General features: G+C 58.0%; 9 protein-coding genes across 23 annotated transcripts; 2 read left to right on the top strand and 7 right to left on the bottom strand.

Moving 5' to 3' along the window:
* Positions 1-7,986: 7,986 nt before the first annotated feature.
* Positions 7,987-22,684, bottom strand: GIMAP8 (GTPase, IMAP family member 8). Its single transcript, XM_090286922.1, is given in 6 exon segments — positions 7,987-8,801; positions 9,563-10,223; positions 10,919-11,026; positions 15,800-16,408; positions 16,410-16,713; positions 22,592-22,684. Coding segments are annotated over 6 exon segments (2,397 nt in total). The 5' UTR covers positions 22,651-22,684; the 3' UTR covers positions 7,987-8,145.
* Positions 22,685-33,494: 10,810 nt separating this feature from the next.
* Positions 33,495-37,078, bottom strand: LOC150002340 (uncharacterized). 4 transcript variants are annotated; one of them, XM_090287666.1, is made up of 2 exons: positions 36,875-37,078; positions 33,495-34,617 (listed from the first exon to the last, which is right to left on the bottom strand). In XM_090287666.1, exon 2 carries the CDS (start codon positions 34,587-34,589, stop codon positions 33,978-33,980), a length of 612 nt encoding a protein of 203 aa, XP_090143792.1. In that variant the 5' UTR covers positions 34,590-34,617; positions 36,875-37,078; the 3' UTR covers positions 33,495-33,977. The 4 variants fall into 4 exon arrangements, with proteins under 4 accessions (XP_090143792.1, XP_090143794.1, XP_090143793.1 ...); XM_090287668.1 differs by lacking the exon at positions 36,875-37,078 and adding an exon at positions 36,486-36,868; XM_090287667.1 differs by lacking the exon at positions 36,875-37,078 and adding an exon at positions 36,261-36,363.
* A 7,333-nt stretch (positions 37,079-44,411) lies between these two features.
* ZNF775 (zinc finger protein 775) lies at positions 44,412-57,803 on the bottom strand. Its single transcript, XM_090287663.1, has 3 exons — positions 57,711-57,803; positions 49,354-49,423; positions 44,412-46,131 (listed from the first exon to the last, which is right to left on the bottom strand). Exons 2-3 carry the CDS (start codon positions 49,400-49,402, stop codon positions 44,543-44,545), a joined length of 1,638 nt encoding a protein of 545 aa, XP_090143789.1. The 5' UTR covers positions 49,403-49,423; positions 57,711-57,803; the 3' UTR covers positions 44,412-44,542.
* A 5,853-nt stretch (positions 57,804-63,656) lies between these two features.
* REPIN1 (replication initiator 1) lies at positions 63,657-70,875 on the bottom strand. 5 transcript variants are annotated; one of them, XM_090287650.1, is made up of 3 exons: positions 70,232-70,875; positions 67,687-67,884; positions 63,657-66,419 (listed from the first exon to the last, which is right to left on the bottom strand). In XM_090287650.1, the coding sequence occupies exons 2-3, from the start codon at positions 67,841-67,843 to the stop codon at positions 64,702-64,704; spliced, it is 1,875 nt and encodes a 624-aa protein (XP_090143776.1). In that variant the 5' UTR covers positions 67,844-67,884; positions 70,232-70,875; the 3' UTR covers positions 63,657-64,701. The 5 variants fall into 5 exon arrangements, with proteins under 5 accessions (XP_090143776.1, XP_090143777.1, XP_090143778.1 ...); XM_090287651.1 differs by lacking the exon at positions 70,232-70,875 and adding an exon at positions 68,558-69,403; XM_090287652.1 differs by lacking the exon at positions 67,687-67,884.
* Positions 70,876-76,885: 6,010 nt separating this feature from the next.
* On the top strand, positions 76,886-79,661 carry RARRES2 (retinoic acid receptor responder 2). Its single transcript, XM_090287669.1, has 5 exons — positions 76,886-76,977; positions 77,747-77,941; positions 78,185-78,289; positions 79,134-79,229; positions 79,513-79,661. Exons 2-5 carry the CDS (start codon positions 77,768-77,770, stop codon positions 79,618-79,620), a joined length of 483 nt encoding a protein of 160 aa, XP_090143795.1. The 5' UTR covers positions 76,886-76,977; positions 77,747-77,767; the 3' UTR covers positions 79,621-79,661.
* Positions 79,662-80,147: 486 nt separating this feature from the next.
* On the bottom strand, positions 80,148-81,807 carry LRRC61 (leucine rich repeat containing 61). The gene has a single exon (XM_090287664.1). It carries the CDS (start codon positions 81,510-81,512, stop codon positions 80,733-80,735), a length of 780 nt encoding a protein of 259 aa, XP_090143790.1. The 5' UTR covers positions 81,513-81,807; the 3' UTR covers positions 80,148-80,732.
* Positions 81,808-93,137: 11,330 nt separating this feature from the next.
* On the bottom strand, positions 93,138-97,814 carry ATP6V0E2 (ATPase H+ transporting V0 subunit e2). Its single transcript, XM_090287670.1, has 4 exons — positions 97,647-97,814; positions 96,356-96,403; positions 94,078-94,191; positions 93,138-93,722 (listed from the first exon to the last, which is right to left on the bottom strand). The coding sequence occupies exons 1-3, from the start codon at positions 97,748-97,750 to the stop codon at positions 94,098-94,100; spliced, it is 246 nt and encodes an 81-aa protein (XP_090143796.1). The 5' UTR covers positions 97,751-97,814; the 3' UTR covers positions 93,138-93,722; positions 94,078-94,097.
* Positions 97,815-109,515: 11,701 nt separating this feature from the next.
* On the bottom strand, positions 109,516-113,259 carry LOC150002334 (SCO-spondin-like). Its single transcript, XM_090286921.1, is given in 9 exon segments — positions 109,516-109,622; positions 109,625-109,646; positions 110,653-110,732; positions 110,822-111,005; positions 111,452-111,546; positions 111,624-111,848; positions 112,093-112,272; positions 112,384-112,445; positions 113,255-113,259. Coding segments are annotated over 9 exon segments (960 nt in total).
* A 2,695-nt stretch (positions 113,260-115,954) lies between these two features.
* ZNF467 (zinc finger protein 467) lies at positions 115,955-123,922 on the top strand. 8 transcript variants are annotated; one of them, XM_090287662.1, is made up of 5 exons: positions 115,955-116,188; positions 118,089-118,163; positions 118,619-118,735; positions 119,519-119,632; positions 122,072-123,922. In XM_090287662.1, exons 2-5 carry the CDS (start codon positions 118,130-118,132, stop codon positions 123,568-123,570), a joined length of 1,764 nt encoding a protein of 587 aa, XP_090143788.1. In that variant the 5' UTR covers positions 115,955-116,188; positions 118,089-118,129; the 3' UTR covers positions 123,571-123,922. The 8 variants fall into 8 exon arrangements, with proteins under 8 accessions (XP_090143788.1, XP_090143784.1, XP_090143785.1 ...); XM_090287658.1 differs by having other exon boundaries at positions 116,128-116,188; positions 119,504-119,632; XM_090287659.1 differs by lacking the exon at positions 115,955-116,188 and adding an exon at positions 116,196-116,275.
* Positions 123,923-125,666: the final 1,744 nt, after the last annotated feature.

The following is a 125,666-nucleotide window of genomic DNA, read 5'->3' as shown; positions in this document are numbered from 1 at the left end:
GGACCCGGCGACCGGTGAGGGCGCTGTGTCTGGGAAGCACTTCATCTGCCCTTCCATTCCAAATGATAGCTTTGCTGGGTAGAGTAATCCTGGTTGCAGGTTGCCTTTCATCACATTGAATGCTGCTTGCCAGTACCTTCCTGCCTGCAAAGTGTCCTATGAGAAATCAGCTGATAGTCCTATTGGCACCCCCCTGTAGGCAACTCTCCACCTCTCTCTTGCTGCCCCCAGGACTTTCTCTTTATCTTTCACCTTTGGCATCTCAGTCATGATGGGTCCTGCTGTGGTCCCCTCTGGGTCCAGCTCGCCTGGGACCCTCCATGCTTCCTGGACCTGTATGCCCATCTCCTTCGTAAAATTTGGGAAGTTTTCCTCATTTTTTTCAATTCTTGCTTCCTAATTCTGCACTGGTTGACTGTTTTTTTCTTCTTTATGTTCCAAATCATTGATTTGAACCCCGGTTTCCTTCCCTTCACCATTGGTTTTGTGTGGATTTTCCTTCGTTTCACTTAGCATAGCCTTCACTTCTTCCCTTATGTGTTTGCCGTACTCAAGCATATCTGTCAAGCCTGTGAGCATCTTTATCACCAGTGTTTTGAATTCTCTGTCTGAGAGGTTGCCTTACTCATAGTGGCTTAGTTCTCCCACTGGAACCTTGATCCATTTGCCCTTTTGGGCCATACCTCTCTGTCTCCTCATTCTGACATGCTCCTGTATGTGTTTGCCTCTATGTCTTAGGTAGAGCTGTGGCACCTGTTACGTTGTAAGGGGCAGACCTTAGGTAATTGTCAGTATGGGGTGACCTGTTTCGCTAGGTTGTGGCGCTGTATGTGGGGGAGGTTTCTGAGAGGGAACAATGCCGCCTGCTCAGCACTCGCCCCTGTTCCAGGCACCTCTCCCACTTCTGTATGGGCCTGGTGCCCCTCTAGCTGCTGCCCTGGCCATTGTTCCCAGAGTGGGTGGGTCTGCGGACATTCTAGGACTATGGGGGCCCTTTAAACAAGTGAACTCTGCCTGGCTGCTGTGTGGATTGAGCGTCGGCCTGCTAGCCAAGTGTCGCTGGTTCGATTCTCAGTCAGGGCACATTACTAGGTTGCACGTCAGGTTCCCAGTTGGAGGCGCGAGTGAGAGGCCACCACACAGTAATGTTTCCCTCCCTCTCTTTCTCCTTTCCCCTCTCTCTAAAAATAAAATAAACAAGCAGACTCTGCTGAGAGACCGGCAGTTTCTTCCTCCACCCCAACCCCCACTGGTCTGCACAGTCAGAAGCAATGAGGCTTAATTTTCTCCAGTGCTGGGACCGTGAGCTGTGGTTCAGGAGCTGGGAACGCTTCCCAGGTGTTCCTCCTGATTTTAAAACATGTGACTACACTTTCTGCCGACCTGTTGCTGCTGCTGCTGCTGCCATCACCACACTGCATCCTCTCCGCCCCAGCTCCGCCCCTCCTACCTGTCTGGGTGAGTATTTCTTCTTTATATCTTTGTTTGCTGGACTTCCATGCAGTTCGATTTTCTGGAACTTCTAGTTGACTCCGAAAGCCCGACAGGCAGCGTCTGCCCTGTTTTTCTAAACTAGTACAATATTTATGCACAGTTACGCGCACTCAGCATCTTCTTTCCTTGTTTAGTCTTAGAAACTTGACTGGCGATGCCGCCCATTACGAGAGTCAGCGCACCAACTTCCTTCCTCGTTTTGGTCCCTCTCTTCTCTTTGCTCTGCCCTTTTCTTTTTCCCTCTAAATTTTAGGTGCTCTTATTTGTGTATTTGAGATCCTGTCCGTGAAAATGACCCCTTTTAAAAGACTGTCCAGCTTTGGTGAAGAAAACGAAAACAACTTAATCCCCCTCCTCCCTACTTTACGTTGAAAGGTAGGAAAAGCCCATTTAAGAAACATTTAAAAACTTCCCACATATTCGGAATCCTGAATGAATTAGAGACGAACATCAAGTGCGGACCAAAGCATGTTCGGGGTGCTCCATCAGGTTTAAGGAAAGATACACTCGTACTTAGTTCTAGGACCCAATTTGTTTCCTTTCACTATTTAAAAGACTCAATTAAATATCTTCTAGCTGCAGGGGGGAAAAAAAGCTGTTTCTTTTTAAATTTTCTCACCTGCTCTTTCTAGCTGCTTCCTGGCTGCCGCTGCTACCTCAGTGGTTCGTGTGCCTTCCGTTCCTCTTGTAGGTTCTTGACTTTTTTTCCTCTACCTCAGTCTCAGGAGGTTGGCCAAGAAAAGGTGTTTTGTGGTTTGTAGCTTATGGCCTGGCGCTCCCTTTGTTTTTCGGGGGGCTGGGTTTGAGATGGGCTTACAGTTTCGCCCTGTGGTTCTGTAGTGGGGGCGGCAGCTTTGCGGCTTGAGGTCAGCGACTTGCTTGTTGCTCCGAGCTGGAGTTCCAAAGGTCATTGCAGTGTGGGCTCCTCGCTGGGCCCTGCACTCAAGCTGCTTGATAAGTGACCAAGGTCATTGGAAATACTGCGTCGGAAAGTTTCTGCAGGAAAACGCCAGCCCGGTGCAGACCCTGAGCTTGTGATGAGCCTGTAGCGTGGCAGCTCGTGCAGCTGATGCGTTGAGCTCCTTCCTCATCTGGGAACCAAGCAAAGTCAGTACAGTCAATTTCACCTGCTGCCATGGAACTATGTTAGTGTTCTTCACACTCCACACCTCCCTTTGTCTCAAATTTAGGATCACATAGCAAGTAGCAACAAGCAAATTGTTGCCTTGACAAAGAGTTGGGCTACCAGGCCAAACTCATCATCAACTGGGTCATTTTGGGTAATTGCCTTCTAGCATTTCCCTCCTTTGTTGCAAGTAGAAGGTTGTTTGTTATTCACAGCAGGAGACTATTGTTTTGTTGACACCTGTCCTAGCTGGTATGAACTCACCAGTACCTCTTAGATACTATATCTCTGAATGTCTCTTGGCCTTAGACATTTTTGTGGCTAAAGTTTCACGATGTCTGAACTCAGGGGGTTCACTGCTTGGGGTGTTCTCTTCAAGGACAAGACATGGTTGTCATGAGGTTGTTTTACTTACTTGTACCAAGTAAAGGAGATGGGGGATTCACATCCAAAGCTCTGTCTCCCCACAGGGAGGCTCGGCCTTCACTTATATACTATTTCGTCAGTTATACATTGGTTTCTTCTTTGCAGTTGGCTATACTTGTGGGGTTGGGTTGGGTTCCTGTCAAGGCCGTCCTGCTGACAGCTGCACCTGCAAAATACTGTGCTACTGTTTACCATTTAGAAGAAAGCACTTAGCTCTGGCTGGGTAGCTCAGTTGGTTAGAGCATTGTCCTGATACACCAAGGTTGTGAGTTCGATCCCTGGTCAGGACACATACAAGGATTAACCAATGAATATATAAATAAGTGAAACAACAAATCACTCTCCAAAAATCAATAATAACAAAAAAAAAACAAAAAACCCTCCAATATATTGAGTAAGAGCCTCCCAGACCATGAGACCCTGGTCCTATCTGGCTATGATGTCCACCACAGGAAGGTACGATTTACTCCAATAAAAGGCAGCACGCCCTATTTAAATCCACTTAACTGTGGCATATGATGCTTTGAAGGTGCTGTTGAGTTGAGTTGGCTGATATTTGTTGAGATCAGGGGAGATCAGCCTGTAGTTTCCTCTTCTTGCAGCACCCTTACCTGGTTTTGATAGCAGGGTTAGTCAGGCCTCACAAAATGAGTTCGGAAGTGTTCCTTACTAATTATTCTTCACGCGTTTGGTAGAACTCACTTGTGAGACCACGGGGTGTGGGTTTGGCTTGGCTGGGAGAGTTCTGATTTCTGTTCCAATCTCCTCCTTCATTATCGGTCGGTTCAGACTTTTTGTTTCTTTATGATTCAGTCTTGGTAGGTTTTCTGTTTCTAAGAATTTTATCCATTTCTTTTCATTTATCCTTTCATTGGCCCATGACTGTTCATGGTAATTTCCTATGATCTTGTGTGTTTTTGTGATATCCATTGTAATGTCTCCTCTTTCATTTATGATTTTATTTATTTGAGTCTTTTCTCTTTTTTACAAAAATCAGTTGAGCTAAAGTTTTGTACCTTTTGTTTATCTTTTCAAACAAAGAGCTCTTCCTTTGTCCATCTTTCCTATTGTTTTGCTCTCTGTCTCCTTCATCTGCTAACTTTGGGCTTAGTTTTTTTTTCCTTCTGGTTCCTTGATGTAAAGTTAAGTTGTTCTTTGAGATCTTTCTTCTTTCTTAGTGTGGGCCTTTATTGTCATAACCTTCCCTCTTAGAACTGCCTCTGCTGCATTCCATATGTAGTTGTATGTTGCGTTACCATTTTTGTTTCAAACTTTAAAAAACTTTCCCTTTGACTTCTTCCTTGGCCCGTTGGTTGTTCAGGACTGTGTTGTTTAATTTCCATGTTTTTGTTTTCAGTTTTCCTCCTGTTAGTGACTTAATTTCATGCTATTGTGATCAGAAAAGGAACTTGGTGTTTTTCCAATGTTCTTAAATTTGCTAAGAGTTGTTTTCTATTCATACCGTTTCCTGACACTGAACAACAGGCTGCTCAGGGCTGACCGCAAAGATGGTCAGGTGAGCAGGAAATAAAAACGGGGACCACGGCACCTCTGTACAGGACCAGGCCAATGAGAGTGAGTAGGTGCGTACACGGAAAAGATTCTTTTTATCACTTAGAAATTTCTGCAAAGGTAACTGACTCTTGAAAGCAAAATAAAAACAACATGTGGTTGAGTTCATATCTTATATCAGTGTAAAATGTAGGAGAACAATAATGCATAGATTGGGAGGGAGGACAGAACGGTGGAATGTCGTACAGCCGCTGCAGCGTTCGTGCTGTGATATAATATTCACTGAAGGTAGAATAGAAGTTAAAGGTGCATATTGTCCATCGTGGAGCAACCGATTAGAAAATAAAATGAGGTACAGGCAATAAAGCAATAGTTGAAGTAAAATGAAATTTTAAAATTCACCTTTGTCAGAAACAAAGAGAGCCCAAGGCCCTGGAACCATGGTGAGTGGCCCAAGGAGGAGGCTGTGGCCAGCATTGCAGGGACCTGAGCGGCGAGGTGGCCAGTGTTCTGGGAGGCTGACTCCCAGCACAGCCTGGGAGCTGCCTGCCCCTGACCAGGACGCTGCTCTCTGAATTTCGAATTTTCACAAAGAGGCTAAATTACCCCAGGGGTAACTGATGATGCCCCCGGGGTTAGCTTGCGGACACTGGTGGGCAGGGCAGGCCAGGGGTGAGCAGAGACTGAAGCTGGCCCTGCTGGAGCAGGGACACCTGTCCTCTCAGTGGAAAAGGAATTAGAGAGTGTTGGAACCAGGGGACATTATCACCTCTCCTCCTCAATGGGGAGACTCGCTTCCGCGATGGGTAGAAAGAAAGGGAGACTGTCCCTTTACGCTTCCTTTTCCATCCCCCGGTGGCAGTGTTGTGAGTGTCTTCCAGGCCCAGAAAAAGTCCCTTTTCAGACTTAGAACTTGACCTTGGAGGACGATCAACAGGCCTTTGTGCAGGTTCTGAGGACCGTGCAGGGGGTCACGGCACTGCTGACCGGGCAGTGAAGGAGCTGTCCCTGCTGTCTTTTCATTACTGAGCTCTTGCTAGATGCCACCGTGGCCCGAGGACACGTTCCACATCATTTCAGTCCTTTTAAATTTGGTGAGATTTGTGTTAAGACCCCCGCAAAGGCCCATCTTAGCATAGGTTGCATGTGAGCCTGAAAAAATGTGTCTTCTGTAAATTTCAACTTCTACAAACATCAGTTAGCCCCACTGACTGAGGGTGTTAGGGAATTCTTCCAGACCCTGGCTCATTTTCTACGTGGCCATTCTGTCGGTTGTTTGGGTGGTGGTGGAGGGTGGGATGAAGTCTCTGACCATGACTGTGGATTTGTCTAATTCTTCTTTCAACTGTCAGTTTCTGCTCACATATTTTGCTTCTCTGCCGTTTGAGGAAATATTCAGGATCACGTTGCCTTCCTGATGGAGGGACCTCTTTATTGTTCTACCATGTTCCTTTCTGTACCTGGTAATGTTCTGTTCTGAAGTCTAATTTATTTGCTATCAATATAGCCATTCCTTCTTCGTTTTGTGTGATTAATATCTGTACCATTTACCTTTCCCTCCCTGTGATGTTCAGCCTCTTTCTGCCATAAAATTTGAAAGGGCTTTTCTCTAAGCAGCATATGGTGGGTTAGGTCATGTGTGTTAATCTGCTCTGCCAATCTCTGTCTGTCCATTGGTGTGCAGACAGCGAACACACTCTTCCCTAACGTGTCCTGGATTGCAGCCTTAGGTGGGGTCTGCTGCCTGGGACCCCCGGGGGCTCCTTTCTGCAATTGCTGTCCCCTGGGGACTCTGTGGGCTCCGTTCCTCCCTGATCAAAGAGCAAGGATCAAATGCTTCATTGCTCACACTGGACACGTAGCTATTCTTCCTTTCCCATTTATTTTTACCACCGACCATCTCCTATCTCAGCAAAGTGACAAAGGTAGAGTTTTCCTGTTCATTCCCTGCAAAAGGATATGGAAAAGTGGACAAGACCAAAATCAAGAGAGCCTATCAGTGCCCCCGCTGGGATCTGCGCCCAACCCTGGGAGCAGAATGGCCTTGGCGGCAGAGGAAACGCCCAGTCTCAGCCTTGGCATTGGCATTCCCATTCGCGTTCACAGTGGCTCCCAGGCAGGGCTTGGGGGCCTCTCGCTCCACTACGTGCTCAGCTGTGGCAGCTTAGTTCCCCCAGTGACCTCTCCAGGGATCTGCGGGCATCCGCGACCTGGGACTCTCTGTCTGTGAAGGCACCGGGCAGAGGATAATATAGGGACCCAGCAGGATTGGAGGTGAGCTTGAGTTTGTGTGTGAGCGGGGAGACTCCAAGGACAAAGTGTGGGTGCAGAGATGGGCCTGGCTAACCTGGTTCATTTTACCTGGACCAGGAGCTGACTTTCCCCTTTTCCAGGCACCCTCCCTTTTTCTGGTCACTTCACCCACTTCCTGTATGTGACTGGCGCCCCTCCCGCTGTGGCCCTGGGAGTGGTTCCCAGAGTGGGTGGGTCTGTGGATGTTCTAGGAGGGGGCGCCTCTAAAAGGACTCCCCTGAGAGATGGGCAGTTTCTTCCACCACCCCAACCCTCACTGGTTTTCACAGCCAGAAGCTACGAGGCTTTATTTTCCTGGCACTGAAACCCTGGGCTGCAGGGCTCTGGTCTGGGGCTGGGATCGCCCCCCAGGTGTCTCTCCTGGCTTTTATCTGCCACACATGAATGTGGGACAGTTGGATCCTCTGGCCACCACACCGCATCCTCTCCACCCCAGCTCCACCCCTCCTACCCATCTGCGTGAATATTTCTTCTTTAAATTCTTGGTTGTCAGACTTCCATACAGTTTTTTTTAAGTATATTTTATTGATTATATTGTTAGAATAGTTCCAATTTTTTCCCCTTTGCTCCCCTCTGCCCAGCACCCCCCTTCCCCAACAATCCTCCCCCAACTCCATGCCCATGGGTTGTACATACAAGCTCTCCTGCCTCACCCTTTCATATATTCTTCTTCTTTTTTTAAAAAATAATTAATTATTTTAACAATAAGAAATAACAATCTCTTTCTCTCAGACTTAAGATGCTTTATAATCTTATAAATGACAATGGGCGAAGGTCTCGAGCTCCTCTAGCTGCTTCAAGCTGGGCATGGTTGTCGTCCTACCTACCCTTGGGTCCAGAAAACCCTAATAAGAGTGGGGGTGTGGAGGGGAGGGTGGCCTTCCCACATGGGGAAGGATCGTGCAGACTCTAGGTCAGCTGACTGTCCCCAGACAACGGCGTGCTTGGTTTAACAGGCTGGCATCCTTGGTGTATTCTGGAGGCAACAGATTTGGCAACAGGGTTAAAAGGCATCATTCAATCCATAACCACTAGATGACAAAAGGCAGGTATTAATTTTTCAATGCCCCACATTAGGAAAAGAAGGGCTTCTTTGGGGGAAGGTGTGCCAGGTACATCTCACCTGTCCAAAGCCCTTTTGCCCATTATACTTAGTTTGGGCTGAGGGAAATATTTTGGTTTCCCCCCTCTCAGACCTCTGGGCCCTTTCTGTCCAAGCCTTTAGGATAGAAAAGAGAAACAAACAAAAAAAAAAAACCTGATTTTTGAATACTTTACAAATGGAAAGGAGTTTTTAACTGCCAGCCCTTTTTAATTTTTTTTGGCTGATGTTCTCCCCACACAGAAACCTCTGTGCCCTTTTTACAGTTCTGTACCAGCTCATTGACCATTGTCAAAAGGCCTGTTACCTGGTCTTCCCTGGCCTGGCCGATTTCTTTGTTATTAAAAGCACAAACTGGCCGCTTCCCCCCCAACTTCTTAATTATCCCCTTAAGAACCCCGTTATCTGTGTTAGCGCAGTACTCGTTAATGTCCCCGCCCTTCAGGTCTTCCTTCCTGGTGAAAAGCACAATCGTGCGTTTCCCGACATCCTTGCTGAAGATGGCCTCCAGGATCTTCATCTCCCGCTCGTCCTCGTGAATGACCCGTCCCAGCTGGAGCACCAGGACCAGAACCGTGTTCTCTTCATGCCTGGACACGTAGTTGCGGACCCTTTCCTGCTGGGCTCGATCACGGCCCAGGAGGCAGAGCGCAGGCGTGTCCACCACCACGATGTCCTGCCCGGACACCGTCCCACCGCCTCGCTGGCACATCTGGGTGACCTGCTGGGCTTGGAGCTGAGAGCGGAATTCGGGCCTCCCGAGGATGGTGTTCCCAGTGGCACTCTTCCCAGTCCCGGTCCTCCCCACGAGGACAATGGTCAGAGCCCCTGTCAGAGGAAAGCAGGAGAGAGCCGTGACCAGGGATTCATCTGGGTAGGCCTTTCAAAGCCATGCCACACACGGCCACTGAGGACGCACGGGGGCATCGGGGCTGCCCTCCCACTTGATAGTTCCAGCCCCCAGCGTGGGCATGGCTTCTCCCAGGCACACGGTGAACTCCGGAGCAGGACCTGGGCCGCACGCAGGCCCTGCCCAGTGCTCACCCCCTGACGTGCTCCTGCTCCTGTCTCTCCCTTTGCTCATTCCCTGGTACCTCCTCTGACTCCCTGGCACCCTGCGAGGGCTTCGTTAGTCTTCACCTACTCACGTGGGTCCCGTCTGCTCACGTCATCTCTGTCATCTGTTCCTGCTGTCACTATGTGTCCCCACTGCCGACTGATGCTAATGGAGCAAACGCTCCAGGATGTATTTGAAAACTTATTCTTTAGCATCACTTTTCGTGGAAAAGTGACAAAGGCGTACCATCTGCAGATGACCGGGTGGAGCACGCTAAAGCCATTTCTCCTCACAACCACATTCCACAGAATCACGCCTTTCACCGGCATCGAAAGGCACCTCCTGGTTCTAATAACGAGCACCCCTAGCACCGCCCTGTGTGGCGTGAAATGATGGAGAATAACTTTCGCTGCAGGTGGAATTACAGGAGTGATACAATGCGTGTCACTTGTGGTTTCCTTATGCCTTTGCCTGTAGAGCCCACGTCTACTCTTTGAAAGGACGTAGAGAATGTGCCCTGGACGTGGCTTACCTTCCCTGAGGAAGTTGCAAGTCTGGCCTCTGTTCTGCTGCACCGTGCTCACAAGTGTCTGCAGGAGCTCGGCCACCTGGGGTCGCTCCTCTTCTTCCGTTGCTCTGTAGTTGAAGATGCTGCGTCGGTTCTCACATTTCCTGATGAGCGTGCAGAGGGCTGCATTTCTGCCTAAAGCCTCGTCAACTGCCTGAGCTCCTAAATCTTCTTTCCTGTTGAGGAGAATGACCATGTACTTAGTGACTTCGTCTCGAAAACTATTTTGGATGCTGTCCAGCATATTTTCATAATTCTCAGTGAAGGACCCCAGTGAGGTCACCAGCAGGAAGGCGTGGGGGCCCTCGGGGGTGTGTTTCTGAAGGCGTGATTTCCAGTCCTTTAAAGATGCTAAGTCTGGACCATTGATGATCAAAATTTTCCTCTCTCCCCAGGTTCTGCTCGCCGGCTGAAACTCCGTGGTGACTGAGCAGTCGCTGAACTTGGTCTCAAAGACCCGCTTCCCCAGAAGGCTGTTTCCAGCCGCACTTTTCCCAACACCACGCTTCCCCACCAGCAGGACCTTTAGTTCCGATGCCCCAGGGTTTGGCTCAAACACTGCGGCCAGCGGCGACAGCTCCCCTGGGCCTGTGGGAGGGAAAGACAGATTCTGAGTCTCCTCTTGCTGTTGGACACAGAGATGGGGACAGGTTTGATGGTTTCCCTCCCTTGTCAGTTTTTATAGAGAGCGGCATCAGCGCTCCGACCCAGCACAACTCTAGTCCCGGTCAGAAGCTACCCATCAGAGTGAAAGCCACGGAAGGGGCCGTGAACAAACTCGGGGCTATGTTGAGGGCTTGAGATGGCCCGGAACATGAAAATGTGACACCTGGCCTCCACAGGTCTCGGTCCTTAGTGTTCCTCTCATTTCACAACCAAAGGTAAGTACTGGGACAGAAAGCCACGGGCTAAAGCAGGACCTGAGAGAAGCTGAGTTTAAAATGGCCCTGAGTGGTAGATTCATGAAATAGAACTCAACTCAGCAATTAAAAAAAAAGTGACCTACGGTTCTGCAACACGGCTGGATGTCCAAAACACGCCAAATGAACGAAGCCAGACACAAAACCACATGCTATCTGAGTACATTATAGGAAGTTCAAGAACAGACAAGACTGTCCGCTGATGAAATGTCCCACATCTCTATTGGGGTGGTGGTTGCAGACGGGTAGATGTGTAAAGAGGCACTGAGTCGTGTACTTAAGATCTGTGCATTTTACTCTATATAAATTGAGGTAAAACACCTGCGCCCCAAAACTGTCTCTCCACACGTGCCCTGTCCCCACCACTTCTCCCGTGACCCAAGGTCAACCCCAGACCTACGTGCTGAGCAAATGGCAGCGCCGGCAACTCCAGGGACAGCCATTCCAGGGCCTGCGTCACCCAGGGCACCATCCACGGGGACTGGTACTCCACGTCCACACAGCAAGTCTGGGAGGGGCGATGACCGTGGCATTTAGAGAAAGCAGCTGAAATGTTACGTTGCCTTCAGAAAGTTACTACGTCCCCTCAAATCACCTCTCACAGGCACACATCCTATAAAATGCCCTTTCCATACCTCATTCTGAGATGCCCCTTGGGGCCCTGTGACATGCTATTTCCTCACCGCCACGGCCAATAAGCCTGATCTTGTCGAGTAACAGGTCGGTCCTTGGGGGTCTTGGCTGAAGGGGATTAACAGAATTTTTAAAATCCCTACGGTGGCCTGATTTTACATATTTGTGGCTAAGTTTATGCATCTTAAAAATGAGAATAATGAGAATCACACGTTCTTTAGAAGGTTGGTATGAGGCTTGAATGATTAATATACATTACATATACTTTCCCAGCACATAATGTCAACTGCAATTATTAGCACTATTAAAAATTTAATTGTCATTACTATTTTATGGAATTCCTTGAGGGCAGAGAACTCATCTATCGTATTCAGTGCTGAGTACTCAGTTCTTGCCCAGAGCTAGCCCAGAAATAATCAGGAAGTCCATCAGTAAACGGACAGGTGAACTCCTTGTATAGCTCATGCTAAAGACCAAGCCGCATCCGCTACACAGAACGAGGCAGACCTGGACGTACTGGCGTGTACAGAGGGAAGGGTGCATCATTTGTGGCAGTCGGGACACGGGTACCGAGCTCCACCACCAGACTCTGTAGGTTAGTGCCATCCGTGAGGGAGTGATCTCTGCTTCTTTTCCAAGTAGGAGTCAAAAACTGGGTGAGGCTGGATGCAGGGCCGGGAAGGAGCGGCTAAGTCAGCATGGGAGGCAAGCCCAGCTTTGTAACATTTCAGAGAACGTCAGCGACGCCCGCAGAGGGTCCAGGACCTTTGCTGGTGCCACGCCTGCTCAAACAAGTTCCCTGGGAGGCAGGGTGCAGGCAGCCACCTGAGCTGGATCTCCAGGGTGCACTTCCGCTCTGACTTCTCCAGATACTTTGTCCACTTCACTTTGGTGCACAACGCATTAAAAAAAAATGCAGATAGGAGCTTAACATTTTTTTAAGGATCATCTTACCGTGTGGACTGTCCCACTTCTGCGGTGTACCCTCTTCCACGCAGTCCTAGAAAATAAAGGGAGGAAGTGACGTACGCAGGTCTAAAATCGCATCTTTTCCCTAAGTAAAGAAATGGAGACACAATATATAATTCAGAGTCATTTGATGATTAGGATGTGGTCGAATCAAGGCCAGGGTCATGGCCTTTGCTGGCTGTTGCAGACTTGACCCCAATGACAGTCAGTCTTGAGACCCAACTGCTGCTTCAACAGGTCTCCTGGGCCTGAGCTGGGCCCTGCTGTCACTTAGAATGGCCCCGCACATGCCACCTGCAAGGCGCGGTTTATTCCTGAAGCTCTAGCGTCACTTCTGCACAGGTCCTAAGAGCAACTCCTTCCAGAGTCCTCTGGAGGTTCCGCTGTTCCTGTGAGATTCCGGGCCCACAGAAGGAACACTAGCCCAGCGCTGAGCCCCGGAGAGACGAGGGGAAGCGTGGAGGTGGGGATGCAGGCCTCCCACCCCGTCACTCTAGTGTCCCCTTTCCTCACTGGCACCCCCCGTGCAGAGATGAAGCTTCTTCTAACATGAATCCAGTAAAAGCTGGAACTTTCCCCACCCAGGTGGACAAATGGAGATGGCGACAGAGGATGGAGAGCCACATACCCGCTGTCCCCCTCACCGGCCTGGTGAAGCCTTCTACTCACTCCGGAAATTTAAATTGCCTTGGGATCACAAACGAAGGTGGAAACAGTGATATGTAATCTTGATGAACGTGCTATTCTTAGAAGCCCCCTCTACTTTATTTTAGCCTGGTCTTGGCTAAGTCTGCATGGCAGCCAAGGAATGCTCCCGTCTGCTGTCTCACCTGCGCCCCCCGCCCCAACCATGGACACCGTCTGCCCTCTCTCTTCCTGGGGGCTCTCATGCTGCTCTGTTTACCAGGCTTTTTACCCCTCACACAGCCCAGCTCACATTCTTTCACGTTGTTGAAAATCCAAAGGATCGTTGCCATGAAAATGTGTAACATTTAATCATTTTTCCATCTGCAATCCCCCAGCAAAGCAAGTCGCTAATTCACCTCTCCTTCTGTTTCTCTGGGTTTATACAAACACATACAAGCATATGGGAACACCTAGCGAGACTCGTGGGCCTTTCTGTCTGCGGTCAGCTACCAACATATCTGCACACCCACACACGTAGACGCAATTTATTCCACGTGCAACCGTTTAAATTAATGCAACATTCCTTTCCTGACAGACCTGCAGGTTATTTTTGGTTTGGCTATTTCAAAATATGCAGATAAACACCCTTGTCCAGATACCTGTGTATATACTAATATTTATTACGCCTGTGTGTTAGAATCCTAAAAGTGAGGATCTTGCTTCGTCTCTGGATTGTTAAAGTCCCAAAGTCTCCATAATTTATGTGGACCTCATACACTTCTATAAGAACAATCATAGAAATAGCGGCTAATAATTACTGAACATTTGCCCAGTTCCCTGTATGTACAGAGAACTTTGTAAGCATTTCACTTCATCTGCACAACAGGCCGTGAGAGACATACTATTATCGTCACTTTACAGAAGATGAAACTCAGATACTGCGGTCGGCAAAACAGATCTGAGTTCCGTCCTCATGGAGTCGGCAGGGAGGCAACCATCGTAGATACTGGGTCGGCCAAAGCGTCCTTTTGGTTTAATCTGTAAGAGGGCTCTAGCAGCACTCCGTTGTCCTTAACTTCATTCAGAACAATTTTGTTAGACTGTTTTGTGACAGCTGTCATATCAGCGTGCATTTTTTAAAGAACTTATCAAAATTGGTGAATTTTTGTGCCGCCATCTTAATATTGAAGATGGGAGAAAATACACAGCCTTTTTGGCATATTATGCTTTATTATTTCAAGAAAGGTAAAAATGCAACTGAAATGCAAAAAAAGATTTCTGCCGTGTATAGAGAAGGTGCTGTGACTGATAAAATGTGTCAAAGTGGTTTCGTGCTGGAGATTTCTCACTGGATGATGCTCCACGGTCAGGTAGACCAGTTAAAGTGGGTAGCAATCAAATCAAGACATTAACTGAGAGTAATCAACCTTATACCATGTGGGAGATGGCCAACATACTAAAAATATCCAAATCAATAAAGCTATTGGTGAAAATGAAAAATGTGTCTTTTATTTTACAGAAAAAGACTGAATGGATTTTTTTGGCCAACCCAACAGACACGTAGGCATCACCGGATATGAGGGTGACCGCGTGAGGAAGGCCAACGGGAGGAGGGGCTGTGGGAGCTCGTTCCAGGGGACAACCTGGGAGGACTCCCTGAGAAGGTGGGTGTAAGCTGCGGCCGACAGATCAATAAAAGCAGACCTGGCACGAGGTGAGACGGGAGAGGGGACGTGACAGGACAGAGAACACCATCAGTTTGAGGCTCTGGAACGGACGTGAGTATAACTCAAGGACCCAAGGGGAGGCTGGTGAGACCGGCACCTAGAGAGCAAGGTGGAGGGTGAGGAACCAGGTCAGGTCATGGATTCTGAACTTGACCTGAAGATCAGCAGGAAGCCACTGAAGCATTTTAAAAAAAGGGAGCAATGTCCAGGTTACGTCGTATAAACTCATTCCGTGCCCCTTCCCCTCTCCGCTGACATCTCTGTCCAGGCGGGAGGGAGGGAGGGAAGGCAGAGGAAGAGCGCCCAGACATAGAGCTAAGACAGCAAGTGGCTTCAGACTCTCGAGCTTCAGGGTGTTTATCTGCAGAACATCTGTGCATAGAGCGCTGTGAAGACTAAGCCAGTTCGTGTATGGGCCAGAAATTTAGTGGGTGCTCAGTGAGTACTGACTTCCCCCTCATGGCCATCCAGTGTGGGCTTAAGACCCACCAGGTCTAAGAGGGTCCTCTCTGCCCCAAACCGGCCAGTGCTAAATGTTTGCTTGCCTTGCGTTCTCCGGGACTTGTATTTACAGAATTCTCCATACCAGTGCCCACTTCTTTATACTGAACCAATAATCGCTCTTTTCTTATGCATACGTCACTCCAGTCATTAGTTATGAATACATTTTCCATTCAAATTTTGAAATTGCATAAAATATCCCTCTGGCTGTGGTGTGTGAAATGGATGGGGGTGTAAAAATGAATGAGGGGGAGTCGTTAGGAGACTATTTGTAAACTAGTACAGGCAAGAGACAGAGGCTGGCTGGGCCCAGACGGAGGCCGTGCAGGTGGAGCAAAGCAGGTGGGTCCCAGGTGCCTGACCACACAGACAGCAGGTGGCAGCTGAGGCAGCACAGCTGGCTTCGGGGTCTGGGCTTGAAGAGCCTGGTGGGCAGCACAACCATGTACCGAGTTGAGAGGAAAACAAATGTCTCACAGATTCAAGAGGGAGAACTGGAAGTCCGGACATGTTAAATCTGAGGTCCTTTCAGAGAGTCGGGTGGAGATGTCAAGTAGAATTGGATCAAGGAGTCAGAACTCGGGGGAGAGACCTGGACTAGAGCTCCTCATGTGGGAACCGTTAGCAATCGCTGGTGCTTAAAGCTGCACAACGTAGCCTCGCCTGAGGGAGACGGCAGAGAGCTGAGGACAGGCTAGAACCAAACTGTGTAGATGTCAACTTTTAGAGCTCATTACAGGGGATCTCAACTACCTCCAGAGTGGCCAGAGAGCAGGGGGGTGGAGATTACAGTCTCTTTGAAGCCAAGGGGATCTAGTGAGTCATTTGCATCCCGAAGTGTGAGGAGTAAAGTCAGACAAGGACTTCACCGTATCCATTACTTTACCAATAATTAACTGTCCGAAGGATACTATTCCAAGGGACCTGCTGTCTGGTGCCTCATCTTTCCCGATGATGGACAAATCGCCCCTTAAACAAACCCTATGAAACTTTTCACTTGTCTGGGCCCGTCTCCTTCCCCTCACTCTAATGACACAGAGACCCTCGGAGGCCTTCATGGGAAATCTCACCTGGAATCCGCTACCTGCGGTTCTGCCGTTCACACGGTAGGGTCCTCCATTCTCGTCCACCAAACTCTCGATCATGCAGAGGAGCTCCCCCACCTGGCCGGCCTGCTCCGTCTCCCCGGCCTTGTTGTTGAAAGCGCAGAATTGCATTCCATTGGTCTTCGCCAACTCTCTGATCACACTGTCCTGGAGGAGGTAATCCTGTAAGGAATCATCGTCCCCTAATTCGTCCTTCCGAGTGAAGAGGATAATGGTGTGCCTCCAGGCTTCCTCGCCAAACACCTTCTTGATGCCCTCGATGGTCTCTCTGTCTGCCGCCTTACAGTGGCCGATGGGGACCACCAGAAGCAGGCCATAGAGGCTGGGGGGCGCAGAGCTCCAAGCAGTGTTTAATGTTGGGTCGCTTGTCTTCAGCACAAGCCATTGAGGAGAAAAGGTCAGGGGTGTCGATGACCACCACCTCCTTGCCCATCACGGTCCCCCTCTCTCTCTGGCACCTTTTAGTCACCATCTGCTCACTGAATGAGGACCTGAACACGCGTTTCCCCAGAATCGTGTTTCCTGTGGCACTTTTCCCCGCGCCACGCTTCCCTAGGAGGAGAAGCCGCAGTTCCCCGGGGCGGCAGCTCTGCTCGGGGGTGCCCTTCAGACACAGGCTCCCGCCGCACCTGCTGGGACAGAGAACAGCCCGTCACGGCTCAACTGACAAGCAGAGTGGACAGAGGAGCAGCAAGAAAGGGAGTTCTCTCTCTCTCCCTCTCTCTCTTTAATCCTCACCCGAGGACATTTTTTCATTGTTTTTTAGGAAAGAGAGGAAGGGGCGGGAGAGAGACAGAGACAGAGAAGGAGAGAAAAACATCGACTGGTTGCTTCTCGTAGTCTCCCCAACCGGGGATCAAACCCACGACCTTATGGTGTACGAGAGGATGCTCCAACCAACACTCCAACCAACTGAGCCATAGGCCAGGGCAAAAGAGAGTCTCTCTCTTGTTGTTTAATCCTCACGCGAGGACACTGTTTTTTTTTTTTTTTTTTTCATTGCTTTTTTGTTGTTTTAGAGAGAGAGAAAGGGAGAGGCAGAAACATCAACAAGAGGGAAACCTTGACTGGTTGCGTCCCATAAGCGCCCTGACCAGGGACTGAAGCCACAACCCAGGCCTGTGCCCTGACCTGGAATCAAACTCACAACCTTTCCGTTACAGGACGCCCCTCCAACTGCATGAGCCACGCCAGCCAGGGCAAGTGCATTCTCTTTTTGACTCAAGTTCTTCTCCCGAGGACTTAGACCCCGAAGTCCTAGACCCAGATGAGCCTGGAACAAGAAACTGTGTTTGCCAGAATTGTGCTCATTTGCAAAAGAAACCCACAGTGACAAAATGTCACTGTGGATTTGCTAAACCGACAACCCCTTTCTCCACACACCTTACCCTCACGTACATGCTGGGGGAAATCCAGACCCTCTCTCTGACAGAATAATGCCCCCCTCCAGGTGTGTCCACATATGAACCCCAGAATCTGGGACCATATTAGTTTAAGCAGTAAAGGGGACTGTGCCAATGTGCTTGGGCTCTTCAGGTGGACAGAGAACCTTGGGTCACCCGGTGGGCCCAGTGGAAGCACATTGGAAGAGGTCCTTACAAGGGGGAGGCGGGAAGTGGGGAAGAGAAAAGGAGGTGTGAGAGCGGGGCGATGAGGGGCCCTAGGGGGAGAGAGTTGGGAACGCTGCCCTGCGGGCTTTGAGGACGGAGGCAGATTTTCCGAGCTGGAAGAGGCGAGAACACGGACCCTCCCACAGAGCCCCCAGAAGGACCACAGTCCTGCTCCACACCTTGGTTTTAGGAGTTCCGACCCCCGGAACTATAAAATAATACGTTTGGGGGGGCGGTTAGTGACTGAGTTGTAGCGATGTGTTACCACAGCAACAGGAAACTGATACGCTCTCCCAGCTGACCTTCCAAATAGGGGTGTCCATGTGACCCAGATGTGGCTGGTGACAGTCGGGGGATCATTTGCGTAGGCCTTCCGAAAGGCTATCGTGTTCTTGCTGACAGGGGCAGACTTCAGGGGAGACCTCCTGTTGTCACCCCTCCCCCCCTCTTCTTTTTGCCTGGAATTTAAACGTGACGTCTGGAATTGCGGCTGCCGTCACGGGGCAGTGAGGTAACAAGTAAGAAAACAAAAAGTCAGGGTGCACCCTTCCAGCCAAAGGAGGGCAGAAGAGAACGATAAAAGGGCTCCTGATGACATCACTGAGCTGCCGGACCCTCGACCTGCCTCTTCGTTAAATAAACCCTTACTCTTCTTACAACTTAAGCTGCTGGGACTTCCAGTGCGACTCACAGATTAGCAGTATTGCCAACAGCCGGGTTCCTACGAGAACGGCAGGATCTCAGGCCCCTCCCCAGACCTGCTGAGTCAGACTCTGTAATTTAACAGCTTCCAGGTGCTTCCCATGACACACAAATTTGAGAAGTGCCTTTAGTTAAAAATCAACATTCCTAATTAAGTCAGAATCTACTAGGATTCAAGGGTCCCAGCACCGTTCTGCTGAAGAGTCCCTCCGTCAGAGACCAAGAACCCATACGGCCCTGAGTCTGTCCCCAGCTTCTCTGCGTGTCTGTTCCTGAACCATGATGTTTTCATGACTAAAACCGAGACAACGTAACCAGTATAACTTTAAAGGAGGTCTTAGTGGCCTGATCGAGCAGGGCCCGACACCTTGTGATTGTCCAAAATTGTCTCACTATTCTTGGCTTTTTAATCTTCCAGGGGGCTTTTAAAACCAGTTGTCTTTTTCTTTAGGAAATCCTGTTGAAATTCCGAATGCCGTTGATTGAATTTGTACTTAGTCTGAGAAGAACTGACATCTCCGTACTATTGTTATTCTCTTTTTCTCCTTGTTGATCCGTTTTAAAGATGTCCTAATCTCAGCTATCATTTCCTCTTGGCCCGTAAATTAAGAGAAGCAATTATTAAATTTAAAAATGTATTGGGGGACTGGCTACCTTTTTATTTATTTCTAATGTCATTGTGCTGTGGTCAGAGGACGTCTGTATGAAATATGTACTTGTCATTGGTTGAGATTTACTTCTTGGCTCAATAAAATGTTTGTAAATGTTTCACATGGGCTTGAAAAGAACGCAGAGCTGGTAACTGTGGGTGCTTTTCCCAGTCGGGGACCCCAACCTCATGTCTGCCGCCTTGGCTCCAGATCTCAGAATGCAGCCTGCCTTTCCCCGCACCCACCCCCTGCCCGCCTGGAAGGTTCCTTCCCACTCTTCACCACGCCACTTAAAAGTCACCTCCACGCCACGCTTTCCCTGATTTTTCCAGATTGAATTGATCGTCAGCTCTTTCCTGGACTTCAGTCTCCCTGCTTCCAACCTTCTCTCAGAGTCTAAAAATTAGCGTGTTCCTAATTAAGTCACATAAGAGACGGAAGATACTACTCACCAGTCCAGCGTCCGCAAGGGCGGCCCACCCCGTCAAGCAATAGGCAAAGGCTCTCTGGTGGTCCAAGACCCCACCCAACCAGGCCTTGGATGTCCCCCTGCCCTCACCCCGCACCCCTCCCCACCTCACCTAGTCACACCAGCCGCCCTGCGGGGCCCCAAACATGCAACCCTGGGGCTCTGTGCTGCTTGCTCACCTGGGCCAGAACATTCTTCCCCGGGCCTCGCAGAAGGCGGGTTCTCTTGCGATAGGCCTCTACCGGATCTTCCCTGTGGCGGGGGAGGCCTTTTCTCCCCCTGCATGTAAGAGCACCCTGACGCCCAGCACCCATAGGCGCTCCCCAAGCCCAGCGCCGGCGGCTACCACCCTTCACACTGGGCGATTACTTCCTTCTCAGTTCCTTTTCTGTCTCCCCCCTGCTGCAGGGTATGTTCCAGGAAGGTGGAGGCTTGTCCTGTTTTGTCGGCGGGTATCCACAGCATAAAGAAGGCATTCATTCAACAAGTGCCTGCTTATGGCTGAGGACATGGTTTGGGGCTTGAGGAACAAAGAAATGCAGCTGAAGAAAGTGAGGAAGAGGGAAGCCCTTCTTTGCATTTCTTGATCATTCATACCTCTTAGGAACAGTGTCTCATAAAGTGTATGGTTGTCTAACCACTATGCTGCCCACCTGAAACTGATAGAAAAATAACATTGCATGGAAACTGTCATGGAAGAAAAGGGCTGTTATATCAAGAAAGACTAAAAAAATAGTCTAAACTGGGAAAAGGAGGGCAAATTCCCAGGTGGAGTCTTTTTGTTTAGTAAGGGCAAACATAAAATGTACGCATTTGTTATTATTGCTGCCAATGCTTCTGTCCAGCAGAGGAGGGACACTTCCAAGAGGAACCCTCGTCATTGTCAGACAGCCTGAGTGCCCCGTAACCTTTCATCCCTCCTAGATTTTAAGATACACTCCTGGGGATGTGACAGCTTCATGGCCCCCAACCAGAAGACACCAAAATACGGGCAGTGGCCTGCGGAAGGGAGAAACGTCACCGAAACAAAGGAGTCAGACAAGGCTGGGAAGCCGGGTGTCGCCCTCCGTCCAGAGGCCCCGCCACGAAGGACACGCACGAGGCAGAAATAAGGAGCCGCTCGCTGGGGCCACGGACTCTTCTCTGAATTGTTTTGTTCTTTTTAACCCTCACCCGAGGATATGTTTTTTATTATTAATGATTTTAGAGAGAGAGGAAGGGAGAGAGAAACATTGATCAGCTTGCCCTGTGCATGTGCCCTGACCGGCATCAAACCCACAGCCTAGACACGTGCCCTGACCGGGGACTGCACCCACAGCCTTTTGGTCACGGGATGATGCTCCAACCAACTGGCCCCCCAGGCCAGGGCCTGGGCTCTTCCTTAGAACCTCCTGGGCCCCCCTTACGTGACTCAAGAGGCACCGCCCGCCTCAGCCGGAAAATCCCACCGCAGGCAGAACCGTGACTCCAGAGGAAGCAGCCTCCCTCGCAGCCCAAGTCCGGGCACGGCTGGGACTCTTCTCAGACCGTCCTCTTGCCCTGACACACGGCTACGCAGGGACATCCGGCCCCCGACTCCCTAACCGCCTTCGTTTTCGCCCCAACACTGTTCCCACCTGCTCTCACTTGCTGTCTGCTTTTTTAATGTTCCCTCTGCTGCCCTCGGGATGAAGCTCTGGGAGAGCAGAGCCCACGCCTGTCTCGCTCTGTGGCCCTGGGCCCTGACTCGGCGCCTGTCACATAATCAGCGCGGGGCACACGTTGGTTCGCAGTTGTGTGGGTGGAAAATGACACACAGGTAATCATGATACGAGAATAAACTGTTTCATGCACCCATGACTGTCAGCCTACTCTTGCCCGCCCTGTCTGCGCTCCGTAAGGGGCGTTCAAGGAGGGACGCTGAAAGCGGCCAGAGGGGGGGAAGAGGGAGAGTTTTTACAAGAGCAGAGGGAGAGCGCAGCCCCTTTGAACAATAAAGGAGAAGTGACTTTGGGCTGTGTCCCAAGCTAGGGAAGTGGTATTGCTTCTGCACATTAATTTTTAGCAGAGACTTCCAGCAGGTCTGGAGAAGAAAGGAATAGTCTTTCCCCGGTAAGCTGCATTGTCTGGCATGGTCCCCATGACAGTGTGACCCCGTGACGTCTGCCCAACGCCTTCCCACCGAGGATGCCGTGTGAAGTCAAGGTTGACTCTCCCTCCCCTCCCCCCTCCGCCTCTCATCCTTCTCCCCGTACATACGACTGCCCAACCTATACCATTCCCTCCCGAGCATATAGAAAGTCCTTTTAACGACAAAAAGGAAACCAAAACTCCGTCCTTGCTCCCTGGCTCTGTTACCAATCCACGGTCCCTCCGATCATCCCAGCAGAGCAACAGAGAGAGAGAGAGAGAGAGAGAAAAAAGCAAGTTTCCCTTCACAGCTCTCCTCGGACTCTATGAACAGCCTCCACCTGCGCAGTGGGCAGCCCACGCCTCCCCGCTTGCAGGGCGGCAGGGATTCCTCCCGCCTCGGGCAGTTCACACGCGTGGAAAAGGCGGTCAGAGGAGCTTCCGGAGCCCGGCCCGGGGAGGACTCGGTCCGGCCTCGGGAAGAAGTGGAAGCGTTCACAGGCGAGCGCCCAGGCAGCTCAGAGGTAGGTAAGCTCAGAAATATTATTTCTGGCAAACCTGGGCCACCTTCAGGGTTCAGAGGTCGAATCTGAGTGTGCAAAGGTTCAGGAATATTCAAAAACTGAATGTGGGAAATCAAGGTCCAAACTGTCACCTTCGCGGGGGGTGGGGGGGGCAGGCATGGGGCAGGGGTGTACGGGCGCCTCCTGGTGCCACAGCCCCAGAGTCGGGGGATTCCTCAGGAGTGGACCCCGCTCGCTTCCTCGTTCCTCCCCCTCCCACCAGGCCTTCCTCCCAGTCTTGGGGGGAGCCTTCCCCCCCAGACTTGCCCCCTCCCAGGAAGGTGGGAGCCTCTGTGGGGCTGGGCACAGCAGAGCTGAATGAGGAGGAACCGTATGGGACGTCCTGAGACCACGCTGCTGTCCCCAGTCTGGGTCGCAGGGGCAGGCGCATATGTGCGCCCACGTACCTTGGTCCTGTCCCCTGGTCTGTCACGGTCTCAGGACCTCCCCGCTGGGCCTGCTCCATCCTCGCCGGTGGAAGCAGCTCACCGATCCTCTCCGGGGAGCGAACGGAACCCTAAGGAGGGTGGTGGGCGGGGCCGCGGGGCGGGCCGCGGGGCGGGGCCGGCTCGGCGGGGTCCTGCCGACCAACGGCGTTTGGGGGGGGGAAGGGGCTCCTCGGCACGGGTTTCCCCGCCCCCGGAGGCAGCTGCGGACACGGGGGAAGCTCGGAATTAGCACCGGGTCAGATGACCACCAGGAATCGAACCCGCAGCCTTTCGGTCACGGGACGGCACTCCAACCACCTGGGCCACCCCAGCCAGGGCTCTCACTCCTGAAATAAAATGCGAAGCTCTGAGGAGCACTCTGGATAAAACGAAAGCTTCCAAGAGCTCCTCCTGCTTTAGCAAGTTCACTGTTTTACTGAATGGGCTTCCCACACGTCAGCTTTGGGGGAGCCGATGATCCCCCAGAAGGCGGCCTCTGGTTCCGGCTGGGCGCTGAGCTGGGGAAGGACGGGGGCCTCCTGCCCCCTGGTGGCTTCGTGGCTAATGACAAGGGCAGGGGCCGCGCGCTCACTCGCAGGTGAAGCCCCTGGCCTCCCACCCCACCCCACCCCAGACTCTGGGGCAGCGGGGGCGGGGCGGGGCGGGGCTTCCAGCCCTGGAATCGAATGAGCCGAGAAGACGCAAGTTCTGCCAGCAGCGCGGAGGCTGCCGAGCCCGGCGGGGTTTTGACTCAGGGGCGCAGCGATTCACAAGACAAATCGGGTGCTTGGTCCGATGATGAGAAAGGAGATGAACCCGGCGGGGCTGAAACAGCGCGGCGCGAGGTCCCGATGTGCCCGGGGGCCCTGGGGGCACAGAGGAAGCGCTGCAAGCCCCACCAGACGGAGCGACAACTGAGTGGAGAGAGAAAAACAAATCCATACACCGCGGGCGACTGTGGCAGGGCCCCTCGTGCAGGGGAGGAGAAGGAGGAAGACGCCCTCGGCGGAGCTGCGCCCGCGGGAGGCCTGGGAGGGCGCACAGAAGTTCCTCTGCGCGGGACCGGGAGGAGAACCAAGGGGGAACGCAGGTGCCGCAGCATCGGGGTGCTGAGAGCAGCTGGCCCTATCTGGGGGGCGGGGGGCGGGGACGGAGTCGCGCTGGAGGTAGGAGGACCAGGTACGGGCTACTGCGAAGCCCAAGCTAGACACACAGACGTCAACTAATATAGCAACAGTGAGCGCGGATGGTGGGAAAGAAACTGACTTATGATATATTTAGGGGGTGGAAACAATAATTTTTTAAAGACAGATTCAGGGCTGCTATGACAATGGTTCAAACTGCCATGTTGGGGGGCGTGCTAGTCACAGCTAGACGTTGTCACTTCAGGAAAACAGTGTTATTACGTGTTTTACTTCAAAGTCAGGGAATGTGTTGACCACAGTTTGGGCAGGTGGCAGGAAAGTGTCCTGTAACGAAACGTGTCTATTTGGTCAATTTTCTGGTGAAATTAAATGTCTTGTTCAAACAGAGTCTTTGTTTGTTACAATAATTATTATTAAGAGATGAAATGCTTCTTTTCAAACTTTTGCTCTGGCTGGGTAGCTCAGTTGGTTAGAGCGTCATCCCCATATGCCAAGGTTGCAGGTTCAATCCCCGGTCAGGGCACATACAAGACTCAACCACTGAATGCACCAGGACTATCGATGATATTCCACTTAAAACAAGTACAGACCATAAAGAACCCTGCTGTATGTTAGAGTCTCCAAACAGACCGTGTACAAAAAACAGCAAACAGAACAATGCATTGTGTAGATGTGTAGAAACAGTTCACCAAGATTCATGGAACACCTATCCCCAGTGGGACCAAAGAAATACACTTTTTGTCCTTTCCCCCATGGCGGATAAAGAGAATTCAGAGAAAAAAACCTAGGTTGTGAGTTCAATCCCCAGTCTGGGCCTCTACAGGAGGCAACCAATAGATGCTTCTCTCTTGTATCGATGCTTCTCTCTCTCCCTCTTACTTTAAAAGCAATGAAATTATGTCCACAGATGAAGATTTTAAAAAGCATCCAAGAACGGTAAGACAATAGGAAGCACCAGACCAAAGCAAGAGCATGTCACCATCTTGGACAATGAGAACCTTTGCTTTGTAGCCTCCTTGAGAGAGAGAAATGGAAACTAAGGTCCAGTGGGAAGTGTCAGAGTAAAGGGGCCCTCTCAGCTCCTCCTACTTCCCAGCCCCTCCCCCTTCTCAGCCATGACCTCTTGGACCAAAGGAAATGGCTCAAAACCAAAACTTCAAATCAGCCTCAAACACATGGGGATGTTACATACAACATAGAAAATACAGTCAATAATATTGCAATGACTTTGTATGGTGTCAGGTGGGAACTAGACCTGCAGGGGTGGGGGAGTGAAATCACTTTGTCAGTCTAACCAGTATGCTGTACACCTGAAACTAATATAATATTGTATGTCAATAGTCATTGAACTTTTTAAGACTTTTAAAATAAAAATTAGTAAAGCTTATATTCTTTGACCCACACATTGTGAGAAACGCTCACAATAAAACACCGGGACACAGGACTTCAGCAGCGAAGCGAGGCGTTTATTCACGAGTCTGCAGAGTCGGGCGCACAGCCAGCCAGTGGCATGCATGCCAAAGCAGCAAAAACCAATTGGTTTCATCCCTAATGCCAAGTAGTCCCTCCCCATTTCTTCATTAACTGAATACGTACTCCAGAGTTCAATCTAGCGCTATTGTCTAGGGGTAATAGGTAATAGATGTGGGGTAATAGGTAACAGTTGTGGGGTAATTAATAGGTACCAGGTCTGTCTCCAGCTCCCTTTGTTTTGCTGTTGACTCAGAGACAGACCCCTGATTCATGATCCAATTACAGAGTTGGTCTTAGCTGTTCATCTTTTCCTGCTGGTTTGAGAGTCACCAGCTTCCTTGGTCCTTACAACATTACACTTCAATTCATCTTTTTTTTTTAATACTTTATTTTTAGAGAGAAGGGAAGGGAGGGAGAAAGAAAGGGAGAGAAACATCAATGTATGGTTTTCTCTTGTATGCCCCCAATTGAGGACCTGGCCCACAACCCAGGCCTGTGCTCTAACTGGGAATTGAACCAGCGACCCTTTGGTTCGCAGGCCAGTGCACAATCCATCGAGCAACACCAGCCAGTGCTCAGTTCATCTTTAAAAATAATAATAATAAAGAAACTCTGCTTCATAAATGCATAAGTAAATCAGCCTCAAACCTCTCCCGTACCCTCACTAACATTTCGCTCTTTTCAGAGTAGCACAAAGGGAACGTCCCAAAGGCCAGAAGAATCAGGTACAAAGAGACCATAACTTGTTATCACGGGAATTTTCTAACACGTGACAAGGGTTGAAGGACGAGCATATAGTGGCCATGGGCTGTCCACGCGTGGTCAGTGCGGCTCCATCTGGCATCAGCCTCTGAGTCCAGCCCTGCAGGCCATTTCCAAGCTAATCCTGGCTAGCACTTCATTCAGTATGCATCTCTGAGAACGTACAGATTCTTTCATGAACTAGAAGTAGGAAAAACATAATTCTGTATTATCAAATATCCTTAAGGGCTCCCGTTTCCCCACAGCATCTACAGTTTGAAGACTTACTCACAGGTGGCGGGGGTGGGTTTCCCGCTCTGGCTCCACGCCTCCCCGCTCGCCCTGCAGGCGGCTCAGCCAGCATCCCGGGATTTCATTCCCTTGTAGAATGTTTCAGGCTTTTACGAGCAAGCATGTATTGCTGGCTTTGGGGCTAATTCTCTTTGTAAAGTTACTCTGTGTTTCCCTTTATTTCCTTTTGAAACCAAGAAGAAGAAGAAAAAGTCTGATTTCTTTGCCTCTGATTTTCTCTTCTCTCCTGTAATTGCCACCAACCTCCATTCCGTCTCTAAGGGGACAATTTACTTGTACAAGTCTGCTTCTTTGACTCACTTCCATAGAGCACTCCGAAAAGTCTCCTGGTCCTATTTATTCATTTAACAAATATTTACTGACAATTTTCAAGGTCCTTGACTGGTACATTGTCCCTTAAAGGTGACAGGCAGGCCTTAGGGCTCCGGAGGAACAGCCCTAGTAGCGAATTCACTCAACATCAGTTCCCCAAGTGTGCGCTAGGGGGCGCCACTCTCCCGTTGGCGTTTGTTACCAAAAGTAATATTGCAGCCTCTTCCGGTTCTTCTTTTTAATTGAATAAATTTGACATATAGCATTGCATAAATTTAAGATGTACAAATGTTACTTTGGTACATTTAATTTTTTAACGATTTTATTTATTGATTTTTTTTAGAGAGAGAAAGTGGGGAAGAGACACACACACACACATTGATTTGTTGTTCCACGTATTCATGCATTCGTTGGTTGATTCTTTATGTGTCCTGACCAGAGATCAAACTTGCAACCTTGGTGTATGGGGCCGATGCTCTGATCATCTGAGCCACCCAGCCAGGGCTGATACCTTTATATATTGTAATACGATTGCCAGAGCAGGTGGCGAGGAAGCCAAGGGCAGCGTCAGAAAGAAGAGCGGGCAGTAGGCATGAGGCAGCAGCGTGCTGAGCAGACAGACAGGAGGCGGGGAAAACCACGGGTCTTGCTTCCCAGCTGGGAACACGCTGCTCCTTACGCCCAAATAAAGACAGAGCCCTCCCAGTCCCCATTGCTCTGTACAGCCCATTCCCCCCCAGTGATTTCTGGGAGTGCGGGTGTGCCGTGGAGGCTGCCTGTCCCCTCTCCCCTCAGACAGCGCCCCTCAGGCCCCAACGTGTGCCATCATGCCACCTGACTCCGGAGTCCCTCTTGCCCCACAGGGGGACACAGTTCCCACTGCTCCTATAAGCAGGCCCTCTGGAACCCTCATGCTTTAAGCCCAGCCTCGGGGACACTGCCTGTCCCCTGGCAGGCTGTCATGTGCCACGGGAAAGAGAGCTCAGCCCCTCCCCGAGGGGAGAATTTCTGGTCCTTCCCGCATCTCGGGCCTAATATCATCAGCCCTTTAAAAATGACTGTTGTTAAGCACAACAGCTAATGTGCTAATCTGAAGCATCTGCCTTTGAAATGCCTCCCAAGTCCGAGGCTACTGGGAGAATGATAAGAATATTGGCGGGCATTTGTTTCACGTGAGTTTAACAGAAAGGACGCGATGACCTTCCAGCAACAAGGAAGGTTGGCTGCAAGGTGACTTGCTGTCTCTGCGGCTGGAAACTGCAGTTCTCTAGCCTCAAGGAGAAAGATCCAGCTCCAGTTCCCAGTGCACCTGCTGCAGAGCAGGGACTGTCACAGCTGGCGGAAGGAGCAAGGCTGGTCACAGGATGGGTGTGGGAGCAGAGGAGGGGGGTACCACTCGGGGGGTCCAGCGGCACACAGGGCTGACTGACATCTCGCGAGGCCTTGGGCACAGCGCATCCCCAGCCTACACGGTCACTGCCCATCATCCCCCAAAAGACAGCCCACATTAGCAGTCAGGTCTGCAGACGATCAGACCTGAAAGGAACCTCAGACAGCAGCCCGTCTACGCCACTCACTTGATGACAGGAGAAACAGGGTTCAAAATGGTGAGGACCTTGGCCCAACCCACACAGTCAGACTACACTGCCACCTTTGACCCCCGAACTAGATCCCGTGGCTTGTCTCCAGGTGACAGGGGCCTTAGAGACGATGGTGAGGGGCTGCTGCACGGCCCCCCCTTCTCCAGCCTGGCCTCTCCCAGAGCAGACAGCCACCTCCACCTGTTAGTCCACCTACCTGAAGGCCTTCGGGTAGCCAGCACCACACAGAACCGCCACAAAGAAGATTCCAGGCATGATCTCTTGTATGTGCCAGATGCTCTGAGCGTGTAGTCCTCAGAGATACCGCCCAGGGCTGGGGGGCCCTAGAAGCAGAACCTGAGACGAGGATTCTGTTCAAAGGGACCGAGAATGTCGGGAGGTGCTCTCCGCAGAAGGGGCGCAGTCATCGGATCCCTGGGGAACTCTGAGCTGCCCGCTGTGTGGGGTGGGGCGGGCTGGGGCAGCCCCTCAGGCTAGGCGGCTGAGAACCAGCTTAGAAGGGACACCAGCAGCCCCCACAGCAGACCCCCTCTCACATGGCACCATTACGATGAGGAATGAACACGATGCTTCGTGGGGGGTCAACGGAGCGTGGAGAGGGAATTGAGGGTGAGCTGCCTGCATTTCCACCCAGGACGGGCCCTTTTCTGGGCCTTTCTCTCCTGTACCGTGTTCAGTAGTGAGAGTAAATCCCGTAAGGCCAGGCTGACGTGCGCTCCGGTCCCCAGAGCGGGTGGGTGACCATGGCTGGGATCCTGGGCCCGGGTGGAGGCAGCGTCATGTCCCTGCACCCACCCACCCTCCAAGCCCACCACGTTCGTCCTCCTCCCTTTCGGCAGCACCTGCCCCCACCGACTGCCTGAGGCTCTTGTTAAAACGCAGCTGCTGCTGTGGAGTCTGTCGCGGGGCTGCGCTGCACATTAATACCAGGTTCCCACGTGACACAGCATTGCTGGTCAGTGGCAGGGGTGCTGGTCCCCCGCCCAGAATCCACACGCCTCTTCCGGCCTCTGCGTGGCCCCTGGTGAACTGTCCCTCCCCCACTCTGGACCCACGGACTCCGGGGGCAGCTGGCCCCTCTGCGGCTGCATGGGCCCAGGCGAGGCCATTCACAGCGCTGCAGCCCCCTGGCCTGGCGCAGCCGCTGGTCTGGTCACGGGCACCAACCGGTTCAGACTGTTAGAGGAGGAACTGAACCCGGGGCAGGGGGCGGGGGGGTGTGCAGGGGGCAGCCAATGTAAGGAAGAGCTGAGACGAAGAAGGGCTGGGTCCCGGGTGTCGCCACCAAGTCACCGCGCTCCCCAGAGGCATGAGCCGTCCCCCCCACCTTCCTGGCGGGCCAGTTTGAGTTGAACCAGAGTCCTGCCTGGTTCGCCCCCAACACCACCAGGTCTCAGAGGCCCTGTCCTGAGGTGCTGCCTCTTGGGACCCTCCTTGGCTGACAGAGACAATGACTGCAGTCCCCACAGCTGGGTCAAAGAGCAGGGTGCAAGAGGAGGGTTCTGGAGTGAGCCTCCGCCGTGATCAGGCCCAGCCCCTCACCATAACAGGAGGTAAGTCATCGCCCAGGCCTGACCGCTGTCCTGCACTCTCTGCTGCAGAAGCTTCCTGGGCGGGGAAGTGAGCGGTCAGCTCGGGCTGGAGGATGCAGGTGACAGAAACCGCTGCCTCTGGACAGTGCTTTGCAGTCCACCCAGTTCCTGCACACGTGTGACACTCACACACACACCCTCCCATGAGGTGGAGGGGCAGGACTTATTCTGTGTCACAGGTGAGAAGTTTAAAGTCAGAAGAGCTATGGGGCTGACCAGGAGCTCTGGTGGCGGAGACAGGCTTATGACGTGACCCCCCTCACAGACCCCCTCTCAGGTGCCCATGGGAAGCACTTGAAGGAACTCAGCAGGTCTGGCCTCACTGTGGGCTGAGCAGGCAGTTGGGGCTACTTCCAGGGGCTCCTGCGTGTTACCCAGCTCCAGTCATTATGGGGGGGGGGGTGCTAAGTTAATTCATTGCTGTCCCTTTTGAGCAGTGATTCCCACAGCCTTTCAACAGGAGGCTCCCCTGACTCTGTCGGAGGTAGCTGGAGGCCACCACCCAGCTCCCAGCTGGGCCCCAAATGACCAATCTTCACACCAGCTGATGTCAACAGAACATTTATTCCACTCGGTCATCCGCGCTGGGTGTCAGTGGCCTACGGAAATGTCCGGCCTGGATGACCATTGAGGCACAGTCTTGCGCAGAGCCTTGGGGGGAGGGGGTCCCTCCTGTCCCACTGCCCCAGGTATGGATGGGACCTGAGGCCTCCTATGGCCATTATTACCTCAGGGCCAGGAAGCCCACAGCCCAGTGAGAGGTCCCCACTAGGAACTTGCAAGCCCCCTCCCCTTTCGCACCTCCCATTGCTGGGACCCCTCTGCCGGTCAGCGAGCACGTGCTGAGTACTGAGCCCAGCCCTGGGCTAGGCCCTGTTGGGCTTCAGGAAGAAGAGACACATCCCTTGCCCTCAGGAAGCTCACAGTGTTGCTGGAGATTTACGACACACTCACACACACGCATGCACACATATGCACACACAGGAAGCTGCACACCATCCCCGAGGGGAGCTGGTAGGTTAACACACTGTTCGGGGGGCAGGGAGTGCAGGTTGGGCGGTCAGGGGAGCCAGGCGGGTGAGAAGAGGGCTTGACAGGGCCAAGGGCAGGAGCGGCATGTTTCAGAGGAGTTTCGAGGAAGCCAGAGGCAGGAAGGGGGGTGCACAGTTGGGGGAGGGGCGGGGTGAACAAGCTGACGATCGGCAGGGGTGAGGCTGTGAGGTTCCCTCCACACTGGCCAAGAACCGGAGTGAGTGGGAGCTCCAGGAGCCAGGGGTGCCTGCTCTCTCTCTGACCCCACCCCCGGAGCGGGTTTTAACCCCGGGACAAGGCACATGGGCAGATGGGCCTCCTGGCAACCCTGGGCAAACCCAGCCCAGCCCTGGGGCCCCCCCACCTAGACCCAGTGCCTACGTGACCCCCACAACTCAGCCCTGGGCTTGGATATTAATTCCGTGACTAAAGGCCTCTCCACCCACCCCACGGGTTTTCCTAAAGGTAACCAGCTTCGTGAAGCCTGGTGTTCGTCAAAAACCCACCCGGCCCTGGTGGGCCATGCCCTTCCTGACGGGCAGTTCACTCTAGGGAGGCCCGTAAGCGAGCTCCGGGCCGACTGCTCAGGCACGAAGTCTGGGGAGTCTGTCTGGAAGAAGACAGTGACTTTAACAGGGTCCCCTCCTCGGAGTTCTTTATTCCTGAACAAGGGCAGGAGGACCATTAGGGAGGGAGGGATGCCACTGTATGATGGACCCCTGGGCCGGGCAAGGACAGGGTGGTAGGTTGGGTCCTGGGGCTGAGGTGCCAACCTGGAGTTCAAGAGCTCCTGGTGCTCCTGGTACATTCTTGCATCTGCATGAGTACCAGTGTCTTCCTGGGGAGCAGGTGCAAGACGTTTGTCAGCTTCTCAAAGGGCTTCCTGCCCCCAGGTGCGGGAAGAACTTTGCCGAAAGGCAAGCGAAGCCTGCACGTGTGGTCCACACCACGAAGGCTGTCCCTCCAGAGCCAGGGCTGCCGCCAACGTGCTGTGTTTCCATAGGCTAGTCTCTTCCCCTCTCTGGAGGGCAGGCGGGGGTGGAGAAGCCAGCTCTCCACACAGGCATGGTCCCTGCTGCTACACGAGAGTGGAGGTCCATGGTCAGGTGGCCAGGCAACCAGGACAAGTTCTTCCCCAGAAGTGACTCCCAGCAGCTTCAGGGAGTCTTCTCACCAGAGGACAGAACTGCTTCCAATGCTGGGCTCCACCAGTTCCCCTACTGTCACAGCAGGGCAGCTCCCGAGGTAGGTCTTCTTAGGGCACATGTCCTCGTAGCTGGGGGCAGGCCCCCAGGGTTCCCATTCCGAGTCTCTGTGCCCAGATGTGCCTCACACACTGCCCAGAGGTCCTGCCCACACTGCAGCTGTTTGCAGAGACAGAGACCAGGGTCAGGTCTGGGGCCATGACACAGCCATGCCCAGCCACCCCTCTGGGGCTAGGAGTGGGCACCTGCCCACAGACTCCAGGATTCCTAATCCATTTACAGGTGAGATGACTTGGCTTCAGGACATTTTGGTGACGGGCCCCAGATGGCCCAGTTCCTGAAGTCATCTCTCAATCTCCGCCACTAAGTAGTAGGCCACATTGCCATAGCCACCTAGGGGCGGCAGGCAGAGGGACAACGGATCCCAGAGGAGCCACAGAGCGGTAAGAAGGGCAGCAGGCAGGGCCGGGTCTCCAGCACCGAGCACAGCCCTGGGCCTGGAGCCTGGGCTCTGTAAGGGGGGGTCCTCTCCAAGCCCCGGTGTCCCTCCTCCCCAGCCACCACTGTGGGGCCTCGTCCCTGTCGGGCACCCACACCACTAGTGACGCCCCTGCCCAGCCACCCCCCTCTCCACAGTCCCGGCCACATTCCCGCATCCTTGCAGCTCTATTCCCTACCAGTGAGAGCCTCTCTAAGGGCGGTGAGGCAGAGACAAAGGGTCTTGTGGTCCAGAACCCCAAACAGGGCCCAGGCTTGCACTCCTGTCTCACTAAAATCTAAGGGACGGGGCCCAGCCTGGATGAGCCTCAGTTTCCTCATCTGCCAAATGGCTGGGGAAGCCCGCGCCTCAAGAGGCCCCGGCAAGCCCTGGCGGTGCCTTTCTCTCTGTACACAATTGCTCAGGCCCCCTAGCTGAGGGCCCCAGCTTCTCTGGCTCAGATGCGCCCGAGATCCTCGCGGCTCCTTCTTGTCCCACTTGGATCTGGCCTCGCAGGGCCTCCAGTTCTTGAACTGCACGTCGGGGTCACTGTGCCCCTTTTAGCGTCTCCTGTCTCCGGCACAGAGTGCTCTGTAGGGCGGTGTGAGCCTCCACGCTCAGGCCCCACCCGCAGTCCTCCTCCAACCCTGCTCTCCCTGGGGCCCCTCTATTCATCCCCAGCACCTAGGCCAAACCAACAAATGGCCTTGGGGGACACCGGCCACTGTCCCTCACCCCTGCCCCAGCACTTTATAGTCTGCCCCCTGTGACAGTCCTCTTCACCTGTGGGAGCACCAGCTGTGGCATCTCGGGGGACAGGGACTCCCGAGAACCCAGCCCAGCCCAGCACAGTGCCTGGCACTTAGGGATGTTCTGGACCAGCGGCAGCACCCTCTCCTAACCGGTAGAGTGGCAATCGCCACCCTCACACTACCCCTCATTTTCAGCCCCAACTTACAGATGAGCAAACGGAGACATGACGTGAAACTTCTCACAGACACCAGGTAACAAGCGCCGGAGCTGGGAGACCAGGGCCCGGGGGCTGCGGAGAGTGGCCCTCTGCATGTCGCTTCCCACTCCCGACTCTAGGAATGAAGATATAGCAAGAAGTTGGTCACAGACACCTATGACCGACCAGGATGCCCCTCCACCCCCACCTGTCTTCACCTGACATCACCTGCTCCCCTCCCCGCAAGCCTGAGAGCGGCTTTGACCCTTGTGTCTCACCTGCTCCTTCTAGGCCTGGCCATCCTGAGGAGGAAACCCACCGCAGGGGCCCAGCGCAGCCCTGTGCAGCCAGCCCAAGGGTCCCGGGGGAGGAGCAAAAGAAGGCCACAGGGCAGGGCGGCAGCCCACTCCTCCAAGACCCCCAGCCAGCCGTCCCCATCTCCCGGGATCCCAGCCCAGCGCCACCTCCAGGGCTCACGGATGCAGCTGGGGAGCGGGAAAGAGCCGGCTGCGGGCCAGGCGCGCATCAGAGCACGCGGCCTAAATGGGCCGCCGGGCCCTCGGGCCCGTGGCCGTGGCTGCGCTGGTGGGTCTTGAGCGAGCCCTCGCGCGCGAAGCTCTTGCCGCAGCGGGCGCAGAAGTAGGGCCGCCGCTCCCCGAAGACGCCAGGGCGGCGCGGGTGCGGGGCGGGCATGCGCGCGTGGGTGCGCTGGTGGTTGAGCAGGAAGCGCGGCTCGCGGAAGCAGCGGCCACACTGCGCGCACTGGTGCGGCTTCTCGCCGCTGTGGATGCGCTGGTGCGTGAGCAGATTCTGCTTGAGGCTGAAGCAGCGCCCGCACTCGGGGCAGGGGAAGGGCCGCTCGCCCGTGTGGGTGCGCTGATGCACCTCGAGGTTGTGCTTCACACTGAAGGCCTTGCCGCACTCGGGGCACACGAAGGCGGCCGCGCGGCCCGCCCCGGCGTGCGCCTTCTGGTGCCGCACCAGGCTGGGCTGCTGCGAGAAGGTCTGGCCACACAGCGGACAGCGATGGGGCTGCTCCTCCGCGGGGTGGTGGATGACCAGGCCTCGCTCGTCCCCCAGACCTTCTTCCCCGTCCCCTGTAGGGGACCCGCCCCCGGAGGACGCCAGCTCGGTCATGGGCGCTCCCAGCTGCAGTCACCAGCCCCTGGGGAGGCAGAAGCAAAGAGAGGAGTCAGGGGGTAACCTGCGGCCCGGCCAGCCTCAGCCTCAGGACGGACACCCCTGTGTCCTCGCACAACTTCCGGCATCCGCCTCTTTACAGGCTTGTTCAAGCCAGCATTTCTCTGCTGGGCGCCCTTCTTTCTCCTCTACCCCTTCATCACATTCTGCCCTGCTTTCAAATCTTCCTGGAGTGCCACCTCCTCCTGGAAGCCTTCCATGACCCCATGTGGCCCAATCCTGTGACCCTCATTCATCACACTGCATCTGTGTCAGTCAGTCACACCACCTTGTCTTCTCGCCTGTGAGCACCTTAAGGACGGAGCTGCCTCGGTCTTTTATTCCCCAGCACCAAGCACTGTGCCGGGGTACAAGCCACTGAACAACTGCTGATGGGTAATATTTAGGAGCTCCTCGTATTGCAAGTTACCCTGCACCTGGCCTTGTCTCATCTCGGCAACCTGGTGCTCAAGGAGGGAGCAGAGAGGTGCATCCCCACTCTGGAGGGGATGGTTTAAAGATATTTTTGGAAAGCTCAAAAGGAGAAGCAAAACAAAGACCCTTCAACTTGAAAGCAGCTCCAGTTAAACACTAAAGGCAGCAGCTCTTTGCTTAGCAAAATGAGGCATGCCTGTAAGAGCTCTGTTTGCCAGCCACTGAACCAGAGTGTGAGCTCCCGGGGGCTCCTGGCTTCCTTCCTCCGGTGTCCCCACAGCAGAGCCTGGCGCAGGCTGAGCAGCACTCCGTGCGCAACAAGCACCCCAAGTTCAGCTCCAGCCGTTCAGGCTGGTTCCCTGGAGGATTCTCTTCCCCAGGGCACTGTGTTCCTCCTTCCGCCGTCTCCCATTGCCCTCACAACAGCCCAGCAAGCGGCAGGGCTCACTGAACCCCAACTTACAGACAGGGACGCCGAGGCTCGGGGAGGGCCACTTACTGGCCCAAGGTGAGGCAGGCGGAGGCCCTCATTGCTTGGCTCACAGTTGAAAGCTCTTCTCAATGTGCTCGCTAGCTAGCTGCTCACCAGCTCAACTCCCCTCAAAGTAGACCACAAGACCCCCAGCGTCACCCCAGCCGCTGCAGAGCCGTCCCTCCGCGAGAGACCACTGCTTCTACAGGGCACTGTCTGCTTCCAAAAACCCTTGAGCTCGGGTTCCTGCCAAGCACCGAGGCGTGCTCCGCAGCGGCTGAGCGGGCCCCTCCCCTGCCTCCCCACCCCCCCCAGGGAAGCTCGCAGGCCCTTCCCCCGGACCTCCGTGCAGGCCGTGTCCACACTTCCGGATCGCGCTGCTTTCTGCAAGCCTCAGTCGGTCTGCAGAGCGCGGCCTCAGAGATTCCCCCTCTGTCTCCCCCTACCCTCAGGCCAGGGCGGAACACACTCACCCTGGAGAGGGGCACAAGTACTACTTGTAATAGACACCCCCACCCCACGCCGTGTTACCCCAGGCAGCTGCGCTGATATTTGCAGACAGATCATCACAGTCCCCTTGGCCAACCTCAGCCTGGCCTTGTCACTGGGAAGCCTCCCCACTCTCCGCACTCAGACCCCTAATCAAGACCCCGCCCACGGAGAGGGTCCAAGGCCTGGTCCCCTCCCCTCCCCCAAGTTTCTCCATCCCCTCCCACACTCACAGCCCGGGCTGTGCCATGTTCCTCCGGTCTCCAGCAGTGACTCTTTCCTCTAGAGTCTGCGCGGCCCAACGCAAATACGGTAGCCCGCCCGCAGCAACTCCCGCGCCCCTTCTCCCGCGCCCCCAGAAAGAGGGCCAGCCTCCCACACCGCTGTGCTTAGCAAATACCTGCGTTAATCAGAAGAGCTGACCCCACCCACCCGGCCCCACTTTCCCCACGCACAACCTTGCCAACTCCCGGGGCTGGAGTGACCCTGGAGAAATATGGTAAACTCTGCGTCGCAACCCCACCCTCTGAAAACACGTAGGCCTCCCACCCTGCGGCCGCAACCCATCTCACCCCGCTGCAAGCCCCGGCTCCCTTAGGGAAAGAATGCCACGCACCCCGACACCACGCACCCCCCACTCCCTCAGCGCTCCCGGGGGAATCACGCAACCCTGGAAAAATACGTAAATAAGTCGCAGCGCTCCCCACTCCCGGAAAGGGCCTGCGCAGCTCCCAACAAATACGGTAGCGCGCCCGCAGTGACCCGCCCCCAAGGGTCCGGCTGTGGCCTAGATAAATACGGTAATCTCCCGCAGCAGCGGCCCCAGCCCCGCCGGCCCGGGACTCACATGGCGCCGCCTCCCCAGCCTTCTTCTCCGTGGCGCCGCGGTCGCCCGAGTCGCTGCAGCCGCACAGCAGCCCCGTGAGGCTGGGAGGTCTAACTCGCCAACAACCCGCTGGCAGAAAAAGGAGGGCTCCGAGCCTTGCGCCCGCCGCGCAGGCGAGGGAACCAGGTCGGGGCTGGTTCCGGGAGCATCACCCCAAGTTCCCCGACCCCCCTGCCCCAGCCATCCCCATTGCAGGGTTCCTGAGGCCCCGATTCAGCAGTTAGCGCCTCATCCTGAGGCGGGGCTCCCCTAGGTGGGCCCACAAACTGCCCCAGCGCCTGGGAAACAGGGTCGGGCGCTGGAGGTACAAAGCCTTCCCTTGCAGGAGACTGAAGAGGGTGAAGGCAGCTTTTGGGGTGAGGGGGTGTAGGAAATAAGGACCTAGTGATTCCCGAACCAGTAGAAAGTCATTAGTAACAAAAGGCAAATGTAATTAAAGTCTTAAGGGCAAATGTAATTAGAGGATCTCTGAGAAGGGAGTTGACAGCATTAGCATATTCACAAATCACAATGGGGCATTTAGATGAACGTGTTAGATCGTAACTCTGGAGAAAGCAGTCATGGAGAAACGGGAAGGAGGAGAGGGGAGGGGGAGCTGATGCTCTCACTTTAGGGCGAGGAAGCTAGTCAATTTCACTTTACCCTGGCAATTTCAGGATGAGGAAGCTAATCACTTTAGGGTAGCAATTTCAGGGTGGGGAAGCTAATCACTTTAGGGTAGCAATTTTAGGGTGGGGAAGCTAATCACTTTAGGGTAGCAATTTCAGGGTGGGGAAGCTAAGACTCTAAAACCAGCCATCTTTGTCTAGTTGCTGCGCACATTCTCCTGGCTGTGAGGGTGCGCCCAGCTCTGCAGACTCGTGAATAAAGGCCTCGCTTTACTGCTCACGTCCTGTGTCCCGGTTTTTATTGTGAGCGTTTCTCACAGGGGGGATTGGGATGGGGGGTCCTGGGTGGGAGGGGCAACCGACAGCTTTGCTGAAGCCAACCCTCCTGTATGCCAGGTTATGCCACTAGGATGACTGGGGGGATAAGAAGAAATTAGGCCCCTACTGTCCTCTCCTCCCCAGAAGCGAACCCAAAGATAGGTCATAAAAGGCCGGGTATACCGCCCCGGGAAGCAGCTGGTGTGGACAGGGCTGGGCTGAATTCGTTTCCAATTGTCATTTCGTGATAACACGCCTCACCTGCACATTCCTTGTTTTTACAAAGCTCTTACCCATGTTATCCCCCGGGAGCCTTCAAACAACCACGGGCCTTCTAGGTCATACAGGTGTTATTTTTCCCATCTTATAGATGGGGAAAGAAAATCAAATTGAAGCACAGAGTGGCTTCCCTGCAGCTGAGACCCACAGCCCTGAGTGGCAGAGCCCCGCTGGGAAGTCAGCCCACCACCCAGCAAACTCCCCAACCACACTGGTACCTAGACTCCCAAACAGAAACCTGGTGTGATGACTGCGCTCAGAAGTAATAGTCTCGTCCAGGGTGAGAAAATGCCTCAGAGTCTGCATGTTGCGTAAAGAATCTGAGCCCAGACGGGAAAGTGACTTTTTAAAGCTGGACATGGACTAGCCTTTTGCGTCGTGGCCCTTCTGCGGCTGCCAGGTCCGGGAGCAGTTGGGATTCCGGAGGGCCCAGGCAGTTGGGATTCCGCAGGGCAGGGCTCCCAACAGCAGGCCGGGATGTGGCTGTCCAGGTGACACTCCCAGCCTCACGAGGTTCCCCACCCCCCACCCCCCACTGCCCAGTGCCTCTGAGAGACGGGGAACTAAAGGATTCCAGGGGGGGTGTACCCAGCAGTAAAACCACTCCCTCCTCCCAACCCCAGACCAGGAGGTCAGCATTCCCAGCTTGCTCCATAGACCATCTCTCCCAGAAGGTCCACGCAGGTCACGCTCAGCCTCTCGAGGACTGGGACTCCTGTCCATGCTGCTCCAGAGGCACCTCACAGAGGCATGGGGACTTCATGAGTTAGACCTCCCAAGGAGACGGCTATTTCAAATAGAGGCAACAGAGAGGGAATTCTGGGACCCCACAAAATGAATCCAGCAAGAGAGATGGCACCCAGGGCCAAGGGTCAAGTTTCCATGGCATTGACAACAGGATCCCTAACCACTGGTGACAGCCCACAGCCACCCTCTGCCCGGGTGCTGGAGCTCTGCTCATGGGACAGTCACACCTCCCAGCTCCAGGTCCCGTTGGAAAAGTTGTCACCTACCAGAATGGCCAGCTGTCAACTCTCCTGCGGGCTAAGTGGGGACACTTGCAAAATCAATAATGCGCCTATATTTTTAGCAGCATTTTCTAGGTGAACTGTGCCTAAATAGAAAGGAAAGGAACGCAGCGGGAGAGGGTGAGGCAGGCTGACAAGACCACCTGAAACTCATCCTGTCTCCACGGGGAAGCCGAGGGCCAGGGCTGCGGGAGGCCTCACTTCTCTGCTCTGCCGGGCCTGGTCTCCACTTTGAGTCTGTGGTTCATACACATACCCCCCGCCCCCATTCTCACATGTGCTGGTGGCTGCACACAATCGAATGGCAACGTGGGAACACTGCAAACACAGCCATGCTTCCTCCTACAGGGAGGACCAGTGCCGGTGTGGCGATGCCAACCGCTCTGCAAGGCTGGTGGGCCGGCTGGACTGCAGTCCCTAACAAAGGCCTGGGCTGCTCACCACCACAGCGTCCCAGAGAACAGATGGCCCGTGGCCCCTCTGTGGGTAGAGGGGCCCTGCATTGTATCCCCCCACCACCACCCCTGGGGCACACCAGGCGGACAACCATCACCCCGTGTGCTCCCCCGGACAGCTCCAGACCACTGCTCCCGCAGATCCCAGCCTGGCCATCGTCCGCCTGCACCCCAGGGCTTCGCGCAGCTGGGCAACCACGTCCCGAGACCAGCCCCTCCCACCTCCCCAGTTTGGATGTGATCACTAGCATCCAGCTCCGGAGCACACGGTGCTGACTTCAGATTGGGATTCAGCACACCTTTGTGTTCCCCCCAGGCTGTGAGCTTCAGAGGGCTGTTTTCAGCGTCTCTGGGTCCCAGGTGTTCAGCATACCGTGTCTGCTGCATGAACGCGTGCACGTCTGCAGGCGACACCTGAGAGCCGAGGCGGCCAGCCAGGGCGCTGATGCAATGGAAGCAGTGAGGAGCAGCAGGCGGGGCTAACCCCAGTCACAGCTTTGGGCTGGGAAGCCTGCACAGACCCGGCGGCCCATGCGGGGCCCTGGGTGTGACGTCGCATCTGCTCCGAAGTTCTCTTTCCTCTAAACTAAAACCCAAGACGTGACCTGACATCAATTCAGCCAAGCCCTTCAACTTGCAGCGGCCTCCTTACCCCTGGGGATGTTTCATCCCTTACGGGGACCGAGCTCTGTTTGGGGAAGCCCTTTCCTTCCCTTTCCACGGTACAACTTCCACGTCTGCGAAGGCTGTGCTGGTAGCAACGCTGACAACAATGCCACCACCATAATGACAACAGCGACCACTTACTGAGTGCCGCTGTGTGCGGGCCCCATACCGCGTGCTTTCAGTGGGTCTCTTGCCTGGTCCTCACAGCTTAAATCGCAAAGCCAGAATTCAGCCCCAGAGCCACCTGACCCCATCCGCTGTTCCCCATGACAAAAGCAAGCCGTCTCTAGGTTTGGGTGAGGGAAGGGGGAGGGGCAGGAAGAGACCACATTCCTACTACTTCCCAGGAGGAGCATGATTCCTAGGGCTATCCGGTCCCATAGTCACCGGTGGCTATTTGAATTTAAATTAATTAAAGTCAAATAAAATTTAAAATTCAGTTCCTCAGCCTCACTAGCCACATTTAAAAATCTTTTAAAATTGATTTTAGAGAGGAAGGGAGGTGAGCTGTTCCACTTATTTATTCATTGGTTGATTCTTGTAGGTGCCCTGACTGCAGATCTGAAGGCTATGGTGCTGGGTGGCAAACAGAGAACATTTTCATCATCACAGAAAGTTCTGCTGGCCCAGCTGGTCTAGCACCAGCCCCTCCAGGTCTGAGTGACCTGGGAGACACCTTTGTCTCTTACCCCAGGGCACAAGCTAGGAACACCACTCAGTTCCCTTCTTCTGCACCGGCATGGGTTAGAGCAGTGACATGTGAGGACATACCATTTTCCGCACCAATACTACTCATGACAAAAGGTCAAGGATATTTCTTTACCAAACCCAACCACTTAAAGAAGTCCCAGCAGCATCCCTCGCTCACAGCAGGCACTCACGGCCAAATCTCTACCGGTCCCAGGTCCCACCTCGCAGGGTTCAGTGGGGCGGCTGGGCAGGTCTGCCTCCACCTCTCTCTCCCTGGGGCACCTCCCTGGGGCTGGGCTGTGGGGAAACGATCCCTCCCGAGGAGGCTGACCACCTTGCTGCTGACTTGAAGTTCACAGTGCTTGCCAGAGCACAGCCATTTCCTGAGAGCCAAAATCATCTGTTTAGCTCCCAGCCTGCTCCTAACGGGGGAACACAAGGATGATGCCAGTGTTCCCGGCGGCCCCAGGCCCCCAGCCCCACCATGCTCACATGGCCCGCTGGAAGCATGGCCATGGGTCCGCACCGCAGACCTGCACTTCTCTGGCCAGGGACAGGACATCGGTCCTTTAAGATTTTGATTCATTTACTCCTGGTGGCTTTCCCTTCCCCTCAGCCACCCTTTAATCACAGCATGCTCCTGAGCACTTTGAGTCATAAACCACCAGGATAGGTCTGAACGCCTTGTCTTGGATTTTGCAGTGTGCCTCTTCCTAAATATCCTCTGAACTAATTGTATTATTTCAAAATGAAAGGCCACGGCCATTGAAGTTGCAACGCCAGGGCTCCCTTGGAGAAGCCTGTGTTGGCGACAGTGGAAGACGCTGCGGATGACAGGAGGCCTGGGACCCGCCGTCCATTTGCAACACGGCCTGGTGAGCCGGTGCCACCGTCCCCATCCCCCTTCCTGTGTCACTGCCCACCTAGGTCACTGACATGCGGAGAGGCTAAATGCGATGAACAAGAAATCCTAAGAGAGCCAGGGTGGGACAGCTTGTCCAAGAGCTGACTGTATAGATTGTCCCACAGTGTGTGTGTATTAAAGCGATTTTCTGTGGAGGCCCACAGCCCCCTCAAGGGCAGGCTGTGATTGCTGTTGACTGAGTGGCATGCCCCCCCCAAATCCATATTTTGAAGCCCTGCCCCAATGAGATGGCATTTGGTGCCAGGGCCTTTCGGACGCAGTTAGGTGTGGATGAGGTCCTGAGTGTGGGGTGCTCCTGGTGAGATTAGTGTCTATAAGCGGAGAGACAAGAGCAATGCCTTGCACTCTCCCCCACACTCCACCACCGTGTAGGGACACAGAGCAAAGGCGGTCATCTGCGAGGCAGGAAGCAAGCCCTCACCAGGTATCAGATCTGCCAGCACCTTGACCTGGGACTTCCCAGCCTGCAGACTGTGCTGTTGAAGCTCCCAGTGGTACTGTTATGGCAGACAACCAGTACTTGTCACAGCATCCCTGCAGTCTCACACAGTGCCAGTCACACACCAGGCTCAGCTAGTGGTTCAAGGTTCTGCCACCCTCTGACCTGGTCAAGGGGCACACACCTCAGTAATTCTTCGCTGATGGACTTGGCCATGTCCTCACTGTGACCCAAAGCACCATCTGTGAGAGGAGCCATCACCTGGGGTCAGGGAAGAGGCATTCTCATGACTTCGCTCGGAGGGGAAAAGCCGCCATTAGGCCTCATTAGACCCAAGTTCTACCAGCACTGCTGGCTGATTTGCTCACTGAGCACAGGCCCCTTGAGGAAGATATAACACAAGCCATGGCACAGAAACCCCTCTGCCTGTCTCTGCAGGATCTGCCTGCCCAGCCCCTCAGGGACCTGATTCCACAGACTCGTGTTTCTGCAGGTCTGTCCTGGCAGACTGCAGCTCTCTAACACAGGCATGGTACTCCGGGATGCCTTCCTGGAGGTGGCTTGCTCAATTTAACAAAGCAGCAGCAAATGACTCTTGAGCCTTCCCCATGGTTAAAGCAGGTTTTGATGAGATCTAGGCCCTCGGCCTCTGAGCAGGACGGGCCGGGGACAGGGCTGGCAGGCGTGACAGGAAGAGAGGGGAACATCTGGGGCTGGTGAGGGTCAGAGAGAGGGCCCAGGAAAACCCTTGTGATTTAGTTCTCGGCTGGTCCTGAGAGCTGAACTCCCCAAAGGGCACACCTCATCCAGTTTAAGATTTCACACAACATGGTTTGTGATCAAAGACCTGGACCACAAGTCAGAGCCCTGGCTGAACACTCACCATCACCAGCACCGTGTTACCCAGGGAAACTGAATCATCGCCTCCACAGGTCTTTCTGTGTTGCTACAACAATCAGAGCTCCTGCCAGATGGAAGGGATTAAACAAAACCTGGAAAGAGGTATGCAGCAGCTCCTGGAGGTATATCTCTGAGTTCAGAGACCCCCTGTCTTGAAGCCCAAGAGGCCAGCAGACACGGTTCATCCTCCTACCGAATCAGATAGGTTTCCCCTTTTTACTCCCACCTATCCAATCCTGGCACCCCAACTCCTACCCCTTTCTATAATTCCCACCGTCCGAGGGGAAGACACAGTCCAAGGCTCCAGTGGGACTGGAGCGTGGCTTCTTTGGTCTGCACCAGGGCTCCTGCCGGCCCTGCTCTGGAAAAGCATGAGGAGTGATAGGTGGAGAGGGGGGTGTGGGAAGAGAGCAATCGTGCGGGAACAGGGCAAGAGAACCGGGCGTGGGGAGTTGCCGAGCTCCTGGCCAAAGCTGCCTGTCCTGGTCCTGGTCCTGGACAAATGGACCCCTCAGAGCACACGCGGACCCGGAGTTCAGGAAGAGAAGCTTCAAAAAAGACAGTGAGACCCCATGAGACCGTCCATCCTTCATTGTTCCCTTCTACAACACTGCCCCAGATGCCGGCCAGATGCTGGGCGGGCCCCAGGCCCTCGGAGCCGCAGCAGCAGACCTGGCTTCTACCCGCTGCAGGCCCCGACCCGCAACCGAGACCCACCCTGTGCTCCAGGACACACACACACCACCCCCAGTCCGAGGTCAGGCTGGCCTAGCAGCACCCTGCGCAGTCGGGTACTGGAGACGTACAGCCATTGAGCACTGGGCCCTGCCCTTGGCTCCGAGAACACGCTTGTCCCTGTCTAGCCACAACTTCTAGCTTCAACCCTTGGTATCACTGAGTCTGTGGAGATCCTAGCACTGGGACAGCCCTGGCCATCCCCAAGTGCAGCCTGAGCGTGTGACAGGCTGGTGCTAGAGCTGACCTGTCCAGACCTGGGCCACTTCACACCAGGGCGCCTCTCCCAGAGCCCCCAACCAGCGCCTGGGGGCTGGGGCCCCACCTAGGAAGTGTACAGCTGGTCGCCAACCCATCAGGGGCGCATCCAGCTCCTGGGTGAGGAATGTCTGATCTCGCCACCTCCCTCGGTCTACGGGGACCTCTTGTAGTCCCCCTTAGGGATGCTTCTGGAATTCTGTTCTCAGGCCTTCAGAGCCTTTTAATAGGTTCTTACTCCCTGAGGTTCTAAAAGCCACCATTCTGGCCATTCCCCCAAGGCACCCCTGCAAACATCCCCCCACAGGTCCCCTTGGGTCCAGGTGCACTAGAGCTCCTCGTCCTTGACGCCGGGGGTCCGCCGGTGCACGCTCTGGTGCTTGAGCAGGTGCTGCTTCTGGCTGAAGCCGCGGCCGCAGGCGGCGCACTGGAAGGGCCGCTCGCCCGTGTGGTTGCGCCGGTGCCGCGTCAGGTTGGGCTTCTGACTGAAGCGGCGGCCGCACTCGGGGCACGGGTAGGGCCGCTCGCCCGTGTGGATGCGCCGATGGATGGTGAGCGCCGACCACCACGAGAAGCTCTTGCCGCACTCGTTGCAGATGAAGGGGCGCTGCTCCCCGGACCCCGCTAGGCCAGCGCGCGCGCCGCCCAACCGCACGTCCCCAGGTCCCCGGGCCGCTGCGGGGCTGCGTGATGGCGTCGACCGAGCCGGGAGGCCCTGGGCCTGCGGCTCGGCACCCAGCACGGCGGACCCCGGGCGCAGCAGCTGGGCAGTGGCGGCGCCGGCGTGCGCGCGCTGGTGGGCCCGCAGCGCAGCGCGGCTGGGGCAGCTCTGGCCGCAGCTGGGGCAGCGCGCCGCCTGGGCGCCCGGCAGGTGCGTGCGCTGGTGCTTGAGCAGGTGCTGCTTCTGGCGGAAGCTGCGGCCGCAGTGCGGGCACGGGTGCGGCCGCTCGCCCGTGTGGTTGCGAAGGTGCCGCGTCAGGTTGGGCTTCTGGCTGAAGCGGCGGCCGCACTCGGGGCATGGGTAGGGCCGCTCGCCCGTGTGGATGCGCCGGTGGATGTTCAGCGACGACCACCACGTGAAGCTCTTGCCGCACTCGCTGCAGATGAACTGGCGCTGCTCTCCGGGGCTGGCGGCGGCGGCAGCGACGTCGGTCTGGGTCCCGGCTTGGCGCCACCAGCCCTGGCAGAGCCCCAGCCATGCCCACTCCGGGCGCCCCCGCGGGGACCCCGGGCGCAGGCGACAACTCCTGCGGGCCGCGGCGTCGCGGAGCAGCTGGGAAAGCCTGGCGCGGGCGCCCTGGCGGTCGCGGGCGTGCGCGCGCTGGTGGATGCGGAGGCCCACCTGGTGGCGGAAGCAGCGCTCGCACTCCGGGCACGTGTAGGTGGTGGGCCGAGAGTGCGTCTTCTGGTGCTTGAGCAGGTGCTGCTTCTGGCTGAAGCGCCTAGCGCACTCGGGGCAGCAGAAGGGCCGCTCGCCCAGGTGCTGCTGCTGGTGGCGCGCCAGGTTGGGCTTCTGGCTGAAGCCCTTGCCGCACTTCCCGCACAGGTACGGCTTCTCCCCGGTGTGGGTGCGCTGGTGGATCTTCAGGGACGACCACCAGCTGAACCCCTTGCCGCAGTCCAGACACACGAAGTGAGCCTCGCCGGCATTAAAAGCAGGGCTCCGGAGGCCAGGGGCAGCCCCTGGAACCCGGCCTGTCAGCCCCGCGTCCTGCTCCGTGGGAGGGGTCCATCTGGTACCTCCTGTGTCCTCCTGCCCCCCGAAGGCACGGGGCTTCCCCATGGTCTGGCATGGCGGGAGGCCCAGGGACTGCTGGAAAATGTTCTCCTTATCCTTCTTGGAGAGCGCGGCGGGCGGCGCCGGGGTCTGCAGCAGCCACTCTGGCTTCTCCTGTTTGACCTTCACCACCAGCCCGTCTGTTGCCAGAGAAAAGGAGAGGACGGTAGAGTCAGCCACTGCTCAGAGCGGAGCGGGGAGAGGCTTGCCGGAAGGGCAGGCACAGCAGAAAATAAGACGGGAGAAGAACACAAAAGAGACTGGGAAGGGGAGAAGAGGAAGTGGGAAGGAAGGCAGGCGGGACCACAGGGCAGGGGCAAGCTGGGGTTCAGAGGGGAGCAAAGGGGAAGCGCAGGAAAGGGAAGCTAAGTAAAGCTGCTGCCGGGGACACACCTGCTGCCCCCGCAGCCCCTGCCCTTCTATATGGAGGCCCAGGGAGGTCTTTCTACCCTCTGGGAGGGGGGGCACATTCAAATGCCTTCTTTTTCTGAGGATGCAGGCGCTGGGAGCCTGCTAAGCGAGTCTGTGCTCAGCCCCTCGGTGACTGGGTGGCCGAGGCCATGTCACAGCTGACCCTCTCCAGGGCGGCAGCCACGGTGTGTGAGTACCCAGAACAGGTGTCGCCTCGTCCCTGTACTAAACCCAGTCCCCTCTACTCCCCAGCGTCCTGCACACGGGGCTGCTCAGGTTTCCAGGGGCGCTCTGTCCCCTGGCTCATGGACATCAGCCTGACAGGAAAGGTCTGCTACAGACACTCAATACAGACTGTGTGGCTTCCTGTGTGTCAAGTTCAACAGCAGGAAGAAGTCACTGATGAGTTAGACGCCAGCACCATGATATCCCCTTCTAGAGGGCACTGTGACTGGAAAGGGGCGGGAAGGGACTTCTGGGGTTTTGGCCACGGTCTCTCTCTTAATCTGGGTGCCGGTGGCATGGCCATGTTCACTTCAGAAGCAGTTACAGAGCCCGAGACCTGTGCTCTTTTCTGCATGTTACATTTCAATAAAAAGTTTACATTCGATAAAAAGTAGGTAAAACGAAACAGTTGTGAGCAAAGAACAGAGAGAAGCTCTAAACAAGTTTAATATTAAAAAAAGAAGAAAGTAAACCCAAAGGACGTAGGAGAAAGGAATAAAGAAAATAGCAGAGATTAGAGGATAAAGGGAACATACAGATATAAAAAGGACTCTGAAAACCCTAAAACAGACAGCTCTGGCTGGTGTGGCTCAGCGGATTGAGCACCGGCCTGCAAACCCAAATGTAGCCAGTTCGATTCCCAGTCAGGGCACAGGCCTGGGTTATGGGCCAGGTCCCAGGCTGGGGGCACGCAAGAGGCAACTGACAAATTTCCTTTCCCTCTCTTTCTCCCTCTAAAACACACACACACACACACACACACACACACACACACACACACGAAAGGAGGCCCATGATGCCTGTGGAAGGAGCCCTGAAACAAAGGCCTACTTCCATCATCATAAAAAGTATCAGTTTAAAATCATTCTAAATGGTTCAGATAAAACAACAACAAAGTCTTAAGTAGGGGAGCTACTGCTTAATGGGTAGAGTTTCTAGAATGATGAAAAAAGTTCTGGAAATAGATAGTGGTGATAATTTGATGATTGTACAACAATGTGAATGAACTTAATGCCACTTAATTGTACATTTAAAAATGGTTACAATGGTCAATTTCATGTCATGTCTATTTCACCACAATTTTTCTAAAAACAAACAAAATTAACAAAAAGGGAAAAGATGCTTAGAAGAGATAAGCTCTCAATTATCTCAAAAGTTCGGCCATCTGCCCTGGCTGGAGTGGCTCAGTGGATTAAGTGCCGGCCTGTGAACCAGAAGGCCACAGGTTCGATTCCCAGTCAGGGCACATGCCTGGGTTGCGGGCCAGGTTCCCCAGTTGGGGGTGTGCGAGAGGCAACCAATCAATTTATCTCTCGCACATTCATTTTTCTCTCCCTCTCTTCCCCTCTCTTTAAAAAGTAAATAAATAAAATCTTTTAAAAAAAACAAACTTCGGCATCTAGAAAGAGTCATACCCTAAGCCCGGCCAGCGGGCAGCAGGAGCCTTGGAGGACCCAGAGCTGGCAAAGAGCCGTGGCTGCAGCCCCAGGGTTCCCCCAACCCCTAGGGGCCTCCAGGGTCTAGGCTGGTTCCACTCTTCCCTAAGACCACAGGGCGACACGGAAGTCACTGTAGAGGGGAGAGGGGTCCTGGCAGCCTCCATCTATCATGTAGGAACTAGAATTCCACTCACGTTCACCTGGGACAAAAGGTTCTTCTGCTACAATGTTTGGAACCGTCTGTCCTAGGTTTTACTGTAATTGTGGTAATGCCGGCATCTCTGTGCGTGTGTGTGTGTGTGTGTGTGTGTGTGTCTCTCAGACATGCGCAGTGCTCTCAGCAGTCACAGTGACAGCCTGCGGGGGGCAGGGGACAGGCAGGCTGGGAAGTCCTGTGTCTCTGCATCAGGACCCGCCCCTTGAGCTGGCTGCTTCGTTTCCTAGTCACCCTGTTGCCTCATTGTTGTCCCTGTTTTAGGTCCACTGCTGTGATTATCACGGGAGGGTAGGGGCTGCGGGGTCAACGGGGCAACAACTCCCCTGGAAGAGAGGGGGCAGAAAGGGTCCCAGTAAAGCCGCCGTGCCAAGCGCCGAGAGGCAGGGATCCCAAGGAAGCGCCCAGCGCCCTCGCCGAGCCCAGGGCCACCCTGCAGCTGGCTGCCAAGTGCCAGGGCGGCCGCACCCGCCCGGCGGTGCCAGAGCCGCTCTCAGACACCAGGGGCTGCTCTGCCTCAGCGCAGTGACTGTGCGGGACCTTCCCCCTCGCAGCAGCGCCCGCCTGGGAGGCACCAAAACTGACAGCTGTGTTTCCTCCCAAAGGGCTCCAGCAGATCCCGATACTGACCCTGAGCTTAGGGACCCCCGCACCCATGGCTTGTTCTAGCCCCTCGTCCTACCCAGAGTGCTGGTTCAATGTTTGATTGGCATGATCGCCATGAACACCCTGTTCTAGAACTTGGCCAAACACCTCGCTCTCCCCCTCGGTGGGGGGGGGGGGGGGGGGGTGGCGGGGTGTGGTGGTGTGTGTGTGTGTGCGTGCGCGTGCGCATGTGTGTGCATGTGAACATGTCCATGTCCCTTTGCCTGGCTGGTTATGGGCTGCCCTCTGTCATTTTCTTAGCTCCCAGAGCCAGTCTTAGTTGCATTCTTTGACATGACCTCCAGTGGCCTGCAATCCAGCACTCTCTAAGCTACGGTGAAGGCAGTGACACGCTCCGCTTCGGAGGGGCACGGCGGCCAGGCCCGGGAAGCGGCGGCGGCGGCCTGCCCCTTTCCGCCTTCTCTTACCTGTGCTGGCGCCAGCCAGGCCGCTGTCCATCCGGAGGCCCCGCGGCATCAGCCCGGCGCCCGACTCTGTCTGCGGGTGAGACGGGACAAGGATGAAAGGCGTCCCAGCCCCCGCGTCCCCTCACAGAATGCACTGCTCCTTTGTCAAGAGCTGTCATACACATGACCTCAGCTGAAATGTGCAGTTTTAAAATTGCACACATACCTGCTAGGCAGGTACAACAGGAATAATTCCCATTTTATGACGAGGAACCTGGGGTCAGAGAGGGCCACTGGCGTCCCCCATGTCAAGCAGGTGGCTGGATGGTGAGGTGGGGCCAGACCCCAGGCCTCCTGGCTCCCAGGGCACAGCCCGGGCCCAGGCCCCCAGCGTCCGCAGGCCGGGTGTGAAGGACGCTGCACAGGAGAAACTCCAACAAGACAGTGGCCTGAGGGGTCCTGCGGACACCCCGGAACGCAGAACTGTGCCCGCAGAGCCACGGCCCCTCCTTTATGTCCCCATCTATGTCCAGCCACAAACCCTCCCAGGGACCTCTCCACACAAGTCCAGCGGGGCCACTAGGCCACCCCACGGTGGGTCACCTGGGTTTTAACGCTCAAGTAGCTGGGACATTTCATGATGGGCTCACGTCCTGCTCGGAATGGGATCAGGGACAGCCCGTGCAGTTCAGAGCCTTGGGCTTTGCACTGGCTGCCCCTCTGCTGGGTGTCTGTCCCAGGTCTCTACGTGGCCCCCCTCACCTCTTTTGGTGGCCTTCCCTGGCTACTCTGGGTACAGTCGCAACCCGGACTCCACCTCACTTTCCTCCGTGACATTTGGCCACCTGATGTGGTGTTAGCTGGTCTGCCTACTCGCGCCTCCCGGAGGACGGGCACTTTCTGTATCCACTGCAGAAGGCCCAGGGCCTGGGCAGGCCCCGCACAGAGAACCCCAACACGCACGGGCCACCGCTGATGCGCCCACAGAGGACTGCAGGCAGCCTGGGCCTCGTTTTCCCCGCGCCGGTGCCCTGGCCGGCCCCTGCAGAGGACGGGGCTCTCGCTTCACACGCCCGGACCCCCTCAGCCCCACACTCCCGAGTCCCCACGAGGGCCTGGGGCTCTCAGCTCAGCTCTAGTAGCTGCTACCGTGGGGCCTTCCCTCCAGGGCACCTCAGCCCAGCCCCCCTCACGAGAAACCTTGTCTTGCTCCCTACCTGGGGCCCTCGAGTCCCCATACTCAGGGTCTTCCCTCCCCTCTCCCAGGTGCCCCTTCCCAGGCTCAGAGTCCGGACCCCGCCAAGAGAGGTGAAAGGGAGCGGGGAGATGAGGATAAACATGAACCTAAAATCTAGGAAAATATTTTTCCCTAGTTCAGGAAAAGACCTCTCCTCTTTGTTTTAGAGCATTTTCTTTAGGGAACTCCTCTCTGTGTCCCTTTGAGATGTATGTGAATCTGTCTCTCTTAAGGGCCTGGGAGCCACCTCTTTGAATGTAAATGTCAAGGGAGATAGGGCCCTGCCTCCCGGTGCCCCTGGGAGGGTGGAGCCTCACCTGGGTGGACACCTGGCTCCCAGCTGCAGGGCTACCTCCTGCCATAAAGATACGGGAGGAGTGTTCTTCCTCTGGGGACAGGCAGTTAGCAAACACAGGTGGTTACCACCCCCATCGCCAGGCGAGTTTAGGACAAACTCCGTGTGACACACGGTCAGGTCCTCCGGCCTGAGGACTGGTGACAGTTCGTCTCGAGCGCACGTGTGTAACGGCTGCACCTGCTGGGCTCTGGGACAGGTGGGCTTTCTCGCTGTCTTTGCAGCCTGCCCACCGTGTGCACCTCTCTGGGGTGATGCTTGTTCTCCTTCCCGCCTGCCTTTGTGGGGAGCTTTCCCGGGTTGGCGGGAGATTCCGTTGTTTAATTCTGTTTCCCCAGCAGGGTCTGCTCTGCACTCTTGCTGTGATTTACAGACACCAAAACGTGCCTGGGGTGCAGAGAAAGGGGAGCCCAAGGAGAGGGGAGGCAAGGCCAGCGCGGGGGCCCCCGACGGCTGTGTGCACCACGCCCCGCGGAAGCCGCTCATCCATGTCCTCCTGAAGAGGCTCAGGGGATGGCGAGTAGGGAGGCCACCTACGCAGAAAACCCAGACAGGGGGCAGAGCCGCCATTCCGGGTGAGGAGGGAGGGTGGCGCTTGGCCTTCCCCACAAGACCCCAACACAGCAGGAGAGGCCCCTTGGCCTAATCAAACCCGTCCTCCTTGACCCAGTCTGTCTTCCAAAAGGTGATCAGGGCCTACAGGTCGTCCTGGGTGGCAGAAAGGTTTCAATTCGCAGTGAGCAATTCGCAGCGAATTACCAGGGCAGCCCCTCCTGCACCCCTGCATCACAGCTGGGCTCACAAGGGCTCGTGGGCTAAGGCAGAAGTGCACACAGAAGGAAGGGGACCCTCGTGGGCCCCAGGGGCAGACCGGAGAGGCCCAGGGACCCACCAGCAGGCTGCCTAGCTCCACGCCCCAGCCAGGAAGCAGGCCGCTGGGGCCGGCCCGCCACCCCACCCGTGCCCAGACTGAGCCTCTGAGGGCCGCCCAGCCCTGACTGCGCTCACCGATGACCTCCCCCTGCCCACCCAGCAAGCCCTGTGCAGAGGGGGTCTCAGGACAGCCCTGGCCACCGCCCCGCCCAGCCCCTGGCTCCGGGCCCACCCTCCCCATGTGGGGTCAGGGTGCACTGGGATGAGAGCCCCTCAATCGGAAGGCCCCCGCTGGGGCAGCTGTCATGACAACTGCCAGGCCGCACAAAGCAGGGATTGTGGCCCGCGGCAGGTGGGGAGGTCTGGGGCGGGGGAAGGAACAAAGGAGCTTTGGTCTGGACAGAAACTTGGGGGCGGGAGGGGGCGGGCAGCAGCTGGGCTGAGGAGAGAGGCCACAGTCAAGGGCATGTCCAGGTCTCCCCACATCCCCAAGCTCAGGCCCTGGAATGTCCCCACCAGCCAAGCACATCTCTTTCCCCAGACTCGGGCACCAGATGGGGAAGAAGTGCATGGCACCTCGTGCGTCCTTTGTCACCAGTGCAGCAGGGACTGGCCACATGCCCTCCACCCGGGGCTGAGGCTTTGCAGGGTGGCATCTCCCTGAACCCAGCCAAAGGGCCAGTTCAGCCATGAGACCCCCACAGGCACTCACTGTCCATCACTGCTCACTTACACCAACAACATCGCCCCCACAGGAAACCGGGGGCCAGGGACGAGCAGGGGACAGTCTTCCCCAGGTACCCCACCCTATCAGGCTGACATCCCTCTGCCCCGCGGTCCACCGCCTGTCGGGGCGGCCAGGCTTCCACCTTTCCCTCACCCACATCTCTCCCACCTGGCCCTCGGTGCCTCACCCACCCACCAGCGCCAGCCCTCCGCCCTGTGCTCTCGTCCGGCTGGCCCGCCCTCGGCCTTGTCTGCTCAGTGGCTCTGGCTTCTCTGCCAGCAGGCCCCGCTTCTCCCCTCTTTGCCCTGATCCACCAGGTGAGCTCACAGGTCAGCCCCCCAGGGTGCGGGTCCAGACCTGGCCCACACCTGCAAGGGCGACCTGAGGGGGTGTCTCAGATGCTCCCTGGGTGTGGGGGGTCTGCTCTCCTACTGAGGAGCGTGGGGCTCCCTGGTCACCTTGATGTTGATCTGCCCAGACTCCAACAGGACAAGAAGCCATCAGTGCGGAGCACCGGCTGTGTGCCAAGCACTCAGCAAGCATCGCCCGCCTCCCCTCACAACCGCGCTGTTTGCTCAAGGTCACCCAGCTAGTGCGCGCTGGGGCCAGGGCCAAAGGGGGCTCCTGGACCCTCATTTTCGGGAGTTTGGTTTCTACACCCACATGTGGTTATCTGAATTGATACGAGTTAAATTAGAATTTCAGACTCTTCGATCACACTGGTCCCACATTTCAGGTGCTCAACAGCCACATGTGGCCAAAGCTACGAGTCCACGTTCACGAGTTCCATTGGGCAGCCGTGCACCAGACCGTGAGCCCCACCAAGGCAGGGCCTTGCCCTGCTGTGTCTCTGATCTGCAGGAAGAACTCAGTTTACACTGGGTGCCTGAATGAAACACACGGAGAACTGAAGAGGGGGTTCCCCTGGCCCCAGGGCTTCATCGCTCACAACACCTAGCCCAGGAGGAGTCGATGGTGGTCTCTACCCGGGAAACGGACTCCAGCCCGTCTCAGTGGGCGCTGCGTTTAAAACAGACCACCTCAGGCATCCGAGGAGAAACGCCACGGAGGCTAAATCACACACCCGCACCCAGACAATCCCACCTAACAGCTAATGCAGCGAAGTCAACACATGTCCAAGACGCACAAACACAGACACCCGCACGACATGCCTCCAGTGTGTACACGCAGTCCGAGGAAGTGAGAAATTTAACGCCCCCTGACCCACCTACACACCCGCAGACAGTGTGCCCGTGCGCACCAGGGCACTGAGGGAAACAAACGCAGATCTGCGCTGACCAAGCACAGGCACCCGGCCTTGACCGTCCTCAGGGAGGCGGGAGGTGGGAATGGAAGCCAAGGGCCCACATGAGCCAGGCCGCTGCCAGCAGAGGTCACAGGTAGAATGACAGGGACAGTCACCTGCTGGCTTACCTGTGCTGGGGCCAGAGGCATGAGGCTAGTGAGGCTGCAGCTGCCTGGGTGGAGGCTGGAGGGACAGGAAGTCCTAGAAAGGGCCTTAGGCTCTGGCCAGCAAGCCCAGCGCAGCAGGAGACCCTCCCTAGGCCAGGCCCGCAGGGGTTCAGCCCCAGAGGCCGCGCCAGGCCCTTCCCCACTCCCTGTGAACCTGAGCCCCCAGGGCTGGGTCCTCAGCCCAGTCACCCCTTGAAGGCCAGAGCTGAAGTGCCAGCCCACCTGTCCTAGGCAAGTCACTCCACGTCTAGGCCCAGGTTCCAGATGGTGAAGGTGACCGAAATACCTGCTCCGCAGGTTGGTCATGGGAGTCAGGAGGGGAGTCTGCAAACACTATACTTTCTGAACCCTGTAAACGGGCTGTGCCTTTCCTCTCCCATTACAGTGGCCTGAGAACAAGCGCACCCACATTTTCTAAGTTGTCTCCAAACGCTCCCAGGGCCAGCTCACTCCCGAAACCATAAGTCTTCAGGCTGCATCAGGATCTTCAGAGGCCCCGGTACCCACAGAGTAACCCCAGACTCTGCCACCAAGGGGAGCTGGCCTCGCGGGAGGACGAGGGCGTGGATGCAGCTTTTACTGTCAGCAGAGCTGCGATGCCGTGTACTTGACAGAGCTGCTCATTACCCCCAGCCCTGGGCCGGCTGGGTGGGGAGGAGGGACTCCTCTGCGCCCAGTGGGGGTGCCTCACCGAGTGGGGCTGAAGGGGCTGTGGCAAGGAAAGCAAGGCTGGGGGGCCTGAGTGCCAGGCACAGCGGCTGGCCTAGAAGCCTCAGAAGCTTCTGCTGGCCCAGCTCAACGGTGCAGCTCAGGGGAGTCCCAGTGGCCTCACACCTGACTTTGTCGGGAGGGGACCAGTGTAGCCTAGTCTCCCGGGCCCGTTCTGCGGCCCTCAGGCCCTCCCCCAAGGCCAGTTCTACAAAGGCCGGCATGAGGCGTGTCCCCTGGGGTTTGCTCGGGCTGGCCTCCGGACAGCCGGCTCCCTCTCCAGGCACCAGTCTTCTGCCCCTGGACCTGCCAGACCTCACACCTTCCTGCCATCCAGTTTATGACCAAGGAGGACATGCAAATCGACTGCCAAGTGGCTTTAAAATGTTCCAGGAAGCGCAGGGCACCTGCTGCCCGGGCCATGCCCAGGGACAGAGGAGTACGCCCGGCGGTCCTGCCAGGCCGGGGGAGCGTCACCCCCACCACCTAGAGGCCGGCCTCCGTCCCACGCCCAGCATGCAGCCACCGCTCCCACAGGGCCCCCCGCCTAGTCTTCCCTCTGCTCCCCAAGGCCGCCTCCCTCCTCCCCACCGTCCTCGACTCCCGGAAAGGGCCCAGGACCGGGTGGGGGCGCCGAGCGCTTGGGATGGGGTTTGCTGCTGGTGAGGCCCGTGACCCAGGGCGTTTCCCCGGCAAAGGCAAATAATGCCTGTTCCCGTGCGGAGAATCCTCACAGCAAACGGGAGGACAGTTGGAAAAGACTGAAAAATGTTCGCAAGGTCCGAGGTGATTCCTTTCAGGTCACTATTTGCGGCCGCGTCCTCTCCACACCCCCACCTTGAAAGAAGTGTGCCACAGGGACCCCTCAGTAGGAAGGCCCAGCGCAGCCACCTCGGTTTGCATCTACCAGCCCTCCCTGGGAACCAGGCCCATGGACAGATGGGTCATCATGCCTGACCCCCTCCTACTGGTCCCTGATCTGACTGCAGGCCCAGCCCTGCGGCACCTCCTTCCAGGACTTCTGCCTCCACCTGCGTCACGTGCAAACCTTTGCTGGGACTGTCCCGTCCCCACCTCCCCGCCCCCGCCTGCCCCACACCCACGGCATCCCCATCCCTCTTTGTTCTGCCACCTCCCTTTAGGGGAGAAAGCAGCACCCACATTCCTGCACCCCAAGTCCAGGACTCCAGAGCCTGCCACAGCCTGGGACCCCCACTACCTGATCCAAAGGCCACTGCTCACAACACTGACCTGGTGTCACATTTTTATCTACAAATACTTTTCTAGTCTTTGCTGCATCCAAAGGAGCTTGGGAAAAGTAGGAAGTGTTTCCCCCTTGTCAGATGAGGAAAGTGGGGCCCAGAAGGGACATTCTCTGCCTCAGAGAGAGTCAGACGTCAGGTCCCCTTCTGCACACCCTGACCACGCTCTTCTTCCCTGCGGGCCCCTCGGCCCCGGGAAACCTTGGATTCCTCGGCTTCCGCCTCCCCGGGGCAGGAGCCTGGGCCAGCGCACCTCCACGTGCTCTGCACTTAGCCCCGGACCTCCCTTGCGTCCCCACAGGTGACAAAGGGTCTTCCCCAGTCCTTCCGCCGTCCCTACCACAGAGGGCAAACCCCCAGCCCTCTCGCTGCCCCGGCCCCAGCTCAGGCCCCGCCGCTTCTCTCCTGGACACTCCGTCCCTTTCGTGGCTGATCTTGCCCTCCCACCCATCCACCGACCAGACCTCAAAGCGGTTTTCCCAAAATTACACCTTGGACCTGCTTCCGCTTTTTGCTGAGAATACTTCGGGGGGTCCTCAACGCTTTCAGGTTCGGCTAAAACTTTCTTCTCAAGACCATTTAAAACCTGGCCTCTGCTCACCGCTCCTCGCGGCACCCCGATCTGCACCCCCACGCCGTCCCACTCTGCGGCCCCCTGCGCAGCCACGCCGCGGCCCGCCGGTGACCGGCTCTGGAATCCTCTTGCCCAGGCAGCGCTCTGGATGGGCCAGGCTCAGGCAGGGGCCCTTCTCTGGTCGACCTGGGCACCGTCCCCGTGGTAGAGCAATATCGTGTCCGTCTCCACAGAGACTGTCCACACCTGAACACGGGGCGTGCTCCTGTCTCCCCAACGCCCAGCACGAGGCTCCGCACGCCGCAAACCACTGATGGGAGCGTTAATAAAGGAACACTTAAACAGAAGCGAGTGAAGCCTTCCACAGGTGACAGAACCACGGAACCTGAAGGAGCTGGAAGGAGGCTAAGCCCCGCTCACCTCTTCATTTACAGACGAACGCAGGGTCCCCCAAAGAACAGCCTGGAGGCCCCGCACCCCCAGCCTCTGGGACTCGGGCCACACCCCGCCTGCGCTCTGGCTGACCAGGAGCTAAGTCCAGGCTCCATCCCGCCCGAAGGGCTGCAGGAGGCATCACCTCCGCGTCCCCCACCCGCCTTCACAGGGGAAGAGACCCCAGCCCCCCCCCCCCCTCGCCGACTGCGACCTCGGCTCCTGGGCCCATTTTCCTGGAGTGAGGCTTCAGGGGACCCCGACACACACTCTCCCAGTTTCCGCGGCGCGTCCCGCGCATTGTTCTCACCCCAGCCCTCAGCCCCGCTCATTTAGTGACTTAAGAGGCGCCCGCGGGTCACTCTGCTGCGAGCCTGGGACTCCTGCCCTCCCGAGGCTCGGCCTGTCGCGGAGGCTGTCACAGCGGCCGAACATCGGGACCGTCCCCTGCTCTCCTCTGGTTCCTCCCTCTCACCGGCCGCTCCTGCTCTGTGCCCCGGCCTGTGGGCCCTCCCCCGCAGGACCCGGGCCGCCCCCACCCGCGGTGCCGGGGAGGGGAAAGTTCGGGGCGGGACGCAGCGGCCTCAGGGGACCCAGGGGCGGCCCCCAGCCCGGGGCTGGGTGGAGGCAGCGCGGGAAGAGCGAGCCGGCCCCACAGCGTGGCCCGTCCCTCCGCACGCCCCTCCCCGCCCGGATTCAGGGGGCCTCGGAGGGACAGGACGGGAATAAATAAATACCTTTGACTTCGAGGCTAAGGTTAACGGGAACTGCCACCCGGGGCGACTTGGGCACTGGGCTCCCGGGCCCCAACCAGACCCGGGACGGGCGGGGCGGGCTTGCGCTGCTGATTGGTTGGAGGGCCGGGGCAGTCCCGCCGCCTGACTGGCTGCGCCGCTCAGATGACCAGCTCAGCCCTATCGGAGACGCCGGTGGGACGGCCCCTTTGTTCTCCGGAGCCAATAGCCGGGGTAGGCGGGCTAACCTCGCCTCCCGTGTGGCCTCGCGAGACCCAGCGCGCAGTGAACGCGCTGGCCGCTGGGCGCCTGACCCGGGTCTTGAGCTTCCAGGTTAGGAGTGGCGAGGGCGAGCCTCGGCTGTGACCCGTGGCCCGACGGGCACCCGCTCCGTGCCTCCGCCAGGCTCTGCCGCCCGCCCAGTGCGTCCCACGCTTGCGACACGCCCGCGCCCCTCCCGGTGCCAGGGTCCGGGGGAAGAAGCAGGGACCGCGCGCCGACGCTCTCTCGAGCGTGCACGCGATGCGATGGTGGGATCAGCACGGGGGCACACCGGGTCTGGGGCTGAGACGTGCGTGTCTTGTGCGACAGGAGAGAAATCGCCCTCCGCGCGCGACAGGTGACCCAGGGGTGGCTGTGAGTTTCAGACATCGTTCACCCCAGCCCGCGCCTTCTCGTGGGGGAACAGCTAACTGGAGGGTTCGGTCCTCAGCCGAGTGTCCCTGCTGGGTCAGAGGCAGGGGCCGGGTGGTCAGGGAGGAGGGCCTTCTCTTCCAAGAAAACTTCCGCAAGAATTTCCCCTTCTGAAGGACGCCGATGGGAGGAAAGTGCTCCTTGGTGTCAGTGCAATTCCTGACGCGGCCGCCGCCGAGGGAGCCCTCGCTACTCCGCTCCCGCTGGCAGGATGCTCTCCGCGGCCGCTTAGACACCGCCTTGGCGACGGGCGGTTGGTACCGACTGAGGCCGAGCTCTCGGAGAGACTTCCTGCAAACCTTGCTGTTCAGCCGGAACCCTGTTCTACTCAATGTCAGCGGCTGCGTGGGAAGCGACGGGCCCAGCTGCTGTTTAGCCTCCTCACGCAACAGAAACTGGAGACCAAGGTTGCAGCAACCTGACCACACGCTTTGTGTGCACGTTTTACGAGAGATCCTTGCTGTCTCGGGACTTCACTTGTAGGGGCATCAACTGTTCTCCGTAAGAAGTTGCAGTCATCCAGGGCCTCGCTGCCTGAGGCCTGCAGAAACGTGTCAGTATTTGCTGCTAGCATTGAGTAATTGCTTTTTTTGAGACTTCTCTTTTTCAGGGCTTCCGGCACCTGCAGCCTGACATCTCGCGGCAGTTATACTTCAATTCAGCACAGCCCCAGTTCCCGGAGCTGTTAGCAGCCCACAGATGTATAACCTGATTGCAGTAGACCCTGCTTCCTGCTCCCCCGCCTGAAATTCTGCTATATAAACTTGCCCTAAGCTCCATTCGGGGTCGCTGCCATTTTAGAGACATAGCCTCAGAAAAGAGTCACCACCACAACAACCTCCTCTACCTTCAGACCCAGAAGATCATCTCCAGCCTCCCCCTTATGTCGGGGCACGTCAAGAGAGTCATCCTCCACCCCCCGAGGGGGGCCTAGACAGCACCAGTGACCTACTTGGGGACCCTAGTCCCCTTGTCTCCTGCCTCTTCTCCCGGCAGCTGCCTCCCCCATCCGCCAGTGAGGTCCAGGCAGCTGTCCCGGTCCCTCCCTTGAGAGAGGCGGTGGGTCCCGGCCCCAGCCATCAAAGTGTTCTCGTCTATGTTCCCTTCTGGACTAGAGACCTGTATAACTGGCGGGCTCTCAGTCCCCCATTCTCAGAACAGCCCTTACAGGCTTTTTTGAGTCCATTTGCCAGTCCCATCAACCGACATGGGAAGACTGTCAGCAACTCCTCATGACCCTGTTCTCTGTTGAAGAAAGAGAACTCATCCTTAAGGCAGCCAGGGAGGATGTTAGGGCCCAGGCTGTAGGAACGGAGCAAGAGAAGGAAGCAGCAGTTCAGGAAGCTCTGCCAGACCTGCCCCCTGACTGGGATCCCAACAGCCCGGCTGGGATGGAAGCCCTCTGAGCCCATCATCAGGCTCTCCTGCAGGGCATGATCAAGGCTACCAAAAAGCCTACAAACTTAAGTAAGGTCTCAGAGATCATCCAAGGCCTCACGGAAAGCCCCATGGCATTCCTTAAGCGCCTCCGAGAGGCTTATCGGATATACACACCCTTCGATCCTGAGGCCCCAGAGAATGCTCGCACCATCATCGTAATGTTCGTCTCTCAGGCCACCGCTGACATTCAAAAGAAGTTGCAGAAGCTGGAGGGATTTGCTGGCATGAACATGAGCCAGCTCCTTGAAGTGGCAACAAAGGTATATCTCAACCAAGACGAACTGACAAGAAGAAGGAAATTGAAAAGGCAAAGAGACAGGCTCGGGCACTTGCTGCCGCTGTCCGAGAAATCTCGGATTCACAGCTCTCAGATACCCATAAGGAAAACAAAGGCAAGGAAAAGGGAAACATGAAAAGTTTGGCTTCTGATCAGTGTGCCTACTGCAAGAAAAAGGGACATTGGAAAAATGAGTGTCCAAAGCGAAAGAAGTCCTCCCTGAAGGTCATGGCCACAGCAGAGGTAAACTCAAACTGAGGCAGCTGGGGCTCCCTCACTCTGCCCATGGTCACTCTAAATGTTGGGGGCCATCCTATGACTTTCTTAGTTAATAAGGGGGTGAAAGTTTCAGTGGTCACCTCTCCAGTCTGGCAAACGCACCAGGATTCAGGGGGCCACCAGGAGCATGGCTGAGTACTTACTGTGCCTCTCACAAGGTGCAGTTAAGAGAGGCCACCACCACACACCTGTTCCTGCTCGTCCCTGAATGCTCCTTCCCTTTGCTCGGATGGGACCTCCTCCGGAAGCTCAGAGCTCATATCTCCTTCTTTCCAGAAGGTGCTGAATTACAGGTACACCCTCAAATGGTTTTAGCAGCCACTCAGCAGGTCCTAAACCAGAGCCAGCCCGAAATTGCCGCAGACTGCTGGTTTTGTTCCCGGGCAAGGCCTCCCTTCTGCACTGCTGTTGGTGTGAAACTCAGCCTGACCGGCACCAACCGATGCGAAAGAACTGACACCACTCCTCTTGTCCTAATAGAGGAAGTTCTTGGAAACGGGACTTGTATCAACACCCCAAGTACCCACACCTCAGGAACTTCCCAGGTTGTCCTCGCTGCATCCGTCTGTGCCCAAACCATCCAGTACTCAGGCAGCTACCTCCCGGCCCCAAGTGGTTCCAGGTTCATTTGCCCTACTGGCATCACATCATGTCATGACCCTGCACCCGCTCCCCTGCCTGAAATTCTGCTATATAAACCCTGCCCTAAGCCCCATTCGGGGTTGGTGCCATTTTAGAGACATAGTCTCGGCCCAGCCGCCAGCAATAAACCTTTTGCTTTCCCTATCCATCGTCTCCGAGGGGTTTATTCTCGCTGAAACTGCCATAACAGACTTACTCATCTCTAAGAGTTGCATACACACCTTCCTGGATTTCTGCGGGACCCTCATTGGGTCTCTCACCTGTAGAAGCGTTTGTGAAGGCACCCGACGCAGAAGCCAGGCCTCACTAAGCTGCCACACATGCCTTATTTTCTGGAGCACCCAGCAGAGTCTTGTGGATTTGTGTTCTGGTCCCAATTCTGCCACTGGCATCAAGTGGGAAAGCCACTGACACTCTCTGGGCCTGTTTCGTCCTCTACAGGGTGAAAGGCTTCCTCCAGATTGACATTTCATGACCAAGGTTATCTCAAGGGTAGAAAGAATGAAGCACAGCTGAGATCCTATTTCCATAAAGTAAAAAGAGGGGAGGCTGTGTATGCATATCTGCGAGTGCACAGAAGAAATTTCTGTAAGGACCCCACCCTCCAATTCCCTACATGGAGTAAAGAGAAGCATAGGAAGGGTGGAGGGGGGAAAATGAAGGACTTCAATATTAAAATATACATCTAAGCCCTGACCAGTATGGCTCAGTTGGGCATCATTCCCCAAGGTGACGGGTCACTGGTTGGGGCACATGACTGGGTGTGGGTTCGGTCCCCAGCTGGGGAGTGTATGAGAGGCAACCAATCAATGTTTCTCACATCAATGGTTCTCTCCCTCTTCTTCTCCCTCCCTTCCCCTCTCTCTAAAAACAAACAGACAAAAATCTTATGTATATCTGCTTTTTTTTCCCTCACCCAAGGATTTTTTTTTTAATTGATTTTCTGAGAGAGAGGAAGTGAAAGAGAGAGAAATATCAATAAGAGAGAAACATTGATCAGTTGCCTCCCGCACACACTCCACTTGGGAATCAAACCCATAACTTAGCTTCGTGCCCTGACCAGAAATAGAACCTGCAACCCTTTGATGTACAGGACGACACCTGGCCGGGGAAGCCTGCACTGTTTAATTTTGACAAGATAATCTAATACTTCTGTAATTGTAGAAGAAGAAAGAAAACCAAACCCAGGGCTCTTCAGAACAGCTCCTATCAGCCAGGCGCTGACCCATCTAACCCAGGCAGTTCCCCTTCGAGACCGCTGGGAGCATGTGCCTGCTGAGCAAGGGCTCGGGACCTACTAGGCCCCCTGCAGGACTTTGGGACCACGAGCAATTCTGCTCTTCCGTGGCTTTCTCTGACCCTTGGCCCAGTCCTCACCGTCTCTACCCACAAGCAGTGGGCAGTGTAGCAGCCGAGGACACTCCACACACCAGGCATTTCCTTTAAAGGTGGTTTTTTCAAAAACTCAGGGCCCCTGGTTAGATCCCTCTCCCTCATCCTTTTCTCCACACCCCTCCCCCAGTAGCACCCCTAGCTGCCTGGGGACCTATCTCTTGCTCTCTGACCATCAACCCAACATCTGCCTACTTTCCTGACTCCCCCTCCCCCATACTTCCCTTGACGCCCTGGCTCCCTTAGACATCTTTTAAGTGACGCCTCCAAGCCCTGAAAGCTAAGTTGCCATCAACCACACAGGCTCTTAAATGGCCCACAGCCCCAGAAGCCAACATGAGCCTTTGAAGCTACCTGCTTCCTTCCTACACACTTGGGGCCCCGTGCACCCCGATCCCGTCTCTCCCTATTCATTATTAGTGTATACATACGTGTCTGCCCCAGACTTAGGCCTCCTACGGGCAGAGACGGGCTTATCTTTGTCATCCCCCCGTTTCCGTTCTGTCCCAGCACCAGGCAGCCGGCTGGCATTGAATACTTATCTTCACCCAAGGCAGCAGGGCACTCCACGGCGGTGGTCAGAAGCACAGGCCCCAGGAGTCAGACAGACCTCTGCCCATGACCAGATCCATGACCTTGAGCAAAGGCGTTCCTCTGTAACAGAAGAGTACCTACCACACAAGGATTATGTAAGATCATTGAGGAAAAGTTCTTTGCAAAGTGTCGCTCACATAAAAAATTTGTGACTGTTATTATTGTGCCCCAGACTATGCCAGGTGTCGGTGACCTATTCAGAAATTATTCACACAGGCAGGAAAAGTCTATTGATACCTGTCAAAAACAGGCACTCCTACTGTATGAAACAGCAGTGCCAGGAAGCGTCCGCAGGGAGAGACGTGGGGAGCTGTAGCAGACCAGCCAGGCAGGCACTGCCAGACAAGATCAGATCAGAACTTTTCCCCCTGATAACCGGCACCCAGCAAGTCTGACGTGACCACACAGAAGACTGAACCCCTAGAGAACGGGCCCCACTTGTAGGCTGTGCCTGTCCTTCCTTAGGGAAGAACTGGCAGCAGGGACAGAAGGGCTCAAGGTGGGGCAGATGGCCTGTGACCAAGTCCCCCCGCCCCAGCCTGCACAGCACCCCGTCCCCTGGAGCAGAGCATGCTTCTCCCCCCTCCAACAGCACAGCTCCCTGGGAGAAAGGAACGCATCTCAGTCACCAGTGCTAAAACCAAGTCTTTATTCTCTAATTTGAAAAGGAGGGTAAGTGTTGGTTCTGTTTAGTTCCAGTAAACAGAACGAGGCCCAACAGCTAGAAATTTTAGGAAAACAGATTTCATTCATTATAAGGAAGAACTTCTAACAATTAGAATTGTCCTACAATAGAACCGGGGCCTCAGGAAGTGGGGACTCCCTGTCACCTAAGTGTTCAGGCAGAGGCTGGGCATCCAGACACTAGAAATGTTGAAAAGGAAACTCACCCCTATCTCCCCGTCAGCCGACCCTCCAGTATTCAGTGAGTGGGGCAGTCCCTTCCACCACGTGGGGTTCTGGGAGGAGTGAAGAAGGGCTGGGATGTTCAGACAAAAGCCTAGACAGGGCTGCTGGCAGCCAGGCGACACTCTAAGCACAGGGAGGGGGGTGGATAAAGCAAGTCTGACAGGTGGGGAAACCCCACCCCCACCCCGGGCTGATCTTCAGGGAGGAAGGGGAAGCCACCCAGCAGACGGGTCTCTCCAAGTCTGGGTGCCAGTGCAGGGGCAGGTGGGAGGGACGGGGTGGGCCAGCTCAGAGCAGCTGGGCTTCACCTCCCAGGGCTGCCAGGCGAGGCCAGCAGGTCCTCCCAGGTGTACCCCCCCAGCCCGCTTTGCCTCCCACATGCTCTTTACTAAGGACGGTACCACACCTACTTCCCAGAACGAGCTGAAGGAGCTGGCGCATGACGGTCAGGGACATTTAAGGCGTGAACACCAGAGGAGGGCCGTCCTGTCCACTGGAGGCCCCTCCAGCAGAGGACAGACACTAAGGGGAGGGTGCAGGTGCTATTGCTACTTTCCAGGGCACAGGACAGTGAGGACGGACCCTTGGCAAACCCCAGCTGGAGGCTGGGCCCCTGCACTCCGCAGCGGGTCCCTGGCCTGGCAGGGAGGCCGACCTCCCTTTCTACGGGGACCACTCACTCCCCAGCTCTCCAGCCCTCGCGGGGCCAGCAGCAGCACAGGCCCCCGGGCCACACAGCACGGCTCCCGCGGAACGCCGGCCCTGCCCTCAGACATCATGCCTCTTCTGATGGGCCAGGAGCTTCTCCTCGTCATCGAAGGTCTGGCCGCAGATGGCGCAGCAGAAGGCGCCGTCCCGGATGTGGCTCTTGCGGTGGGTGATGAGGTTGGACTTCTGGCTGAAGCTGCGCTCACAGTCGGGGCAGGCGTAGGGGCGCTCGCCGGTGTGGATGCGCCGGTGGGACACCAGGTTGGACTTCTGGCTGAAGGCTTTGCCGCAGTCCGGGCAGACGTAGGGCTTCTCGCCGGTGTGGATGCGCCGGTGCGCGGCCAGGTAGGGCTTGTGGCGGAAAGCCTTGCCACAGTCCGGGCAGACGAAGGGCCGCTCAGGCGCGTGGTCACGCCGGTGGGCTGCCAGGTGGCTGCCCTGGGAGAAGCGGCGCCCACACTCCTCGCAGGCGAAGGGCCGCTCCCCTGAGTGGACCCGCGAGTGGGCCACCAGGTGGGTCTTCTTGGCGAAGTTCTTCCCGCACTCAGTGCAGGTGAAGGGCCGCTCCCCCGTGTGCTGCCGCTGGTGGGCCCGCAGGAAGCGCTCCAGCCGGAAGCTCCTGCCACAGTCATCGCAGCTGTAGAGAGGTGGGGGGGCTCCCCCCTGGTCCCGGGGGGCCTCCAGCAGAAGCTCAGAGGAGGGCTGCTGGGCAGGTCTCAGTGGGGCCTCTGGGGTGGGCCCTGCCAAGGGCTCCAGGGGCCCGGCTGAAAGCTGGGGGCTCCCCGAGCCGGGGGCGCCCTGGGCAGACCCTTCAGATCGCTTGTGGATCTTGCTGTGAGACAGGAGGTTGGGTTTGTGGCGGAAGCGGCGCCCGCACTCGGTGCACGGGTAGGGCTTCTCGCCCGTGTGGATGCGCCGGTGCGAGGTCAGGTAGGGCTTGTTGGTGAAGCGCTTCCCGCACTCGGGGCACTGGTGGGGCCGCTCGCCCGTGTGCACGCGGCGGTGGGCGATCAGGTTGGGTTTGTGCCGGAAGCGCTTGCCACAGCAGGCACACTGGAAGGGCCGGTCAACGGCGTCTCCACCGGGCCGGGGGGCCGTCACTGCCGGGCGGCCCCTGGGCCGAGGCCCGAGCGCCTTGGCCGCTGCCTCCTCCAGGGCCTCGGCTACGTGGACCCGCTTGTGAGCCACCAGCTGGTCCCACTGGGCAAAGCTCCGGCCGCAGTTGCCGCATATGAAGGGCCGGGCCTCAGGGGCCGGGGGGTGGCACCTCCGCACATGCACGCGAAGCTGCTTTCGTCGCCAGAAGCGTCTCTCACACTCGGGACAGGCGATGGGCCGCTTGGCAGCCGAGTGGGCCCGCAGGTGCAGAACCAGGGCCACCCAGCCGCGGAAGCTCTGCCCGCAGAGGTGGCAGGCAAAGCCCACGTCTGGGGTGGCAGCGGCATGGACCTGGCAGTGCAGTGCCAAGAAGGGGGCGTGCCGGAAGCGACAGCCGCACTCTGAGCAGGCCAGGGGCAGCCGGGCCTGGCAGTGTCGGGCGTGAAGCCACAGGGCCAGCCAGCCAGGGAAGTGCCTTTGACAGTGGGCACAGCGATGGACCCGACCTGGAGCTTGGCTGCCCATCTGGGCCACCGAGGGGCCTTGTAACCTCAGCCCGCGGGGCTCCTTCTCCAGGGCCTGGGGCGACTCTTGGGAGGGCCCAGAAGGGAGCTGGGGCTGGGCCGGGCCCATGGCCAGGGGCCCCCGGCAGCGACGTTCCAGCATTGGTCCTTCCTCGGCTGTGGGTGGAAAAGCACAGTCACGCGAGAGGTCCACTCACCCTGCACCCTGTTCCTCCCACTAGCCCCAGCCCCAGGGAGCTCGCCCCTCGGGACTCCTGGAGCCCTTGAATCTAGGCTATTCCTCTGTATTTGTTCAGTGTATCTGCCGTGAGTCTTTATTGCCCCTGACACTTGGAATTCCCCTCACAGCCGCCATGGGTCTGGCTTGGAGTAAACACTCCAGTGTTGGCTGCACAAACATTCCTGCCTCGCCAGAAAACATAGCTTCTCCCTGCGGTGCTTCATGCTTTTCCCAAGGGCGGCCCTGCCGCCCTCTCCTGTCCCTACCAGTTCTGATTGCCACCTCTGGGTCTCACGGCCACTCGGTGAGGCTGGGTGAGCAAACATTGAGCTCCCTGTCTGACAGATGAAGCGCCTGAGGCACGAAAGGTGACAGGACTCGCCCGAGGGGACAGAAGGAGGACCAGGGGACAGGCCAGCGTGCTTGCCTCCTAAACACCGCGGTGTGTGAGGCCCCCACATAAATGTCTACAGCCTCTCATTCCCACTGTCTTCTGTCTGGCAGTAATCACAGCCGGGGAGGTTCTCCGGACCTCCCTACGTCTTCCAGTCTCTCGGGGCAGAAGCCAGGCGAGCCCGTGAGAACGGCCCCACTGGGAACAGGAGGGGAGCTGGACGCTACGCCCAGCACCAGGCCAGGCCACCGCCTGTCCAGACGGTGCCCACAGGCTGCCCGCCGGCCCCCCTCCACCCACACACGCACGATTAGGACATCGCAGGAAAGAAAGCTCTCCTGAATCTGAGGAACACTTACAGCCTGCTGCCGCAGCAGGCCCAGGGCCCTGGTGCCACCTCCCTCGAGGGGAAAGGGACTACTGGAGCAGGAGCAGGGGAGGAAAGAAGAGATTACGTGTCTGTCCCCTGCCGTGTCCTGGCCCGACCCCGCCAGGGGCAGCCCCAAATTCTGCAACTCCAAAGTGCCAGGGAGCCCAGGTTTCTGCAGGAGAGCCTCCTATGCTCACTAAAGTGTGGGGAGGCGGTTAGACTCTTAAGGGACCCTCACTCCCTGCTCAAAAGCTCCAGACACCTTCTCCCAAGCTCCCTAGTCTGCCCTCCTCTGAGCAGCACAGACATGACTCATTCCCAACAGCCAGACTGAGCTCGGAAGGCTCCAGGGCCTGAGACTGGGATCCTTCCCCCACAGACGCCTTCCTTCCCCAGGACGGGGTGGACTGGGGACCCGACAAAGACGGCCACACTCTACCCTGGAGACTGTGGAGCTGGAGGCGAGGCTTTTTCCAGCTCCTGCCGGGGAAGCTCCTGGGGATACTTCTGCGGCTGTAGCGCCTGCTTCGGCCCAAAGTCTGGTAGCCCCCAGAGGTCAGAGAAAACTGCAGGAGTAAAGACACCCCTACCCCCATGGCAGAGCTCAGGCCTCCGACGGCAGAGAGGCCAGCCTTACCTGCGGGGCGGGGAGAGAAAACAGGCGTGAGGCTCTGCGCTCCTCCACGGCAGGCATCTTTGTGTCCTGGCCGGCCGCAGCGCCCTCCCCCATCCGAGCCCCACGCCCGGCCAGCAGAGTGACCTTAATGGATATTGCATTAATAAGTAAATGTGTCCCTTGCGCCAAGAAAGCACACATCTGCGCTTGGGGGTCACTTCCTCCACGGGTAAGGTCACTGCACAAATTCTCCATGCTGACGGCCAAAGGCCGGACTACGGCAGCAACTCCGGAGTCCCTGCTGGCTCCCCTCCCCCACCTTCCTCCCAACAGGAATTCCAGGGCCGTTTCCCGGGGGCTGGACGAGCGAGCCAGTGCGACCAGGACTCGCTCAGAAGCCCCGTGCGCGTCCTGGGTGGCGAAGGGCCGCGGGGACCCGCACACCTCCCTTTTGTAGTCGCGCCTGTCCCCCCATGCCCGTTTGCTGACGCACTGCTCCGCGCTCCCGGAGGGGGCCGTTCGGGTCCCCGCGCAGAGCGCACCGCGCGGAGCCTGCGCGCAGGTGCGCGGGCTCGCCCCCCACTCCGGTCGGCGTGTGTCCCCCACACACGGAGCACACGGTCACGCGCCCGGCAGGTAGGGCCGGCCCTGCCACGGGCCCGCGTGGCACGCCCGCGCCCCGCCCGCGACGAACCTCTCCCGCGGGCTGCACGGAGGCGCGTTGCGGGTCCATGAGGCCGGGAAGCCGGTGCCGGCGGCCGCGCTCCGCACCCCGCCGCGGCGACAGCAGCAGGTCCGGGTTCACCACTGCCAGGCCCGTGCCCAGCCCCCCCGCCGGTTCCCAGCGCCACGTGACTACAGGAGCTGCCGAGGGTCAGTCGCGGGCTCCGGCCGGCAGCCGCGGCCAGAGGGCGGGGCGGGTCGGACAGGCGAGCCGCAGAGCTGGGTCCCTCGCCACCCCCTAAACCCCCTCGCGGGCCGGGAGGGGGAAAACCGTCGAGTGCCCGAGTCCGTTGCCATGGCGACCACAGCCCGGCTCTTCCGGGACAGGCCCGGCTCAAGTTTCCCGACCCTTTGTCCCTGCGGAGGACGCGCGTCCCTGGGCGACCGCGTGGTCAGACTTGTCACTCGGCCAGACCCGGCCTCGTGGGCTCCCTAAAGGCTCCAAGCTCGCCCGAGCCTCCCGAGAGGGCGCTCCAGCCCCCGGGCCACCCCCGGCCGCGCCCTCCACTCTCTGGCCACCTTGACCTTGGCCGCGCTGCAGACTCTCAGTGCCGCGGGGTCTAAGCCACGCTGACATCCATTGGCCGTGGGCAGCGCGCCGGCCCCGAGAGTCTGGCTTCTGGTTTATTCAAAAGTGGAGGCAGAAAAAGCCCCATCGCGTGAACTTTGAGAAAGGACTGCCCTCGATTCCGGGAATTAGCGAAAAGTGGAGTCGCGGCGGCGCCCGTGGCCACGGGGCGTGGGGCTGTTTTTTCTCGGGGGCATTTCGCTGAAAAAACGCTCGGCAGCCGGTTGGCGAGAGTGGAGGCAGGTGCGAGCCTGCACCCGTGACTCACCCGTTGGCAGGTGGCCTTGGTTTTCCAAACCAAATACTTCCTGGGTTTTCCAGGCTAGTAGTTTCATGTACTTCTGTGCTTTCCAGCAAAGGCCATATTTAATTGTATAAATACTTTAAAAACATTTTTTAAATCCATTCCATAAATAAGAAATAGGATATAAAACTCTCTTACTTCCTAGGGTGAATTACCTTTAACATTTTGGTACGTGTCCCCCGATGTTTTTTCTATGCTCATCTGTGCATAGTGGACATAACTGGGATAATACCTTTGCAAGGATGTGTTCCGCCCTTTCACTTAACACTACTGGGAACTTTCCCCCATCTTTTAGATAGTCTTTTATAACATGGTTCTTAATGGCAGCAAAAATGCACAAGAAAATTATTCAAAGTTTTCTCTTTTTCTATATCATTATAGCTTCATCTTTCATGACTCCAGAAACCCTCTATGAAGATGCCCAAGGATTGCTTAGAAGCAGCCCTTTATCTGCAAAAGGGAAAACTCCATCCACCTCCTGCAGATACTGTCCCAGGCCCCGCTCATATGTCCAGCAAATATTTAATCAGTGTCCACCATCTGTCGCCACTGTGCCAGATGCAGGCCTGACCGCGACCCAGGCAGAAATGGTCCATGCTGTTCTTCCACCATGCCTAATCACCCCGGGTTAGCGACAGCAGCGTCCCTTCAGTTAGCACTTAATAGGAAATAAAACCCAATGCTTGTTGACAATTTCTGAGTGGATGGCTGCTGAAAAGCGGGAGGAACCTAGGGAGCAGAGAGAAAGAGGGAACCTTTCTAATGGAACTTACTTGACTGTGAACTCCTGCAGCAGACAGCATCCTGAAGACGGGTCTGGAAACTCACTGAGCTTCTCGCCCGTGTTTGTGGGCAGTGTGGGAAGGAGGCGGAAAGCGCACACCACGCTCACCGTGATGGAGGCCACATCTGCTGGGAGGGACTCAGGTGGGCACGGTCACTTCTATCCCACCAGCCCTCTCAGCATCAGGACCTGGCGAGGCAGCAGCCAGGGTCCACCCTGAGTGCCCAAGGGTAGCAGCTCAGGTGAGAGCAGCCTTGCTAGGTCATGTGGAAACTCTTCAGGAAAAGATCAGCTGCTCCTACTGCTGCAGTTCTAAAAATATCCTTAAAGGCACAACACATGCTTAGTGCCTGACAAGGACAGACGCTGTAACAGCAGCCCCAGACTGGGATCAAATGTCACCCCTAACTCTGCAGCACCAGACACTTTGCTGCTGCATATCTAGTTCCGGGAGTCCATTTTTCTAAAAAGAAAAAGAGTTTAATTGGTCGAAAGGAAACCAGGTAGAGATCTCAGATTCCCTGGGTGGCAGGCCCGGGGGCCGCCAGGCCCTACCCAGCTCTTCTCAGCTCTCCCGAGGGCCACCGCGCCCCTGGCCCCTGCACAGCCACGGTGGAGCCCAGTCTCTGGAACCTGACTGACCCTTTTAAACATGGGTCAGGCTGCTTACATCACGTTTTGAAACCATCGCCAACCACTGCCACAGCCTCTCGGGCTCTGCCTGGATTGACCACGCCTGCCTCTCTAGCTCCGTGTCATCCGGGGCCCTGCTGGACTCTGCCCCAGCCACAGTGGTTCATGCCCATCCTAGGGCCTTCGGAGTTGCTGCTCTGTCTGCCTAGGATGCTCTTCCTTCAGAACTTCCTCGGGTTGATTTTTCTCCCTTTCTTCAGCTTGGAGCCCTATTTGCCTCTCCTCAAAACACACTTCCCGGTGGACCTCTCCGCACCTCCCACCTGGACACTCATCTACTCGTCCCTGTGGCTGCTGTGACAGATGTCCGCAGACCTGGTCACTTAAGACAACACACACATATTCCCTGGCGGTTCGGAGGTCAGGCATCCAGACTGGGGTTCAGGGTGTCGGCAGGGCCCGTTCGCTCTAACGGAGGCTGTTTGCATGCCTTTTCCAGCTCCTGGAACTGCACTCCTGGTGACTTGGCGCCCTTCCCCCCTTCAAAGCCAGCAGTGTGCCATTCTCGCGTCCCCACCATGGTCACACTGCCTCTGTCTCTGCTATGGTTGAACACCTGCTGCCTCCCTCTTATCAGGCCGCAAGTGATTACATGCAGGGGCCCAGGGGGAATCCAGGACAGAGGAAAGGGCGAATACAGAATGAAACTAGGAAAGACAAGTTTTCACTCTCTGTGCTGCAAAAGGGGAGATACTTTTCCCACAAACACCACCCTTTCCTTAGAAAACCTGTCACTGTGAATTTTTCTCCATCTCTTTGAGACATATGTATAAGGAAACCTCTAGCCAGCTTTACAACCCAGAACTGTCTCTCTCAAGGGCCTGAGAGCCACCTCTTTGAATGTAAATGTCAAGGGAGATAGGGCCCTGCCTCCCTGTGCCCCTGAGAGGGTGGAGCCTCACCTGGGTGGACACCTGGCTCCCAGCTGCAGGGCTACCTCCTGCCATAAAGATACGGGAGGAGTGTTCTTCCTCTGGGGACAGGCAGTTAGCAAACACAGGTGGTTACCACCCCCATTGCCAGGCGAGTTTAGGACAAACTCCGTGTGACACACGGTCAGGTCCTCCGGCCTGAGGACTGGTGACAGTTCGTCTGGAGCGCACGTGTGTAACGGCTGCACCTGCTGGGCTCTGGGACAGGTGGGCTTTCTCGCTGTCTTAGCAGCCTGCCCGCCGTGTGCACCTCTCTGGGGTGATGCTTGTTCTCCTTCCCGCCTGCCTTTGTGGGGAGCTTTCCCGGGTTGGCGGGAGATTCCGTTGTTTAATTCTGTTTCCCCAGCGTAATCTCTCCACCCCAAAGTTCTAAGCTTGATCCCATCTGCCGTTCCTTTTGCCATATAAGGCAACGTTCACAGGTTCTTCGTAGCACTTACCAGCTACTTAAAATTACTTAGGTACTTACTCATTTAGATGGCTTTGTCCGGTTACTGACCACAGACGTAAATCACATGAAGGCAGGGATTTATCCCGCCTTTTGAACCACCACATAGCCAGCCTCTAGAACATGCCGGGCCCATGGTGTGTACTCAGTATGTGTTTGTGGACCTAACGAATGAGGAAATGTAAGAGCTCGACCCCTTGGCTAAGCGAACTCGATTAGACCACACTGAGCCGCGTGAGCAGCAGCCTGAGCCCACGGGAACCTCAAACTCTCTCCCTTGGCTACTGATTCTTGAGCAGGTGTTGGGAGCCCAGCAGAACTTTTAGTGAAAGAAAACACCACCTTTTCTTACAGAAAAATTCAAATCAGTATATGAATGAGATAAAGAACAAGGAACTCAAAAGAAAACTCGTGTCTGCAACGTTTGCCTTTGAAGGACCCATTGTTGGAGGCAGTGCCTTAAACATATTCTCTTACCTCGAACATTATTCCCGAATAACTGAGATGCAGGACCCTTCACGGGACCTGGGGCCCCTGCCAGGGAGGGGTGCGCTCCACGCCCTGGCAGCCACATTTACCGCCCTGTGGTGTTGGACCTCAGGACCAGATGTCGACAGAAAACGCTCAAATAAATCACCTTGGTGTCTCAGCCAGGACAGAAAGTACTTGACTTTACCTAGAAATCTACGTTTCTACCCTTTCAAGGTCAAACCCCATCTGTTGTTACAATGCAGTGTCTTTTTCTACCCCAGCTTGGGAGCAGATGAGATCTTCTTCAACTTCATTCAAAAGACGAACTTAGAAGCCAGTGTGTGTCCATTCCTGGTTTAAAATCTATGAAAAGCTGCACTTGCTTTGGAAACACAAGGACATTCTAAACAGGATCTCCACAGCCTTTGCAGTTTAATGGGAGCAGGTGTATTTTCAAGTGTTTTGTCTACAGTGAGTGGCGTGTGTTGTTTGCGAAAGCCATCTGTACAGGTTCACCACCAAGAAAATGCTGCCTCTACCCCCGGCTAATTCCTTTCCAGACTCCTCCCCCAATAAAACCTCTTGGTGACTGGGAGGAATCAGAATGTAAACCTGGCTTCGGGTCGGTGTCTCCTAACAGGTTCTAAGACCAAACCTGGGCCACAGTTAAATCTGGCGCCTGCAGGGTCAGCCGGTGAAGTCTGTGTTCTCGGAACTGGGTTGCCTTCACTGTCTGAAAACATGAATTTCCTCTTACCAGGATTTAAGGTTCATTTTGTGGCTGTTATTAGAAATCACAACAAGATAGCATGTTGACTACATACTAACAGTCTATTCAATTACTATTTCAATAAAGGCTATATTAATACTAAATAAAATTAATTTTTTTAAAAAACTTGAAAAGTATTTCATTTCATAGCATGTAAATTGCCCTCAGTGACCCTGGCCAGTGTGGCTCAGTTGGCTGGAGCGTCATCCTGTAAACCAAAAGGTCACAGGTTCGATTCCTGGTCAGGGCACATGCCTAGGCTGCAGGTTCAATCCCTGGTCAGGGTGTGTATGAGAGACAACCGGCTGATGTGTCTCTCTTGCATGGATGTTTCTCTCCCTCCCTTCCCCACCTCTCTAAAATCAATAAGCATATCTTCCAGGGGGTGAGAAGTAAAAAAAAAAAAAAGATAAACTGTCTTCTTCCCCTGCAACAAATTGGCATGATTCATGGGTCAGATGGAGTTAAAGGAAGTTCTCAGGGTTAAACCGGGAATCAAAAAGCGATAGCAGGCAACCACAGGTATGTAAGAAAAACAATTCCACAGTCTTGTAATCGGGAACTCCCTGGTTTCAAGGGCCTTACGGCTGCTCACCATCTCCACCTCGTGGCAGGTTCTGAGTGAGGTTTGGTGAGGTCTACAGAGACCTTCCGCTTGGGCATTTGCCTCCTGGTCACTTGGATTCGGGAAAAGATTTTTCACTGACAAAAGTAAGTTTTTAGGTGTACTTAATAAATGTGCAAGTTTCTTTGATTGATTTGCTGCATTTCCTTGAAAAAGTAACTACAGGTTTTAAAACATTCATGGTGTCTTCTCGTCAAGGTGCTTACTGACTGAAGTCCAAGTTTCAGTTCCTGCCACAGTAAGACATTAAAAACGGCATCCTGGTTTCTTCGCGTCTTTGATGATCAGTGAGTGATAGGATTTGTATGCTTTTGCTCAATAGGCCGTTTTTTGGCTTGGTGTTAGTCATCCTAATCTTGTTCTTTTGCCCACAAAGCATGTGATGATTGTGTCACACAAGAAAAAAACAAAACGCCTGGCTTTTTAAATAATCAGGTGGCGCGCAGAGCTCCAGGTGCGGGGGGGTGGATGCTGTGCATGCGTGCGCGCGCACTAGTTTGCCAGGGCTCCCCTTACACGGGCGCGCACGCTGGGCGGCCTCGACAGCAGGACTGCATTCGCTGACCATCCCCAAGGCCAAGACCAGAAGTCCGAGGCGGAGGTGTCAGCAGCGCCGGGTCTCCCGAGGCCGCCCCCTGGCTTGTTAAGGCAGAGTTCTCCCTGTGGCCCCTGTGTGTCCAGATCTCTTCTTACAGGGAGGCCAGGCACATCGGTTTGGGGCCCATCCACACGACCTCGTTTTACCGTAACAGCCCCTTTGAAATCTGTAGCTCCCAGTCCAGTCACATTCAGAGGTACTGGGGGGTAGGCTTCTGCGTATGACGTTTTCCTTTTAAGTAACTCAATCTGGCTAGACACAGGTGATCACACACTTGTGTGTCATGTTGTAACCGTGATTGAAGTAAAGATAATCGACTGATCAGGCGGGAATTATGGGCCAGGCCGCACTGACAGACTCCGAGGTTTCGTGTATGAAATGCTTCCTTGCAAGTATTTTACAGGCATTGGCAGCTGCAGCTCCTGCTTCGCCAGGAAGCGGCCCTGACCACAGGGAGTTGAACACGCGTCACGGCCTGCACGTCCCAGAGGTCAGAGGTGAGTGTGTGAATGCGGGGTGGGGGTGGGACCGCATGACCACGCACGCGGGGGACAACACTGGCGCCACCGAGGGCTGAGCTGAGACAGTGCACATCGCCAGAAGTCCCTCAGTCCCCCTCTTCCCGCGGTTCCCATGTGCCCCAGCCAGGACGCTGGAGACGCGGACGTAGGCTTTGCGATGAGAGTCCCGCATCGTCCAGGTGGCCGGCGCCTGAATAAAACCACTTTCCTTCTCAGCGGCCCCTGGCTCCCGGGTGCTGGCTTCCACAGCGGCGAGAGCCGGACCTGCGTTCAGTGACAATGTGTTTATCCCGTCTCTATTTCAAAACTCCATTAAAACGACAGTAAAAAGAATGAGAAGCTTCAGAGTCACGAGGAGAAAGAAGATGAGGGAAGGAGACGACGGAGGATGAGACACAGGACGTGTTTTACAAGATGATGCAGAAGGCACTGTGGTAACTGGCTGCGCAGGGTTCCTCCCAGTGGGGGCAGGGGGCCGGCTCTGCGCCAGGAGACAGGGATGAGGCTGGGAACAGTGGAGGGACTTTCCAGCCTCCCACCACGGCTGGAGACCAGAGAGGCTTTCCCTGGTAGAAGGGCAATAGCCCAAAGGACCGCACGAGGGTAAAGTCAAGGTCCCTGTGTCATGTGGCTCTCAGCCTTTGACCACACTTGGTCCCCAGAACACAAGCAGCCACTTTTCACGTATTTTCCTCATTTCCTCCTCAGGTAGCGTCTCTGATCCCAGCCTGCAGAGGAGGAAGCAGCAGTTCCAGGGGGTTGAAGTTCAAGGAGATTCTCTATTTCCGGCCATTAGGACAGGGCCTGGAAGCAGAGAAATGGTCACCCTGGTTACTGATTGATACTTAAGAGTCCCAGAGCTGCCTCACGTTTGCTCAGACGCGCAGGGGCTGACCCAGTCCTGGGCCACTTTGCCTGACTCCCCACTGGCCCTGCGCATTCCACCAACCATCCTCCCAGGCTCCTGACACCCCACGGGAGACCACTGACTCTACTGCCACTGAGGATGGGACGTGCGGGCTTGAGCCTGGACTTGCGTGCAGTGGGAGCTTGTCGGTCACCAGTTGCCTCACAGGAAGACGCCTTCTGTCTGAGTGGCTCTGGGTCATGGGAGACGTAAGAGGGATGGAATGAGTCCTCTGGGCCTCATCGGGTTTGAGGATGTCTGTGTTCCTGGGAAGAAAGTCCGGAAACGAGCATCTCAGAGACTGGTCACCCCAGGGGCCTAAGAAAGGGGGGCAGGGTGGGGGGCAGGGCAGTCCCATATCCTGAGGGGAAGAGAGAGGAGTCCCGGACAAAGACCTGCCAGAGCTTGGACTGCTGGGCCTCACCTCCCCTCTTCCCAGGTCCCCTGGACACCCTGCTCCCCCGCCCTGCCCGGACAAGCAGCCACGGTCAGGGTCAGGGTCAGGGTCGGGGGTCAGGCAGCAGGAGGAGGGCAGCAGGAGGGTGGGACAGAAAGGCCCAGGAGGGCCTGCTGCCGGGAGGCCGGTCCTGACCGGGGTGGGGAGGAGCCTAGGGCTGCGCTGGGCGCTGGAGGGAGCCCAGGAGGGGGCGGTGGGAGGGGATGGGGCCAACCGAAGGAGGGCGGGCGCTGCAGGGGCTGGGGAACGGGGAGAGGCTACCAGCTGGCAAAGTCGCTGTGGGAAGTTAGGAGAGACCCCAAGGCACCAGAGAGGTGAGGAGGGCAGCTGGCCCGGGCGGCTGGACAAAGGGCAGGAGAGAGGCAGCAGAGGGAGTCGCCCCAGGGGCCAAACTGACCACCTTGCCCAGGGGCCCTTGCTTTCACGCAGCAGCTGTGGGGGGAGAGGGCTGCTGTGCGAGGCCCAGAAAGAACGGCAGGGGAGAGAGGGTCTGCCTGCAGAGGCTAGCCAAGGGTGGGGCCCAGGGGGGACCCCGCTTTTCCTGGTTTAGGGGTAGGGCCCATGGCAACAGGCAGGGGAGGGTTAAGCATCCTCCTCGGTCTCCACCCTGCTCTGGCCCCTCCAAGTGTTTACATCCTCCCAGAAATATTCCGCCTCCTTTCTGTGGCCCAGGCTCCCCCTTGCAGTTACAGTGGGAGGAGGACCGGGTCGGGGTGGGGGGGAGGCCAGAGTGGCCCTGGGAGCCAGCAGACCCCAGGAGGGACGGGGAGGTGGAGCGGGGCCATGGGGCAGTGGGGCGAGACAAGGGGCCAGCAGCGATGGGGAGGGGCCGAAGGGCCGCAGGGGTGCTTGCCGGGCTGCTGGCTGGCTCTGCATCTACCAGGGCAGGGCCGAGCCTGGGCTGAGCAGGACCCGGGACAGTGGGAGGCAGGACTGGGGAGTGAGGGATGGGGAATACCAGGGCGTTTTCAGCAGAGCCGCATCCTGTCCCTCCACCTCTGCCCAGAGCTCTACTGGGCATGGCCCGAGGGCCGGCCTAGGCAGGTTGGTGTGAAGAGCTGAGGATCACACATGTCCTTGCAGGACCAGGACTGAGGGGGAGTCATGTGGTGGCTGCCGATCCTGCTGGCCCTGTGGCTGGGCGCTGTGGGCCGGGGCAGGGCTGAGCTCACCGCAGCCCAGCACCAGGGGCTGCAGGTGGCCCTGGAGGAGTTCCACAAGCACCCGCGTGTGCAGTGGGCCTTCCAGAAGACCAGTGTGGACAGTGCCACAGACACGGTCAGTAGGGCGACCTGTGGAAGGGAGGGGGGCAGGGCTGTACCCCGACACCAGCACATTCCCAGGTGCCAGAGTGCTTGGGCTCAGTGAGCATTCAGCTCCCTGGAGAAAGGCCACCACCCAGCCACCAACTTGAATGTGCTGTTTCACTGTGGGGAGGGGGGACAGGTCACATCCAGGAATTGCTCTGCCCGCTCAACTGGCTGCTGGCCTTCCTCTGTTTGTCTGTCTGTCTGTTGGCAGCTCTTCCCAGCAGGGACCTTTGTGAGGCTGGAATTTAAGCTCCAGCAAACAGGCTGCTGGAAGAAGGACTGGAAGAAAGCTGGGTGCAAGGTCAAGCCCAGCGGGGTGAGTGGCTCGGGGGCACATGCATGGAAACGGGTTTAGTTGGAGACGCAGCAAGAAGCCCTGAGGTTGGACACATCCCTGTGGAGCCTGGCGTGGTGACAGCGTGGGTGGCCTGAGCCTGGATGGGCGGGAGAGGTGGGCTGCTGGGACAGAGGACACCTTCATCAGGGGGCTTCTCCCAGGCTTCGGGTCACTGGCAAAAGCCACCAGCGTGGGGTTGTTCTGGCCCCAGGCCTGTGATTCCATTTTCTGTGAGTCTCCGAGTGGAGATGACCCAGCCCAGGCTGGTCCGTAACAGGGTTTGACGGTAACCCGCCACCTCAGGGGCCCCGCCTGCCAGGGGGAGATACTGGGCTGGGAGGGCAGCCCCCGGTTCTAGCCCCAGTTCTGCCGGGCTCTAGCCATGTCGCTTTTCAGTTTCTCTGAAGGCCTCAGTCCCCAGCATCTGCCAAAGGAGGGGCTGATGGTACCAGTGGTTTTCCTGACTTCTGTGCACATCCTTGCACTCAAGTGCAACCTCACAAGACAATACAATACACTAGAAGGTAGCAGGGAGGGTCTGGAGGAAGTCCGGTGGGGAGACCCCCATCTGAGGAGGATTCCTGTCTGCACACACACACACACACTCACCGAGGTTTTGAAAACGGCAGAATGGTTTGACTTCTGAAATGCCCCAGTCTGAGGGTGGGCTATGCCTGAAACCAGCTGGTGGCAGGTTTGCTTTAGGGCCTGCAGGGGCAAGGACCCCGTTGCAGGCAGCCAGCAGCCCCCAGCCCCCTCCCTCTTGAGGCCACAGGCCTCCCCTCACCCCTTTCCTCTCCTGGCCCCGTGCCCCTCTCCCCAGAGGAAGCGGGCGTGCCTGGCCTGCATCAAGCTGGACCCTGAGTTTAAAGTCCTGGGCCGGATGGTCCACTGCCCCATAGAGACGCAGGTTCAACGGGTGAGTGGGCAGAGGAAGAAGCAGAGGCTGGGGAACCCGCTGTTGGGATGAGTGGAAGCCGGGCCTGGCGGGGAGGTCGGGAGGCAGAGACCTGGAGGCAGAGACCTGGACGCAGGAGCAGGAAGGACAAGGAGTGGAGGGTGGGGAGGGGTGAGGAGGGGTGAGGAGGGTGCGGAGCGCGAGGAGGGGAAGGAAGAGGGGTGCGGAGGGGAACAGGCACCCCCACGGGCTGAGGGAGGGGGCTGGGCCGGCTCGGGCTGAGCACGCTGGCACCTGCCAGCAGGAGTCCATGGAGAAGCAGGCGGACCACTGCGGCAAGGTGGAGCGGGCCGGCGAGGGCTTCTACTTCCCAGGACAGTTCGCCTTCTCCAAGGCCCTGCCCCCCAGCTGAGGCCCCAACAGGTAAGCAACCAGGAGGGCGGGAGGACAGGGGCACAGGGACAGCCCCAGGTGGGGTTTGGGTGGAAGACTGGGCTGGTGCTGGGCCCCCGGAGGAGGGCGGGCAGGGACTCGGGAGCCTGGGAGCAAGCTGGGAGCAGGACCAGAGCGGCCTCCCTCACATCCAGATCTGTCTCTGTCCTTTCCCCTAGGACTGCTTTCCAGTCGGACAGCCGTGGGAGGTGCCCGTGAAGGCCAGCCCTCCCTTCCCGGTGCCCTGGGGGATGATCCCATGACCCCTGAGCTAATAAACTGCTCTCAGAGCTGTGTCCTCTCCTCCCCTCCGCTCACTGGCAGGTGCTCTGAGGAAAGGCTGGGGAAACCGTACAGGAGGAAGCAAAGCCCCAGAGGGAGCAGGACCCCCAGGACAGGGGCAGGGGGCCTCACGTGTGCTCCTCCTTCCTGCAGGAGACTAGAGGTGTCAGGGGCCCCATCTGGCTTTCAGGAGCTCATGCCCACATGAAATAACAGGCAGTGATGCAAAGTGAGACAGAAACCTTTAACAGGCATTAGCGTGGGTGCGAGAGGGCAAGGAAGCACCAGGAGCCGCGGGCCTAGGGGCCAGGGCAGAGGGTCACTTGCACAGGCAGGTCTGGAATGGGGGGAAATGCCGGCTTCCGTGCTCTGTTCATGTCCCCGTCTGGGACCCCTGGGACGGGAGTCACGCCATCCCTGCTTTTGCCACCTTGAACCTGAGGAAGCAGCAGCTTTCTTCCACTCAGTCTCAGGCCCAAGCGGCCAGGAGTGGCAGACAAGGCCTGGGCCTCCTTCCCAGGCGCCTGGCCCAGGTGACAGGACAGCCTCGCTCTGTGCCAGTGGCTCTCGGGGGGCCCTCCCGCCTGCCTCCCAGGGACGCTGGGGATGCACGTCCCTGAAGAACATAGAACAGAACTGCCTTGCGGTAAAAACGGAGGGAGAGGTCTGCCTTTAGGAAAGGGGGTAAGTGAACAGCCCAGTCTGCAGGGCCAGGGACCAGCATGACGACACCGTGAAGACAAGTGCAGAGGCAGGAGGGGGACTGGGCAGCTAGGCCGCCCTGCGCCGCCCCAACGGCATGCGGCACATTCAAAAGACAAAGGACGAGGCGGGCCCCGCGGAGCTGAGCGCCTGCTCGGCCTGAGCCAGGCTGTCCCTGGCCTGGCGGTCCAGGTCGCGGCACTCCTGCAGCGTGTCCTGGAACTGCCGGCAGGCCTCCTCCAGGATGGAGCTGCTGCCGGGTGGCCGGGACTCCCAGAACCCCGGCTCCACCCAGGGCTGGGCCTCCGCGGCGCCGGGGCCCGGGCTGCAGCCGGGCCGCAAGGAGCTGTCCAGGTCCCGGCACAGCTGGTAGAACTCACTGCCGCGCCCGGTCACGCGCTCCCCGTCGATGACCTTCAGGCCCGGCAGCAGCTCCCGGACGGCTGCCGGGTAGGCCGGGCCGGCGCAGAGCGGGTTGCTGAGCCGGGCCAGAGGGTCCCGGAGCCGGAGGCGCTCCAGGCCGCGCAGCGCCGTCAGACACCGCAGCTGGCTCGGGGCGGCCAGCAGGTTGCCGGAGGCGTTGAGGCTCTGCAGGTTCTCGCAGGCGGCCAGCGGCTCCAGGCCCGTCAGCCGATTGTCGGCGACGTTGAGGACGGCCAGCTGGCGCAAGGCGGCCAGGGGGCCCAGCTGCGTGAGCGCGTTGCCCGACAGGTCCAGCCACTCGAGGCCCAGGCACTCGCCCAGGCAGCCCAGGTCTGCCAGCCCCAGGCCTCGCAGCCTCAGCAGCAGGATGGACTCCAGCGCGAACTCCCCCGAGCGCGCCTTGAGCAGCTGGGGCGTGACGCGCACCCCGTCGGCCTCTCCTGGCTTCTCCCCCGGAGGCTCCATGAGACGCAGGCGGCCCAGGTGGCCTGGGCCTCAGTGGTCTGTCACAGGGACGCAGGCGCCACCGGGCTCAGCTGGCTGTGAACCCAAAAAAGGCGTTATTAACCCTGACGGCCTGGGCCGCACACCTGTTTCCAGTGCCCCTGCTCAAGGGCCAGCGGGTCCCTAAGGAGAGGCAACAGAAAAGGAAGCAGCCTCTCCTAAACCCCTGTGACCCCGACGCAGGTGACAGCACGAGGTGCTACCCAGCCTCTACACCAGGGCCAGCAACCCATGCGGCCCAGCAAGCCCTGAGGGCCCCAGCCTAGACGGCGGAGTAACACCGCGCCCACCTCAGAGGACCAGTGCTTCCAGCTCCTCCCATTTTCCAAATCCGCACTGGGGGCAAAATCCCGTCATTTTATTTTTCCCATAACCACTCATGATCTCCCCTTATTAGTTTTGAAGTTTCTTTTTAGCTCCTTAAACATAATTTTGAAGAGGCAGCAGGTCACCGGCATCACCGGTCTCCTTTGTCCCCTTCCTGGGAGAGCCTTGCACACGCAGGCACCTGGGCCTCGCTTCATTCCCTCAGAAATGGTCTTGATGCAATTTTTTAAAAATATTACAGTAAATTCAAAACGGTTAGAGTACGCGGGCCAACGTGTAACTGTTGGTCCTTAGGGGACCAGCCCTCGGTCCCAGACGAGGACACTGAGGTCGGAGGAGGGCGGGGACAGTGAAGCCCGGGGTCAAGAGGCAGCACTGCCAGACACCCCTCCCCAGGCCCCTGCTCTCCAGCACCCGCACCCGCCCGTCCAGACCAGCTCCTTCCTCTCGTGTCAACAGAGCAGCACCCCGCAGTGGCCCCAGCTGCGAACATGACATCATTTCCAAAGAAAGCAAAGGGAGGGGCCCCACAAAGGCAGGGAGGGCCTCGTAGGCCACCAGTGGCTGGAGGACAGCAGGAGCCCAGGTGCCAGTGCAGGGCGCGCACGGGGGTGGGGGGTGGGGGTAGCCTGGGGGCGGGGCGCTGCCGCCCACACAGGGGCCAAGGTTTCAGCCCAGAGGACAACAAGGGACCTCTGCTCCAAGTGGCAGCTTCCCAAAGCTGCAGACTCTGGTCAGGCCCAGGCCAGGCGCGGTGACGCCTGCCAAGAACTCTGGGACCCTTCACCCCTGCTGACAAAACCTGGGACTCCAGAGCGTCAGCGGCCCCCCGTTTCCAGGATCGAGGCCACCTTGTAGCCCCTCTCCAAGGGAGCCAGGCCCGGCGCGCCTCTCACACGCCTCGCAGGGAGCCGGGGAGGCTGCTGACTCAGCTGACCCGACCCCCTCTCTGAGCAGGGCCCCCTTCCTTTCTCCTCAGCTCCTCTCTCGTCTGCAGCACTCCAGCGAGTCCTCATTTTGACCTTCTTTCTTTCCAAGAAATGCGGGCTGGAGGCATCTGCCAAGAAGCCTGCTTCCCTCTGTGACGGGAGCTGCTGGGGTTCGATAGCGGGAAGAAGGCAAACCCCGTGCACCCGGCGAGAACGGCTCTGGCCCGGGGTGCGGGTGCTCGAGGGGCACTGGCCACCGGCCACGAACGCACCGGCGAGGCAGGGACCCCACCGAGGGCAGTGCAGCGTGCAGAGGAGGGAGGGCCTAGCACAACAAGCAGGGGTCTGGCCTCGCCCTTGGTACGGGGACTCCCATCTCCAACACTCGGGACACCGATGGGAGGCAAGAAGACCTCCAGTTTGAGGTGACCATGTGGCATCGGGCCTAGGAGAGTTGGCGGTCTAGGCTGAAGGCACCCAGGCATGACCTGCAGAGGTGCCTGGTGCAAGTGCATGGCGTAGCGGGCCAGCCTTTTTGGGGACAAAGGCCTCCTTCCTCACGTGTAGGCCTCTCTGCAGGACTGTGCATGTCCGCCCCCGACACGCACAATTTCAGGGTGAAAATGGTCACCCTGGGAGCAGTGTGCAGTGGGGGCCGAGGGTGGAAGTCAGGAGAACAGCACCCTCGGGGCTGAATGAGGATGCGGCCGAGCAGCCAGAGGGAGAAGCCGTGAGGCTCGCAGAGAGAACAAGCAAGACCGTCCCAACGCCCCGCTGGGCTCAGGGGCACCCTTGGGTGGGGCCAAGGCCACAGCAGCCGAGGGTGCGGGCACCGTGCCCCGAGGAGCCGGGTGACTGTTTAGCTGGCCCTGGTGGCCATAAGGGTGGGAAAGACCGAGGGGAGCAGGCAGAGCGAGGGAGAGACCGGGAAGCTGGGAGGGATGCCTCTTGCAGAGGAGGCAACAGCTGAGCAGGAAGATGACGCTGCGCCTGCGAGCTCCCAGGTCCCACACCCCCGGCTGCAGTTACACGAAGGACCTCTGTTCCTCCTTTTAACGCAGATCCGCACACCTCACCGGGCAGGCGTGGGCGGGGCTGAGGGCGGGGCGGCGGGAGACTGGCTCACCCCGCCTGAGTGTCAACATTTCTCCGAGGAACTGAATGGAGGCACATTCATCGGTCCCGGATCCCGGAGTCCTGTTATGCAAATGAGCCAAGAGGCTCTTGACCCAGCCCGTAAGTCTGCGCCAAGGACTTGGTTACACAGATGAGACAGTGACCCGAGACACAGTTGGCACTCGGGTGTTGGGGAGGCCCCTCTGCCCTGAGCTGCCAGCCGTGGCTGTGTGTCAGTTTACCTGCGTGGGAGGTGGGTTGGGACACGATGCCCGGGAGTTGGCCAGGGCGGAGCTAAATGTAGGGGAGAGATGCTTCCACCTCGAGCAGCCTCATAGGCAGTCCCCTGGCTGCTCCAGTGAACTGGGGACCCTTCTGCTGCCCCATCTCCTCCAGGTCCCAGTCTAGAGCAGGGTTCTTCCGTGCTGGCGCTGATGTTCATGGCCGGACCAGGCTTTCTTGGGCAGGGGCGGTCTTATGTATCACAGGGGGTAGAGCGGCATCCAATTCTACCCACAAGCTGTGACAACCAGAAAGTCTTCAGACACTGCTAAATGTCCCCTGTTGAGAACCACTACTGCCCCCAAGCTTTGGACTGTCACGCTTCTGTCTCAGCCTCTTTTGTTCCCTCCTCCAGCTCCCCCACATGCTCCCCACCCTGCTGCCTCTCCGTTCCAACCTCTCCCTCTCCGAGAACAAACACCCCGGCCAGGTCACTGATGCCAAACAAAACAGGACAGTGCCTCTCTCAAGAACAGCCCGGGGCAACTTTAAGGCACGTTACATTCCTGACCCTCCACTTGACCCACTGAATCAGCATCTGGAAGAGGGAACTTCACCCAGGGGCCTAAGCCACTCTCTGGTGGTTCTCATTAAAGGCTGAGCCACATGCACATTTAAGGAGGAGAGGCAGGCAGAGGTCAAGGGCTGGGACCAGGGCTCTGCCCTGACCTTACTGCCCAAGTGCACTTGATTTAGAGCCAGGACGGTGAGGAGTACAGTACAGCCACAGTCCCGGCCGCTCACCCAGGCAAACCTCAGCTCCGATCACAGGGGAAGACTGTGAGCACATCCTCCTCCCCCAACAGCGAGGGGAGAGGAGACGGGCCTAGGCAATTTGGAGGCCAGACTACCATTCAGGTTACATCAACCATTAAATATGACCTTTACAAAGCTTTAAGATGTACTTACACTTTTATTAAAATGAAAATACAACCCTGGTCAGATGGCTCAGTTGCAAGCCAAAAAGGTTGCAGGTTCAATCCCCAGAGCACATGCCTGGGTTGCAGGTTCTATCCCTGGTTGGGGCATGTATGGGAGGCAACTGATCTATGTTTCTCTTTCGCATCGATGTTTCTCTCTCTCTCTCTTTTTCCTTCCTCTCTCCAAAAAAAAGTTGTAAAACCAGTCTTTCTCACTTCCAGGTAGGGGATCTGCTCTTTCAAAGCAGCCTGGGAGGCGGGGAGGGGTGGGCGCTGCAGGTGGAATGCGTCCTCAGCTACCTGGAGCCCGGGTGAGTGGACAGGAAGAAAGCCCCAGGTTCTCAGCAGTCCGGAAACAGACTAGAGGGACGCACAGTCTGCAGACTGAGTATCTCAGCTTCACTCTCCCTGCGCACCGGAGGTGGGTGGGTTTATCCCTGGACACAACAATCTATTCTCCTGGTACAGCAAAGATGGGGGAGGGCAGTGATGGCAGCAGGAACCGAGGCAGTGTGTGCGCAGGAGCCCAGACTCCCCAGGGGAAGCCACGCGCTCGGGGAAGCAGCAACCTGCTGGTAAGCCTGGGGCTGGCGGGTGTACGGGGGCGGGGGGTGGGGGGGAAGCTCAGCACCTTCCTACGTGCTGGCTCCATGGGTTAGACTCTCCTGACCACCTTACGAGGCCTCTTCCCACGTGCGTGGCCAGGAGGGGCCACTTTCCACTTCTCTTGCGCCTGCTGCACCCCAGGGCCCTGTGCAGAGCTCGGCCCACCCTGGGCATCTGGCACACATGCCAGACCTCCCCTTGAGTTTTCACTCTGCTCAGTCCCACGGGCCCCTTCTTAGCTCCTGCACTGGGGGGAGGGTGGGGTGGGGGAGCCGGGTGTCTATCCTTCAGACCCCAGGAGATTTCAAAGCACTTACTGGGCCCTCGTCCTCGGCTTCCCATCCCCCAGCCGCTCACCTGCGAGAAGCTGCACACGCGGTGAGGAGAACGATGGGAGGAATGTATGGGAGACTTGAACGAGCCACTATATACTTGGGGGGGGGGGTTGTCCCACATGCAAGTTTGGCTACGTGCAAAGCCTCAGAAAGATGTTTTAAATGATACTCATGCACCGTTAGATTGCACGTTACGCAAAAGCGACATAAAACGCGATGTGTTTTCCCCTACCCACCAGCAGGAAGTGGGACCCTTTGCTCTCCTCGGCGAGGCTGCTTTCCTTCCACACAGAACTGAGAGCATGGCGTGCAGGCCAGCACCCACCCGCTCTGACCGTGCGCTAGTGCTTCGGTTTCCCCGACGACACAACAGGCAGAAGAGCGCCCGCCGCACAGGCCCGTTGGCTACTGAGTTAACACACAGCAGAGCGGTGGGTACGGACGCTGTCCGGTTCATCACGGCCTCACCTGGCGTGTTTTAGGCAGCGGGGAGGGGCGCCCAGCCTCGGCGGGGATCACCTGGGCCGGCTGGTGGGCGGGGCGGGGCGGGGCAGGGGCGGGGCTGAGCCAGGTGCCCCGCCCCTCCCCCAGCCCCAGCGCCCACCTCTGTGAAGTGGGACCACAGCACCCTGTCGCCTGCTTACCTAAGGCCAGGCTTCAGGATTGGGCCAGCAGCCCGCTAAGATCAGGCTGGTGAAACTGTGAAGCGGGGCGCAGCCCCCACCGCAGCCGACCGCGCCTCCGCGGTCCGTAGCGAGGAACCGTGGCTCGCACCCCCCCAACCCCTCGACCCCGGCAGCGATTGCGGGGGCTTCAGCTTCCGGGGCGCGGTAGGGACTACTTCCGGCAGTGACAGCCCAAGCACATCCCCGCCCGCCATTGGTCCCGTTCCTAACCCGCGGCCTGTATCGAGTGCGCAGGTGCTGGGGGCTGCGGCCGGAAGCGAGGGGGTCGCACCGCCTCCTCGCCGGAAGCGGCGCCCTGCTCTCACCGGGGCCCGGGTACCTTACGTACTGTGGCCAGTTAGTGCCCTTGAGGAACGCAGTCACACGCGTTCCTGGACGGCGGTGGCCTCCTCGTCCTCCCCCACTAACCGGTCCCCAAAGCTCCTTCCACTCCGGGCTCTGCACCGCGGGAGTCTGACTGCCGGAGTGCGACCCGGGTCCCGTGCGCACGTGCTAGCAGAAGGGACAACCACAGTGATCCACATGTCGGGGTCTCTTCCTGGCTCGAGGTTCAGCCAGCGTTTAAGCGAACTGGCCCAGGGTGTCTCTGGGGACAGATTTCCGCTGCCCGGTGACGCCCCGAAGGCCCGGCGTTGGGGAACGTCTGGGGCCGTGTCCGCCGGGCGCCCCGGCACCCCCCACACTGAACTGCCCCGGGGCCGAAGGGGCCGCGTCCCCCTCCCGGGCTGGGCCCACCGGGGCCCCCCTCCTGTCTCAGCGCGAGCTCCTCCCTGCCCCTCCCGGGGGCGGCCTGCTTTTTCCTGCTCCTTACGCGCTCTTCCTCTGGCCTCAAGTAACGGACTCCGGGTCCCATTCACCAGCCTGGGCTGAAACTAGGACGCCTGCAACAAAAGCGTGCATCTGTGCCAAAGGCATTCTAAGTGTTTGGCTCTCTCCACGCCTCGGATGTGGTACGACGTCCCCGTCACCCAGGCGAGGACGCAGACTTGACTGCGCAGCGTGGGAAAGAGGCGGGAGGAGCCACAGGTGACTCTAAAGCCATATCGATACAGAGGGTCCGTACATAGTGGCCTCAGCTGGTCTCTGCGCTGTTAACCCAGAGGCTTCCTAGAACCAGAGGTGATTTATTGCAAAACTGGGAGACACGTGATAATAAACAACAACAACAAAAAAAAATTAGAAGAGAACTCAATAAGGTAGCTGGGTTTAATATTAATATATAGAAATCAAAATCCTCCACATATGCAAACAAGTTTAGAAATATAAAGGGAGGAAAGCGTACGTTTTACTAGCAATAAAAAAGATTAAACGTTATGGGTAAAGCTTTACAAGAAGTGAACACAACCAATGTAAAAAACACACAAACCTTTAAACATCACTAAGGACTACAAAGAACACCTGAGCAAATAAAAAGGCTTATCATGTTCAGGGTTAGGAAGACAATATCTTAAAGATATTAGTTCTCTGTAAAGTAATTACAAATTATATCTCAATAAAAATTCTAAGGAGCTTTTTACAACAGACTAGGTAATTCTAAAGTTCACAAGGAAAAGTAAACAAGCAAGAATAGCTTAGAAAAACGCAAACAAAGAACAGCAATGGTTAGGGGTAGGTAGGAACAAACCCTACAAACGTATAAAAACATATGTAAAGGTACTGCGGTTGAAACACTGGGTACCGGTGCAATGTATTAAGGCGCAGATTAATGGAATGCAATAAGAGGTATAAAAACAAGCCCAGTATATTTTTAAAAGCCATGGTAATCCATGTAAAAGAATATTATGGATAATATTATAAACAATTATAATAATAATTATACTACGCATAATGTTATGAATAATAAAGAAACTTAGTATACTGATATGAACTGAGTTTTTCAGATATGTCATCCAGTACCAAAGAAAAAGAAGAACAAGGTAGAGAACAGTGCAGGTTTTATGTGTTTAGAAAAGGAAAGAACATGCCTCTACATGTAATAACAATTAGTACATCGTTGATTGAAATGTATATGTATATATGAGAATGTATGTGTTTGCTTCTGTTTCTGATAGAGGAACGTTGAAGTCTCTATACAGTTGATCATTCCTCACATATTTTGATACTTTATTGCTAGGCACATACATGTTAAGGATTGTTACATCTTCTTGGAGAAATGGTCCCTTAACGTGTTTGCTTCTACATGCACAGAACTTCCCTGGAAAGACAAACAAGACCCGTAACAGCGACTCTGGGAGGGAGCTGGCCTGTGAAAGGGTCAAAGAGGAGACTTTTCCCTGTCCACTCATTTGTATCTTTTGTATTTTATTTCACAGAAATTATGCAATTTCAAAATTGTGTCACGTTTACTTTTCTCTGAGGACTTTAGAACCAGCGTATCTATTCTAGTGCCCGTCCCCTCTTCTTCCTGTCCCCCTGTCCCTCCCTAAAGCAGTAGTATTGTTACTGAGAGGACACCACCACCAGAGATTACGGTAGGAACAGTTGCCACGGAACAGGAATGCAGGTACATAAACAGGCCCCAGGCATTTTCCCGTGGCACTTATTCCCAGGTCCTGTGGCACATATCAGAGCACTCAGGGAGCTTGGCTTTCTTTGCAGCAAGTTGGGTCAATGTGGCATCTGTGATGGGAATGAGAAAAGGCAAAGGATGCCGAGGTCCTGGCAGGATAAAACGGGGCGTGGAACTGAAGAGTTAATATGTAAAAGGAATGTGATGAATGGCAGGCGTTTATTGACAAGCCAGGCACTTCAGTTCATTCTCTCAGCTCACAGCAACCTCTGCAAGGCAGGCATTATTATTTTTTTTTTTTTATTCCAACTCAGCAATAAAACTGAAGCTCAGATAGATTAAGTAACTTTCACTCAATTGCTAATCAGTGGAGCTGAAATTTAAACCCAGGCAGCTCAATCCTTAATTCTGCACTCTCAACCTCGAAGCTGAGCTGAGCTGGGCTGTTGCCCTGGTACCGCAACCGATCAAGGTTGCAGCCCCTACAATGGTCCTTTGGGGCCCAGCACCGCTGCTGCATGAGGCAGAGAATGGGCAGGTAAAGAAAGCCACCATCCTCATGCCCCCCAGGTCTTTGTCAGGGGGCGAAAGGCGGACCTTTTCGGTAGGGAGGAGAAGCTTCACTGCCATCGTGGCCCTTGATTCTGAGGGCAGGGAGCCGAGGGTCCTGTGGATTTCTGAGAATATCCATCCTAACAGTACCCACCGCCCCCTTTCAGGGAAGATTCCTACAAGATAAGCTCAAGGTTCTCCCGGGCTAGGTGTGACGCCAGAGCTCCCTCCCTCGCCTGGCCTGCAAGGACCACCAGCTGAGTGCTGGAGCACATGGTGCTGGGATTAGAGTTCGTTCAGACACCCAACAATCCCCGGAAGCATGATCCAGACCAGAAGCTCCAGGCCTGCCGGCAAAGGCACACGGGCACCCTGGCGCTCACGATACCAGCTTTCATCAGGATTTCCCAATCTCTTCTGCAGGGGCTCTGTGTTGATAAATTTTTAGCAATCATTTGAGGGGTCAAATCTAGGGTAGTGGTTCCCCATGTTGGGGGGAACTGGCCCACCAGGGAACATTTTTAAATGGCTGGAGAGCTACATGGCTGTCACAACTGGGAGCAGGGAGAAAGGTTCCCCTGGTACCTGGTGGTAGAGATCAGGGTGCTGTTGAACACCCTTTCATGCACCCCTGGCCCCCCACGAAGAATTACCCAGCCCAACTGTCAGGAGTGCCGAGGTTGGGAAAGCCTACCAGGGGGGTTTCCACTAGCATAAGAACTCTTGGGAATCGTGTTTAAATGCCAAATCTTGAGTCTAGACTGTGACATTCTAGTCTGGCAGGGTCTAGAGTGGGCGCCAGGAATCTGAATTTTCAAGCAGCCCACTTAATTCTAGGACGGGTGGGCCATACTGCCCCCTGAGAAATGCCACTGCCTGATTGCAGAACACTGGCCCCTGGACCCGGCGGGCCTAACAACCCCCGGGGTGCTTATGCCCAGCCTGGGATTCTTGCTCCATCCCCGGAGATTCTGTCACAACCGACCTGGCCGCAGCGTTCCGTGGCCTTGTTTTATTCTGAGTCATTCTTAGGCAGGTTTGTTAACGTGCAGCGTGAGCTTTATCACAGACTTTGGTCATCTGCCCTCACTTTTCTCATGTCACAAGTCAAGCCAAACTGTGGGGGTTGCCAACTGACTTCGTTCCTGGAAACCCCAAGGTTTATAAACAAAGGTGACCTTCGGCACAAAGAGGTCATTACGGGAGCAGCCATAACCACCCCCACTGACTTCAGCACTGCCTTCGCACCGTCCGCCTGTTATTCATGATCCTATTTCTGTTCGGAGCATCCGAAATCCATCAAGGGGCCTCGCCTTAGGGCCTTCATCAAGGGGGGTGACGCCGGGGCACACAGTAATCTGCACGCACCTCCCCCACGCCATTGAGAATGGGGCTGGTGGGCGGCCCTTACAGATGGGGACCGGCTGGATCCATCAGGACGCTGAGGCGGGAGAGGCCAGAGGAGGCTGTTGGGAAGCCGGGCATCAGGGCACCGAGCTGGCGAGGCGCCTTAGCTCTTTGCCCGGCGCCCACCTGCTAACTGTTCAGTGAGCATCAGCCGTGGTGCTTGTCACATGTCCCTGAAGGAAATTTCATCCAGGCTGTGGCATCGTCCGAGCCGTCCCTGCTCCCCTCTAACAGCCGCGCTCTAAGGCCACTAAGGCCACACGACCTGTAACATCACGCTTCCCTGGTGGCAAGGCTCCAACGGGTCTCTGTGGGTTTCATTCCATGTGCGGGTGCTGCCCTCTGCTGGCCACCCTGTGTGCGTGCAGCTTAGCTTCCCTGGGGCCTTGGGTCTTCCCCAGGTCCACCGCCCAAAGCCCGCCCCATGGGTCCCGGCCTCCTCTCCCACCACCAACGCGCAGGTCGCCTTATCTCCCAAGTAGATATTTCATCTGCCCACTCACCCTCACCACCTCTCACCGGGGGCCCCATCGCCAGGCTCCTGTCCATTATGCACCCTGCGGAGATCAGCCTAGAAATCAGATTGGGTTATGTCCCTCTCTTGGGCTTGCAAACCCTTTTGCGGCTTTCCATTGGCCTTTGGATGGATCCAAGCGCCTCGTCAGGCCCTCAGCAGTCTGGTCCCTCCTCTGCACACCCCCCACCCCAAACTTCGTGTGGCAGACTCCTCCCTGGCCTTGAAGTACCAGCTCCTTCTGCTCGCTGTCCCCCACCCCACAAGGACGTGGACCCTCGCCCATGCCAGGCGCGCAGCAGGCTGACCCGGGCCCTCAGGTATTTGGGAATGACGCGGGCCATGCTCCGGGAAGGTCAGGGACCTGTTTTATTGCACAGCCCAGGAGCCGTTGGCTCTGTAATCGGGGGCACAGGTGAGTGGTGGTCGTGGTTCCACTTGAGCAGGTCCTCTGCTTCCTCCTCCTCCTCCTCCTGGTCCTGGCAGAATCCGGGACAGCTGCCGTTTCCTTCAGGTCTCCAGAAAATGTAGTTTTGTGTCCAGGTCCCAGAGCTGCGGCTCTAAGCAGCTGCCAGTCCCCCTTCCCGTCCCCAGCCCACACACTGAAGAGAAGAGAATCAGGTGAGCAGGAGGGGGCCGCCAGCAAACTTGGCCTCAACCAGGACTCTGCCACCGAACAGTGATTTCCTGCCATCCATGAGTTGCTAGACACGGGTCGGGTTTTCTGTACAACCCACACACAACACCTGACTCCCGAGGGCCACGGAGGCCGGGACAGGCAGGAAGTTGGAAAGGGACACGGTGGATGTCATGGGGAGGCCCCAGCCTGACCTCTGAACACCAGGCCAAGCCCAGACCAGGCGCCTCACACTCTACTGCTGGTCCGAAACCAGCGCCCACCAAATGGAAGGAAGGCCAATCAAATAAATACAGTCAATAAATATGCAAGATGGCTTCTTCCTCCAGGGAGGCAACGCAGCAGAGAAGGGGCCCCAGTCAGCCGAGGGACCAAGGGCAAGTGCCTGAGATCTCAGCCTCAGCTCTCCTGGGAGGCGAGGGCGTGGGCTGGGGGTCCCGAGGTCTCTCTGGCCTGCACACCCCTCCATCCCCCACCATCTCCACCCACTGGTGGCAGACAGGTCTGGTGCTGGCCTCAGGAGCCCACAGTGCCACCCAAGCCTCACCTACACCTGTCTCTCTTCACCCTCCCCAGCTCAGGTGATCTGCATGCTGCTTCGAGGGGCCCGGAAATGGCCCTCATTTCGGCCTCATGGAGTTCAGACCCAGGGGGTGGGGGTAGGGGCGGGGGTGGGGGCAGTGGGAGCTGCCTTGTCTCTGAGCCTCTGGGTGGGGAGAGCGGGTATGGGAGGCAAGTGGAACAGGAGAGTCTGAAGAGGTACAACTTTCTGAGCAGGCTGGTGACTTTATAACTATAAAGGATGCTAAACATACAAGTTTCCATCTGGACCCAAATTAGTATGAGTTTTGGTGTGAATGTTTCCCCAGTACTTCAACATTTTCAGAAAATTAAGAATTCCCAAGGAAGGCCTTTGCCACACCCGGAAGGAGCCCCTCCCTCCAGGTGCCAGGTGCCAGGAGACAGGCCCTGGAGGCAGAGCGCTTCCTCCGGTCACACAGCAGGACAGGGCAGAGCCGATAACTGCTCCCCGACTCCCACCCAGGGCTTCCTCCCTGGCCTGGCCCACTTCTCCCAAGGACACACGGCCTTCCCTGGGCTGTCCCACTGGGGAAGGCAGATGCCAGCTCCCAGCCGGGTCCTGCTTGGGAAGGGGCGGTGGGAGTGTGAGGGCGGGACTCTCTGCGGCAGCCTGACTCAGCGCAGGCGGACTGGCTGGGGAAGGGGTACCTGCAGGAACCAGGCAGGCCTGGGGGAGGGAGCACAGAGCGACCAGGACACAGCTGTGGGGGTCGGGACAAAGGGGTCTTTAGGAATAGTTGGGCCAAGGTCATCCAGAGAGCTGCGGCACCTGAAAAGCAATCACGTGAAAGTGTCACCTCCTCGCCGTGGAGACCCCTCTGTCCCACCACTCCCTGCCTCTGCCCAGTCACTGCCGACACTCCAGGGCCCAGGCCCTGACCCCCCCCACGCCCCCTGGGCCCTCCGGGAAGCCCCTCGAGGACCTCGGTTTGCTATCCATCCCGATGCCCAGCGGAGCGCCGGGCAGGCAGACAGTGGGTGCTCAGCAGCTTTTTGTTTTGTTTTCTGAATAAATGAACATCTGAATCCAAATGCAAACTTTTACATCAGCCCTGCCTGTTCCCCTCCTCCGCGCCGGGCCCCTGCCCCACCCACGGCCCGAACCCCCGATGGAGCCCCAGTACCTGGGCTGAAGCGGCAGCAGTCACTCCCACAGGAAGCGCACGTACCAGATGGTCTCGTTCTTCAGCTGCGGCCCAAACAGGGGGTTCAGCTGGGCCAGGATGGCGATGAGCCAGCTGCCGGGGACAGCACAGCGAGGTGAGCCGGGGCACAGCAGGGAGCTACCAAGCAGGGCTCAGGAGAGGCCTGTGGCCGCAGGACCAACCCAGCCGCCAGCCGCAGGGTCTCCCACGCCCCGGCCGGCAGGTGGGCTTGGCCTGGGGGTTGTGGGTTTTGGCTTAGGTTAGGTTTGATAGGATGTTCTGTAAATTTATAAGACTCCTGCGTGGAGGCTGGACCCTGGGGTGAGGGAAGAGGGAAGACGGCCTCCTGGGGCATGTTGGGAGCGACTTCCAGCTGTGCCCCAATACAGCCCTGCTCTGGGCTACCTCAGGCTGCACCAGGAAGCAGGACAGGGCCGCTCTGATGAGAGGCACTCCCTTTTAGGAGCAGGACGAAGGAAGGAACGACTTCAATATGAAGACCTGATGACCAGAACGCCCCACTCCCAGGCCGGCTGAGGACAGGACAGGGCTGTCCTTCAGGCCAGTGAGCTCCCCAAGGACCACTGACAGGCTGCACTTGGAGGGGGGGATGTCAGGCCCTGTTATCATGACTTCGTCTGCCCACAGAGCAGGTCCCCAAATCCTGGAGGGGCCCAACTTTTTGTGCCGCAAATGGCGGTGCCGATAGCACTCGGTGTGGTTTTGCCGGGGATCCAGTTCCTCCGCCTCTGAAAGCCACAGCAGCCAGTCCCCGCATGACACCCGGGACGCCGTCAGCCATCGCTGCCTGCTTATCATGAGCATCACCCCGAGTATATGTGTCGCAAAAATAATTTCTGGGCATGGCACTTGCTTAAGTTGTCTACCTTTTTGCCTGCGTGCATCCGATCTGCGGCCCAGGCTCCCTTACCATGTGACGAGTTGGTGCTTGTAGTGACCCACGTTCTACTCTGTCTCCCCTACAGTCCCCGACACCACCCTCTGTCCTGGTCTCCAAGTCTTCAAAGCGCAGCCCTTTGCAGGTCTTCCCTGGGAGAGGCGTGGACATCTGTCAAGCCCCGAAAGACCGGGAAACAGCACAGACAAAGGGCCTGGAAGGTGCTCTGTCCAGGGAGAATTTTGAGAGCCCTCAATATTTTTAACAAGTTTTATTTTTTTTGTTAATAGGAGGTAGAAATATTAAACATTGTATAAAGTAAAATTAGAACTGACAAACAGGAATAAACAGCTCATGATCTAATTAGATAAAACTGGTTTTAAAGACATAACAGGCACCATATCTGAAACTGATCATGAAAAAATGTTTAAATGTGGGTATTCGCCTACCTATTTGAAAAATTGGGCAGTCCTGAGAAACAGTGCAGTTAACTCTGAAGAGACTGCTACTTTTCTTAAAATCGGCATTTCATCAGGTTACCTGTCCTATCTCGATTGTTCTGAATTCAGAACACTCACCTACACCAAACTCAACCCCCGAAAATGGTGGTATGAGAGCCAGGAAGGTGGGAAGCCAGACGGGCCTCACAGGGGCTCCACTGGTCGTGAGAGAGGCCTCCCTAACACCAGGACGTGGACAGCCAGGGTGACTTAAACATGGAGCGACAAAACACAGAAGGACTGGGGATGGATGGAGGGGTGGGCTGTCTTTTTTGGTAAAGGGGGAGGGGCTACCAGGCACAGCAGTTTTGGAAAGAGACCCTCTCGGGGTTGAGGACCTGGAAATTGATTCTCTTACATTGTCCACGTTCTCAAATCCCCCAGAATGCTCTACAATGTCCCCAGGGTCCCTTCTCAAGTTTAAAGACCTCATCTGGTGGCTCTCACTGGTGCGTATTATAAAACCAGGGATTCCCAAGGGCAGACCTTGGACACTGTGATTCAGTGGGTCAGGGGGCAGCCCTCAGGGACGTCTTTCAGTCTCTCCAGGTGATTCTGAGGCCAAGTCGGGCATGAAAAGCACTGAGCCAGCACAACTCACTCATTTCACAGATGAGTGGGCTGCAGCCCGGGGACGACCCGGAGCTCGTCCAGTGACACCTTTGGAACCAGAACGCGGAGCTCCTGACCTCCAGCCCATCCAAACCGCCCTCTCTCCTGTGTTTTACAGATTGGGCCTTTGGAGAGCTGAGCCTGTCACTATGGGAACAGCGGGGAGGGCAGGGCGAGGGACAGGAGGGAGGGAGGGAGGGACGGGACAGGCACTGGCCGACTGGGAACTGGGGAGAGAGGTACTTACAAGAGGTAACAGCAGACGGCAGTGGCTACCAGCATGGTGATGATGACCCTGCAATGAGAGAGGGTGTCACGTCAGGGCTACGGGGTGGGGGGGACCAGTGCCCTCAGAAGACTGGGCCAGGGCCAGCGTCAGCCCCTTTCCTCTTGGCCTTCCCAGTAACACAGGAGGCTGAATGCATTCTCTCCACCATGCCCTTTCTCTAGCACCCCCTATGTCTCCATCTAATGCAGCCACGTTAGAAAAAGACAGGCACAGAAATGCATCTGCAGCAACGCACCGTGGAGCGGGCCCTGGAATTCAGAATTCACTGGGCAAGGGACAGGAAAACAGAAGACCAGAAGACAGGGCAAGAAGCATGAGACCGTGAGCCAACTGAGGCAGCGTGACTGGCTGGAAAGAGCACAGGGACGGGCTACCTTGTGTCCACTCAGACAACTGGAGACAGAAGCTTACAATGCAGCAGGGGAGACTTCGGTTAGACAGAAGGAAGAACTCACCAAGGTTTGCAGGAGGGGTGAGACCCTAAGATGGTTTACAAGGCGGAGCTGGGGTCCCCAGCCCTGCAGATCTTGAAGAATAGAGGCTACACCCATAGGTCCAAGAGGCCTCCTGCCAGAGCTAAACGGAATCCAAACCAGGCCCTACGACTTCTGAGTCAGTGCCAGAGACATCAGCACTTGATCATTCTTTCAACATTACCCAGCACGATGGGCCAGTCCTGCGCTGGGCACTGGGGTCTACAGTGGCCAGCAGACCTGTCTGGGGCCTCGAGGAACTTGTAACCAAGGGGAGACAGCACTTGACAACCGGTGATGACATGAAGCACAATCTCGTGAACGGTGCCAAAGGCACAGAAACCTGCTCGGGGACCCCCACAGGCCAATGGCACCGGCTAAAGCATTAGTCAATAGAATACGAGCCACGCACGGTTCAGAGTTTTATCTGCGTGACTTCGTGTGATCCTCACAGCAGCCTTAAAGGCGGCCATCAGCAGCAGCAGCAGCATCCCCATTTTACCTAAGAGGAAAGGGGGGCTGGGGCGGGGTCACATTCGCGCAAGGGCACGGCCAGTGCGGCGGGGACAAATTGCACCAGCGGCTGGCCACAGCCGGGACTGCCCGGGGAGGTGACCCGCGCCCTTCGCCCGCGCCCTTCGGCCCCTACGGCCGGCCAGTTCCGGCCGAGCGGGAGGAGGAGCGGCGCCGGGCGTGCCTCGGGCCGCTGTTCCCGCACTCGCCCCGGGCGGGGTCCGCAGGGACGCGGACGCTGGGCCCGCGCGCGCGTCCCTTACCCGCGGTTGGGTCCTTTCGGCACGAACCAGGGCCCGGCGATGCCGATGAGGCCCCAGAACGTGGTGAAGATGATGACCGGGAGGGCGAAGGAGTGCGCCGTCATGGCGGGGCGCGGGACGCCCAGGCCGGGGTGCGGGACCAGCGGCGGAGGCTCCGGGGCGCGCGGGTCCCGGCCGGGCAGTGGGCGCCGAGCATGCGCAGCAGCCGCGGGCCGCCCAAGGGTGCGCGCTCGGCGGCCCGGTCGGCGCAGGCGCGCGCGCGGCCCCGGGGAGGCGGGCAGGGCGAGGGGCGCGCTTTCCCGGGGGCCCGACGCAGTTGGCTCTGATCGGCTTCCCCGCGTCCCTGGTTCCGGCTAAAATAACCCACAGGGCAGAGGCATGTGTCGGAATAAGCTGCTTTATTCAGATACCAAGTCGCTGAGCGTCACCAGTCACGGTTTTATAAGCCTCGTCTGCGCGTCTTTGAAACCAGAAGCGGGGAGGACATCCCTGGGCCGCCCCTCCCCCCTTCCCGAGTGTCCTTGGGGGACAGACCCCCGAAGGAGGAACTGATCGATGTCCACCCTGTCCTGCTAAACACGCAGGCCAGGAACCCAGCCTGGGCTGGAGAGGGAAGCAGGCGCTCCGGATTATCTTATACTCCCTAACTTGCCTGTTGGGGGGGGGGTGCAGGGGCGGGCTCAGGTCCCCCCACCCCCACCTGGCCTCCAGGGCCATCACAACATGCCACAGTCATGGGGCGGGGGGCGGAATGCCAGGACTGGGAACATGGAGTTGTCGTGAGCAGGAGGGTGGAGGCTTGGCCAGGGCTCTGGGAGAAGGCAGAGCGCTTGCTCCGTCTATTCCCAATGCCCTTCAGCTAGTTTTCTTGTGGGGCACAGAGAGGGAGCCTCTGCGACGCGGGGAGAGCCAGGCCCTGGGCCCAGATGCTCTCTGGAAACAAGACGAGGCAGCTGGCCTGGGCAACAGCTCTCCCAACGGCCTAACGGCGCTCACCTCATTTCAGCCTGGGGTCCTGCATAAAACGTCAGTGCTTTTTGCTGTTAGCTAACACAGGGGGGGCCAGCGTATGCCCGCGCCCCCCGAGAAACGCGGGTAGTGTGTGATAAACAGCATTTCCCAGGGGCCCGGCTTTCTCGCAGGCTGGCATTGGAGGCGTGTGTCCCTACCTGGCCTCCGCCTCAGCACCCGGAACCACACCCAACATTGCTCTGGGGACTCAGCCTGGGGCTCCCTAGGGTGCTTGTGAAATATGCTACACCCAGACCTGCTCACTAGCCCCCTACAGGGGACGTCGCCCAGTCTGCGCCTGCCGCTGCCCCTGTCCATGGTCCTGGCCTGGCGCTGGGGCCACCCTCCCACAGAAGCACGCACATGCACACACACGTACAATTGGGGTCTCTGCGCCAGAGTGCTCCTGGTGTTCCAGAGGGTATAATGGGGTGCGGTGAGCCTCATGTGTTCGTGCTGTTTTTACACTAAAACGTTTAAACTGAGGAACGTTGGCTGTACGGCAACAAGGCCTGCTGCTGGGTGGGACTCGCTCCCCGGGACTCTCCCGGAACAACGGGGTGCTGACCCCATTCCTGCCGTCACTGCTGGGCTGCCCCACTCTGCCCTCCTGCAAAATTGCCCTTGGGATCAGAGCGCAGGTGGGTGTGCCAAGGGGGCCCAGACTCACCACGAGGTCATCACAGGAGCGAGGACAGGGAGGACCACAGGGGCTGAACTCGGCCTCTTCAATGGCAGTGCAGCTGGCACTGCGGGTGAGGGGACAGGCTGGGCTGAGAGCTGTGTGGGTCACAGAGCTGGCCCATCTCCCTGTAAAGCCTCCTGCAGCTCCCCTGCCTCAGCTCTATGCCCCCCACTCCCATCCCCGGCAGCTACATGCACACAGCAAGCCCCCCAGAGTAATCCTCCAGGCCCCTGGGGTGGGGGCTGGTCACAGGCTCAGGTATGACTGCAGGCCTCCCCACATCTCCAGCTACAGCTGAACCAGGGTCCCCAAGAACCCCAGCCTCCAGCTCCTGGGGGGACAGCAGAGGAAGATGGGAGGGTGTGACTTGGCCAGGCAAGGGGCAGCTGGTGTGAGGCAGTGGGTACCCCCAGGGCTCGGAGCAACCATGCTGGGTCCCAGGCGACTCATGGTCACACACGGGCAGGGCGCAGGGCTCCTCCCCAACCTTGGAGCCACTGCAGAGTTGAGGGTCCATGGGGGGCAGCCATGCCATGCTGGACAGCACCGTGCCAGGGAGCCTGGTGCAGAAGCAGTGCTGGTGGCATCGGGCAGGGCCACAGGAGGCTGAGCACTCAATCCATGGGGTGAGGGCAACCACGTAGACTGACCTAGGGGTGCAGAGAGAGGATGAAGGGGGCCCCCCATCTGTCATGAGGGCGGTCCTTCCGCAGCCCCAGCGCAGGCCACTCCAGCGGCAGAGTGACCACAGAGGGTGGAGTCAGGTAGGCCCCTTCCCCACCCCCGCCGCAGGGCCGGAAGGTACAGTCGGTGATGAGCACAGAGACACAGGTCCTGGAGGAAGAGCAGCTGAGGGTCGGGGTGTTGTTACAGGCTGCACTATGTCCCCCAAATTCATGTTAAAGCCCCAACCCCCAGAGTGTGACCTGACTTGGATATAGGGTCTTTACAAAGGACATCAAGTTAGAATGAGGTCACTGGGGTGGACCCTAGTCCAGCATGACAGGTGTCCTTGGACACAGACAGATGCACAGAGGATGACGATGTGAAGACGCAGGGAGAGGACAGCTGCGTGATGGCAGAACAGAGCGACGCAGAGGCCGGCCAGCCAAGGACAGGGGGCTGTCCTCCTAGAGCCCCGGAGAGAGCAGAGCATTTCCTTGGTGCAAATCTCTCATGGGAACCCATCTAGGTGTCCCGCCAGGGGCCTGAGGAGACCTGAGGGGTCCGGGTGCCAGTTATCTGGGCAGGCCTGCACCAAGCAGGACTGGCCGCAGAGTTGGTCCATCGGGAAGCTGCCCCCAGGCAGGGGGGACACCCAGGCCACGGCTGTGGCTGCAAAGGCTCCAGCCAGACCAGGGTGCCAGCCTGCAGTACACTCCAGGGGGACAGGTGGGCCCAGCTCAGGGGGGCTCACCCTGGGGCGGGCACCTCAGGAGTGCCCCCCAGCCCGGCACGAACCACAGCCGTCCTCACCCCAGTTGTCCTGGCAGTCAGGCCGCAGGTCGCAGCGCCGCTTCAGGGGGGGCAGGCACTCCCCACTGCCACAAGCCAGCTACCTCGCAGAGTAGAGGGCTCGTGGGGAGGGCAGCTCAACCAGGGCCATGGTGGGCACCGTGAAGGGCACGGTGCTCACTGCCCATGGGCGGGGGGTGGGGGGTGGTTACGCGATTCTGGGTGGATGATAAGCTGAGCTCCTTTGACCTCAGGCAAGAGCAGAACAGACCTTGCTGACCGAGGCCCTGCCCTCCCCTCCTGCTGACACCTCCCACGTCCAATGCGGGCCTCCGTTGCCTGTGTGTGGGTGAGACTGTGGGGTCTGCACAGGCCCTCGGGGTCTCTGCAGGTCATGGCTCTTGGAGCCTCCCAAAAGGAGTTCACTCCCTCAGGTGCCCCTTCCTGAATGGGTGCTCCCTGCAGTGCCCTGTCCTGTGACTGGCTAACACCTGGTCTCTCTCCTGATTGGAAGACTAGGCTTCGAGCAGTGATCTACTCTGGATGGATGGGTGGGTAGATGGATGGGTGGATGGTGAGTGGATAGATGGGTGGATGGATGGATGGGTGGGTGGATAGATGGGTGGATGGATGGGTGGATGGGTGGATGCATGAGTGAGTGGATGATAAGATGAATGGCTATGTGGGGTGAGTGGAGGGGTGAGTGGGTGGATGAATGGATCGGTGAGTGTGTGTGTGGATGCGTGAATGGTGAGAGGGATAGAGGATAGATGGAGGGGTGGGTGCCCAGCTGGGTAGGACCCCCTCAGTAGGGCAAAGGGTAAGACTTCACTGGCACAGTCCAAGCTGGGCCAGCAGCTCTGGGGCCACCCGTCCTGGCAGATGCAGAGCTGACAGTTGGCCATGATGTGTTCCCCAGTCCAGTAGCAGGTGCCGTCCACCAGGCAGGGGCTCTGCCCCTCACGGCCCAGCACCTGCCCTGTGGGGCACCAGCAACCAAGGGAAGGCCCAGGGTGAGGCGCCCTGCAGAGAGCTCAGCCTCCAAAGGCACGTCCACCATGCCCAGAGCCCAGAGCCCCTCCCCTGGGCGGGCAGCCGTGAAGCAGGCTGAGTCTGGTGCCTGAGGCCTGGGCAGAGCTGCAGCACCAGGAGCCTGGGCAGGGAACAGTGGCGGCCCCAGCCCTGCGCCCCAGACTCACACGTGCTACTGCAGGGCCCCCAGGCCCCACAACCCTGCTCTTCTGGGGAGACCTCTCCCTCTCCTGCCACTTCAGTCAGGCTTCCCATCGCACACCTGGGGAGGGAAGGGGTCAGGGCCCCCTCCTTGTTGGGCGGCACAATGGCTCTGTCTCCTGCACTACCATTCCCCACCCTCACCAACGGGAACTGATGCAGAGGCAGGAGTGTTCTGGGCAGGGGACCCCTGTCCTGTTGGGGCCTCCAGGGGCTGGGTGCTCCTCTGCAGGGAAGAGGAGAGGAAAACACGGTCAAGGTCAGGAGTGAGAGCCACCGTCTGCCCCGCCCCCACCAGCCCTGGCCTCCATCCCACAGGCCAGCTCATCCTCACCCTTGGGACAGTCGAGGACCCCATCACAGAGCTGCTCAAGGTCCAGGCACAGCTGGGGAGCCAAATGGCAGGAGAAGGGGTCCCCACAAAGGGGCAGCTGGATAGAGCCTGTGGGCACAATGAGTGTCTTGCTGTGCTCCTACCCCTTCCTGCCCTGTCCCTGAAGAGCACCTGGCAGGGGGAGCCAGAGGCTCTGGGTGGGCGGGCGGAAGGCACAGCCAAAGTGGGACCCAAACCTGGCTCAGAGGTGCTTTGGGAAGGGGCCCAAGAGGGACAGCCAGGCCCACGGAGGTTGGGGCCTGTGGACCGGCACCCCCCTCCCAGGGGACATGAAGGGCTGACTTGCAGGGGCACAAGAGGAACCCCCAAGTCTGGTGGGGAGGAGTTGGGGGCAGCCCTCCAGACAGGCCCACTCCCCATGCCGGAGAGCCGCTGCCCCTGTGACCCTTTCTTGCCCAAACGCAGGCAAAGACAAAAGCCCTTTTCTTCCCTCTCCTGGGCCTGGGCGGAAGCGCAAGACTTTTCAAAAACAGCTTCATGAAAAAGATCAAAGGAGACTCTGATGCCCCAGACCTACATCACTCTCTAGCTGGTGCGCCACCCCAGCAGCTGGGAGGGAAGGTCCACTGGGGGTGGGGGGTGGAGGAGTGGAGAGGAGATGGCGCAGGTGGGGTTGTGTGGGTGGGCCCTCCTCCCAGCCATCGGAGCAGTGGGCACGCCAGTCGCACAGCTGCGCGGGGACAACGCAGTGCGGGCCGCGGGCGCAGGGCATGTGGCGGTGCGCACAGGGGAGCCGCAGCCTCGCTCCTCGCTGCCGTCGGTGCAGTCCTCGCAGCGCCAGCCCCGCGGGGTGCGCTCACCCCTGTGGCACACGAATTCCAAGGGGCCGCAGGCCGGCGCTGCAGCGGGCACCGCGCTAGACCCCGGGGCGGGTGGACAGGGCTTCCCTGCCGCCTGGCCGCTCCTTCTCCGCCACCGCTCAGCTCCGACTCCAGGCTCGCGCTGTCCTGAGCTGAGCCGGCCCTCGTCCCACCTCCGACCCCTCCCAAGTCCAGTCGCTCCGCATTCTGCGGTCCTGTTGGTTTTCCAAAAGCTTCCTGGTCCTCCAGGAGTTTCCATTAGCCTCCCCGTCGTCCAAGAGTTTCCATTAGCCTTGCCTCAGCTCAGAGGGGGCCTTGAAGGTCAGGAAACAAGGTTCAGATTCTTTCAGCCCAGCTCAAACACCTTCGCTTGCTTCATTCCGCTGCCTGGAGGAGGCTGGGTCCCTGTCCTGCTCCTTCCGGCCCAGCACCTGCCCCAGACCCTCCGATAGGCCCTCCTGCCCCACTCCAGGCTTCCACACTCCAGGTTTCTCACCCCCTTTTCCCCAGGAGAGACTCACCAGGGCTGGTGCAGTCTCCAGGGAGCCAGCCAAGGGGCTGGGTAGGTGCCATGGGTAGGTGCCATCAGGGGGCGTGGGCAGCGAGGGGAGGGGGCAGTCCCCAGGCTCCTCATCTGCTCCATCTGGGCACTCCCACATTCCATCACACGGCTCCACGGTCCCCATGCAGGTGCCATCCGCGCAGGTACAGTCACCTGCCCTGCCGCCGGAGAGAGGAGCTGGCCCCAGGGCGCTGTGCTTTATTCCCACTGTTTGGGGTGCTCCCACTCACGCACCCATGGGTGCCAACTTCCCAGTGGGAACCTGGCTTGGGAAAGGAGGGAGGGAGGCAGTTGGGGCTGACAAGATGGGCCTTGTGGGAGGGGGCACCTGGTGGGCTGGACGCTGGGCAAGGGTCACCCACCCAAACAGGAGTCCTCGTCAGCAGTGTCTGGACAGTCAGGGTGTCCATTGCAGAGCAGGGCTGGGGGCAGACAGCACCCGTCAGCACAGGTCAGAGAGTCCTTCGGGCAGGGGCAGCCCTGCTCCTCTGCCCTGTCCCCACAGTCCTGTCCATCACAGCGCAGGGTCAGGGGCGGGCAGTGGCCAAAGCTGCAAGACATCTGCCCCTCCCCGCAGCCTGGAGCAGCACAGCCTGGGGTGGGGCAGGTAGGCAAGCCTAGGATGCCAACCAAAAACCCCAGAGAAGCCCCTCACCCCAGAAAGACCAGAACACCCCTGTCTACAAGTCACAGCTGCTAGTAACGGAGGCCACGGCTTGGGAGGCTGCCCTAGGAATGTATGAGGGCTGACCTACCACTCGGCCACTGCCACCCACAGGCAAGGACACTCACCCTCTTCATCTGAGCCATCGCCACAGTCATCCCGGTTGTCACAGAGCCACTTATGGGATACACAGTGCCCACTCTCCCGGCACAGGGCCTGTCCCTCTGCACAGCCAGGCACGGGTTCCTCACAGCGGGTATCGTCGCCCTCACAAAGCCAATGACTTTCCTGGCACGTGCTGAGCACATGACGTCCTGGGATGAGCCACAGCTCTGGGCCAGCCCAGGGGGCATGGGGTTCTCCCATAGTCCTCTGCTCACCAGTTCCCCCAGTCCTGTAGCACAGCTCCTGGTGGGAAAAAGGCCCCCGCCCCTTCACAGGAGCAGAAAGCCGGTTCCAAGCAGACTCCTCCTTAGATCAGAGGGCAGGGCTTGAAGCAAAGGACATGGTGGCCCTCACGCCAGCCTGTCTCTGTGACCTTGTGGTCCCTTCCGCGCCCCAGCACCCCCTCTCTTCTGCCCATTCTGACCCTACCCACCATGCAGCCCTCCACACAGGTGACAGCCTGGTAATGCCCCCTGACCTCAGGACCGTGGTTGTGGCAGGTGGGGGACATGGGGCCACAGGCCTCACACACCTGGCCCCCTTCACATTGCAGAGCTAGGTGGGAAGGAGAGAGGCTTGGGTCACCCAAGGTGCAAGGGCATCAAGATGCAGAACAGCAGGTGAGCCGGCCCAAGGTGACACCCCCAAAGGTCAGGGGGCACATGGTGGAGACGCCTGCTGAGCCCTTCCCAAGGCTGTTTGCGACATGCAAGTCCTACAGGGCAGCAAATGTGGCATGGTCGGCTGAGCGTGGTGGGATTGGGCAGCAGGGGACAGAGGGCAGGGCGCACTCACGGCAGAGTTCCTGGTTGCGCCAGCGCACATGGAGCCCATGCCGGGAACATTCATCTGCATACGTGGCCATGGCCGAGCAGAGACACTCAGAGTCACCCCCAGTCACAGGTGTGGGAGGGATCGTTCAGCCCCAGCAGTCCGTCTCCACCACCACACATCCCTCCCACCCTGTCCCCAGGCCTGCCCCTCTCACCCACAGGCATTGTACACGCACCAACATGGTGCTGCTGCGGTGGCACCTCTGCGTGGCACCGGGCAAAGAATGGCTGCAGCAGCAGCCCACAGCAGGCACGAGCCCAGGCGGCCCGGTAGGCGTTCACCTGTAGGCGCATTACCGTGGACCAGCCAGATCCCGCCGCACGCCCCAGGTTTCTGCAGCTGCCCCATGCTCCCTTTCCCATTTCCCGCCCTTGCTCACAGTGCGGGGGTGTGGCAGGTCCCCTGGCTCGCGGCAGAGAGGACTGAGGTGCCAGGAGTGGGCAGATAGCTCAGCCGTGGGCTCCAGGACTCCCTGGCAGCTCCAGCTCCGCAGGTCTTTACTGGCATCTCCACCAAAGTCTCCACACAACCCAGCCACACAGCCACTGACCAGCGGGGACAGGTGCACCAGGACCCGGGTGCCTGCAGAGAGGGCCGCGGGGGGCAGGTTGTGTGAAGCAATGACCCGCTGTCCTTTGTCAGGGCCCAGAGCAAGGAGAAGGCCAAGGGCACTATTGATTGGACCGCCTGACCATCTGCGTGGGTACCACCACCCAATAGGGGGCGCTGATTTACTCTTTTTTTGGTTGGGGGGGATGATTGGTGGTGATAAAAGAAAAGTACGTTTGGGGGTGCCTAACTAACCCCAGGTTGAGGGACAGGGAGGTCTCCAGCTGGCCGGCTTCCAGACGGGAACCAGGCTCCGGTGCCAGGGAACTCGGTGGCCCCATTGTGCTGACCTGGAGACTCCTTCCCACACGCAGGCTTATTTTGGTTTCCAGTTTCTCAGAAACAGTCATTTCTAAAACGCCAGCTGCTTGGTTTGGGTATTGGGATGTTAGGAAATTTATTTTCATCTCTTCTCTCTGAAGCTTGGTATTTTCTAAGTGATTCTTGGGCGAAGAGGTATTGATTTCATAATGAACAGAAGCACAACATGGAAACTGACCGCTGTGGGGAGGAGTCGGGGGAGTTGGACCCCTGCATACGGCAGGTAAGTAAGGGTCAGAGGGTTCAGGGTGGGTCCTGACCTCCATCCCAGAGCAGGGGGAGGCCCAGGGGGCTGGTGAGCAGCAGGAAGAGGGCAGCGCAGCGCAGGCTCAGCCCGGGGCCTGTGTAGAGCTTGGGGAGCATTATACTCAACCCATTCACCGTCACTGCATGGCCTGCGGAGGAAGAGAGAGCTCACCAGGCTCGGCCTTGGGGCCTTGGGGGAGAGGGCCTCCCAGATCCCCACGAGGTCCTCCCAGGCTTCCCTCCAACCTTCCTTTTGCTTCTCTAGCTACGTGACCTTGGAGCCTTCCAGAACGGTGATTCCCAGCCAAGAGAGGAGGCTCCAGCTGCTCAGCCCTGATACAAGCAGGGAGAGACATGGAGACCCCAGGCCTCAGTTGCCCAGGCGGAGCTGTGAGGCCATCCAGTCTGTCCCCCCTAGCAAGGCCACCCTTCCGTGTCCCAGTCACCTCTGAGCATGTGCATGACTGTGCTCTTTAGTCGCACGGTCAGCACCTTGGTGCAGGTGAGGCTGGTGGCCCTGCAGGGCAGGTTCTGGGCAGAGACTGTGGTCTGGCTGCTGACCTCTCACACCAGCAGGTGCGTGGAAGGTGAGGGCCAGCCCATCGAATGCCATGTAGTGGGGGGACACCTGACGCCTAGCACCATCCATCACACCGCTGGCCTGTGCAGTGCCACTGCTGGCCCTGGTACATACTGTGGGCAAGGGAAGGAAGGGAAACAGAGTCACGAGGACAGGGAGCCAGAGCTGTATCCAGGGCTGGCAGCCAGTCAGGTTCTAAGCAAGTCCAGACAGACCCTTCATTTGGGGGATCCTGGAGGGCTCCCACTGCCCCAGCAGTCTGGTCCTCCCACCCTAGCCATCACTCCAGCCCCAAACCAGGGGTCAGAAGGTCAAAGGTTATAGGTCACAGGACTGGGCATGCCAAATATTGCAGTCTTCCTGAATGGTAGCATTGGACAGATACTACTGCCCACCATGGCGGCAGGGACAGAGCTCAGGAGGCACACAGTGCTCATCCTGGACAGAGCCTGGGGACTAAGGGGCACCTTAGAGGACAACCCAGCGCCCTGCCTACTGTTTCGGACCACCAAGAGAGCAGGGCAGTGCCCTACGCAGCTTACCAGCAATATGGTGCCCGGAGGACAGACAGTCTCCTGGGCTGCCTGGCGGGCAGGAGTGGAGTCAGTGCACAGGAGGAGCAGACACAGAGGTGGAGGGACCAGGCTGAGCGTCCAGAACAGGGAGGGACCTGCCTGGCCTGGTATCAGACGTCTCAGAACTCGTACCCCCCACCCCCAAGGATTGGGCAGAAGAGGCCTTGGAAGTTTTCCAGAGTGCTGTGTGTCAGCTTCAGAGATGGGGTAGTCAGGGGAAATGGAGACAGCGAGCTTGGTTTGGGGAGTCTGGGGGGAGGTTTGAGGCTCAGAGACCACAGAGCAGTGTGGACAGAAGGTGCTGGAACGAGCCAGAGCCTTCAGGGAGAGGAGTGGTAACAGTGGGCTTCTAGGGCCTGAGCCACAGTTCTGAGAGCTGCCAGGAGAGAAGGCCTAGTAGGTGGGTACCCTGAGAGCCGAGGCTGCCCGGGTCCCTGAGCTGGACGTGGGTGTCCCCCAGGGAGACCGAGATGGCGTGGAGGAGGCAGCTCCCAGAGTCGCAGGCCCCATGTTCCAGCACAATCAGCAGCTGCCTTTGGGCCAAGTCCTGGGGCAGATGGTGAGGAATAGGGGGTGGGGGCGGGGCAGACCTAAGAACAGGTGTTCCCCGGGACACTTATAGCACACACCTGGCGGCAGCTCGCACCTTCCAGCCAGCCGGACTCACACGTGTATGTAGGTATGTGCGCACGTGTGTATTATGCATGTCTACGTGTTGGGGCGAGATGACTCCCCTTTTTCCTCCCCGGGATATGTTTGTTCATGTCTATGTGTGTCTGTGCAAATACACATGCTAAATCTACATGCCCATGCATGAGCAGATGTCATGTGAGCACACCTGTTTGTGTCTGTGTGTGTAAGAACCTGCCTAGGCCTGAACTTGGAATGTCACCTAATCTTACTAATTGGCCCCTGGGATTGTTTTGCAGGAAGCCTGTGACAAACCCGATGGGCCCCAGCTGTGAGAAGGGGCTGCCAGGATGGATTTTGTTTTGTGCCCCTGGGCGGGGGCGGGATGACGACAGCAGGACTTTCACGGGAACCCAAGGAGGAAGTGAGAACCCAAAGGGGAGGCTTTGCGGGCCGCTGCAGCCATCCTCCCTCAGAGTCGGTTCTCCCTCGGCTTTTCCCTGGACGACTGTGTGTTTTCTTCATTTATTTAGTGGTCTCCTTACGGTCACTTCTCCCCCAGAGCAGCCCTAGGAGGGCCCCTCTTCTGGCAAGGCCCCCCGTTATTCCTCTGCCCACCTGCGCCAGAAGGAAGCGGCAACCTGCGCTGCAGCGAAGAAGCTCCGCCCACCAAAGGGAGGCAGTGCCCGTCCCCGCCCCCCGCGCCCTCGGAGGGCAGGGCCAGCGGCCGTCCTGCACGCGCTGTGCGCACACGGGTGGGAGGGCACCCTGTGGATCAACACCCAGGGGCAGGGGCGTACTGCCCCCACACACACCGTGGTGCCTCCCCCGGCACCCTCTCCTCCGGTTAGGGTCAGAGGTCAGCAGGTGTAGGTCACCTGCCAGGTCTTTAAGCAGGGCCACCAATTAAGCCATGAGTGGTCACAGGTCACTTGTAGGGGTCCCCGGAAGGGAAGGCAGGTTGAGCAGATAGCATTAGGGAGGGATCAGAGGGGACGCGGCGGTCTCTAACCCCAGCAGAGGGCCAGCGAGGCCCGCCGACCCACCAGCGCCGTGTCCCCGGGGTGGGGTAGCGCTGGCACACTGAGGGCGCCGCCCCGGGCGCTCATGCATCCTTCGCCGCAGGACCCCTGGGCTCCTGGGCTTCTGCCCGCAGCTGGCCAGCTTCCATGCCCGCGCCTGTGCCCTTTGGCCCCCTGCAGCCCTGGGCTGCTCCACCGCACCCACACACCCAGTCTGGGGACAACCGGAGTCAGGCCAGGGGGCAGGGATGAGGCACATTCACAAGGAAACCAGAAAAATAGCCACTGCTTGTGGGAGACAGGCAGGCGTGATTTGAAAGATTTTGACAACCACTGTGTGGAGCCCGCCCCCAAACAGGAACTTGGGTCTTAACCAGCAGGTTCCTTACCTTTCATGCCTGCTATGAGTCCCACCCTCCAGGGGATTTTAAAGATAGAATAGAAATACAAAGAGGCTTTTAAGGAAAAGGGAACCTGCTCTGTTTTTCTCTAAATAGCCTCAAATCCTTGTCAGTAGGATGTGAAGAACAGAAGATTAAGTAAGAGGAAATGCTTTTGACCTTGTGTAACATACCTGGGTGTTGCGACCCTGTATTGATCTGCACTTCCCTTTCCCTCCCTACCATTTGGGGAAGGGCTGCCTGTTTTCCTTATGCATTCCCGTGTGTGGAAAGTACATAAAAACCCGGGCTAATAAAGAAACGGGGGCGATCTTCCTCAGAGAAAACCCCCTCCCTTCCTTCCTCAGATGGAGAGTGTCTGAGCAGTTTCTTCATCCACTCTGAGGGACCCGGAGTCTTCCATAGCTGCTTCAAAGCTCCACCGTCATGACCAGCAGCCCAGACATCATCCTGGGGCTTGGGGGTGAGGGGTGGCGTGGCAGCAAAGTGGCCAGATTGGGTGGGGGGCATGGGAGTTAGGGGTCACCGTAGGCAGGAGGCTTGATAATTGGCAAATTAACCAAAACTGGTTGGCAACCCAGTCAGTGAGTGCGTCCCCTGGGTGGTCCGTTCACACAGGCAGCTGAGGCTGTGGGCAGCACCTTCCACTGAGCTCCCGTGGGGCCTGGGCTCGCCTTTCCTCCCTGAGGATCTGGGAGAGGGACAGGACCTGTCACTTTCGAGAGACGGAACAGAGGCTTGAAGGTGTCGGAGAAGCTAGGTGTCGGCTGCATAGGTGGTGAGCAAGGGAGCCCAGGCTCCCAGGGGGCTGCGTCTCACCTCGGAGTCAGGGAGCCCCCAGGAATTCCCAAAGGTGACCGATAATGCAGCCAGGCCCCCTCCTGGCTCCAAGAAGCCATCTGGGGGAGGGGAAGGCAGAGGTACTGTGTCTGAGGTCTTAAGTATCCTCTCCCCTCCTACACCAGCGACACTACCACTCCCCATTTACGTCCCTGCTGACCGCTGTGGGCCCCACGGAGGCCTTGAGTCTGTCCTTGGAGCTCGGGGTCCACAGAAACAGAGACCGAACTGGACCTGTCCAGCTGCACAATGAGCCCCAGGCCCTCTGCCAGCACCTGCCAGTCCCCTTGCCACTGCAAGCTCAGCCCTGGGCAGGGGAAGTGGGGGTCACACTCCCCACTCCTCCTACCGTGACTCTAGGGCTCAGACTGCCCAGGGAAGGGAGGAGAAGGGATGGATTCCCACAATTCTAAACAGAGAACCCCATTCCTGCCTCGCGCCATGGAGTCCAGCTGGGACCAAAGTCCTGGGAGGAGAATCTCCCATCTCCTAGCATCAAAGCCTTCCTCACAGCACTGGGAGGCAGGTGGGGAAGCTGAGGCTCCGAGAGGTTAAGTGATTAAGCAGAGGGACTTGCTCAAGGTCATCCTTTGAGGGGGCTATTGGGGTGGGTTGCAAGCGGGGGGCAGGGTACTAGCCCCACGACTTCTGGCTGCCTCATTTCCAAATGCCCCCCAACAGCATTGGGAGATGAGGAGCCAGCAGCAAGCTCAGACCCCAGCTCCCCCTTCTGCGGCCCTGCTGAGCCCCTCCCTGGGGTGGGCAGACTGTCCCTTACCGGGGAGAGCTGAGACTCCTCATCAGGTACCCACTGCCCACTCACAGAGCCGTTTCCACCCTGAGTCAGCACTTCCTCTGGTCCTGTCACCACCCAGTAATGGGTGAGGTGGTCAGTGTCTCTCCTCCTCCCACTTCGGCTCCCTCCCTGTGTCCATCCCCTTCTGCGTCTCTCACCAGCTGACAGTGCCCAGGCTGAGGACGGTGGCCCCTGGGCCTCAGGTGGACAGCCCAGGTGGAATCAGCCCCACCTGTCAGCAGGGAAGTGCAGCGGCCCAGGAAGTGGTAGTGGAAGCCAGACCAGTTGGCCCAGGTGGCCGAGGGTTGCTAGTGCTGGCTCCAGAGTTGGGCCACGGCCCCTGCCAGGGGCTGCAGGAGGGCTGGAGAGGGGGTACTGCCTGCAGGAGAGGCACCACTGTGAGCGTCTGAATGTGACAGAGGACAGTGGAGGAAGCTGGAGGCAGGTGGACCATCATAGTCACTCTGGTGGGCAGGGGATGCGAAGTGGCTCATCTGAGAGGACAGGGGAGTGGGCATGGCCTTGGTGGAAAGACCCTGGAGCTCCAGAACTCCACGTGGGAGTGCCTAAGGGGGCAGCAGGTGGCGGCTGGAATTGTGCCTGTTGGCAGGCTGGGGACCCACCTGAGAACCATTGGCTGGAGCAGCGGAGGCAGGTCTGGGAGTGGCCATCTGGCCAGCTGTGTCCCCAAGGCTGGGCACAGCACTCCTCCAGGCTGCCTGCAGAAGAATTAGCTGAGCCTGCCTGAGGTTGGCACTGCCACGTGGCAGAGCAGTGGCCCTCGGGGCTGGTGTCTGTAAGGGCTGTGGTGGGTACAGGGAGAGAAGCGGCCGGGCCGGGTCAGGCAGCCTGGACCCAGCTCCCCTCCGCAGGCAGCCTGCTGCCTCCGTGAAACCGCAGATGTGGGCACTTACCGACAGTGCAGTGGGCGGCCCCCACCCCCCCGGCCTGGGCAGCAGGCCGGGTGGCTGGGGGCCTGAGTCCGCCAAGCAGACAGAAGGGAGAAGACATTAGTGTTCAGCTCAGCCCCACCCCTGGGAATGGCCTGGGATGGTCATTCAATCTGGTGGCCTGCTCTCTGAGTGACTGTCTCAGGTACTGTCCCTTGGCCTTCATTTCCCCATGAGGTGAGCTGGGGAGGCTGACTCAAGGGGAGGCACAGGAAGGAGGCACTGAGCATCGCCACGCTGCCCCTGGAGAGCTCACCCAGACGTGCCTCCCAAATGCCTGCTGCTCCAGGTCACAGCCAGGCCTCCCCCACTCTCAGGATGTGGCCTCTTCACTCCGGAACCCAGACTCTGATCCTCACTCACTTGTAGATGGGACAGAGCCCTGCACAGCCACCTGTGAACAGGTCTAGTCACCAGCCAGGCGCAGGTAGTGGTAGAGGCTGGCGCAGGGCACCAGGTCCTCCAGATGGGGGGGGGGGGGGCGGGTCCCTTCCTCTTCCAACAAAAGGGTCTCTGCTCATGCCAACACCTGCCCGTGGATGGGAATGAGAGCCATTGCCCCTGTCCCCCATCACCCAGAAGCCCTGTGCTGTGACCCTGCTCCTGAAAGAGCCAATTCCCAGGGGAGTGAGTGAACTGAGGGGGAAGCTGAGGTTAGGAGGGGAGTGTGGCTGCCCGAGAGGGTCCCAGTCCTGGGGCAGGAGGCAGAGAGGGAAAAGAGGGTCCCAGCCATGGGGTGGGCTGCTTACCCGTTAGCTAGTGCCCATGCCGTCCCAAGTAGGGAGGCAGGGAGCAGCATGGTGCCCCCACAGTTCACCCCACAGCCTCCCCCCACCACATGGCGGCCCACTGCAGCCCAGCCTCAAAGTCAATGCGTCCAATCGGCTTCGCATGCTGGAGCTGGGAGGCTTTATCCCAGCCCCATGCCCCGGGCACCAGCTGCCTGGAACTGGATTGGACCTGCCCGCACGTGGCACAATCCCCTCAGAGGCCCACTTTCCTGGGAAACAGTCCCCTTCCTGCCTGTCTACTCTGTGTGTGTGTGTGTGTGTGCATGTGAGGTCCGGAAGGGGTACATGTGTCCCGGGCCACAGTCAGACACTGAGCCTCTGATATTTCCACGCTCTCAGCCCTACTACAAGTTAATGTGACCTCTGGGCAAGCCAGCCTCCCTCTGTGGGACCTGATTTCCTCACCAGTAAAAACTCCAGGGGCCTCCCAGGGATGCAGGTGGGACTCAGGCTCCACAAACACTATGAATTGGGTGTGTGCACATTTTTTCTGAGGGCAGTTCTATAACTTTTGAGATTGACGGGGGGGCCATGACCCCACAAAAGGGTTAAGAGTCACAGGACCACATGATGGCTCTGGCCTTCCAGCCCTACCATCCTGACTTCACGATTCTCTCCCCTGCTCCCTTCCCTGCCTCCTCCCTCCCACTCTGCCACCAGGCACCCTGGAGGTGAGGGGCAGGGGGCAGGCGGAGCTGGGTCCAGGGAGGCTGGATTGTGCAGACACAGAGAAGTGACCTGTGCCCTTTCCTCTGCGGTCCCACGTCCTCCTGAGGTGGCTATGTGCCGCTGCCGGGGTCCACCCTGGTCTCCTCCTGAGAATCTCCTAGGGTCCCTGCGGTTCAGAACCAGGAAGACCTGGCCAGGGAATGACAGCAAACCTCAGGGAGGCGTGCCCTGTGTGGGAAGGCAGGGCAGGAGGCTGAGCGGCCCTGGGGGCAAGGCAGCCGGATGGGATAATCCTCGGCACCCGTTTTGTTGGGAGGGGTGGCAGCAGGTGGCCCAGGGGAATCCTGGTTGCATCCTGGTTAGAAGCTCCCAGTACACCCAGGCTGCAGTGTGGCCTGGGTCTCCTGTTCCATAACCCTCTGTCCCCTAAACCTGACGCCCCTTTAGCATCACACGTAGTCACCCTTCCTGGGGTGAGGGGGCTGTGGGGAACCAGAGTCCCAGCTAGGCATTTCTTCTGGGCCCATCGCTGGTCCTGGGACCCACAGAGGGTGCCGTGAGTTCCTTGGGGAGCTCCCCAAGGGGGTCCTCAGAAAGGGCGTGGACAGTGCCCAGGTCCCAGTCCCACATGCACACCCGGACACTCTCGCCCTCACACCTCGCACGCTCACAGTCCCACTGCGGGTCTCACAGGGAGTCCCAGGAGCTGGTGCCCCACCCCAGCACACAGGGACACATTCTGCTCCCAGGGCCAGGAGAAGACTGGGCACCCACTCCCCGAAACAGCCCATCCAGGAGGTAGAAGAGCCTTTCGCAGCTGATGCCTTAGGGGTACCATGCCCCCTCTCCCAGGCACCACCTGCTCCAGAGCCTCTCTTCCTACCCTAAACATCAACAAATATTGATGGTGCCCCCGCTGCGTGCCATGCTTCTCTGTCCCCTGGTATCCCTGCCTGTGACCAGGCAGGGAAGGGCTCCTCCTCTCTCTGTGCTCCAAGGGCCACCCACCTGGCCGGGCCCCCCAGCTCTGGATCCCAGCCACTGCTGATAGGGCAGCGTTGGACTGGGAGAAACTAGTCAGGAGCGCCCTTTCCCCTAAAAGGGGGAGGGGGCTGCAACCCAGGAGAGATTGGTCTGGAACACCCACCCCTATTTCAGCTCTGGAGGACAGGAAGTGGCGACGTCTCAGAACAGGTTAGGTGCCCAGGAGGTGAGGCGAAGGAGAAACAGGATAACCCCGGACAGGGAGAAGCGGCACCTGAGGGCTGAGGACACCCCCGCACACCTGACTGCGAGAGCTTTCCAGCGCCACCGCCCCCCCCCCATCCTGCCCAGGGAGCTCCCCCTCCCCGCAGCCCCCTCGCCTGGACCCCGCCCTCGAGAGTCTCCGCCCAGCCCGACTCTCACCTGGCCCCTGGGGGCCTTCCCTCCAGCCCCGCCTTCTCGCTGGTTACCGAGCCCGAAGCCCCCAGCCGACGCCTGGTTTTACTTCGAAGGGCCCACTCTTGGCGGGCGCAGGGGCCCGACCCTGACTCCTTCGGCCTCACCCCACGGCACCAAGGGGCCCGGCTCCCGAGGCAGGTCTCAGGTCGCCGGACTCGGGGCAGAAAGGTGTGGGTCGGGGTGCGTCTGGGTGGGATCGGGGTGGAGAGCGGGGCGGGGTCGGAGTTCCCCAGACCGACCCCGCCGACCGACAGGCTACACGATGTCATCGCGGGACCGTGGCGCAGACACCCTCCCGCGGGGACTCGCGGTTCAGACCGCAGCGCAGACCCCGGCTCCCCTCCGCGACACGCCCCTTCCTCGTCCCCCCAACTCCTCACCCCCACCCCGCCCCGCGCTCCGCCGTACCCCTGGCTCCGCCCCCGGCGCCTGCGAGCACCCCCTGGCCGCCGAGCGCTCGTCCTCCCAGCCTCCTCTCCCTCCTCCGTTCCCCCCTCGCCCCTTCCCCGTTCCTTCGCTCCCACTTCGCATCCCCTGCTCGGCCGTCTCCGTCCAGACCGTCACCGGCCCGCCCGGCCCCACCGTGCGCCCGCCCGCGGCCCCACTCCCGGACACCCCGGCCCCTGCCTCCCGCTTCCTCGCTCCCCTCCCCCTGCCGGGCGCCGGTCCCCGCTCTCGCTCCCCCCGCGTCTTTTCCTCTCCCCTCTCCGCGAAGTTTCGGGGCTGTCAGTCTGTCAGTCTTTCGGGCCGTCCGCACCCGAGCTGCGGGCAGCGGGCGCCATTTCGAGCGGAGCCGTGCGGGACCGGAGGCCGGGACACGCCGGGGTCCCGGCAGCAGCGGGGCGACCCGCCCGCCCGCCCGCCAGGTACGGGCCCTGGAGGCGCCGAGCGGCCGGCGGCTCCGCCCGCTGCCCTCGCCACCCCGGCGCTCAGTCAATGCCCGCCCCGCGCAGGTGACAGCCCCGGGGTGGGGGCGCACGGGGGGGGGGAGCGGTGGGGGGAATGAAAGGGCGAGGAGGGGGTAGGACTGGGGGGACGGGCTGGGGGTCGGGGTTGCCGAGAGAAGCGCCGGGGAGCTGGAGGAAGGGCAGGCGCTGGGGAGAGGGGCGGGGGTTACTCCGGTGGGAAAGGGTGCGAGGCCCCGAGGGGGAGAGGAGGCTGGGGGGGGGGGGGTGCGGGAGGGATGGGGAAAGGAAAACGCGGCGTGGGGGGCGGCCCGCCGGGACGGGAGAAGGGCGTTGACAGGTGTGCCCGGGAGCCGGGGAGCGGCCGCGATGTGGAGCGAGGTCTGGGCGCAGAGGCTCGGGGGGTGGGACCGGAGGGGTCGGGTCCGCAGGCAAACTTGGGGGGGGGTGGAGAAGTCAGAGGGGGGCAGAGATGGGGAAGGGAGGGGAGCGGAGGTGTGTGGCGGCCGGGGTGGGCAGGGCAGGCCCGCGGAGACGGCCCGGAGCGGGCGGCCAGGGGCCCGGGTGTCGGGGGAGCCCGGGGAGCGGACTGGGAGGGGGAGGGGCAGCGCGGCTCTGGGGACTGGGGACCCGGAGGGAGGGGAAGCGGGAGCTAGAGGGGGAAGGGAGCCGGGGGCCTCGGAGGGGAAGGAGGGCCGGGGAGGGGGTTGTGGGGAGAGGGAGAGGAGGGCTGGGGCGACGAGGGGAGGGAGGGAACCGAGGTGCAGGGAAGGAGAAGGAAGGGAAACCGGAGTGGGGGGGGAGGGGGAGGGGAAGACCGGAGTGGGGGAGGGGGGGAGGGGAAGACCGGAGTGGGGGAGAGCAGCGGGAGGGGGCGGCGCGGGGAGGAAGGAAAGGAGGAGGGGAAAGGAAGGGAGAGGGTGTGCACCGGGGAGGGGATGGAGCCGGGCGAACCGGAGGGAAGGGAAAGGCGCCCGGAGCCCGGGGAGGGGGAGGGGCGCGCTGCGGCCACTCGCGGGGAGTCGGGGGCCGGGGGCGGGGGGAGGGCAGGGGCGCGGGGAGGGGTTGGCCCGTCGGCCGCGGGCAGGGGGCGGAGCTGCAGGGGCGAGGCAGGGGCGGAGCTGGGGAGCCAGCCAGATCCAGCGGGGAGAGAGGGAGCAGGAGAGGGAGGGCAGAGGGAAGGCTGCCAGGGAGATTTGGGGGGAGGGGAGTCCGCTGGGAGAGGGGCAGGGCACCCGCCGGAGGAGGAAAGAGGCAGGGGCACTTGGGCGGGGTGGCCCTGCGCACGGGGTGGGGTGGGCGGGGGAACCCCGCGAGGAAGGCGAGGTGGTTTTGGGGAGAGGAAGCAAGAACCATTTCCTGCCTTCGGCGAGGACCCTCCTCTGAGGTCCTCCCCCACCAGTTGCCCAAGAGTGACACTCACCTCCGCCCCTCTGCTGGCTCCTATTTCACCAGCTTCTGCAGTGACAGCTGGAGGGCCTAGGAGACGAGGTTCTTGCCCCCCCCCCCGTCTCCCACCCCCCCCACACTCCCCAGAGAAAAGGCTCCTCCCCGCCACCCCTGGGCAGGATCACTGACGGGCTGGGGCTGGCTCCCAGAGACCTGCCAGCTGAGGGGTGCTGCTGACTTCTGGAGCAGACCAGAGCTTGCAAAAATGGTTTCAAGAGCTCCTTGGGCCCCTGTAAGACCTCTGTGCTCCCTGAAGTCCACCTTCCCTCGTTTCCCTCGCCTGTACCTGGGGACATCTCCTGCAGAGCTCCTGGGGAGAGCTGGTGGGAGAGAGGGGCTGGGCAGGGCCAGGGCCCCGGTGGAAGCTGCCTCCTGGAAGGAGAATTTGAGCAAGGATGTCCTTTCTCCTTAGGGTGCGCAGCCCGGTCCCCAGGCGGAGCTACTGGGGTCGCCATGAGAGAGACCTTGGAGGCCCTCGGCTCCCTGGGTGAGCCAGCAGAACTGAAGGCCCCGGGTGGGGGGGACGCAGGGGCCTGCTGGGCTTCCACTTCTCTGCAATAAAGAAGGCAGAGCCGTCCTCAGAGACTGCAGCCCCAACACCTCTGAGAGCCCTGGAACCTTGAATGCAGCATCCTTTTGGGTCTCATCTGGGTGGTTGTGAATGCCTGGCCCATTCACACACGCATGCACATGTGTACTCACAAAGCACCAGGAGATTTAATCCACCCTGTCCTTGACTGAACACAAAGGGGCTGAGGCTGACCCCTGGCCAGACTGCTGGGGAGCATGGCTGTCCCTTGTCCATGCTGACCAGGGACCCTTCCTTCCTGAGCAGGCTGGAAAGATCCCCTTGGGTGGGCTGGGAAGGGGAAGAGTCCCCACCTTGGATCATCTCTTCTGTACTGGATGCTTGACTTGAACCCGTCCTTCTACCTGGAACAGGATTCTCTGTGGCACGGCCGGAGTTGGCCCCCCAAAGTGAGCCTGGGGAAGGGTCCCATAATGCCCAGGAGCAGATGTGCCCTCCCGGGGAAGAGAGAGTACTGCGCCCCTGTTCGGGTAAGTAAGTGGGAACCCTGGATGGTGGCTCAGGGCAGAACCTTCCTTTCTTCATCAAATATTTATTGAGCACCTGCTAAGTACCAAGTGCCATTCTAGATGTTTGGAATACCTCATAACCAAATAGAGGAAGACCTCTACCTTCCAGGAGCGTAATCCTAGTGAGGGCAGGGAGTCAACAACCAACCAGTGTGAAAACAAGTACACTTATAAACCCTGTTAGAAGAGGATACTGCTGGGGCGGGGGAGGGGCCTGAGACTAATGCAGGGGCAGGGTGGGGGCAGGGGGATGGAGCAAAATGAGCCTAAATAGGGTGGGAACATAAGACTTGAGCAAGATTTGAAACAGGGAAGTGGCTAAACAGATACCGGGAGGAGACACCTAAGAGAGGGGTGTGCCAGGTCTTCTGACATCCCAATCTTCTCCGGTGATTGCCATGGAACTGGGGTCCATCTGGGGGCTGGGAGGTCCCCAGCCCTCCTCCAAGGAGCCTCATGTAAGCCTAGGGGCAGGAGCTGTCCTTGCTCACACACACATATCCAGAGACGCCTCACAGCTGTGGCTTTAGCAACCTGCAGGGCCTAAGCAGCAGCCCTATTGAAAGAGCCTGAGGCTCCCTGGGCGCTGAGAATTCAGCCCCTGCAGGTATGCCGTGAGCTGGGTGCAGTCCCTGCACGTGGGACTGGGAGTGGGGTTTCGAACTCCCCTGCTTCCTAGTGCCAGTGGGGCCCTCTGTCCATGGGGACGTCTGCGGTAGCTCGAGGTAGCCTGTTCCCTACCAGGGCGCGAGGCCCCCGGCCTGGAGGAAGGTGCCCACACTGAACAGGCTGAGGCTCCCTACAGCGGAAGCCAGGAACGCACAGCGGGGAAGGCTGAGCCTGCCGGCTCCTGCCCAGGTGAGTCTTCCCATCTCTCCATCCCCCCAGGGGACCAGGTGGAGGGAACAGGGGCCCTGCAAGCTCCAGAGCTGCTCTCTGATGTGGCAGCCACTCCAGGCCCTTCCAACACAAGGTGAACCAGGCCCTGGCACCTTTCTGCTCGTAGAGCTTCAGCACCCAGAGGGAATTCTGCATCCATAGACGACGGAAGTCAGAGAGGCCAGTCACCAAGAGAAACACACCATCATGCCATCGTCCTCTCGAAGTCTTACCCTTCCCCCCACCCTCCCCACCCCAAGTCCATGGCTTGAATTGCAAGTCCCGTGAGGACAGATGGCATTGGTGGACCCTTTCATTGTCTTGCCCCAGACATGCTCCCTCCTCTGCATCTCCACTGATCCCAGTGGTACCCAGATGCTGCAGATCTGTTGTTAGACTCCTCTCCCCGTTACCCAGGGCCATCCAACAGCTGATTCCGTCTCCACAACCCCACCCATCACTTCCTTCCACTACCACCCACCTTATCACCTTTCGCCTGAGTGAGGTCATTTATTGCACGAGGACGTCCTTAGTGCCTCCAGGTCCAGTCTGTTGGGCAGAGGGGAGAGAAATGGGCTTTAAAGTGACACAGACCTGTTTGAATCCTGGTTCCACATTCCCCAGCTGGGTGATCTTGACTCGGCTGCCTCACCTCCAGGCACCCCAGTTTGTTCACCTGGAAACGGTCATTTCATGCTTTTTGTGAAGGTTTATGACGATGTATACACAGTACGTCATATAGAGTTGGCACTCAGTAAATGGTGGCCATCCTCATTTTTGTTAGACACAGAAAGACACATTTTTATTAGACACATATGGAAACAGAACACAAGATGTCTGCTCTCTAGACGCTAACCTGAGCTAGAAGAGAGTTCACAAATGACAGCAGTCAGGCCACGAGGAGGTGTTAGCAGTAAGCGCTACAGGCGTTCGTGAAACAGACCCTCATGCACTGGGTTTGTCCAAGGTTTTGCTTTGTGCTACATTTAGAGAAAGGTGTAGACCAGCTCTGATGAGGGTAGGGTGTAGGAAGGAAAACATTCTAGGATGTGAGAAGACTTCAAAGCAGGAAAGCTGACCTGTGACCAGCATTCATGCAGACCAGGCTGGCCAAAGTGAAGAGCTTATGCCTGGGAGTAGGAGGAAGGTTGGACCGGGTCAGCGTGCGCCTTAGGAGGGCTAGATCTTATTTTATCCCATTCGTAGGGAGCACTGGGTGGTTCTTGAGAAGAAGGGCACAGTAAAAACGAAAGCAATGTCACAAGGTAAGTAGCTTTTGGGGACTGATAGATTGGTAAGGAGACTGGGAGTGAGGTAATGGCGACAGCCCTGGGTGCCGTGACTGAGTCTCAGGCTATTACGGACTTTTCCAACCAGACAGGAACTCGGGTCATCTGGTTCCGTGGGGCTCAGAAATGAAGCCCTTCGGGAGCTTTAAAGGAAGAAAACAGATTCACGTGCCCTGCTCCCATCAGTGCCTTTGGTAGAAGTTCCCTAGGAGATTATGACAAGGCACCAGGTCTGGGAACCATGATCTAGTCTAACCCTTACACTTAAGCAAACTAACGGCTCGGCCAAGGCCACACTGCTGGTTAGTGGCAGAGGGGAACCCAGCTGGACACCCTGGGTCTGGGCCTGCAGCCGCTTCCTCTGGGCTGGGCCATTGCAGTTCGTAAGAGGGGGCCACGCTCCAGGAAAACACACCTCAGACCTGCTACCCCAAAGCCCCCTCCCTGTTTCTCCAGAGCTTAACGCCATTCATTGGTTTCCTGTGCACGCAATCCACCTGTTTCTAAGCTGGGATTTCCCACCTGGCCGTGGAAGTGAGCACGGACTTGGAGAGGACAGGGCTTGAGAGGCAGTGGGAGGGACGACAAAGGCCACTGGTGGGAAGTCTGAGCAGGGGAAGCTCAAAGGTGAGCATCGGGGTGCAAAGGTTCTAAGGCTGCAGTTCTCACAGTGATGTAAGCGCATAGACCTGGGAAGGGGAGGTGTTCGGGCATAAAGCTGCTGAGCTGCAGCCCATTTTCAGGACTCCGGAGGGGAGCTGCTCAGCTGAAGATGAGAGACTGGTTCCAGAAAGGAGCCTGTGGGACAGGAAGATCTGGGGCCGCCGTGGTGGGCCTCGAACCCAGAGTGCAGCCTGAGGACTGAACCTAGGGCAACATTCATATTCAGATTCACGGAAAGCGCTCTCAGGGACTTGGTGCGACAGGGAGAAAGTCCCCAGCAGGGTGGTTCCCCAGCGTCCTATCTGCCCAGAGGGACGAGGCCAGAGCGGTGATCTTCAGATTAGGTCATTCCCAGGAACCTTCCAGAAGAGCAGACAGAGCAGAGGCCAGATTGCAGGGCTCCAGGGAGTGGTGGTTTATTGGCAAATAAAACGTGGGGCTTAATAGATTTGTCTTGACTTCTCAGGAGACGAGTGGATGATCCGGAAGGTGAAGGTGGAGGAGGAGGATCATGAGGCAGAGGAGGAGGTCGAGTGGCCCCAGCATCTGGCATTGCTCCCCGGCCCCTTTCCCGCACCTGACTTAGGGCCTCTGGCCGCTGCGTATAAGCTGGAACCGGGAGCCCCAGGGGCACTGGGCGGGCTCGCGCTGGCCGGGTGGACTCAGGCCGCAGAGAAGCCCTACGGCTGCGGGGAGTGCGAGCGGCGGTTCCGGGACCAGCTGACCTTGCGGCTGCATCAGAGGCTGCACCGGGGCGAGGGCCCCTGCGCCTGTCCGGACTGCGGCCGCAGCTTCACGCAGCGCGCGCACATGCTGCTGCACCAGCGCAGCCACCGCGGCGAGCGGCCATTCCCGTGCTCCGAGTGCGACAAGCGCTTCAGCAAGAAGGCGCACCTAACCCGCCACCTGCGCACGCACACGGGCGAGCGGCCCTACCCGTGCGCAGAGTGCGGCAAGCGCTTCAGCCAGAAGATACACCTGGGCTCGCACCAGAAGACGCACACGGGCGAGCGGCCCTTTCCCTGCACCGAGTGCGAGAAGCGCTTTCGCAAAAAGACGCACCTGATCCGCCACCAGCGCATCCACACGGGCGAGAGGCCCTACCAGTGCGTGCAGTGCGCACGTAGCTTCACGCACAAGCAGCACTTGGTGCGGCACCAAAGGGTGCACGAGGCGGGCTGCCGCGCGCCGCTGTCTCCCGACGCGCCCGCTTCTCCGGGTTCTGCCCCGTCTCCGACCCCGTCCTCTCCCGGACCTAAGCCTTTCGCCTGCTCCGACTGCGGCCTGGGCTTCGGCTGGAAGAAGAACCTAGCCACGCATCAGCATCTGCTCCGCAGTGAGGGGCGCCCCTTTGGATGCGACGAGTGCGCACTGGGCGCCGCCGTGGACCCCGCAGCCGCCGAGCCCCTGGCCTGCGCGCACCGAAGCGCAGCGGTGCCCCAGGACGCTCCTGCCAGCGATCGGTCCTTCTCCTGCCCGGACTGCGGACGCGGCTTCGCCCACGGGCAGCACCTGGCACGACATAGGCGGGTGCACACGGGCGAACGGCCCTTCGCCTGCGCGCAGTGTGGCCGTCGCTTCGGTTCGCGGCCCAATCTGGTCGCTCATTCCAGGGCCCATAGCGGCGCCAGGCCGTTCGCCTGCGCGCAGTGTGGCCGCCGCTTCAGCCGGAAGTCTCACCTGGGCCGCCACCAGGCGGTGCACACGGGCAGTCGGCCGCACGCCTGTGCCGTCTGCGCCCGCAGCTTCAGCTCCAAAACCAACCTGGTCCGCCATCAGGCCATCCACACGGGCTCGCGCCCCTTCTCCTGCCCGCGGTGCGGCAAGAGCTTCAGCCGCAAGACCCACCTGGTGCGGCACCAGCGCACCCACGGCGAAGCGGCTCGCCTGGCCTCCGACGCTCGCCTCCTGGCCCCAGCCTGGCCCGCTCCCCCGGAGGCGGAGGCGCCCCCACTCTTCTTCTGAGTCTCGTTCTCGTCCGGCCCTTCCTCTGCCTTCTGCTGCTCCGTGGTTGGAGAGCCCCGGGTCGCAGTGGGTGAGCACGCGTCAGGACCGCCCGGGGCCCTGCGGGCCGTTTCCCTTCCCTCCATCTGTCTGGGGAGAAGTCTGGAAAGGACACCAGCTTTGACGTTCTGGGACGTGCTGAGTGAACCCTTGTTGGCACAGTTCAGGCCTGCGTCCTGGGAAGGCTCTCCCCAAGAAAACCCACTGGAAAGCAGGCGGTGACATCCTCTAGAAGTCAGGAACCTCTGGGGGGGGGGGGAGGGAAGGAATGGTTATCTGTGTCCTTACAGTGTCATTAAAACCAGAATCTGAAGGCTCTAGGGCTGTTAAATGAGCTGGGGGAGGGAACCCCAGACTAATCCACGCACAGAGGACCTTTCCTTTCCTGTCCTGGCAGCTGCTGGTAATTGCTGTACCAAATCAAAATATAATACAGCTAATTGCCAGACCACTCCCCTGCTCCCTTGCTCCTAGCTCAGAAATTTGATGAGGAAGAACCATTAGCATACATTTCTCAAGCCAGGTGTTGAAGGCTGGAACTGGGGAATGCACAGAGAGGGGGCAGGTGCCCTTTGTCCGTTCCCATGGAGACACGTGCCACGTGCCACCTAGGGCTCTGGAGCTGGAGAGCTTCTGCCTCTGTCTGCAGCTCTCCCAAGGGGATCTTGGTAAAGCAGCCCACCTGCCACCCTACCTGGCACCATGAGGAAGGACATTACTGGTATATGAAGTTTCTTTCCCAGCTGACTTTTCCATAAGTTCTGTCTTTACCGTGGGTGCTTGATCCAGACGCCTCTCTGTGTGGCTGGGCCTGCCCAGCCTAGGCAGAGGGGAGAGCTGGCTGGTGTGCAGTGAAGGGGAAGGGTGGGGTGATGGGGAACAAGTTGAACCTGGGGTAAGAAGTCTTGGGTTTGAGCCCTCCTGAGGCTCCTGGAGGACTTGGAGCAGGGCATTCATTTTCCTGGGCCTCTGCTTTCTCATTACAATAAGATTGTTGATGTTGATGAGGCACAAGGGGGGTGGGGGGGGGGGGAGGGCATGAATGAGTGAGTCTCGAGTTTCCTGGCCACGAGAGAGGAGGTGATTGCTTCCAGGGACTGTGACAGTAGAGCCATAAACAGGGCCCATTGTGCTGCCCCAGCAGTATTTTAAATACTTGGATATTTCACATAAAAGTCTGGACTGCTAGCGTCTCTTGTGAAAAGTCAGAAGATCTGGCAGCTGGTGGCTGGGGCTGAGCAGGAATCGGTCTCATCAGACTGATGGGTGGGGGTAGGGGTGCCGCGCCCACAGCCCTCGCATTCTGAAGGTGCGGCCTGGCCTCTTGGGCACTCGGCTTGTGACTCTAGCTAAAAGTGTCACCTTTCAGACCGCTAAAATCAAACACAGGAAAGCAACACTGATGAGGGTTATACCAATGTTTCTGTTCCTCTCAACATCCTGGAATTCTTGTGTAAGGACAGCTTTTGGATCCTGCCGTGTGTTCTGTGAGACCTACCACATGTCAGCCATCTCCAGGGTTTCACAGTCACTTGAGTCTTCGCGTCAGTTCCTGGCCATAGCAGGTGCTGTCATTGTCGTTACTTTACCACGTCCAACTGCAGGAATTAGGGAGGAGGTACCAGCTTTGGACTTAGCTGCTCAAATGGACTTGGTCAAGTAAAACGTGAAAATGGAGGAAGGGCCTTTCTGGTAGGCGGAACAGCAAGGAAAATGCATGGGTGCAGGTGGGCACAGGAGTAGCGAGAAGTCCAGCCTGGCAGACGTGAGCTCTGTGAGAGAAGACAGTGCGTGGTGAGGCTGTTCGGTGAGTCGGGACCAGCCCACTGGAGGCTGAAGGGTGTGCTCCCACGCCCCTCCCTTGCTGTAGGGAGAACCTGGCGGCAGGCATGTACTATTATTCACACCCCCCCCCCCCCCGAATGACTCCCTGTACAAGACCCTTAAAGATCTATGAGGAGGTCCTTAAAACTGTGTTTAGGAATGGGAGGGGCCAAGTTCATGGCTTCTCAGCTTTCTTTTCAGCCCGTTAAGATCCCACCTGTAGCGTGAATCTG

The sequence above is a fragment of the Furipterus horrens genome, unplaced genomic scaffold (genome assembly GCF_987537825.1).
Source record: "Furipterus horrens unplaced genomic scaffold, mFurHor1.1.pri manual_scaffold_9, whole genome shotgun sequence".
Lineage (NCBI taxonomy): Eukaryota > Metazoa > Chordata > Mammalia > Chiroptera > Furipteridae > Furipterus > Furipterus horrens.
The sequence above is the reverse complement of the archived record's forward strand: the minus strand, read 5'-3'. Positions and strand labels throughout refer to the sequence as shown.

Excerpts from the sequence above, each read along its gene's own strand:
- LRRC61 (XM_090287664.1), bottom strand. The coding sequence starts at position 81,512 with ATGGAGCCTCCGGGGGAGAAGCCAGGAGAGGCCGACGGGGTGCGCGTC.
- RARRES2 (XM_090287669.1), top strand. The coding sequence starts at position 77,768 with ATGTGGTGGCTGCCGATCCTGCTGGCCCTGTGGCTGGGCGCTGTGGGC. Across the intron at positions 77,942-78,184 it reads TGGACAGTGCCACAGACACG|CTCTTCCCAGCAGGGACCTT; the intron begins GTCAGTAGGGCG and ends GTCTGTTGGCAG. Across the intron at positions 78,290-79,133 it reads GCAAGGTCAAGCCCAGCGGG|AGGAAGCGGGCGTGCCTGGC; the intron begins GTGAGTGGCTCG and ends CCCTCTCCCCAG.
- ZNF467 (XM_090287658.1), top strand. The coding sequence starts at position 118,130 with ATGAGAGAGACCTTGGAGGCCCTCGGCTCCCTGG. Across the intron at positions 118,736-119,503 it reads AGTACTGCGCCCCTGTTCGG|CCTGTTCCCTACCAGGGCGC; the intron begins GTAAGTAAGTGG and ends AGCTCGAGGTAG. Across the intron at positions 119,633-122,071 it reads GCCTGCCGGCTCCTGCCCAG|GAGACGAGTGGATGATCCGG; the intron begins GTGAGTCTTCCC and ends TTGACTTCTCAG.
- REPIN1 (XM_090287650.1), bottom strand. The coding sequence starts at position 67,843 with ATGGGGGTAGGGGTGTCTTTACTCCTGCAGTTTTCTCTGACCTCTGGG. Across the intron at positions 66,420-67,686 it reads CCAGCTCCACAGTCTCCAGG|CCGAGGAAGGACCAATGCTG; the intron begins GTAGAGTGTGGC and ends TTCCACCCACAG.
- LOC150002340 (XM_090287666.1), bottom strand. The coding sequence starts at position 34,589 with ATGACCGAGCTGGCGTCCTCCGGGGGCGGGTCCCCTACAGGGGACGGG.
- ATP6V0E2 (XM_090287670.1), bottom strand. The coding sequence starts at position 97,750 with ATGACGGCGCACTCCTTCGCCCTCCCGGTCATCATCTTCACCACGTTC. Across the intron at positions 96,404-97,646 it reads CCGAAAGGACCCAACCGCGG|GGTCATCATCACCATGCTGG; the intron begins GTAAGGGACGCG and ends CTCTCATTGCAG. Across the intron at positions 94,192-96,355 it reads GCCGTCTGCTGTTACCTCTT|CTGGCTCATCGCCATCCTGG; the intron begins GTAAGTACCTCT and ends TGTCCCCGGCAG.
- ZNF775 (XM_090287663.1), bottom strand. The coding sequence starts at position 49,402 with ATGCCGCGGGGCCTCCGGATGGACAGCGGCCTGGCTGGCGCCAGCACA. Across the intron at positions 46,132-49,353 it reads CCTGGCTGGCGCCAGCACAG|ACGGGCTGGTGGTGAAGGTC; the intron begins GTAAGAGAAGGC and ends CTCTGGCAACAG.